The sequence below is a fragment of the Adiantum capillus-veneris genome, chromosome 6 (assembly GCF_014529385.1).
Source record: "Adiantum capillus-veneris isolate H3 chromosome 6, ASM1452938v2, whole genome shotgun sequence".
In the NCBI taxonomy this organism is placed as follows: domain Eukaryota; kingdom Viridiplantae; phylum Streptophyta; class Polypodiopsida; order Polypodiales; family Pteridaceae; genus Adiantum; species Adiantum capillus-veneris.
This window is the reverse complement of record NC_140936.1, coordinates 60,748,544-60,892,722: the sequence shown is the minus strand read 5'-3', so window position 1 is coordinate 60,892,722 and position 144,179 is coordinate 60,748,544. Positions and strand designations below refer to the sequence as shown.

Here is a 144,179-nt window from a genome sequence, read left to right as displayed (position 1 = left end):
AGAAACCAAAGCAATCTAGCACTGCTACATGTCCTGAAACCTCCACAAGTTCCCCTCCGTGAAGAGAGGCTGGGGTAATCAAAGGTAAAGATGGGGAAGTCATAGATGAGGGTCCATAGCCTCAATTTTCCCAAATCTTCCCAAACCATAGAGAAACCAAGAAAAAATAGCAAGTTTCTTCTCGCTCAATCAAGTCCAAAACGCTACTGGATCAACCAAATTTGATACCATGTCAAAGGTGGCAATGGAAGATGCACTGAAGACAAGATCTAACTTGCGTTTCGGTGGACACCTCTACTTTGATCTAAACACGTGCAATGCCACATACATGAAATAAGCACCTGTGGAGAAGAGAGATCACTAAGGTGGAAACAAATCTGGCATCTTAGAGAGAGAGAGAGAGAGAGAGAGAGAGAGATTTTGGAAAGGCTCTCTATGCTGACAATAAGCTGCCCATACCAGTGACCAAGGGTGGTCTAGCATAGAAGTGACATGTCCCAATGGATAGACTCGAGGTACACACAATTGTGACTGCTATTGACACTACCAATTGCTCTTGCACATAAGACTAGTGACACGGCCTCAACATGGGTTGCCCCAGCCTCTTGAGAGCTCATAGCATGAGAAGCAATAGAAAGCATTGCAGCTTAAGCATTGATCCAGTTTTCTAGGGCCACATGCTGGAAAAACAGAGATTTCTCTTGCTACAATACATGAGCAAGAATGTTAGAAATAGCTATCACGAGCAAGTGATAGTTACTTCATAAGCCTAATGTGTTGTGGTTGTTTCTTGACCCTACAATCGAGTGCTTGGTAGGCATGCTACGTCTGACTCAAGAGTGACACGGAAGATGTATTAATGTTTGTCTTGAAAAAATTTGCTTATTGTTATGGTTTATTTACTCAAAATTGCTTGAGACCTCCTTATGGTAGAGCCTTATCTTGCACAATGCTTGGAGGCAGTCAGGAGATTACTAGCTACTCTTATTTGGATATGACTTTGCCATTACTGTTGGTTTTTAATTTTTTATCTTTTTATTATAATGAGCAATTGAACTGCCTTTAAAGAATCATTGAATTTAAATATATAGTAATATGCATGCAAGTATGATGCACTAAAAAAAAGATCCGGTCACATTCGTTAAGACCTGCAATACAAAACTAGTTTTTATTTACCAAAGAGAGTTCAAATTCCTTTTTTTGTTTGTGTAAAACTCACAATTGTGAATGATTGTATTAGAATGACACCAAGAAATATATAAAACACCCTCAAGCTTGTGTCGAGCCTTGAGGGGCAAGTGGTTACATCATACCCTAGAAATATCTAGAAACAAAAGCCCCATTCCTTTACACAACAAGGTTCGATCGGATGGCGAGATTCATCCTAAGCCAATCCTCCCAGTTTTTCCTTTTACCCACCACAAATATTAGCTCCTTACTTTCTTGTACAACCTCAAAAAATCTAGCCATAGAGAGGTCGCTATCAAAGACCCGGTAGTTCCTAGCCTTCCATATCTTATTGAAGAAACAAAATCTGACAATTTGAGTACATATTAGTATTGCAGGACTTCGAAATTGTTTCCCACCAAGGCACAAATCCTTCTTGAAAAACCCTATATTCCACATTCTTTGTATTCATTTGCACACCTTCCGTGCCAAGCCTCTGATTGTCAGGCATTCCATGAAGAGGTGGGCAAGGTCTTCACTAGCCAATCTCCACCCACTCGATACCACGTGCGCAAAGCCCCCCACATCACCTCTCATAGAAATACCTTCATAAAATGAGGCCACTGTGGATGTTCTTCGTGGCCTCGACCCATCGAGCTTTTGATCATTGCTTCTTCCATTGTTTGTTCAAAGGGGTGACTCAATCAGTCTCGTGCATCAACTCTTGGTATGTGCCCTTGGTATGGGGTTTCAAGAAGTGGCTACTCATGGGCCATTTCCAAGCTTTCCACTCAAAAGTGGATTCCCCAATCGGCATCAGAATGTTGTCTGGGCCTTCAACGACTCTGTGTTGATAAGCAGCTTCTCAGTGCCATTGAGTTGAAATTGGACAGCCAACTTTGTCAGGGGATTTTCAACACTTGTTGTTGTCACCATCCGAGAAGTGGGTCAACCGCTAGAGTCCTTTAAAGAGAATTCAAATTCTAACATGTGAATCTTTTTCTCACACGAGAATAGTGTGAGCTACTTTTTCACAAGTGAGCATTTTATAATAGCATATGAGTATGAATTTTAGTTTATAATTGTACCTAACGAGACTATTGGAACTAAATTTGATGAGACGCGGATAGCAACGAGGTTGGAAGGATAAAGGCATACCATTTAAGGGGTTTCATGTTTTGTTATTTATAATCATAAAGGCATACCCTTTAAGGGGTTTCATGTTGTCTTATTTGTACCCAAGGGCAATGTGCACACACACACTCTCCTCTGTCCTCCCTATAGACCTCCAGAGGTTTGGGTTGGCCAAGTGTTCACCCACCCCCACGACCTCTAATAATAGGGAATAATAGGGAAAAGGGTACATGAAGCCCTTAAGAATTGTGGTGAAATTACCAACAAGGTTAGGAGAAATACCCCTAGCCTGTTGGCCATGGAGCAAAGCCAAAACCCTAAGGTAAACATCGCTAAAGACATCCTGACATGAGAAAACAACCTCACACTGGTCAGGCATAGTTGCAAAACACTCCTCACTCCCTAACACTTGTCCCTTGGAAAAATTGGGACCCCCGAATAGATGAATCCAGAGAGATGCATGAACTCTAGCACCCCTCCTCAACTCTTAGAAAGGAAGGCAGACTAGGAAGCTAGAGTGAGCAATCCACCTTAGTAAAGAGAAGGTTTCATGGGCGAGGATATCTACAACAAATTCTGTAGTAGAAAAGTATCTTGCACTATACAATCAAATTGCTTCTCTCGAGAGATGTCTAAGAAGTAAAATCCTATCCCTTAAAAGTAAATCCAACTCTATGAAGAACCTACTTTCCAGTGCACAGATCCTATCGATCAACAACCTTCAATGTATGTCACTAGGTAGCGTAAAACCTCCTAGATGGGTCTTGGGCAAGGACAAAGGCTTTCTCCTCTTCGGTATGTAAAAAGATTTACTCCTGCTCAAGAGACAACGGTCCCTTCTGAAAGATCAGCTTCCCATGTGCTACCTGTACCTTCGACAATTTGTTTCCTTGCATGAACATGTTGTGATAGTACATTATAGATGTTAGAGCACTAATGCAATTGCCTCACTAATTCTATTATTGGGATCTGTGTGCACTTCTCGATGCAATATTGAGTATTGAAAAGTGAAAAATGACTTTCGCAAGGACTCGTGCTATGTAAGTATGATTCTTTCCAGAATGTAATCATGTTGATGTCAAGCCATTTGCATCGACACAATTAGAATGTGTGTGTGCGCGCGCGTGCGCGCGTGCGTACACGCACGTAGATACATCCATCACAAGGACACTTTTGGTAACGATCTTTGACTGATTTGTGAAGTTTTTTGGCATCTAAGGGTTGTGTGCATTACATTTTTATGTAAAATCCTCTTACGTACTTTAATTTGGTCGAGCATGAGAAAAGCATGGAGATTTGTTTGTAAGTAGTTCTAATTATGGTTGAGCATGAGGAAAGCATGGAGATTTATTTCTAAGTAGTTCTAATTTAATTTTTCCACTCTTCTCTAGTATCTCTCTACCTCTCATTATGTGTACCCATGCCACCTCTAGTTGTACTGAAGTTGGTGCAAGCTTGTTACCTCAGAATAGAAGTAAACCATTTAGAATTCCTTCTTTTAGGAGTAATACTGGTAAAGATGTAGTGTTGGTTACGAAGGCTGGTGATCTTCATGTGCACCCTTGTGCACTCTAGTCATGTGGCTAAAGCCTATTGATTTTGTTCCATGCTCAAATTTTAGCATTCTTTCGTGCTTCCAAGTTGCATGTGCTTGATGTTCGATGACAGTAGATGTCCATGGCAGGTTTGACGGTCCCACTCTTGGCTCTAGCTCCAGAGATTTCAGTGATAATGTTTGCTCTCTGTTCTGATGTGGGGTTGAGTCAGTTTCTATCTTAGAGTATATTTCTTAGAATACTTCTCCTTTAGAGGGGGCCTCCAAGTTATTACCTTCAAGGCGACTACTAGTGCTCCATTCAACGGAGTACAATGCACGGTGTTTTTGTTGGGATTCAGGCCAACTAACCGGACATCCCACTTACTACTAACCCATCTGCTAACATAACCATTACTACTAACCCATCTACTAACATAACCATTATACACTTATTCTTTAATACAATAGAATAAGGAGCTGCAAACAGGATAATGTTGTTGTGCGCTCCACCCAAAGCAGGTCTATCTCTCTCTCTCTCTCTCTCTCTCTCTCTCTCTCTCTCTCTCTCTCAGCCCATCCCGTTGAGTGCGATCCACACCATTGCCTCCATTCGTCTTAGCTCCCTGCAGTCAAAAGCTTCATTAGAGCTACGCTTCACGAGTTGTATTTTTCAACACCACTTTTGCTATAGGTGCAGGTTTTTCAGAGACTATTTTGGGATTGTATTTAGCCATTTTATGGCTATTATGTGCTATTGAGACGGTGTTTATGGGCTGATTAGGAGCACTTTTTGGCATCAACATTGTCTCGGGTTTTTCAGTCATCCATCTCCTCACAGGTTCTTGCATACATACAAGACATCCACGTTTCTTACAGGTTGCAATGTTTAGCATCAGCACAGATTTCAGTGGGAGTATTTGATGCAGATATGCATTGTTTTGGCAATTTTGATAATGCTTGAGCTCTTTTGAGAGCGGTTTTACTCCCCACAGGGATTTACTGCTTGCACATTTTGTTTGGCACCTGTTTGAGCGCGTATACTGCACCTTGCAGTATTGTTAACAGTGGATGTACATTGAGTTGCGGAAAATGCCATATGTACCTTTTGTGGAGCCGATTTTGGCTTGTTTCTGGAAGTCCCGACCGTTTTTGAGACTCGGTTCGGAGGCCCTTTCTGAGATTGGACTGGTTTCTTGTCTACATAACCTTTTGTGAGGGTCAATAGCGTGAGGTTTTCTTGAGCTGGGGGATTCTCGAATGTTGAGATCCTTTCGGTGATACAAGTTGCTGGAGTACCCCTTTTTCGTGGCCTCACCATAGGACATGTATAGAGAGGGCTAGGTGCATTTGACGATGTGTTGGGAGTCTTGGGTCAGCTTTTTGACTTTTTATGCACAGTTAGTGACAATTAGTGGTTGATGCGCATGTCTTATGCTCTAAGAGCATTACTTTTTATGCGTTACTGATCTCTTGTGACAGTTTTGGATTGAGATTTTGTCAGTTTTTTTGGGAAAAGTATGCTGAATTTTTTTCAGAATTACAAGTGTTTATCGCCATATTATCTTTAGCTTGCAGCCATGTCATCTAGAGGTGAAAAGGATATTTACAATATCCGGAAATTTGATGGGACGGATTTTTCTATCTGGAAAGAGCAGATTCAAGATGTTCTTATACAAAAAGGCCAGTTGGATCCTATCATGGAGCGCCCAGAGGGCGAGTATACAGATGTTGAGTGGGAGAAACTTGATGCTAAGGCCAAATCTACCCTCCGTTTGCATTTGGTCAAATCTAAGTACTTTACTATAGTTGGAGAAAGAACTGCTAAGATGTATGGGATAAGTTGTGTTCCAGTTATGAGAACAAAAGTGCCACTAATAAGGTTTTCTTGATGAAGAAGTTGTTTGACCTTCGTATGAAGGAAGAGGGCACTATTTTTACTCACATTAATGAGTTCAATATCATTTTCACTCAGTTGACCACTCAAGGTTTGGTCTTCGATGAGGAAATCAAATGTATCTTCTTGCTATGCAGTTTACCCTCATCTTGGGATACGTTCTATAATGCGATTAGCCACTCAGCACCTGGTACCGGTCTAGAGTACAATGATGTCCTTGGGAGTCTGTTTACCGAGGATATTCGCGGGAAATCTCTCGAAGGCAAGAAGGATAGTGATGCGTATGTTGCTAGTGATAGACAGAGGGGTCACACTCAAAGTCGTGCCAACAACAAGGAACATGGGAGCTCGCGCTGTTGGAATTAGGGTTGCAAAGAAACACACACAAATGGAGAAGACAAAGGAAGCTCAAGGCACACAATGGAGAGTGTGTTACTTAGTGTGCAATGGAAAGATAGTTAGCCCTAGAGTGATGGGCGTATATACAATGCTCGGGGGAAAAAACCTCCTAAAGAGGGAAAAAATGCCCCAGCGGTCCTAGTGTGTTCACACACATCACTACAACATGTATATGGTAACAAATCCCCCCTGGAGTGATGTGGTGAACGAGAGCTGGCACATGAGTAAAGGGAAGTGCCATGCCTGGAGGACATGATCAGCCCACAAAGGGGAGTAAGCCCAAAGCTTTGTGGAAAGCTTCAAGCTTCTCACGAGACAATGCCTTTGTGAAAAGATCTGCAAGGTTGTCCTGTGTTGGCACATAAGCCAAGCTGATCTCTCCTGCTGAGTGCCTCTCCCTGACATAATGGTAATGCACCTCAATGTGCTTTGTGCGAGAATGAAAAACTGGGTTCCTCACAACTGCCAATGCGCTCTGACTGTCAATGTAGATAGTGTTGGCAGTGTCCTGTCCAACACCCAAATCAGCCATAAGGCGTCTAAGCCATACACACTCAACACTGTAGCTGTGAAGACTGCCCTGTACTCAGCTTCACAACTCGAAGTGGCCACAGTAGGTTGCTTCTTGCTCAACCATGATATACATGAACTGCCAAGCATGAAACAAAAACCACTTGTGGACACTCTTGTGTCAAAACAGCCAGCCCAATTTGAGTCCAAAAAAGCATGTAAGTCTGGCAGCAATGATCCCCCCTTGGGATAAAACAAACCTAGATGTAAAGTGCCACTAAGGTAGCGGAAAATCCTCTTGACATCCTGCCAATGCTTAGACCCTGGGCTATGCATAAATCTGCTGACTTGTGAGACTGCAAACTGAATATCTAGCCTCGTGTTGCATACATAAATGAGGCAGCCAACAGCAGTTTGGTAAAGAGTGACATCAGCAGAATCGCCAGCATCATGTAGACTCAACTTCAAACCTGTTTCCATGGGAGTGGCAATAGGTTTGCAATCCTCAAGTCCAAACTTACATAGCAATGTCTCTATGTAACTTTTCTGACACAAGGCAATACCACCATCACACTGCTTAAACTGTAGACCCAAGTAATGATGCAGCAACCCCAAATATTTCATCTTGAAAGTAGCATTCAAATCAGCCTTAAATTCAGCAATATGTCTCTCATTTGGTCCAGTGATCAACAAATCATCGAAATAAAGAACCACAATGAGAAGTACATCACCCTCACGCTTTACATACAATGTGCTTTCTGTTGGACTGTTACGAAAGCCTTGTTTGACCAAATGAGTGTCAGCTTTCTCATACCAAGCACGAGGAGATTGCTTCAACCCATACAAAGCCTTGTTACATTTGCACACTTTGTCCTCTTCTCCTTTTATGACAAAACCGTGAGGCTGCGTTACATAAACTTCCTCAAATATGTCACCATTCAAGAAAGCAGTAACAATGTCTGATTGATGTACATCCCAACCAAAATGAGCTTCCAATGCACATAGAAAACGTACAGTAGTCATACGACAAGTGGGAGCAAAAGTCTCTTCATAATCTATGCCTTTTTGCTATGCATAACCTTTTGCAACAAGTTGAGCCAAAATCTTGCCAAACATGTATCACAATCCATGTACCTTTTTGGAATTTTGAGCTGATATTGGGCTAGTAGAAAAGTTATAACATTTGAAGCACTTTCTCCCAAGGGACCCTTATCAGAAAAGTTCAGAAAGAGGGCAAAAGGGGTAAAAATCAGATCAAGGGGGAAACCACTGGAACATACCCTAAAACTAACTATTAGCTGGCCTAAAAAACTCCAAAACATTCAAAAACCATATAGCCAACATCAGAAGGCCAAGGACTAGTTGTGGGTCAAGTTTAAGTGTTGGAATTAGGATTGCAGTGAAACGCACACAGCTTGGAGAAGACGAAGGGAGCTCAAGGCACACAATAGAGAGTGTGTTACTTAGTGTGCAATGGAAAGATAGATAGCCCTAGAGTGATGGGCGTATATACAATGCTCGGGGGAAAAAACCTCCTAAAGAGGGAAAAAATGCCCCGGCGGTCCTAGTGTGTTCACACATAGCACCACCACATGTATATGGTAACAAATCCCCCCTGGAGTGATGCGATGAACGAGAGCTGGCACATGAGTAAAGGGAAGTGCCATGCCCTGAGGACATGATCAGTCGACAAAGGGGAGTGAGCCCAAAGCCCAAAGCTTTGCGAAAAGCTTCAATATTCTCACGAGACAATGCCTTTGTGAAAAGATCTGCAAGGTTGTCCTGTGTTGGCACATAAGCCAAGCTGATCTCTCCTACTGAGAGCCTCTCCCTGACATAGTGGTAATGCACCTCAATGTGCTTTATGCGAGCATGAAAAATTGGGCTCCTCGCAACTGCCAATGCGCTCGAAGTGGCCACAGTAGGTTGCTTCTTGCTCAACCATGATATACATGAACTACCAAGCATGAAACAAAAACCACTTGTGGACACTCGCGTGTCAAAACAACCAGCCCAATCTAAGTCCAAAAAAGCATGTAAGTCTGGTGGTAATGATCCCCCCTTGGGATAAAACAAGCCAAGATGTAAAGTGCCACTAAGGTAGCGAAAAATCCTCTTGACAACTTGCCAATGCTTAGACCCTAGGCTATGCATAAATCTGCTGACTTGTGAGACTGCAAACTGAATATCTAGCCTCGTGTTGCATACATAAATGAGGAAACCAACAGCAGTTTGGTAAAGAGTGACATCAGCAGGATCGCCAGCATCATGTAGACTCAACTTCAAACCTGTTTCCCTGGGAGTGGCAATAGGTTTGCAATCCTCAAGTCCAAACTTACATAGCAATGTCTCTATGTAACTTTTCTGACACAAGGCAATACCACCATCATACTGCTTAAACTGTATACCCAAGTAATGATGCAACATCCCCAAATCTTTCATCTTGAAAGTAGCATTCAAATCAGCCTTAAATCCAGCAATATGTCTTTCATTTGGTCCAGGATCAGCAAATCATCGACATAAAGAACCACAATGAGAAGTACATCACCCTCACGCTTTACATACAATGTGCTTTCTGTTGGACTGTTATCAAAGCCTCGTTTAACCAAATGAGTGTCACCTTTCTCACACCAAGCACGAGGAGATTGCTTCAACCCATACAAATCCTTCTTACATCTGCACACTTTGTCCTCTTGTCCTTTTACGACAAAACCGCGAGGCTGCGTTACATAAACTTCCTCAAATATGTCACCATTCAAGAAAGCAGTAGCAATGTCTGATTGATGTACATCCCAACCAAAATGAGCTGCCAATGCACAATAGTCATACGACAAGTGGGAGCAAAAGTCTCTTCATAATCTATGCCTTTTTGCTGTGCATAACCCTTTGCAACAAGTCGAGCCTTATGGCGATTGATCTCACCATTTGGCTTGCGTTTCAACTTGTAAACCCACTTCATACCAATGGCCTTCTTTCCAGGAGGCAAATCACATAAAGTCCATGTGTCATTTTCTATAAGTGCATCATATTCTGATTGCATGGCAGCCATCCAATTTTCTGAATTCCGTGCTTCATCAAAAGACAGAGGCTCCTCAACATCATGTAAGCTAGACACAGCCAAAGCATAACAATCTGATGCATAAGATGCATGGTGAGATCTTGAACGAGTACGATGAGACAAAGGTGTATCCAGTTTACTGTCACGCAAAGTGTGCACCAGCCATTTTGGCATACCTCTAGCCTGCTCATTTTCAGCCCTTTCCTCATCAAGTACATCATGTACATCTGCATCAGTAATAGGCTGATCTGTAACATTTTCAGAAACCCCCATAGGCTGTACATTTGCCTCATTGGAAATTACATTCGTATTTCCACCACTGAAAAGAGGCAACAAAGTGTCATAAATGTCCTGTGAGCTTACATTATTGTCTCTAGTACATGACAGCAAGGGTTGAACACAATCTTCCACAAAGACTATATCCCGTGAAACCAGAGTACGCTTTGTTTGCGGATGATATAACCTGTAACCTTTTCTTTCAGCATTATACTCAACAAAAATACATTTGACAGAATTATCATCCAATTTTCTGCGATGTGTTTATGGCACCAAAGCATATGCCAAACAGCCAAAAACACGCATGTGCTCAATAGAAGGCTTTCTATCATGCCATGCTTCATATGGAGTAATAGATTGCAAAGCATTCGTATGACACCTGTTAAGTACATAAGTGGCACACGTGATGGCCTCAAGCCAAAAAGAATGTGGCAAAGCTTGACTTTTGACGATACATCGTGCCATTTCCATCAGTGACCTATTTTTCCTCTAAGGAACACCATTTTGTTGAGGTGTATAAGACATTGTACATTGGTGTTTTATCCCATGACTAGCCAAAAATGCATCAAATTCATGAGACGTATACTCCCCCCCTCGATCGGAACGGAGGGTGCCCATAGTACATTTTGAGACATTTTCAGCCATAGCCAGAAATTGTTTGAAGCACATAAAAACTTCGGACTTCGCTTCAAGCGGAAATACCCATGCATGCCTAGACTAATCATCAATGAAAGTCACGAAGTAAAGGTAATTCCCCAAGGACGGAGTTTGCATGGGCCCACAAGCATCACTATGCACAAGCTGCAACCTGCATGTGGCCCAAACTGAACCATCCTTTGGAAACTTAGAATACTGCATCTTACCCAAAATACAGCCTTCACAAACATGTTTGACAGGTGCTTCAAGAGGTGGCAAAGAAGCAACCATATCAGATTTCTGCAAACGCAGCAAACTGGCAAAATTCAGATGACCAAAACCTGCATGCCAAAGTTTTTCATCTGAAATAGCCCTTGAATCTGCAACAGCATTTGCAAAATTTGTCCACAGTTGTCATACAAAGTGAGCTTATACAGCCCACGGCACAAAAGGCCAGATGCAACAATTTCATCACCAAAACTGAGATCATGACCTGTACATCTTTCATCCACAAATTTGACTACAAGTCTAAGTCTAGCAAGTGCGGATACAGACAAGAGATTCTTCTTGATCCCAGGTACATAAAGTGCATCAGCAAGTGTGAAAGAGCTGCCATTAGCAGCAGTAAGCACAATCTTTCCAACTCCCTGAACTGGATAAGAGGCGTTGTTGGCACAAGTGACTGAATTCCCATGAGGGACAGACTCGAGAGAGGTACACAATTCACGATGTGAGGTAATGTTCTTTGTAGCACCACTGTCGAAATACCACACATGTGAATCTGCAGCAACTGACAAGCATGCATCATGGACAGCAGGATTGTAAGTGCACTCTGCGCTAAAAGCCCATTCTGCATCAACATCAGCAACACAGTCTCCTTTCATAGAAGACTCAACAATGGCTGCATTTGTAGTGGAACCAGCCGTTGCATTGGAACCACCCTCTTTCTTCTTAGCCTCTTTGGCCTTCAACTTAGGACACAACTTGATCAAGTGATCATTGGCTTTACAATAATAGCAACGCATCTTCTTTTTGCCCTTATAACCAGAATTTCCAGACGAATTGCTACCAGCAAAAGCATTAGGAACAGAATTTTTGCCACTCGCAGAACCATAAGAAGTGGCTGCATTGCTTTTACCACCTTTTCTTTGAGAAGCAATAAAAGCCTGTTCAAGTGCACGCTGTCTAGTCCTGTTTTCTCTGGAGAGTGACTCTTGCAACAGTAATGTGCATAATGCATCAAACTTGACAACTTCTGGATTTCCTTGGGTCATAAGTCTCCAAGTACTAGTAAAAGTCTGGTAAGAATCTGGTAAGGCATCAAGAACAATCTGCACAAGGGAACTGTCTGAAATAACTTCACCTACAGAAATAAGTTGCTCATTGATATCCTTGACACTAGCAAGGAAAGTGTCCATATCATCTTCCTCATGCATAATCTTCGACTCCAGCTCTTTATGCAGCAAAGCAATTTTAGCCTCATTGCGACTTGCATAAATACCTGCTAGAATATCCCAAGCCTATTTTGCAGAGTTTGTTGAACAGATGTGAGGAACAATGGTGCGCTTCACAGACAATGCAATCAATGCATGAGCCTGCGCATCCTTTACATCCCAACGAGCTTATTCTATCGTAGGCAAAACAACTCTAACAGCAGCAATCCTTGCAGGAAGACCTGCAACATCCTGAACATCACCTACATCCTCAGAACCAGGATGTACATCAATGCCCTGCACAATGTTCCAGACGCCCTTTGACACAAGAACATGTTGCATCATATAAGCCCACATAGGGTAGTTTTCCCCATCCAACCTGTCCTCAGAATCAAACATCTTGAACACATCTGTGTTGTTGTTGTCAGCCATGGTAAATGTTGCACCTGATGTGAAAACTGCCCGAAAATAGGAGAAACGGAGCGGGAACAACACGTGCTATATAGCACAAACTGTAGAAGACTATAAGGCACCTATTATGCAGAAAGCGGCACTGACAAAAATTCTGCACAAAATGACAAAATTGCCTGTCCAGACCTGCTTGTAGTGGGAACAGACGCCGAAATGAGCCCAAATTGATCTAAGCAGACCGAGCTCTACGAGAATTCCTAAAGTATTTGTTGACCTGCGAACGCTCGTCAAAGCTCACTGAAATCGGAGAAAGTGAGCAGGCATGTACTGGAGCAACTGGCGACTAAGCCCGAGAGGACGCAACCTGCTCTGATACCAATTGTTGGAATTAGGGTTGCAAAGAAACACACACAGCTTGGAGAAGACGAAGGAAGCTCAAGTCACACAATTGAGAGTGTATTACTTAGTGTGCAATGGAAAGATAGTTAGCCCTAGAGTGATGGGCGTATATACAATGCTCGGGGGGGAAAACCTCCTAAAGAGGGAAAAAATGCCCCGGCGGTCCTAGTGTGTTCACACACATCACTACCACATGTATATGGTAACACGCGCAGTAAGTCTCAAGGTTCTATACGTAATGTCGAGTGCTATCACTACCATAAAAAGGGGCATGTGAAGAAGGATTACAGAAAATGGCAGCAAAGCAAGAAGGATAAACAATCCGGTGAAACTTCTAAGTCTAATGATTCAAACAAGGGCAAAGCAAAGTTAGAGGAGATCAATGTGCTAGAGTCTTCAAATGCTCCTATTGTAGAGACTCTTCCAGCGGTTGTTATGCCACTTACCTCTAACGTATTGGTCTGCACAGCATATCTACCTGTCGAGGCTCTTGTTACAGAAGATGCGCAGTATGCACAGAATTGGATTGTAGATTCTGGTGCGAGTTTCCATGTGACACCACATAGATAGTGGTCCTCTACTTATTCTCACCCTTGTGGCAAAGTGAGACTTGGTGATGCTTATGAACTAGACATTGAGGGTGTCGGAAACGTCAAATTGCATCTAAGAAATGGCACGCACTTTACTTTATGTAATGTCAGACATGTGACCAAGTTGACTAAAAGCTTGATTTATGTTTGTCAGCTTGATGATTTGGGCTACAACACCACATTTGGCAATGGTTCGTGGATAGTACACAAAGGTAATCTTGTTGTACTCAGAGGTCAAAAGCATGGTACCTTGTATTCCACGCATGTGTCAGATGTTGGTCATGATTACATATCTATAGCCAAACTGCCGTTAACTGAGTTGTGGCATTGCCGGCTAGGTCATATTAGCCAAAAAGGAATGAGAACTCTGACTCGTTTTGGCTACTGACCTGTCTTGTCTTATGTTGACATTCATGTTTGTGAGCACTGTATCTATGGAAAACATACTAGGTCCGTGCACTTATCATTGGGTCAAAAGCGAGCTCAAACCTCTAGATTTAGTGCATAGTGATGTTTGTGGTCCTATGTCAACCAAATCTCTAAGGGGGGCCAACTATTTTGTGGCATTCATAGATGACTCTACTCGAAAGGTGTGGGCATATCCTTTGAAACATAAGGATCAAGTTCTTCCTGTGTTCCAAAAAATTTTAGCACTAGTTGAGAATCAGTCTGGCAAGAAACTCAAGAGGTTGCAGACTAACAACGGTGGAGAGTATGTCTCCAAGGAGTTTGATCATTTCTGTGCTAAAAGGGGGATTAAAAGGCAGTTTACTGCACCATACACACCAGGTCAGAATGGAGTTGTTGAGCATATGAATCATACAATCCAGGAACGAGTCACAACCATGCTTTCTAGGGCAAATCTCACACAAGGCTTTTGGGCAGAAGCCGCCTTGACTGCAGTGCACATTATAAATCATTCGCGTAGTACGCCATTGAATTATGAGATTTTAGAAGAGTTATGGTCTAAACGTAAACCCCACTATGATCATCTACGTGTTTTCGGTTGTGAAGCTTATGCTCACGTGCCTAAACAGCTTCGACAGAAGTTAGAGCCAAAGTCACACAAATGCATTTTTATTGGATATGGTGCAGATGGAGAGATGGGATATCGTCTTTGGCACCCGGAATCTCGTAGAGTCATCCGTAGTTCAGATGTGATCTTCAATGAGTCGAAGATGCATAAACAACCTATCAAGGAAATAGAGATTCGGAGAGTCACTTTTGAGGATGTTGCCTCAGAGACAGTGAAATCAACTCAGCGGCTAGTGATGTACCTTCCACTAGCAATGCTCCAGAGGGAGCGGATAGCAATGGTCAAGGAGTGAGACGGTCTACTAGAGTCTCTCGTCCACCTGCACGTTTCGAGCCAAGTCTTGATTACAGCATGTTGACCGATTGCGGTGAGCCAAGCTACTACAAAGAAGCCATGATGGCGGATGATGTGGTGAAGTGGGAGTAGGCTATGCAATCTGAGTATAACTCGATTCTAGCTAATGACACTTGGGACTTGGTAGAACTGCCAAATGATGCAAAAGCTTTACCTTGCAAATGGGTTTACAAGAAGAAATTTACCTCAGGTGATCCAAATCCAAAGTACAAGGCAAGACTTGTAGCCAAAGGGTTCAAATACCAAAAGGTAGTCAATTTTGATGAAATCTTCTAGCCTGTGGTCAAGATGACAATGCTTAGAGCCGTACTTGGTCTTGTAGTGATTGAGGACATGGAACTCGTCCAAATGGATGTGAAGATAGCATTTCTTCACGGGGATCTCGATGAGGATGTTTACATGCAGCAGCCTGAAGGGTTTGTTCAGGAGAACGCATCTCGTGAGGAGCTAGTATGTAAGCTCAAAAAGGCACTTTATGGCTTAAAGCAGGGTTCAAGGCAGTGGTATCATAAATTTGATGCATGTATAAGGTCTCAAGGATATAAAAGGAGCGAAGAGGATCACTACTTGTACACAAGAAAGCTAGATGATGGCTCGATCATCATTCTAGTTTTGTATGTTGATGACATGCTTATAGCTGGGAAATCCATTGCGGAAATTGCCAACTTGAAGAAAACACTTAGCAATAATTTTGCAATGAAAGATTTGGGGGATGCTACACACTTTCTTGGCATGCAAATCAAAAGAGATCGCAAACATCGTATTCTTGAGTTATCTCAGGAAACATACATTGAGAAAGTTTTGTAGCGTTTCAATATGCAGGGGGGGAAAGCATTGAGTACCCCAATGCAGGCATTGTTGAAACTCAGCAAGGAAGATGCACCCAAATCTGATGCTGAGCGAGCTGAAATGGCTAAGGTACCATATTCTTTGGTAGTGGGTAGTCTCATGTATGCTATGGTGGCCACAAGACCAGACATTGCTTTTGCAGTGGGAGTGGTGAGCCGATATATTGCAAATCCTGGCAGCAAGCATTTGGAAGCAGTGAAGCACATTCTTAGTACCTCAAAGGTACGGTCGGCACATGTTTACGCTTCGAGAACAGTGATGCAGAGTATGCGGATTGTGTTGACAATAGAACATCGACATCTAGCTATGTCTTCATATTTGCTCAAGCAGTAGTATCTTGGAGGTCATGTCTTCAAGATTGTACGTCGTCTTCCACTACGGAAGCAGAGTATGTTGCATTGTCGTATGCAAGTAAAGAGGCTGTATGGTTATCTTGCTTGGTCAAAAATCATGGCATTGATGAGACTCCAGAGATATATTGTGATAGTCAGAGTGCTCTTGCATTGGTAAGAAATCCTGTGTTTCACTCCAAATCGAAACACATTGAAGTCAAGTATCATCTCGTGAGAGGTTTCTTGGCCAAAAAGCTCATTGATTTGGTCAAGGTACACACTGACGACAACCCAGCAGATGCTTTAATGAAAGGCTTAGCTTTGGAGCGGTTTACACATTGCAGTGAGTTGATGGGTATAGGTTGAAGCCACTAGATTGCTTCATGGTTGTACATAGCAAGTCACTTGGGCTGCATTAGCCTTCAAGTGGGAGTTTGTTGGGATTTCAGGCCACTGGTCGGACATCCCACTTACTACTAACCCATCTACTAACATAATTATACACTTATTCTTTAATACAACAGAATAAGGAGCTTGTTGTGCGCTCCACCCAAAGCAGGTCTCTCTCTCTCTCTCTCTCTCTCTCTCTCTCTCTCTCTCTCTCTCTCTCTCTCTCTCTCTCTCTCTCTCTCTCTCTCTCTCTCTCTCTCTCTCTCTCTCTCTGCTCTGGCACTTGCACTCGCATACATTTCCCTTGGCACCTTCAGTTTTCTAGTCCTTGGTTTCCTTTCCCATTTCTTGCCGCTTTGGATCGTATGCTTTAGCCCACAATGTGGTTAATAGCTTGGCAGGTGTTCTTCTTTATCCATTTTGGTGGTTGATTCGTCTTTCAGATTTGTAGTGTGACAGTTTCTCTTCCTTGTGCATCCAACCAGTATTTCCTATGCTTCATCTTCTAGATTGCACCTTGGAGGCTATACAATATAGATCCTTTAACCTTAGATTGTCATGTTGTTTTGTACAGGTGGATAGTAGTCCTTCTTGAAATAGGAACCAGTTATAGTTTACCATGGCATTCTCCAAAGTGAGGAGATATTCTTCTTGATTTGGTTTGGGTTCCACATGTATATTTTCTTTTAGATTCACCTACCTTAGGTGATCTAGTCACACATGTAGAGACTCTTGGAGAGTAATGATGTTATCCATCGTCCGAGTGTTATCTCTTCAAAGGGGGATGTGGAGCCAGCTTGGGAGTCAATTTCTAGGCCTATTTCCTTCAATTTTGGTGGTTTCCATGAGCAGCAGACAAGATTGACAATTTTTCTGGTGCCTTTCTATAGCACCTTGTTCTTCTCTTGCAGAGCTTGGGTGCAAGCTCTCTAGATCTTTCCGTATTAGTTGTTGACTTGTTATTTATGTGTGATCCTTTGATGTGTGTTCCCGATCACTCTAAGAGTGAGTTAATATTCTCTTGGGATGTGTACCATACAAATGAATATTTGTAGCAATTTTTCATTCTATATAGTAGTTTGTGTAGTATAATTGTTTTCTCAGTAGCCCTGGTTGTCCACATTATTTGGACTTTGCGTAGTAGCTTGGAGATTCTAAAATATGGTATATGATCCAAGATTTAAAATTTCTACTTTGTCCTTGAGGGTGGATCACTTGAAATGTCCGAATACCGGTATTTTATTCCTTTATCCTCATTTTTGTTGTATAGTGTGTGCACTTAAAGTTCCTTTTGTGGTTTTGGTTGTAGCGATTGAATGAGATAACAAAAGTGCCATTTATCTGTGGTTGATTCCTCTTTGATCTTCGTTTTGTGCTCTTGAAGAGAGTTTATTACATCTTCAAGTTAAGGGACTGGGTCTTTCTCTTTAAGCACTATTACTCTTTATCCAAAATCTGCATCTTGTACAGCTTTGAGAAGCACAACAATTTGGTCTTCATTATCTACTTGGCATTTTATACATGTTAATTGTGTGAAAATACTCTTGAGCCTATTTACAAGAGATGACACATCTTCTCCATGCTCCATAACTAATCCATAGAGTTTCATATTTAATGCAATTTTAGAATGCTTGGCAATAGTGCCAAAATGCTTCTCTAAGGTTCTCCATGCTTCATGTGCAGTGGTGCAATCATCCAAATAATGCACAAAGTTGTCGTCAAGGGCTGTGAGCAAAATTCCAAAAGCTTGCCCATCTTTAGCTACAAATTGCATTAAGATTTGTTGCGTTTCTATTCTGCCATCATCAGTTAGTGGCTTAATGATGTACCATATCTACTTTTGCATTAAGTAGCCCTTGGTTTTTTCCTGCCACATGTGAAAACCATGGCCATTGAATTTGTAGTCGTGTGGTTAAAGAGTTAACATACATCGCAAGATAAGAGTGCAATCATGGTGAAATATGCAGGGGCTATGGTTACGTCTACAAAGTGTGTGTTAGTCATCTTTTGGGGGAAGGTTATTGCACCCAATGTTATTATTAGGATATGGAAGTATTTGGTGTGAATAGGTTGTAGAATGTTTGGGCCTTGAGTCTTTTCAAGCATAAGGCTCAGGGGAAAGGGGTCTAATGGTGGTGTGAACCTTAGCTAAAAAATGAATTACAATACAGTTATTTCAGAACTCGCTGGGCAAATGTCAATTGGTAAACACAAGAAGTGTTGGAAAAATTCTCACAATAATTCTCACATTGTGAATTACCTCCACATCATGAGATTCTGTGCGAGAGGCACTGCATACCTAACTAGTCGGCGGTCCCCTACCCCCAATCGTACCTAGCTAGGTATGCGGTGCCTCTCGAGCAGAAGCTCATGATTTTATGCATTCTATGAAAAACACTGAAAAAGACTCCATTTTCCTACATGAGAAAATTTATAAATCTTCTTGTGAGACATCACCACTAGGTAATGCAGGCTAGCAAATGCAGTATGTTGTGAGGCTATGGCAGGCAATTATCGACGAACTTAGTGCAACGGGTTTGTAGGACCCGATGGATAGCGGCAAATGGTTGAGTTAGTAGCAATTGTAGACAAGACACCGAGCGGTGATGATGATTTGGGTGGAGAAGAAGGGTATTCTCTACAACAGTAGCAGTAGAATCAGCAAGCGTCAACACAAGAGGGCATCTTCTGTACACACAAGGGAGTCTCCACTCCAGTCTCATACAACACGAGGGTAGCTATTGTAGATGCCGAGGGTAGCATGACGACGACGAGCCAGGTTGAATGGAGAGCGGACAATTGAGTAGTGGTTTCAAGTGGGGGTGAAGAGCAAAGCTCAATTTTAGAGCACCAAAAGAGTAGGCTAATAACACCGTGGTTGGCGAGAGTCCACAGGACATGGGGCAGTAATGTGTGGGGCCTTCTGGTGCCGCTATGTGTAATGTGTGGCAGACGAGCATGGATTTCAATAAAGTCAAAATAAACTTTTATATTCCTCTATTCCCCCACCTTATGTTGAGCCCCCACCAAATAACACACACACACATGAACTGGTATACACAAATTTGTCAAACTAATTAGCAATGGCTAATTATGGATAAATTTGGCAAATAGGAGCTTTAATTAAAGCTTGTGGAGAGGATGCAAGCACACAATTAACCAAGATGAGTCTTTTCAAATTTTGCAATGGATTCAAATTAATAGGCCACAAAATACATAGAATTGATGTAATAATGATACTTGTGATGCACCAACCACAATAAGTCAACCACAATACTTGTGATGGACTGCTTCGTGTCGCGAGCTCATTGGTTGGAGGGGTTTGATCTTGAAGTTTAGGTTCAGACATTGTGCCCTTCTCGGTCTTGTGCCTTGGTAAACCGCGTGCAGGTGACTTCATCTTGTAGCCTACATCTTGACTGTACAGTAAAGAGGATGAGCTTATGAGCATGCATAGAAAGACTAATGCCTACAACTCCAAGTGCTACAGTATGATGCATGCAAAGCTTGACTTCAGTAAAGCAGACAAGCAAAACGGGACATGCAGACATGTAAGCCTCAGAAGTTCAAAATTGTTTATGAGCACGGCTGGCGACCTCTGTTTGTGGAAAGGATGCATGTCTTATGTGCACAAGCAGAAAGACTAATGCATGCATACCTGTAGCTCCAAGTGATACAGTATTCATGATGCATGCAAATCTTCACTTCAAAAGCAGCAGAAGAACGGAACATGCAGACATGGAAACCTCAGTAGTTCAAAATGGTAGTAGGATTAACCTTCTCAGTCCACTAGAGCAGAGGCAAGAGTGAATGAGATGTTTGCAAACCTCATCAATTCAAAACGGCAGTAGAGTTTACCTTCTCAATCCAGCAAAATAGAGGCGAGAGTGAATGAGACGAGTGTTTGTTTTGAAGCTCAAAGAGTTCACCTGGCACGCGGGAAGAATCTGTCAAAAGTTGACGTCGATGTTGTCCAATGACAAGTCAAATCACTCATACCTTGAAATGATGATTGAGATGCCCCTTCCTACAATCAATGGCCTTTCCAACTACTAAGGCCATTAACATTTTAAAATTCCCCTTTTCTTTTTTTATTTTATCATAAATTCCTTTCCAAAGTAGTCTCTTGGTGGTACCCCAAAAAGTGAAATAGTGGTACCACCAATACATGCTTAGACCCTGTAATAAGATGTTTTTAGAAGCATCAAGTTAGATACTCTCGTGAGAATATATAAAAATACCGTGATGGAGTCATAGCCTCTTGGAACGTTGGGAAGGCCTATTGCAAAGTCCATGTTGATAGATTCCCACTTCATTAGAGGAAGGTCCAATGCATGAAGTCTCCTTGGCATCATTACTCGCTCCACCTTAGTCCTTTGGCAAGAAAGACATTTCTTGATGTAGAAAACTATATCTTCCTTTCATTCTTGGCTAAAAATAGGTCCTTATCCTACTATTATGGGTCTTTGTATAACTAGGGCATCGTGCTTCTAGAGTGTTGTATCTTTCATATAGGATTAACTTCTTCAAGGTTGAAATTCTAGGAATATAATTTTAATGTTTATAGTATAGATGCCCATGTTTAAGCGAATGGTCCCCAATCATGGCCTTCTCCATTATTGGTGGTTCCTCTCGACCAAGCATCTCTAGGAGTTAAAAGTCTTATCCTCTAGGGAAACTTCCTTGACCCTATACAGATTGGATTGTTAATTATGGAGATGGCACCGTGGAATGTTTCCTTGATAATGGCATTAACAACCACATTGTTTTTACTTGGTTTGTACTTGATTTCAAAATCATATTCTTGTAAAATCTATATCCACCTTCGTTGCCTCATGTTGAGCGTTGGTTGAGTGAAGATCAACTTTAGGCTCTAATGGTTAGTGATCAGTTGAGACTTGTGTCTCAGAAGGTAATATCTCCATAGCCTGAGAGCATGAATGAACGGCTAAAAGTTCTGAATCATGAATTGGGATCATTTAGCTCATTGCTTCTTAGTTTCAAGATGTGAATGCAACTGGTTGACCTTCTTGCATTAGGATTCCTCCTACAATAAGGCCTCTTTCATTGATCACCATCTCAAACTCTTATGTAGAATTGGGAAGTTTGAGTATGGGAGTTGATGTGAGGTATTGTTTTAATTGAGGAAAACAATCTTCTTGCTCTTCTTGCTACCTGAGCTTGGATGATTTCTTGAGGAAATAGGTCCTTATGAGATATAATAAATCCAAAGTAGCTAACTTTGAGAGTAAAGAAGACACATCTTCTTATCTTGGTGTAAAGTTGAGATTGATGTAGCACTTCGCACACGTGACCTTCATGCTCCTTTCATCCTCAGCATATACCAATATGTTGTTAAAAAATTACCAACACAAAAACATCAAGGTATTTTTGAAATATATTTTGCATAAGTCCATTAAAAGCTACCAAGTCATTCGTAAGACCAAAGGACACCACCATAAATTCATAGTGCCCATGATGTGTGCTAAATTTGATCTTGTAAATGGCTCACTCTTTGATCGGATTTGATGTTAACCTATATGTGAGATGTAAAGTTTTTCGCTTCATGCAATCTATCAACAGAAGCTCATCAATATGGGGAATACATATTTATTCTTTATTGGTTTTTGGTTAAGCCCTCAATAGTCAATGCAAAGATGGTTAAGCCCTCAATAGTCAATGCAAAGATGTATAGATCCATACTTCTTTTTTTTAAACAAGACAAGAACTCCCAACGGTGGATTTCTTGGCCATATGAACCCTTACTCAATAACTTGATAAGTTATTCCTTTAGCTCCAGAGCTTCAAGGAGAGACATTTTGTAGGGCCACTTTGAAATAAATTATCACTACCTAAAAAGGTTTAATTTCATGATCTATATCCCTTAGGGGAGGTAAATTTGTGAGATCTTTTGAGCCAATTCGAAAGCATACTAGCTTTAAAATTTCAACTTTATTGAGTATACCACATAGATGGTAAATTTGTGAGATCTTTTGAGCCAATTTGAAAGCATACTAGCTTCAAAACTTCAACTTTGTTGAGTTTAACCACATAGATTTATTGACACTTATGTAAATCTTTTATAAGTCAGCTAGCCTTGACTAAATGAGCCTTTGGTTTTCCATAAGTCCCTTGTACTAACACTTTGTCATGTAGGTTATTTTTGAAGTAGGAACTATCTTGTGCTAAGATGCCATCATAAATCCCTATTAGCAAGGTGGAAAATTAGGATGAGGTGGGGGTTCCTTTTTGGTTGAATATTAAGAGAAAACCTGTTATCTATATTCTAGTTCTACTACTAATTTCTTGACTGGATAACATAGAAAAGCATGTGTACTACCACAATCTATAAGTAGCTGAAACTTTTTACCTTGTCAGTTTGCAGTGGTTTAGATGACTCCATATTATTTTCAAGCTTAAGGTTGTCAACTGCGGCAAACAACATAGCTCTTCAGATTTATCAATCATTAAAGTTGGCTCTACCATGGCTACGTAAGCTCTTGCTCCCTTTCCTCTTTCCCTACCACATCCTTCATTTGTACCACCTCTTTGGTCGATCCCTTGATTTATTTGACATTGATGGATGGCTTCTACGACAATTTTAGTGTTTTGTTGTTTTGGACATCTATTTCTATAATGTCCCATTTGATTTCATCCATAGCAAATGATGTTGCAAAAAGTCTTCTCTAAGGTTGGCATGGCAATTACACCATGTCGTTAGTCTCCTTATAAAAAGTTTTCTTAGCATTGTCTCTAATATTGTTGAAAATTTTGTAGTTTTCTATAAGAGGTATTTCCATTGCTGCAATAGGTTTGGCCCTAAACAGGGCCTCCTGAGTCAAGGTCAACCTCATAGATGTAAGAAATGTATTTAATGGTCTATTTAATATTAGGGTTTAAACCTACTTTCATCCTATGCCTATGTGATCAAACTCACACACTGTAGTGGGAAACATGCCTACATCTAGCACCTCAATTGCATGCCACATCAGCCACTTGTCTCCGACATGGGGTGGGAGAGCCCTTATCCTCGACATAAAAAGAGTGGCCCCTTGGGCCGCGAGAAAGAACTCTGCCCAAGGGACGAGCCACATCATCATCTCAACAATGTAGCCAATGGCAAGGGACACCATCCTACACCGTTGTAAACGGGCAACATAGCCTCAACTTGCACTCGCTCACTGCCCATGGGCTAAGACATTATGGTCAACCTGCCAAGAGAGCTCTCTCTCTCATCTTATTGCTCCTCTGAGAGCGCTCTCTTCTGGGTCTTATACCCCCAAATCCTATCTAGCACCGTCCCATGTGGGATCATTTGTGCCTGCCACATGGCGCCCTCGTGGTGAATGGCCCCTCAAAAAATTCAAAAATAACCTTTGTTTCCTCAGATTTGACATGCTGCCATAGAGTGCTCAGATGTCTTGTCACCGAGCCAAAACCATCTCAAAGCTTGCATACCAGGCTTCAACTCCACCTACACTCTCCTCTTTCCAACCTCCACATGGCCTCAAACCAAGCACAACAAAACAGAAAAAAATTGTCAAATGACAAGTTTTTGTGAAGAATCAACAAAACTATTCTTACAACGAGCGCGACGCGAAGCACTACAATTTTTGCAAGGCGAATAGGTTCACATGCAACACAAAAGTCGTTGAGCATAAAAAAAACAAAGACTTCAAGCTTTACAAGGTACAAGCTGACATTTTTTTCTCTCTTTACATTAGTGTATGTTTACCATCACCAATGACGATATCCCACCTACACATACTTTTGATTTTGACCACATACATTAAAATCTGGGCACCATGGGTGCTTTCAACATTAATCTGCATGACGATAATCATATAGGAGATCATGGCCTTGTAGATATGGCTACTTTCAAGACTTTGGCAAATTGCGAAAGTGTACTTGAATGCAACCTCTCTGCACTAAATGCAAATGTTACAAATATTACTGGCTACTTGTGAAATTTATGAATTCACAGACGGCTCAAGGAGCCACAGCTGGCATGGTTCAAGGAAACCAAGCTCGCAAGACTCAAGGATGTTGGAATTAGGGTTGCAGAGAAACACACACAGTTTGGAGAAGATGAAGGAAGCTCAAGGCACACAAAAGAGAGTGTGTTACTTAGTGTGCAATAGAAAGATAGATAGCCCTAGAGTGATGGGCATATATACAATGCACGGGGGGGAAAACCTCCTAAAGAGGGAAAAAATGCCCCGGCGGTCCTAGTGTGTTCACACACATCACTACCACATGTATATGGTAACAAATCCCCCCTGGAGCGATGCGGTGAATGAGAGCTGGCACATGAGTAAAGGGAGGTGCCATGCCCTGAGGACATGATCAGTCCACAAAGGAGAGGAAGCCCAAAGCTTTGCGGAAAGCTTCAAGCTTCTCCCGAGACAATGCCTTTGTGAAAAGATCTGCAAGGTTGTCCTCTGTTGGCACATAAGCCAAGCTGATCTCTCCTGCTGAGAGCCTCTCCGTGACATAGTGGTAATGCACCTCAATGTGCTTTGTGCGATCATGAAAAACTGGGTTCCTTGCAACTACCAATGCGCTCTCACTGTCAGTGTAGATAGTGTTGGCAGTGTCCTATCCAACACCCAAATCAGCCATAAGGCGTCTAAGCCATACACACTCAACTGTAACTGTGAAGACTACCATGTACTCGGCCTCACAACTCGAAGTGGCCACAGTAGGTTGCTTCTTGCTCAACCATGATATACATGAACTGCCAAGCATGAAAAAAAAACCACTTGTGGACGCTTGCATGTCAAAAAAACCACCCAATTTGAGTCCGAAAAAGCATGTAAATCTGGTGGCAATGATCCCCCCTTGGGATAAAACAAGCCAAGATGTAAAGTGCCACTAAGGTAGCGAAAGATCCTCTTGACAGCCTACCAATGCTTAGACCCTGGGCTATGCATAAATCCGTTGACCTATGAGACTGAAAACCGAATATCTGGCCTCATGTTGCATACATAAATGAGGCAACAAACAGCAGTTTGGTGAAGAGTGACATCAGCAGGATCGCCAGCATCATGTAGACTCAACTTCAAACCTGTTTCCATGGGAGTGGCAATAGGTTTGCAATCCTCAAGTCCAAACTTACATAGCAATGTCTCTATGTAACTTTTCTGACACAAGGCAATACCACCATCACACTGCTTAAACTGTATGCCCAAATAATGATGCAACAACCCCAAATCTTTCATCTTGAAAGTAGCATTCAAATCAGCCTTAAATTCAGCAATAAGTCTCTCATTTGGTCCAGTGATCAGCAAATTATCTACATAAATAACCACAATGAGAAGTACATCACCCTCACGCTTTACATACAATGTGCTTTCTGTTGGACTGTTACGAAAGCCTTGTTTGACCAAATGAGTGTCAGCTTTCTCATACCAAGCACGAGGAGATTGCTTCAACCCATACAAAGCCTTGTTACATTTGCACACTTTGTCCTCTTGTCCTTTCTTGACAAAACCGCGAGGTTGTGTTACATAAACTTCCTCAAATATGTCACCATTCAAGAAAGTAGTAACAATGTCTAATTGATGTACATCCCACCCAAAATGAGTTGCCAATGCACATAGAAAATGCACATTAGTCATACGACAAGTGGGAGCAAAAGTTTCTTCATAATCTATGCCTTTTTTGTTGTGCATAACCCTTTGCAACAAGTAGAGACTTATGGCGATCGATCTCACCATCCTGCTTGCGTTTCAACTTGTAAACCCACTTCGTACCAATGGCCTTTCTGCCAGGAGACAAATCACATAAAGTCCATGTGTCATTTTCTATAAGTGCATCATATTTTGATTGAATGTCGGCCATCCAATTTTCTGAATTTTGTGCTTCATCAAAAGACAAAGGCTCCTCAACATCATGTAAGCTAGACACAGCCAAAGCATAACAATCTGATGCATAAGATGCATGATGAGAGCCTGAACGAGTATGACTAGACAAAGGTGCATCCAATTTACTATCACGCAAAGTGTGCACCAGCCATTTTGGCATACCTCTAGCCTGCTCATTTTCAGCCCTTTCCTCATCAAGTACATCTGCATCTGTAATAGGCTTATCTGTAACATTTTCAGAAACCCCCATAGGCTGTACATTTGCCTCATTGGAACTTACATTCATATTTCCATTACTGAAAAGAGGCAACAAAGTGTCATAAATGTCATGTGAGCTTACATTACTGTCTCTAGTACATGACAACAAGGGCTGAACAGAATCTTCCACAAACACTACATCCCATGAAACTAGAATACGCTTTGTTTGCGGATGATACAACCTGTACCCTTTGCTTTTAGCACTATAACCAACAAAAATACATTTGATAGCCTTATCATCCAGTTTTCTGCGCGGTGTTTGTGGCACCAAAGCATATGCCAAACAGCCAAAAACATGCATGTGCTCAATAGAAGGCTTTCTATCATGCCATGCTTCATATGCATTAATAGACTGCAAAGCTTTTGTAGGACACCTGTTAAGTACATAAGTGGCACACATGATGGCCTCAAGCCAAAAAGAATGCGGCAAAGCTTGACTTTTGACCATACATCGTGCCATTTCTGTAAGTGACCTGTTTTTGCTCTCAGCAACACCCTTTTGTTGAGGTGTATAAGGCACTGTACATTGGTGTTTTATCCCACGACTAGCCAGAAATGCATTAAATTCATGAGACATATACTCCCCCCCTCAATCGGAACGGAGGGTGCCCATGATACATTTCGAGACATTTTCAGCCATAGCCAGAAATTGTTTGAAGCACATAAAAACTTCGAACTTCGCTTTAAGCGGAAATACCTATGCATGCCTAGAGTAATCATCAATGAAAGTCACGAAGTAAAGGTAATTGCCCAAGGACGGAGTTTGCATGGGCACCTGCTATGCAGAAAACGGCACTGACAGAAATTCTACACAAAATGACAAAATAGCCTGTGCAGACCTGCCTGTAGTGGAAACGGATGCCAAAATGAGCCCGAATCAGAAATCTGAGTAGACACAGCTCTACGAGCTCATCCAAAACATTTGTTGACCTGCGAACGCTCGCCAAACCTCACTGTAATCGAAGAAAGTGAGCAGGTGTGTGCTGGAGCAGCTGGCGACTAAGCCCGCGATGACGTAACCTGCTCAGATACCAATTGTTGGAATTAGGGTTGCAGAGAAACACACACAAGTTGGAGAAGACGAAGGAAGCTCAAGGCACACAATAGAGAGTGTGTTACTTAGTGTGCAATAGAAAGATAGATAGCCCTAGAGTTATGGGCGTATATACAATGCACGGGGGGAAAAACCTCCTAAAGAGGGAAAAAGTGCCTCAGAGGTCCTAGTGTGTTCACACGCATCACTACCACATGTATATGGTAACAAAGGAGTCCAAGAGACAAGTGCTTCAAAAGATGCAGAAGGTAGCAATGCACTGCTTAAGCATATTACCATTCCTGACTTTCACAAGGAAAAGCATTATCGTAACAAGGATGCGGTCAATACGTTCTTACACAAATGGAATGATATTCATAGGTTGAGACACACCCTGGATATAAATATGGATGTGCAAACAAAAGACAAGGCCTATAAGTGGTGGATGGCAGTTCCAACAGATGCTTGTCCTCCGTCTTGGGCTACGTTTCAAGCTTCTTTCTCCAAAGAGTTTTTGGACTCCAATGAAGAGGATAAGAATTGGTTAGCATGGGATGCATGCCACATATATGGCCTCTCTCCCACTCAGTATCTTTTGAAGTATCAAAAAATTATATTACAACTGGAAGGTCTAGATGAACTCCAAAAGATACAAGGTTTTAATAGGGGTCTTGACAAAGACTATCGTCTTATGTCAAGACCCAACATCCAAAAACTTTGGAAGAAGCCAATGAGCATGTCCAAAGATATGATGATGACCAAGAGAGGAAGAGAAATGTTTCCTACTCTAAGAATACTTTTTCTAAGAGCAATGTGGCTAAAAGCCAATGGCGAGGTAGATCTTCCACACATTCTAAGAGGAACAAGAGATAATCCACCTCTCCACACCCACAAGAGGCTAAGAAGCTTAAGCGATCATGGGATACTCTACGTGGATCTCTCAGCGTTGCTGATTTTGAGCGTGCAAAGAAACACAATTTGTCTTTCAGATGTCTTTTAAACCAGCATAACAAGAAGGATTGTCCTCTTTTGCAAGGCAAAGAAAGGGCCATGCACAGGATGCAACGCCTCACATAAGATTCATCTCCTAAATATTGTGTTGTAGAGGTTCTTCATATGGAAGAAAATCATGTGTCTGCTTCAATGTGGCAGCCCACCTTTGGCCCCCATAACTTAATTCGCATGCATGGCACTATTAACAGACAACGTGTTCGTATTTTAGTGGATGATGGTGCAACTCATAGCTTCTTGAACTATAGGCTAGTCAAGAAATTGAAGCTTACACAGACTCCCTAATCCCACAAGTACGTGGTAGAAAAGAGGTCTGGGAATGATAAAGAATTATGGGACACGGTAGTTCAAGGGGTTGAGCTTATTGTTCAAGATCATACGATGACCCTTGACTTTCAAGTTATGAACATGGATCATGCTAATGTAGTTTTAGGACGGGAGTGGCTGCATGGTTTGAGAAACACATTGCACACTAGTTATGAACACAACTCCTTATCCTAGTACGGTCAATGGTAAACATGTGCTTTTTCTTGGTGAGAAAAAATACCATATGCACCTCTTATATGTACATCCGAGCTTTCTATTTTATAAGAAGTAGATTTAATAGATGAAGTCTTTTTGTGTTACTGCTTGTCTCCAAGTCTTGTGAATTCTCAAGAGCAAAGTGCTGTGAATTCTACTTATGGTATGCAAAGTGCAATGAATTTTAATGATAAGCAAAGTGTTAACAAGTCTAAAGATCAAAATGCTCTCAATTTCAATTCTATTGAGCAATGTGGAAATGTTGTAACACAAACATTACAAGAATTACAAGATTCTCCATCCCAGTATAACTCTAGTTTTCTCCCAGTTTACTTTCTCATTTAGCACGGAAAAAGATCACTCACTTACTCACGGAGTATAGTGATGTATTCTCAAGTGATTTATCGTCGGGTTTACCCCCTACAAGTGATGTGCAGCATGGCATACATGTCCTGCCAGACACTAAATAGGTGAGTAAGCCAGCTTATCGTATGAGTGCTAAGGAATCCAAGGAGGTTGAAAGTCAGTTGGCTGACTACCTCGCCCGTGGTTTCATTAGACCTAGCACTTCGCCTTGGGAATCACACCAATTCTATTGGTAAAAAATAAAGATGGTATTATAGGCATGTGCATAGATTATCGCGGATAAACGCCATAACCATCAAGAACAAGTATCATTTGCCTTGAGTGGATGAGTTGTTTGATCAACTCCATGGGGCAAGATACTATACAAAGATAGATCTTCATCCACAATACCACCAAGTGCGTATCCTTTTGCCAAAGATATCTCTAAAATGGCTTTTAGAACACGGTTTGGGCATTTTGAATTTTTGGTTATGCCTTTTGGTTTAATCAATGCTTCAGCTACATTTATGACACTCATGGATAGTGTCTTACGTCCCTATCTTGGAAAATTTGTTGTGGTTTTCTTGATGACATTCTCATTTACAGTAAGACTGAAGATGAACACATAGAACACTTACGATTAGTGTTTGAACAGCTACAAACTCACGCTCTATATGCTAAGAAAAACAAGTGCAATTTCTTTAAAATAGAGATACATTACCTCGGTCACGTGATCTCTTATTTTGGCATAAGATGGACACTGACAAGATCATTGCCATTCTTCGATGGCCACATCCCAACACACTTGAGAAGCTTCAAATCTTCTTAGGCATGGCTGGATTTTATCGATAGTATATCCGTAATTATGCCAAAATTGATGTTCCTATGATGGATCAACTTAAAGTAAAAGGTAAGACCTTTTCTTGGGAAGAAGCCCAAAAACGCAGTTTTGAACAACTCAAGGTAGTTGTAGCCACTGCTCCCATCCTAGCAATCGTTGACCCACTTAAGCCGTTTGTTGTAGAGACTGATGCTGGTGATAAAGCAGTTGGTGTGGTACTTCTCCAGGAGGAAAGACCTATAGCCTTTGAAAGTAAAACGTTAGATAGAGCTCAACATAATTATTCTATCTATGAGAGAGAGCTTTATGCCATAATTCACGATTTACAAAAGTGGCGACACTATTTATATGGTGCCTAGTTTGAAGTAGTTTTTGACCATGAGAGTATAAAATGGTTTATTGTTCAAACAGACTTGAAGGATCGTAAAGTTAGTCGATGGGCAGAGATCCTTCAAGATTATGATTGTAAGCAACAATACCGCAAGGGGTGATATAATGTAGTAGCAAATGCACTAAGTCGGATGCCTCAGATTAATTCACTTGCTTTCACGAAAATAAAAAGTGGGTTTTTGGACCATTACGTGGCAAGTGTGCACAAGATCAATCATATGATAAAGTGTGGAGTGCAGTTTTAAAAAGGAATCCCTCACACTCACATGTCTCTACACGCGCATATAAAAATTTCAACACACAAAGCTCCACCCCTACTCAGGAAGAGCTTAAGTGATGGAAGAATTTTTCCATTGATGATGGCTACTTACTCCACAAGGGTAGAGTCTATGTGCCAAAGGACTTAGACACTAGGTGCCAAATATTATTTGAGTGTCAGGATAGTCCAAGCGCTGGTCATCCAGGTATTCATAAGACGTATGTCTTAGTTGGACGGAAATTTTATTGGCCAGGCTTACATCATGATGCTCAAGAGTACGTACTAAACTGCCAATAGTGCCAAGTTAATAAGGCAGAGTGCCTCAAGGTAGATGGCTTTTTACATTCTTTAGAAATTCCACAAGGTAAGTGGGAGAGTATCTCTATGGATTTTGTAGTAGGACTACCTACTACAAATCGTGTCCATGATGCCATATGGGTAATTGTAGACCGTCTAACAAAGATGGGTAATTGTAGACCGTCTAACAAAGATGGGTCGATTCATTCCCACTAAGATTACGGTTAAGACACTGGAATTAGCACGGCTATTTGTAGAGCATATATATAGACTCTACGGTCTCCAGCTAGTATCATTAGTGATAGAGATCGAAAGTTTAATAATCACTTCTGGAGAGTTGTGTTTCAAAGGATGGAAACTACTCTTAATCTTAGTATAGTTGATCATCTACAAACAGATGGTCAAACCAAAAGAGTTAATCAAGTGCTAGAGGATATGCTATGAGCATACGTTAGCAAGAAGCAAACCAATTGGGAGACTAATTACCTATATTGGAATTTTCTTATAATACTTCAAAGCATGCTGCTCCATTTATGCTTTTATATAGATTTCAACCTAGATCACCCGTTACGATGGGATTGGATAAGGAAATGATACAACAAGCGAAGGATTTTCTCCAAGACCATTTTGACATGCTTTACAGAATGTTAAGCAAGCTCAAGATCGATATAAGAAGTACGCAGATGAGCATCATCATCTTGCTACTTTTGAAGAAGGAGACAAGGTTCTCCTCAAGGTGTTGGAGCATTTAGATATTCTAAAGACGGGAAAAGTTGCTAAACTTTCACCACTCTATCGTTGATTGTTTACCATTCTCAAACGTATAGGTCAAGTGGCCTATAAGTTAGCTCTTCTAGAGCACTCACGAGTTCACCCTATTTTTCATGTTAGCCATTTACGAAAACAGCTAGGACAAAATGATAATGTCTCTGGCACAGGTGTGTTCGTTGACCTTATCAAACCTCCAAGCATCCCTCATGAGCCTAAAAAGATTTTGGATTCTCATGAGCTTCACACCAGACGTCATGTCAAACAACAAGTGTTGGTAAAATGGCTAGATAGATCTGAAGAAGGTTCTACATGGGAGAATGTCTCCACACTTAAGAAACTAAAGTTGGCTGGTTTTTGAAACCAAGGCCGCAAGAATCAACCCCATTAGGGGAGCTGAAGGTTAAAACAACAAAAAAAAACATTTTTTTGCTTTATTACTTCCGCCACCAACTTGCGCGCATGAAGTAGGCCGCGGTGCCTCCTTTTGGCACCACACACTCCCTCTCATCTTTTATTTTCCCTCTCTCTCTTCCACCAAGCCCATAGGGTGCATAAAATATTTTCATTCTCTCTCTCCCTCAGCCCGCCATGCAAGGAACGAGAACATCTCTCTCTCTCTCTCTCTCTCTCTCTCTCTCTCTCTCTCTCTCTCTCTCTCTCTTGCATTATTCACACACACACACCCACACTCTCGCCACCCCCCCAAGCCCCTCTCCTCCCCTCTTGTCTCCCTCCCCCTCTGGTGGGCCGCCACCCTCCCAAGCTCCCTCCATTTCTCATTCTCTCTCTCTCCCTCCCTCTTTCTAACTCTCTCTTGTTCTCTGTCGGCTAGGCAGCCCATGCGGATGCAACTCGTTTTTCCTCTCTCTCTCTCCTTCCCGTTACCTACACCTGGCCCACACACACACACACACCCTTCACCATCAACCTCACCCTCATCCTGTTAGGAAATATAACGTAGCTAAGTAGATAATTGAGTAGATTACTTAATGGAGAGAGATAATTTACACACACAAGAGATTATATAGTAGAGTAGAGAGAGAGAGAGAGTACACACAATATACGTGGTTTACCCAATGTGGGATACGTCCACGGGAAAGCAGCCACTCAATGGCTTTAGTACTTCAAAACAAGAAGTAGGTTACAAAGGGATTATACCCTTTTAGAGCTCCCGCCTTGCTTCACTCTCATCACCTCACACCCACCTTGTTGCATCAACTTCACACTATGAAATGTGTGTAGAAATGGCCTCCTTTTATAGTCCAAATTGGACCCTCCAATCCGCCCATGTGTGGCCGCCCTTGAGAAGACAAGTCCACTTTTGAATTCCGTCATCGGCCATTGACTTCCGACCACCGGCCCCACCGAGCATTGACTACCGGCCACCAGCCAAGCGGCCAACTGACCGATTGTTTTTCGATCACTTTTCGGCCGCCGTCCGGCCATAATATTCCGGCGAATAGGAATATTCTAACATTTCCATAAATAGATAAATTAAGAAAGACCAAGCGTGCGGAACACTCTAGCTTCATGTTCGGGGGGGGGGGGGGGGTTAGGAAAACTTGGGGGGAGTGATTTTATTTTCCGGCAAGTGATTTTATTTTCCAGTGAGTTATTTTTCTTCATGCACGATGGCTTCTCCTCATAATGGGGGCCTTACAAATGTGCGTTTTTAACACAGAAAATTACAAGGGGTAAATCAAGCTCCATACTTAACAATCTCCCACTTGGGGATTGATTTCCAAACCAAACATGTGACTGCTTTCCATCCTGGCTTCTTATCCTTGAATGCCGATTGAAGATGAGCAAAAGCTCTACTTCTCCTTGTTGACCACCTTTGTAAACATGTCTGCTGCAGGATTTTCCCTTGTATGAAGTGATATCTCACCTCAATGTGCTTCGTCCTTAAATGAAACGCTTTGGCTATCACTGTATAAGACACAATTGTCTTGTTTGAATCCAAGCTCTTCTAAGAATCTGTGAAGCCACAAAATTTCTTTGCTTACCTCCATCATTGCTACATACTTCTGCAGCTTTGAAGCCCAACTTACTGATGTGCCTCCAACCCTGACGACATAGCCAGTAGTGCCCCTTCGAGTATCTTTGTCACCTGCCATATCTGCATCAGCATACCCTTCTAGAAAAATATCAATTCCTCGAAAATACAAAGCATTTGTTGTTGTCCCTTTTAGATACCTAAGTATCCACTTCACAGCTTGCCAGTGCTCTTTACCTGGGTTGTTCATGAACCTACTTACAACTCCCATTGCATGTGCAATGTCTGGCCTTGTCCAAATCATAGCATATAAGAGAACCTACCGCCACAGCATATGGAAATTTAGACATATAGGCTATCTCCTCTTGTGTCTTTGGACACATATCCTTGGTTAGTTTAAAGTGACCAGCCAAAGGTGTAGAAACCGTTTTTGCATTTTGCATTGCAAACCTTTCTAGTACCTTCTTGATCTTCTTCAACCTTTCCCTTGTTATCTTCATACCAAGTATCCTCTTTCCAGCACCTAAATCTTTCATTGAAAAAGATTTAGACAACTCCTCTTTTAGGTCTTTGATGTCCTGCACATTAGTACTTGCAATTAGCATGTCATCAACATACAACATTAGAATGATGAACTTCCCATCTCCCAAATTCTTTGTGTAGACGCAATGATCTTAGTTGCATATTCTGAATCCATGATCTAACATCCATCTATTGAACTTCAAGTACCATTTTCTTGATGCTTGCTTTAAACCATACAAGCTTTTATTTAATCTGTAAACCATTTTCTCCTTACCTTTTACTTCATACCCCTTTGGTTGAAGCATGTAAATTTCCTCTTCTAAGTCACCGTGAGGGAATGCCGTATTTACATCCATTTGCTCAAGATTTAGATCATGAGCAGCCACAAGGCTTAAGACAAGCCTAGTTGAGTTCATTTTTACAACAGGAGAAAATATTTCATTGAAGTCAATACCTTTCTTTTGAGAAAACCCTTTTACCACAAGCCTAGACTTGTACCTTTTCTTCCCACCTTCTTCTTCCTTCAGCTTGTACACCCATTTGTTTTGAAGTGCCCGCTTACGTTTAGGAAACTCAACCAACTCCCATGTTTGGTTGTGATGTAGTGAGTCCATCTCCACTTGCGTGCTCTTCGTCCATTCTTCTTTGAATTCGTGTTGCATAGCGTCTTCGTATGATTCCGGCTCTCCAAAATCTGAGATCAAGAGATGGTTGAAGGAAGGAATAAACCTTTCTGGAGGTCTACTTGCTCTTGTAGATCTTTGGGAAATAGGTTGAGGCTCCTCATTTGGTTGACGTTGTTGCACATTGTCACCGTTTGCAGTCCTTGAGTCTTCACCATCCTCAAGCTCCATGTACTCATCACCTGTTTCTTTTGTTTGTTTTCTTTCCAAGTAATGGTTCAACCATGACACGAGTTGAACGAAGAAAGAAATATCAGAGTTGAAAAAGATCTAAAGGAGATATGTACGACTGAAATGCAAATCACTGAAGATGATGGTAAAGATGTAATGAGTGTTCCATCCCATTACAAGAAATATACTCTCCATGACCAAAAAATCATAGTCAAACAACCTATCAGGGAACTACAAAAACAGGTGAGTCCTACGAGCGACCTGAAAACGCAAAAAAATAGATATGGCCGATTCGATCAGTTCCTATGAATAAGGTCGGAGAGGGAAGAAGGAAACACTACCCTCCCAATGAAATATAATGACATTGAAACCATGGCAATACTGGATAGTGGAGCTGGCATAGCCATAGCCATAGCCACTAAAGTAGTATGGGAATCCTAAGGACAGCCAGCCATTAGACAAACGCGAATGAAATTACAGTTGGCTGGCGGACACATTGAGAGACCACTAGGGCTACTAGAAAAAGTGATAGTCAAATGTGTCACATGGAATGAAGCTTGTGTGGTGTCACATGGAATGAAGCCCCGGAATCTACTATCCAGGAATTAGACACATTGTCTAATGAGAGAATTAGAGCATCTTGCTCTACTTTACCTGCCACATTGGCCTCCGATGTTGGCTTTTTGTCTTGAGACTCGGTCTCCTTCTTCTTCTTAGACCAACAATCCTTCTTGGCATGGCCCTTCTTGACATGGCCCTTCTTGCCACATTTCCAACATTCAAGAACTGACTTTGTGTGTGACTTACTCCGTCTTGAGCGATCACGACCCTTTTGGTTTTTGAACCTCTCCTTAGGCCTTCCTCTTGTTTCCACTGATAGTGCAGCACTTGATGATTCTCCTATGCTTCTCCTTCGGTATTTCCTCGCTTAGGAGAGCACCCACAACATCATCAAACTTAGAGTATTTGTGCCATAAATAGAATTACTTACAGCCATCACAAGGCTGTCCCAACTATCCGGTAGAGATGATAGTATAAGGATAGCTCGCACTTCATCATTGAAATTGATTTTCACCGATCGAAGTTGACTAACAATTGGTATCAGAGTGCATGGTGATCGCGGGGAGCATAGTAGTGTTGAGATCTTCGAGACCATAACTTGCTCGCTCTTGGTGGTGGAGAGACAAAGAGATCTTGAAAGCTTCAACAGAATCCAATGGGAGCTTGTGAGCTCAATTAAGAGTGATGTATGCTCTTTTGGAAGCTTAAATGACAATGTGGAAGATAGTGAGTAGGTGAAGGTACTGCCTAAAAATTATATGCGCAGTAGTACTATTTTCAAATTGGTTTTTCTCCTTGTAGATTGCAAATCTAAAAAACATTCTTGAGATTCCCCTCCATTTTGACGTGTTTTAAAACTTTGCATAAGAAAATTTTTGCAAATTCCTCACCGATTTGCTAATATGCAGCTCAAAGTGACTGTATGTAGAAAATTTCAGGTTTTCTGTTTGGCGCGGTGTACGAGTGTAATGCACTTTTGAAAGCATAACAGGTGCTCAAAGTTGGGTGCATAAATTATGAGGTTTCAGATGCAAATTGAGCTTGTGTAGAGCTTGAGCTTTGAGGTTTTTTTTATTTTATTGTAGATTTGGGTAAAGACTTACGAAGGCGTTTACCCACCATCAAAGCTGTCTTTTGAGAGACGTGGTTTTCCGAGCACATAGGTGGAACTTCTTTTCACATGACACTTTGGCAAAAATTTTGCACTTCAGATCATGGTCTTTGGAGATGGATTTGCATGTGGTTATGGCGCATGTTTGATGCCCATTGTACATGCATTTTGGCAAGCACAGTGAGCTCTCTTGAGATCATTGTTTTTTTATTGATTAGTTTTCCAAATTGCAACACCTTTGGTGCTTGTTTATGTGCAGACACTCCATGGATGTATGTTGAGTGTGGATTTTTGTTGTGTGTCACATTGTGGAGTCACTTTGGTATTTCTACTCATTGGCATTGAGTAGTGTTATTTTTTTGAGTCCTCTTTCAGAGAATATAGTGGTCTACTCCCACTTTACCATACTTTTGGTTGACAGATTTTTAGTCAGTTTGTAGTGGTCAAGAGCTTCTCCCACTTTGGAATCTCGGATGTGGTTTATGGTTTGAGAGCTTGCATTGAGATTTTGCTTATTTTGTATGGGAGACTCTATCTGATTTTTCCTAACTTTCTCACCATAGTTTTGGCTTGATTGTCATACACTCTTTTGATGCATTTACGGTCATTGGATTGAGATAGTGATTCTCTCTTGTTGTGATTGACTTCGCTCCCACATTGACAGGCATATGGTTGATTTTGGACAGGGACATGTGTTCTTGTATCCACTCTCACAAGAGTGAGATTGTGTATGCTCATAGTGGCCATAGGTAGACTTATGGTATGCATTACTTTCAATCAACAAATATTCCAATCGAGTCTATTGCATACAGTTTACATGTAGTCACTGATTATAGGTTCCATGTACTTTTGGCAACTAAGGCTTGCATCAATGTGACGATTGCAGAGCACATTGTAGTTACACTACTACGAGAGATTTAATGTGTTGATGTGCTTGAGCATTACAAGTGTCAGTGAGCTCTTTTGAGAGTGCTTTATCCCCGTAGGGAGCTCTTTTTGTTCCAAGTTTGGTGTGCTTCTCTTCGGCAATGGTTTATGCACATTGCGCTTGTACATGCTATAGATCCATATCTTCACTTATGGCAGTTGATATTGTGACAACTCTGAGTCCATGATGATGAATCGTGTGAGAAAGCGGTCTCATTCATGTCGACACTTGAGATGTTGGCATTGTGGTCACAATGACATAATATACGTTGTTGCTTTAGATGCATGAGACAACGGTGCAGATGTATGCGTGATGAAGAGATGGATTTGACACAGACTAGAGAGATGGCTTCATATGCTAGTGACAATGATGTCACATTTACCTCTAGTATTCCTCTTGCTTTTATGTTTGATGGAGATGCCACTTGCTCTCGATGGTTGATAGATGAGTATGCAACATTCCACATCCCATCATGTCGTGAGTGGTTTAACACTTTTGCTAGTGGGATGCATCTAGCTTACATATCATCATATGTAGCGGGTGTAGGAGATGTATGCTTCTCATTACTCGATGGTGCATCTTATATGCTATGACATGTGCGTTATGTTCCCGAGATTGCACAAAGCTTGATCTTGGTGAGATGCTTGAGAGACATTGGTTGCTTAGATATCAATTCCTCCAGATGCATTGTGGTTTGCTAGTCATTACGAGAGGAGCCAAAACTGGCTTGGTCTACCCTATGTATGTATATGAGGTGCAAGATAGCATAGTCTCCATTACATTACAATCATGTCAACGAGAGACTAGACACATCTTTTGCGGATAAGCTCCAAATTGTTGTGCACAACATGTATGTAGATGCAAAGTGAGAGCAACCATGCACTAGCTAGAGACAACAGATTGATCCTCTTAGGACGTGATGCCTTCTTCCATGGAAATGAACGATATGGAGTTCTTTGGCATGCTCATGCTAGAGAAACAATGGACGATGAGGGAGTGACGACTATCCTGGAGTCAGGATTGACACATCCAGTGGTGATGTAATAAGGGTTGACCGCGCATAGATTGGCAAATGTCACTACACATGGCATTGATGGGATTGGCATGGATATGCTTTCGGAGATTACATGTTTGTCATCAGCCGTTGGGACTCTCATATGTATGACCTCTTAATGTCGAGACCCAACATAGCAGTTGTAGTGGGAGCGTTTGTAGCTGGGAATGTCATTTGAGGAATGACTACCACTAGCATGATGCATCATGGAGTAGTGCAAGTCATTACAAGATACCTGTAGGATATGCATGCAAGGATATATGCTTTTGCACGCCGCTAGCGCCTATACGGCGGCATCAACTTTGAGAGAGCCAAAGGGCATAGGTTGAGGCGAGTTTCCTCCTTATACCTAATGTACATACTACGAGGTCCTATAGTAGTACCACTTATTGGCAACGAGACACTAGACACATATCTTTTGCGGATGAGCTCCAGAGTGTTGTGCACAACATGTCTATAGAAGCAAAGGGAGAGCAACCATGCACTAGCTAGACACAACAGATTGATCCTCTAAGGACATAGATGACTTCTACCATGGAAATGCACGATATGGAGTTCTTTGACATGCTCATGCTAGAGGGACGATGGACAATGAAGGATTGACGACTATCCTGGAGTCAGGATTGACACGTCCAGTGGTGATGTAACGAGGGTTGGGATACCTACCGCGGATTACATGTTTGTCATCAGTCTTTGGGACTCTCATATGTATGACCTCTTAGTGTTGAGACCCAACATAGCAGTTGTAGTGGGAGCATTTTTAGGGGTTGTCATTTGAGCAATGACTTCCACTAGCATGATGCATCATGGAGTAGTGCAGGTCATATACAAGATACATGTAGGATATGCATGCAGGGATATGTGATTTGCACATCGCTAAAGCCTATATGATGACATTGACTTTGAGAGATCCAAAGGGCATAGGTTGAGGCAAGTCTCCTCTTTATGCCTAATGTACATACTACAAGGTTCTATAGTTGTACCACTTATCAGAAACAAGAGACTAGACACACATCTTTTGCGGATGAGCTCCAGATTGTTGTGCACAACATGTCTGTAGATGAAAAGTGAGAGGAACCATGCACTAGCTAGACACAAATGATTGATCCTCTTAGGACATAGATGCCTTCTACCATGGAAATGAACAATATGGAGTTCTTTGACATGCTCATGCTAGAGAGACAATGGACGATGAGGGAGTGACGACTATCCTGGAGTCAGGATTGACACGTCCAATGGTGATGTAATGAGGGTTGGGATACCTACCGCGGATAGATTGTCAAAGGTCACTACACATGGCTTTGATGTGATTGGCATGGATATGCTTGAGGAGATTACATGTTTGTCATCAGCCTTTGGGACTCTCATATGTATGACCTCTTAGATTGAGACCCAACATAATAGCTGTAGTGGGAGCATTTGTAGTTGTGGTTTTCATTTGAGTAATGACTGCCACTGGCATGATGCATCATGGAGTAGTGCAGGTCATTACAAGATACCTGTAGGATATGCATGCAGAGATATATGCTTTTGCACACCGCTAGAGCCTATACAGCGGCATCGACTTTCAGAGAGCCAAAGGGCATAGGTTGAGGGGAGTTCCTCCTTATACCTAATGTACATACTGCAAGGTCCTATAGTAGTACCACTTATCGGCAACGAGAGACTAGACACATATCTTTTGCGCATGAGCTCCAGATTGTTGTGCACAACATGTCTGTAGATGCAAAGTGAGAGCAACCATGCACTAGCTAGACACAACAGATTGATCCTCTTAGGACATAGATGCCTTCTACCATGGAAATGGACGATATGCACTTCTTTGACATGCTCATGCTAGAGGGACAATGGGAAATGAAGGAGTGACGACTATCCTGGAGTCAGGATTGACAAATCCATTGTGACTAATTCTAGTGGTGATGTAATGAGGGTTGGGATACCTACCCCGGATAGATTGGCAACAGTCACTACACATGGCGTTGATACGATTGGTATGGATATGATTGTGGAGATTACATGTTTGTCATCAGCCTTTGGGACTCTCATATCTATGACCTCTTAGTGTCGAGACCCAACAAAGCAGTTGTAGTGGGAGCATTTGTAGCTGGGATGGTCATTTAAGCAATGATTGCCACTAGAATGATGCATCATGGAGTAGTGTAGGTCATTACAAGATACCTGTAGGATATGCATGCAGGGATATATGCTTTTGCACACTACTAGAGCCCATATGACATCATTGACTTCAAGAGATCCAAAGGGCTTAGGTTGAGGCGAGTTTCCTCCTTATACCTAGTATACATACTACAAGGTCCTAATGTATTGAAGGTGCTGCAAGAAGCGTGTGCGAGTGCAAGTGCGAGAGCAGAGAGAGAGAGACTTGCTTTGGGTGGAGCGCACAACAATGTTATCCTGCTGCAGCTCCTTATTCTGTTGTATAAAAGAATAAGTGTATACATGGTTAAGTTAGTAGATGGGTTAGTAGTAAGTGGGATGTCCGACGAGTTGGCCTGAATCCCAACAAACTCCCACTTGAAGGCAAACACAGCCCAAGTGACTTGGTATGTACAACCATGAAGCAATCTAGTGGTTTCAACCTATACCCGTCAACTCACTGCAATGTGTAAACCGCTCCAAAGCTAAGCCTTTCATCAAAGCATCTACTGGGTTGTCATCAGTGTGTACCTTGACCAAATCAATGAGCTCTTTGGCCAAGAAATCTCTCATGAGATGATACCTGACTTCAATCTGTTTCGATTTGGAGTGAAACACGGGATTCCTTGCCAATGCAAGAGCACTCTGACTATCACAATATATCACTGGAGTCTCATCAATGCCAAGATTTTTGACCAATCGAGATAACCATACAGCCTCTTTACTTGCATCCGACAATGCAATGTACTCTGCTTCCGTAGTGGAAGACGAGGTACAATCTTGAAGACGAGGTACAATCTTGAAGACATGACCTCCAAGATACTGCTGCTCCAGCAAATATGAAGACATAGCCAGATATTGATCTTCTATTGTCGACACAACCCGCATAGTCTGCATCTGCATAACCCATGATGGATGCATCACTGTTCCCGAAGCGTAAACACCTACCGACCGTACCTTTGAGGTACCGAAGAATGTGCTTCACTGCTTCCCAATGCTTGCTGCCAGGATTTTCCATATATCGGCTCACTACTCCCACTGCAAAAGCAATGTCTGGTCTTGTGGCCACCATAGCATACATGAGACTGCCCACTGCCGAAGAATATGGTACCTTATGTCAGGACACTGGCAAGGCCGGACTAGACAAGGCAGGGCCGGGCTAGGCGGTGTGGAACGGGGAGTCCAACTAGGGCAAAGGGCCAAGGGCATGCCTATATAAAGGGTGGTTGGGTGGTGAACTCTCAGGCTCTAGTCACCCCTGTCTTACATTGGTATTAGAGCATGGTCTATTTTGGGCAAGAGGGCGTGGAGCCACTGAGGGCTTTTTGCATGTTCATCTCCTTGGGGACGTGAAGAGCCGCCTGCTAAGGGAGGAGTCGAAAACACTTGACGCGTGCAGAGCCGCCTGTGCCGAGGAGGTAGGAGACCTCGACCTCTACCATATCGCGTGTGGCCCGGCTTGGCGGATGCGCGCTGCTACAAGGAACAGATCCGTCACTGTAGCGATGCCCGGGACGCATCGCATAAGCATCTCTCTCTCTCCCTCGCCCTCGCGCCGCTACAGGTCGCCATAGCGACTGTGTGCAGAGTCTTTTTCACACTAAAACTGCCCTAAGGCCTTTGGCCTTGGGCAATTTCCTCAATTAACTCAAGCAAGGGTCCATGCCCACCCGGGCACACACCCCATGCACAAGATTTTCGACGTTTGTCGGCCCAGATTCAACATAAGCATCGACAAGGGGCCACGAACTTCTTCGGTAAGCCGTCACTTCGTGGCAAACTATCAGAATTTCAAAAATTGCAGAAGTTGGTAGCGGTTAAATTTCGACGGATTTGAAATTTTCGAACAAGTATCTTTTGCAACTTCTTCCTTCTGGAAGATTAAGTCGTCTACGACATTTCAAAGCGAACAATTACAAGTTTTTGTCGGCATCTTTAAGCCTAATTGATTCAACTATCACAAGCTCGTGGAATTCCATATACGGCGGACTACTCTCGATTTTGACGGAGTTAGCACGGCTACTATACTTTGCGAGTGCTCTCAATATCAGGTATTTTTTCTGAGTGCTTCTTTCACCGCACTGTGTAGCCATGGATTCGGATATCAATATGACATTCGATTTTGAGCAAAGTACTCCTGATCCTACCAATGATGGCCCGCGGTCGGATCCTCTCAAGGAGAGTACCCGCGACGCTACGGCAGGAGAGGATACTTATGAATTGCTCGATATTCAAGAATTTCGTGCACTTCAGACACGCATGACAGTCATGGATGCAAATTTTAAAGCTTTAAATGAAAATGTTAGTTTAATTAATGCATCAGCAGTCTAAGAGTCCTGTTGACACCCACATGCATGAGCACGTTGCCACACAAGGGCAGGGCATTCCTCATCTAGGGCAAGGCCCAACTGATGATACGTTGCATACTCTCACTGCCAAAGAGGTGGATGAATTGTTAGAGAACACTAAACCACAAATTTTTAAGGGAGAAGATCGAGACCGCAATATGGACGTAGTGAATATCTTTCTTAGTAAGTGGGATGGAATTCACGCCTTACGACGTACTCCAGATGCAGTCAGAGCTCTGCAGACAAGCTTAACTCTAGAAGTCAAGGCCTACAAATGGTGGACGTCTCTCAAAGAGAAGAACATCATACCACAGAGTTGGGAAGCTTTTGAAGCAATGTTTAGCAAGGAATTTTTGCCTACAAACGAGGCCGATCGGAATTGGACGGCTTGGGACACATGTTCCATGCACCAATACCCATCACTTCTTGAATATATCTCTCACTATCGGGACGTTATCCTCAAGTTGGAAGGCTTGGATACCTTTCAACAAGTACGAGGGTTCATACGAGGTCTGACACCCGAGCTTAAGAAGTATGTCAAGACCCAAGACCCTAAAACACTTGAGGAAGCCATAGTGAAAGCACATATTCATGATGACCCTGATGAGAAGAAAACACATAATAGTCACGTGCCTGCTAGTATACATGGTAATACACGCACTTAGTATGGGCACAATAAAAGAAAATTTCTAGTTGCTAGTTCAAATGCATCTAAAAAACCCAAGGGGTCCAGGGGTCCTCTCTTTCCTGAGGATTTTGATAAAGCCAAGAAAGAAAAATTATGTTTTCAATGTTTAGGAAGAGGTCATGGCAAAAAGGATTGTCCCAAGGGGAAATCTGCTGCTCAGGGAAAGGAGAAAGCAGTGCACACGGTGCAACTGCGGCCCCTTGAGTCTTCCTCAAGATTCTCCACAGTGGAAACAACACACACTGAGGTGGTGCATGAATGCTGTCTCACAGCTTCCATGTGGCAACAAACCTTTGGACCACATGAGTTAGTACGTATGCACGGATATCTGCAAGGACGCAAGGTGCACATCTTGGTAGATGATGGTGCTACTCACAATTTCATCAATTATGGATTGGTGAAAAAGCTCAAACTGCCTCAAACTCCAAGTACCCACCGCTACAAGGTAGCAATGATGAATGGACATGATACTGAAATATGGGATACTCAATGTCGAGCTGCTCCATTGGAAGTACAAGGGTATGAACATGGAAAGGGCTGATGTGGTTCTTGGTAGGGAGTGGTTGCATAGCCTAGGACCATCACTGAAGCATAGCTATGAGCACAACAGCTTGATGTTTGAATCCCATCGCGCACATGTGTTGTTGTTAGGAGAAAAAGATATACCTTCATCACCACTGATTTGTACCGCTGAGCTTATGCAACTCATTTTTTATAATGAAATAGATCAAGCTTTCTTGTGTTACTCACTGTCTCGTTTTCTTTCTAACATTGAGTCTGTTGAACATTCCTCAACGCCGCATGCTTCTCTCTCCTCTCTTCCACCAATTGCTAATTCTAAACAAGCAAACGTTGCTAGTCAATTGCAAAATTTATTAAAGGAATTTCAAGATGTATTTCCTAATGATTTGCCATCAAGATTATCACCGACATGATCAGTACAACATAGCATTGACGTGGCTGTAGGCTGTAAACCTGTTAGTAAACCACCTTACCGTATGAGTTATTCAGAGGCTGCTGAGGTAGAACGTCAGCTTGCTGACTACCTTAGCAGAGGGTTTATACAACCCAATTCTTCACCATGGGCTTCGCCTATCCTTTTAGTGAAGAAAAAGGACGGCAGTATGCGCATGTGCGTAGACTACCGGGGCTTAAATGCGGTTACAGTTAAGAACAAATACCCATTGCCAAGAGTAGATGAGTTATTTGATAAGCTAACTCATGCTCGCGTTTTTACGAAAATCGACTTGCGGTCAAGATATCACCAAGTTTGTATTCGGCTTGCCGATATACCTAAGACTACATTCCGAACACGGTTTGGACACTACAAGTTTTTGGTGATGCCCTTTGGGTTAACCAATGCGCCCACAACATTCATGACACTTATGGATAGTGTCTTGAAGCCATATTTGGGCAAATTTGTCATTGTTTTCCTCAATGACATCTTAGTCTATAGTGCTTCTGAAGGAGAACACTTACAACATCTCATGTAGGTGTTTGAGTTGTTACGTACAAACAAGTTATATGCCAAGGAATCTAAATGTGATTTTCTAAAGGATGAAATTCATTATTTAGGGCATGTTATTTCAGCTCACGGCCTATACATGGATTAATCCAAAGTGGATACCATCAGGAAATGGCCTCCTCCTAAAAATCTGGAAGAATTACATATATTTTTAGGATTTGCAGGTTTTTACCGAAGGTTCGTTAAAAACTATGCTCAAATTGCTATTCCTATGACAGATCAACTTAAAGGCAAAGGAAAAGCATTTCAGTGGGGATCCACTCAACAACAGAGTTTTGATACGCTCAAGGATGCATTAGCCACAGCTCCTATACTGGCTATTGTAGATCCTTTGAAACCATTCGTTTTGAAAACGGATGCCAGTGATCGTGCTATTGGAGCAGTCCTGTTACAAGACGAACGGCCGATTGCATTTGAAAGTAAGAAGCTTGATGCAGCTCAGCAGAACTATTCTGCTTACGAACGCGAACTCTATGCAATAGTGTCTGCCTTAAAAACATGGTGGCATTATCTGTATGGTGCTCAGTTCAAGATTGTGTTTGACCATGAAAGCATCAAATGATTTACAAAACAAACAGATTTAAAGGGTCGAAAAGCCAGGTGGCCGAGATCCTTCAGGAATATGACGCCAAGCTAAGGTATCGCAAAGGCCGATACAATGTAGTGGCAAACGCTCTAAGTCGAATGCCAGAGATCAATTCGCTCTTGCTCACGGAATTTCGTAGTGAATTTTTAGATTCTCTCAAGGGCAAATATGAGCATGATGAAGCATATTCCAAAGTGTGGAGCCATGTTCAAATATAGGGATCCTTCTCACTCCAATGACGGTCGTGTACAGTTAACCTCCACACCTAGTTCTCCTTTATCAAGTGATGAACTACAGCGATGGAAGCATTTTACCATCGACAATGGGTACCTACTTCACAAAGGGAGAGTTTGTGTACCGACGGACACAGACATTTGGCACCAAATTCTTTATGAATATCATGATAGTCTAAGTGCAGGGCACCCGGGGATTAGAAAAACTTATGCTCTCATAAGACGACAGTTTTACTGGCCAGGTCTACATGGCTTTGTTCAAGCTTATGTCTTGCACTGCCAAAAATGTCAAGTTAACAAGGCACAACGCCTGAAAGCAGGAGGACTCTTACATCCTTTGGAGATTCCCAATGGAAAATTGGAAAGTATCTCAATGGATTTTATTGTAGGTTTACCAACCACTATACGAGGTCATCACTCAATATGGGTGGTCGTAGACAGGTTGACTAAACTATGTAAGTTTATTCCAACCAAATCAACGGTTAAGATACCAGAACTAGCCAAGTTATTTGTGGACAATCTATACAAATTGTATGGTTTGCCAAGTAACATTGTTAGTGACTGTGATCCCAAGTTTAACATCCACTTTTGGAGAGCTGTATTTAAACGATTGGGTATACAACTAAACCTCGGTACATCTCATCATCCAAAAACGGATGGTCAAACGGAACGGGTTAACCAGGTGCTAGAGGATATGCTAAGAGTATACATAAGCAAAAAACAGTCAGACTGGGAAGAATACTTACCTATTCTCGAGTTTGCCTACAACAATGCTAAGCATGTCACAACAGGTTTCAGTCCTTTCATGCTCATGTACGGTTTTCAACCTAGGTCACCAGTTACAGTGGGGTTGGCAACCGAAAAACTCCAACAGGTTAATGACTTTTCTCCAAGACCACATGGATATGCTAAAACTTGCTCGTCAGAATGTCCGGCAAGCACAGGATCGGTATAAGAAATACGCTGATGAGAAACATCGGCAAGTTACCTTCGAAGAAGGGGAGGAAGTATTTTTACGTGTGCAAGAACATTCAGAAACTCTGAAAACTGGGCCGACGCCTAAATTATCTCCCCATTATTGTGGGCCTTTTAAAATACTCAAGCGAGTAGGTGATCGTGCCTACAAACTATTACTACCTTCACCTTCTCGCATTCATCCGGTGTTTCATGTAAGCCGTCTACGTAAGCGGTTACATGGGGACGACAATGTCATTGACCAATAGGTTTTGGTTGATTACATTGAACCTCCTACCTTACCGCATGAACCTGAACGTGTTCTTGATTATCATGAGTTGCGTACACGTCATCACGTACGTCAACAAGCCTTAATCAAGTGGAAAGACCGACCTGAAGAAGGTGCCACTTGGAAAAACATTAGTGTTCTTAAGAAGAAGTTTCCCACTTTTGTTTTTGAGGACGAAAACTCTTCTTAAGGGGGGAGTAATGTCAGGACACCGGCAAGGCCGGACTAGACAAGGCAGGGCCGGGCTAGGCGGTGTGGAACGGGGAGTCCAACTAGGGCAAAGGGCCAGGGGCATGCCTATATAAAGGGTGGTTGGGTAGTGGACTCTCAGGCTCTAGTCACCCCTGTCTTACATCTTAGCCATTTCAGCTCGCTTAGCATCAGATTTGGGTGCATCTTCCTTGCTGAGTTTCAAGAATGTCTGCATTGCGGTACTCAATGCTTTCCCCCCTGCATATTGAAACGCTGCAAAACTTTCTCAATGTTTGTTTTTTGAGATAACTCAAGAATACGATGTTTGCAATCTCTTCTGATTTGCATGCCAAGAAAGTGTGTAGCATCCCCCAAATCTTTCATTGCAAAATTATTGCTAAGTGTTTTCTTCAAGTTGGCAATTTCCGCAATGGATTTCCCAATTTTATAAGCATGTCATCAACATACAAAACTAGAATGATATCGAGCCATCATCTAGCTTTCTTGTGTACAAGCAGTGATCCTCTTCGCTCCTTTTATATCCTTGAGACCTCATACATGCATCAAATTTATGATACCACTGCCTTGACCCTGCTTTAAGCCATAAAGTGCCTTTTTGAGCTTACATACTAGCTCCTCATGAGATGCGTTCTCTTGAACAAACCCTTCAGGCTACTACATGTAAACATCCTTATCGAGATCCTCGTGAAGAAATGATGTCTTCACATCCATTTGGACAAGTTCCATGTCATCAATCGCTACAAGACCAAGTACGGTTCTAAGCGTTGTCATCTTGATCATAGGCAAGAAGATTTCATCAAAATCAACTTCCTTTTGCTGTTTGAACCCTTTGGCTACAAGTCTAGCCTTGTACTTTGGATTTGGATCACCTGAGGTAAATTTCTTCTTGTAAACCCATTTGCAAGGTAAAGCTTTCGCATCATTTGGCAGTTCTACCAAGTCCCAAGTGTCATTAGCCAGAATCGAGTTATACTCAGATTCCATAGCCTGCTCCCACTTCACCACATCATCCGTCATCATGGCTTCTTGGTAGCAGCTTGGCTCACCGCAATCAGTCAACATGATGTAATCAAGACCTGGCTCGAAACGCGCAGCTGGACGAGAGACTCTAGTAGACCGTCTCACTCCTTGACCATTGCTATCCGCTCCCTCTGGAGCATTGCTAGTGGAAGGTACATCACTAGCCCGCTGAGTTGATTTCACTGTCTCTGAGGCAACATCCTCAAAAGTGACTCTCTGAATTTCTATTTCCTTGATAGGTTGTTTATGCAATCTTCGACTCATTGAAGATCACATCTGAACTACGGATGACTCGACGAGATTCTGGGTGCCAGAGACGATATCCCATCTCTCCATCTACACCATATCCAATGAAAATACATTTGTGTGACTTTGGCTCTAACTTCTGTCGAAGTTGTTTAGGCACATGAGCATAAGCTTCACAACAAAAAACACGTAGTGGGGCTTACGTTTAGACCATAACGCTTTTGGAATCTCATAATTCAATGGCATACTAGGCAAACGATTTATAATGTGCACTGCAGTCAAGATGGCTTCTGCCCAAAAGCCTTGTGTGAGATTTGCCCTAGAAAGCATGGCTGTGACTCTTTCTTGATTCATGCGCTCAGCAACTCCATTCTGAGCTGGTGTGTATGGTGCAGTAAACTGCTTGTTAATCCCCCTTTTAGCACATAAATTGTCAAACTCCTTGGAGACATACTGTCCACCGTTGTCAGTCCGCAACCTCTTGAGTTTCTTGCCAAACTGATTCTCAACGAGTGCTAAAAATTTCTGGAACACAGGAAGAACTTGATCCTTATGTTTCAAAGGATATGCCCACACCTTTTGAGTAGAGTCATCTATGAATGTCACAAAATAGCTAGCCCCCCCTAGAGATTTGGTTGACATAGGACCACAAACATCACTATGCACTAAATCTAGAGGTTCAACTCGCGTTTGACCCAATGGTAAGTGCATGGACCTAGTCTGTTTGCCATAGATACAGTGCTCACAAACAGGAAATTCAACATAAGACAAGATAGGTAAGTAGCCAAAACGAGTCAGATTTCTCATTCCTTTTTGGCTAATATGACCTAGCCGGCAATGCCACAACTCAGTAGACGGCAGCTCGGCTATAGATATGTAATCATGACCAACATCTGACACATGCATGGAATACAAGGTACCATTCTTCTGACCTCTGAGTACAACAAGATTACCGTTGCATACTATCCACGAACCATTGCCAAATGTGGTGTTGTAGCCCAAATCATCAAGCTGACCAACAGAAATTAAGCTTTTAGTCAACTTGGGCACATGTCTGACATTACATAAAAGTAAAGTAAAGTGCCATTCCTTAGATGCAATTTTACGTTTTCGACACCCTCAATGTCTAGTTCATAAGCATCACCAAGTCTCACTTTGCCATAAGAGTGAGAATAAGTAGAGAACCACTCTCTATGTGGTGTCACATGGGAACTCGCACCAGAATCTACTATCCAATTCTGTGCATACTGCGCATCTTCTAACAAGAGCCTCGACAGGTAGGTCTGTTGTGAAGACCAATACGTCAGAGGTAAGTGGCATAACAACCGCTGGAAGAGTCTCTACAATAGGAGCATTTGAGGACTCTAGCACATTGATCTCCTCTAACTTTGCTTTGCCCTTTTTTGAATCATCAGACTTAGAAGTTTCACCGGATTTTTTATCCTTCTTGCTTTTCTGCCATTTTGTGCAATCCTTCTTCACATGCCCTTTTTTATGGCAGTGATAGCACTCGACATTACGCATAGAACCCCAAGACTTACTGCATGAGCCCCCACGTTTCTTGCTTTTGGCACGACTTTGAGTGCGACCCCTCTGTCTATCACTGGCAACATACGCATCACCATCCTTCTTGCCTTTGAGATATTTCCTGCGAATCTCCTCGGTAAACAGACTCCCAAGGACGTCATTGTACACTAGACTGGTACCTGGTGATGAGTTGCTAATTGCAGTACAGAACGTATCCCAAGACGAGGGTAAACTGCATAGCAAGAAGATACATTTGATTTCGTCATTGAAGACCAAACCCTGAGTGGTCAACTGAGTGAAAATGATATTGAACTCATTAATGTGAGTAAAAATAGCGTCCTCTTCCTTCATACGAAGGTCAAACAGCTTCTTCATCAAGAAAACCTTATTAGTGGCGCTTTTGTTCTCATAACTGGAACACAACTTATCCCATACATCTCTAGCAGTTCTTTCTCCAACTATAGTAAAGTACACAGATTCAGTCAAATGCAAACGAAGGGTAGATTTGGCCTTAGCATCAAGTTTCTCCAAGTGTCGCAGGAAGCGTGTGCGAGTGCAAGTGCGAGAGCAGAGAGAGAGAGAGACCTGCTTTGGGTGGAGCGCACAGCAACGTTACCCTGTTGTTGCATCTCCTTATTCTGTTGTATTAAAGAATAAGTGTATATATGGTTAAGTTAGTAGATGGGTTAGTAGTAAGTGGGATGTCCGGCCAATTGGCCTGAATCCCAACAAACTCCCACTCAACATTTGTATACTCGCCCTCTGGGCGCTCCATGATAGGATCCAGCTGGCCTTTTTGTATAAGAACATCTTGAATCTGCTCTTTCCAAATAGCAAAATTAGTCCCATCAAATTTCTGGATATTGTAGACATCCTTTTCACCACTAGATGACATGGCTGCAAGCTAAAGATAATATGGCGATAAACACTTGTAATCCTGGAAAAAATTCGGTAGAGTTTTCCCAAAAAAATTGACTGAATCTCAATCCAAAATTGTCACAAGAGATCAGTAACACATAAAAAGTAATGCTCTTAGAGCATAAGACAGGCGCATCAACCACTAACTGTGCATAAAAAGTCAAAAGTTGACCCAGACTGCCAACATGGTGTCAAATGCACCTAGCCCTCTCTATACATGTCCTATGGCGAGGCCACGAAAAAGGGGTACTCTAGCAACCTGTATCACTGAAAGGATCTCAACATTCGAGAATCCCCCAGCTCAAGAAAACCTCACACTATCGATCCTCACAAAAGGTTATGCAGACAAGAAACCAGCCCAGTCTCAGAAAGGGCCTCCGAACTGAGTCTCAGAAACGGTCGGGACTGCCAGAAACAAGCCAAATCGGCTCCACAAAAGGTACATATGGCAGTTTCCGCAACTCAACGTACATCCACTCTCAACAATACTGCAAGGTGCAGTATATGCGCTCAAACAGGCGCCAAACGAAATGTGCAAGTAGTAAACAAATCCCTGCGGGGAGTAAAACCGCTCTCAAAAGAGAGCACTATCAAAAGCGCCAAAACAATGCATATGTGCATCAAATACTCCCATTGAAATATGTGATGATGCAAAACACTGCAACCTGTAAGAAACCTAGATGTCCTGTATGTATGCAAGAACCTGTGAGGAGATGGATGCTTGAAAAACCTGAGACAATGTCGATGCCGAAAAGTGCTCCTAATCATCCCATAAACACCATCTCAATAGCACATAATAGCCATAGAGCGGCTATATACCATCCCAAAATAGTCTCTGAACAACCTGCACATGTGTCCTGTACCTGTACATGTATCTGTAGCAAAAGTGGAGTTGAAAAAATACAACTCCCGAAGCGTAGCTCTAATGAAGCTTTCGACTGCACGAACAGCTTTGAAAGGGTGGTAAAACCACACGACACCTACTAGAACGCTCTCGGAACACTGAATTTGCCGATGCCGAAATCGAAAACCTGTTTGCACTTTTGAAAGTACGCACGCACGGACACAAAAACAGCAAGCACGAACCCTGCTCTGAGACCAGTTGAAGGTGCCGCGGGAAGCGTGTGCGAGTGCAAGTGCGAGAGCAAAGAGAGAGAGACCTGCTTTGGGTGGAGCGCACAACAACATTATCCTGTTGCATCTCCTTATTCTGTTGTATTAAAGAATAAGTGTATACATGGTTAAGTTAGTAGATGGGTTAGTAGTAAGTGGGATGTCTGGCCAGCTGGCCCGAATCCCAACATGTACTTATCGGCACATTTGACTTTAAGTGAGAGATTGTTGGGGTAAAGGCGGTGTGCCTCTTACCTTGACCGAACACGCTAGAGGTGTCCGACCGCTCACACTTATACACACCTTATTCTTTACTAGATAGAAGAATAAGGGCCTCTCTCTCACATATGATGGTGAGCTGCACCAACCACATGCTTTGTTCTCTCTCTCTCTCTCTCTCCTTCTCTCTCTCTCTCATGCCAAGTGTGTGTGCGTGCATGCATGCGCTACACACACACACACACTTATCCCTCTCTATTACACTTCTTGCAAGCTATCCCTGTAGCTTAATGAAATTCCCATATTGTTGAGAACGTTGCTCACAGTCAATTGCTTCAAATGCTCACTGTCAATTGTCAGGGCTACCTTGTGTTTGTTGCCGTGAGCTTCTAGGTTCTAGAAACAATGCTGCTTGGTTTTGCCCATTTGCCCAATTTTAACGCTGTAGAAAATGGCTTCCCTCTACCCGATTGAAGTGTTGCAAGATTTGTTACATTGTGTGTGTGTGTGTGTGTGTGTGTGTGGGTGCGTGTGTGTATGTGTGTGCGCGCGCACACGCAAAAACACCATGAAGCTTTTGATTGTCCTTCTTGATTTGGTTTGCCTCAATCATTTCTTGCTTGATTTTTTTTACAAATCCCGAAGAGCCAAAGCTTAAGGCTTAAACCTTATAGCCCCTTTATGGAGAGTTGCACGCATGAGGTGGGGAGGGGATTGGGGGTATAGGATTGGGGTTAGGGAGTCATCTTTATTACCAATTGTAAGAAAGTGTGTCTGTGCAAGAAGGGGGAGAGCAAGAAGAAGGGGGGAACACCACTCACCTTTGAGAGCGTGTTTGCATTTTTTATTGTACAAGTAGAGAAGGCTAGTAAATGAGCTGGTGAGTTTAGGGTTTCGTCAAGTCAAGTCAAGCCGCCAACAGACCTTTACCCTGAACACCACACACGCTAGTGACTAAACTAAGGAAGGTACACACCATATGACTGAGTGGCAAAACAACTCTTTGTGGCATAGCTAATTAGGTCATATAAGCCAACATCAAATGAAACTTCTTGTTTGGGCAAAGTGTTGTTGTTTTGATTTTGGATTGCATGATCATTGTCCTTATGGTAATATGCTAGATCAACACATAAGAGTTTGTCACAAGAAGTAGCTTGAGAAATTAAACCTAGTGCATTCAAATGTATATAAGCCTATGCCTACTAGATCAATAGGTGATGCTATGTACTTCATTAGTAAATTACACGGCTCATAAAGTATAAAAATTTATATAGCCCATTAGTATGATGCGTCTTATGTCTTTTAGAGTTGTTGGTTATCATCATTTAGAATCTGTTGAATAGAAATCTCAAGGACTAGTAATGACAAAGATTAAATGTTCAAGGTTTCCAACTTCTTGTGACACAAGTGGCATGGAAAGAGAGGTCGTCTCTCCTCATAATCCTACCTTGAATGGACTTGCAAAGAGAATAAATCATACAATTAAAGCAAAAGCTCATAGTATGGTCTCGACTACAAACTTGTAGATGGTATTTGGGATAGAGCTCTAAAAGTTGGAGTTCATGTGATTATTGGATAATCAAATAAAGCACTTTATGGTGGCATAAGTAGAAGAGTTTGGTCATGAGTCCTTTGTGCATGTGCCTCATATTTTTGCTGGCTACAAAGAAAGTGGTGAGATGGGACATCATTTGTGAGATCTTGCATCTCATCTTATAATTAGTACCAATGATTTCACTGTTCATGCACAGGATCTCTCCTAAAGAGGTTGAGATGAGGAAGATTATGTTAGGCACCATTTTTTTTGGGTTCAAAGACAATAGGCCATCCATGCATCACACAATGAAGGCAGAGTGCAAAGTGATGCTCCTAAAGTGCACAAAGTAATGGAAGATCATCAAGTTTTGTTGAAATTCCAACGAGTCTAGTTGCTAGGAGGGCAACTAGAGTTTCTAAGACACTTGAACGATTTGTGCCAAGCCTACACTACATTACGTGAATAGATTGTAGAGAGCCCTCCTTTTAAGGTGAGGCTATGTTCAGATATGACAAGCAAATGTGGGAGTTGTGTGTTATAAGGTCAAAAATGGATTCTTTACAAAAGAATTAAACTTGAAGCATAGTACCTTTTCCAAAAGGGAAGAATGCTTTGCTATGTAAATGGGTCTATAAGCTGAAGATCACACTTCGTGATGGGAAGCCTAAGTATAAGGCTAGATTACCAAAAGATTCAAAGAGAAGCAAGGTATAGGTTTTGTCGAGGTTTTGTCTAGTTCTCAAATCGACTACTTTGTGGGAAATTTTTTGCCTTGCTTGCCAAAGAGGACATGGATCTTGTCCAAATGGATCTCAAGGATGCATTCTTACAGCACGATAGGTATTTCTATGTAAATAAGTGGTGTTTTTGTCTTGGCATTTGCATCAAAATTGGAATAGGTTCTTTGCTACTCTATCACCCTAAAAAGCTAGCAATTGAGAAACATAGCAAAGACATTCATGGTCTTGCCTTATTCATTTTAGGGCTTTGCAATGCTCCAACAACCCAACATGTTTTCTTGAGGGTACACACTTTTCACAAATCAAGCACAAACCACCTCATGAAAAAAGAAGCCCTTGCTTTGCGATAGATGAAAAAAACTAAGAGAGCTTCTTGGTCATGGCCCCTTCTTGAGAAACTTTTGATGAACTTGATTGGGTTTCAACTTTCACAAATGCAAAAACCCATGCTTTACATGAGTGCATAAGAGAGAAATACGCGGATTAGAGGGCACGTACCTTACATAGAGAGATTGGAGATCCACAATCGAGAGATGTAGGACAAGCAAGGAAAAAAAGCAAGAATTCTCTCACATCAAAAGGATACAAACCTTCATAAGCAACTCATGGCTTATAACCGCCCATTTTTCCAACTAATAAGCAAGCCCATCCTACCCTCCTCAAACTTATCACAAACCAAGCCATCATTTCACACGATAGTCATAATAAAACTCTCATCATTGGTTTTATAAAGGCTCTTTCCAATGAGTGAACCGTGAATCCTATCTTATTCAACTAATCTTTTTTTTTTTGGCTTAAAAATAGGGTAGTCGTCACCAAGGCACTTCCATTGATATATATAAATAGAGATACCAATTAGTAGTGATTAAATTTCTTCTATGGTGCCTCTAGGCCAACATGCACCCAAAGAGTGTAGGCGCTCAGTTGGTTGGGCCTTTATGATGTAACCCAAGGTCAAGGGTTTGAGGCGCATGGGCTCAACTCGATGAGTGCTATCAACTTGTGCATTGGGGAAGTTGTTCCCAGGGTATTACCCCATGTGCATGTTAGGTGTACAACAATGTCTGTGTGTAAATACCAAGATATGTTAAAGTTCTCCCCATTGCCTTCCCCTGCACTGTGTCTGGTTGTAGAAACAAAGATATGTATAAAGTTCTCCCTACTGCCTTGCTTCACACTGATGAGTTATCAAAAAATAAGCTCACTATTCACGTAGATCTACTATGAACAAGGTGGCCTAAACAAGATATCATAATCCTATTTGCAGAACAATTGTGGGTGTGTGTGTGTGTGTGTGTGTGTGTATGTGTGTGTGTGTGTGTGTGTGTGTGTGTGTGTGTGTGTGTGTGTGTGTATTTGTTCCTATATGGCCGCCCACAAATTGTGTTTCTGGTGGCCTTTCATACTTGACAACCTCTTTCTTTTGCTACAACTTGGAATCAGTAGTGCAAATGGAGAACCTGATGGAAAGAACTTCTATTATTTTTCATGGGCATTGCAGATATTACTTTTAAGCAGACTTATTATGATGGTCCATGCACAAATCTATGGCCAAAAGTAGAGAAGCTCATCATTTTCCTCACAGATAAAAGAGTTAAGTATTGAGCTTGGACGAAATCTATGGCCAAAAGTAGAGAAGCTCATCATTTTCCACACAGGTAAAAGAGTTAAGTATTGAGCTTGGACAAAAAATTGATATATGAACTTTGTTCATACTCTGCTAGGTCCTCTTACACCATCCAAAAATGTTTCACATTCTGTTTTTGTTCATTTCATAATCCATCCTAGTAATTATTATCCCTATGGGGATACATTTTGCAACAAGAAATGAATGTTTTTCATGCTTTTAAAAGCACAAGCTTCCTAAAAAAAAGAAACAAATCTTCTTGGTGAAACTTCAAAATATTTCAATATCATTTGACGGTGAGCTGGACTAAAGTAACAAGGTGAATGTTGACATTTACGCGTTTTTACCAAAACTTAAAAAGAAAACTTGAGGTCCTTAAATGAAATGACAATTTACAATTAAATAAGTACCCAAAACGTTGAAAAAGGAAGTCATTAGGTCTTTAAACGAAGGGACCATCTACAAACTAAACAAAGACAATTACAAGAAGAAGTCAAATGAACGTTACACGAAGGACCGAGTTACGATGTAAAAACATTCTAAATCAAAGAAAGTCTAATGGTCTTAAAAATGATCCATCTTTTTGTTTTCAACCAAAGAGGACACATGTCCATCATCAACAAGTTCTACATCAATGGTTCACAAATTGCACCTTTTCTTTTCCCAAAGAGTTGGTCTGACGCTAAAAGGCGTCGGCCCCTCAACCTACTGGTTGGGGATTCAAATCCCTCATTGGGGCCCCTCTAGAGGGACACCTTGTGCTCACTTGGTGTTCACGTTACTAGGAATCTTGCCCTTGAACACTTGATTGCATCCTCCTTCTAGGGTGGGTCACTGGGGAGGAGGTTCCTAGTTGGTTGCTACGAGTTCTCTCTGCCGTTCCTAGCACGCTGTGCATCAATTAGGTGGCCATGGTGATGCCTACGCGTGGCCCGACCATGTTTCATGGCTAATATTTGGAAGGGATAAGTGTGTTATTATTTTCTCTACCATAACCTGTTGGCCTTGTGCAGGCCCAAAAAAAAGAAAGAGAACATGTCCTTAGATTTTCATATAATTTTAGATTTTAGATGATAGAAAAGGATTCCTTTAATTGAAATTTTGAAACAAGAGGCTTCACTGGGCACAGAGAGAAACAGTGTGCGTCGACATGGCGACCATCATGCAGAAGATCAAAGACATCGAAGATGAGGTTAGATCTAAGTGAAGTAGATATTGCGGTTTCCGTTTTGCTTGGCATATTTACGTAGTGACTGTATTCGAGCTCACTGCTCACAAATTTCCCAGGCAGGTTATTATCCTGCTCTTGAAGAATGAAATCAGCTAGCGGAAACAGAAAAAGCTAACTGCTTTTACGTCTATGTAGTCCACGAGGTTGGCAGCTGTAAAATGCCGTACTTTTTGTCTGCTCACCTTGAACATAGGAATTTGGAGAAATGAGAAGGAAGTCTGGAACCTCCTCCTACTTTGTTTCTATAGCTGACATAAGTAATGCACATACGACATCGGTAAAAAGAATTATATTTAGAACCTCATGCCCTAGCAGCTTTTGTGGTTGGAATGCAGATGTTCTGTCATGCCAGTGATTCTGATTGTATCTACGCTCTTCCCAGCTTAAGCATCCTACAAGTTGTGGAGAGTAGGCACAAGCTTTGTCCCGATACCTGTCTGGCTCTCACTCAACCAATGCTTGCAACAAGCCTTCCAAAACATTCGTAATGTAATCAAGAAGGTAGTGCGTGCCAATGGAAAATACAACTGGAACATACTTTTAGCACTTAAATACCTGAAAAGAGAACTTCACACTTTGGACAAGACATGGAGTGGCAGAGTCTCACTCCCAAATGCATTGGTCCCTAACTAGGCGCCCCTTTTGGTATTTCTCTTTTACTGCTCTTCACGGTTACAACTGTAGTCTGTCGGGGAGAGCCACTCGCCAAAACGTAGAATGAGAATAACTCTTCCAAGGCACTCTTTAAAAGACCCTTGGTGTGCTTTTATAGAGTTAAATCCCACACCTTTTAATAACCCAAAAAGTTAAAAGTTAACTGCTTTCTAAACTAAGAGTCAATGGCTGCACGGCAGCCCGTGTGCTCCGCGCAAAATGTGGCACAGTTTTTGCTATAAATCAGGGGCATGTACGGCCAGATCTTGATCCGCCTTTTCAGTGCTAGTTCAGGTCGACCCTCTCTTCTACTCTCTGTAGGTTATGGTACGGTCATGCCACATCGTCCAATTGTGATCTGCTTCGAGTTTTGGAACGCTCTTGCATAAATGGATTGTACAAGCATTTTGACAGATGTGTCTGGATGTGTCAGGTGCAGCAAAATTGAAATGGTGAAGATCTAGTTTTTACACCTCCACAAATCTTTACTTCTTTCCTTGCGTTAGTGATTGCTGTAGCATGAATGATTGTTCCTTCTACTTTTCCACAGAGAGAGAGAGAGAGAGAGAGAGAGAGAGAGATGCCCGTTGTGGTCTCAACTAGCCCTCTCAACACCTGATGTGAGAGGAATGAAGGGCTAAAAACGCAAATCTCGACGATGCCGATGAGGGACAACAATGGGAGCACTCGATGCGGTGAGGGAATGACGGAGGAGAAGCTGAATAGGCAACTGAAGTACTGGACCACAATGGGGAGCTCGCGAACGTAGATCCAAGCCATTTTTCGATGATGGAAAGGGTTGAAAATTGAAAATGCTGAGGTTGATCTTTTGGAGGAGCAAGCACTAAGGTTGAAAACCACAAATGTTGACTGATCTGGACCAAAAAGTAATGTCACATGACACATCCAACCCTATGTGTCCGTGGACAAGCTACAACACGACAAGGGTTTAGTCAGTCCAGTTAGTCTAGATTAGAAGTGTTCTGGCACTTTTGTGAGTCTGTTCGCAGATCAGTGTAGATGCATATCCTCTGGTTGCACACAACATGATCATAAGCATTCCCATCAGAATCCTTCAGGGGAATTTTCCAGTGCATTTATCCTATTTTTCCTATTTTTGACATTTTTCACTTATTATTTTTAAGTGACTTTTGTTGGAAAGTAGGTAGGGCAAATTGAATAAGTCTGAATAAAAGCAAACCTAGTCTAGCACTAATTGGCAGAAGAGGCAGCAGGAGCACCATTGCTCAACAGGCAACTTCTCAGCAAGAACCCTTGGTGGCGTTTTCTCCTCCAAGCAAAGACTCCCACAGCCCTAGCGTTTTTCCTCCAAGCATCATCGCCAGGATAACCTCAGCCTTGGCGTTTTCCTTAGCAAGCATCATCGCCATGATCCCCCATTGCTAGCGTTTCCATCAGCAAGAAGTACCCTCACCATAGCCTATCAGCCCTAGCTTTCCAGAACCCCAAATCGCCCCCATCCCATGGTGTTTCTCAGCAGATAAGCACCAGCAAATCTCAGCCTTTGACAAGCCTAAGAACCAACAGAAATTTAGCAATAAAGACCAGCAAAACTAGCGTTTTCCATAGCGTTTTCAGCAGTAGCAGAATTCAGCCATCAGCGTTTTTGGACAGCAGTACAAGAACAACAGATTTCAGCCCTTGAGTCGGTCTTGTCATCCCCGTCGTCGACATGGACCTAGCCTAGATTTCCATCAGTCACATGCATCCACTTTGTACCAGTTTGTGCAATCAATAGTAGACCACTCTCGCCGACGAGAGTGGGGCCTTCGGAGGAGGGTTTTACGCTCTGGTGTCGTATTCTCTTCTCTCTCTATCTCTCAGTCTCATACCCTTTCACGCACAGTGTCCATTCACTTTGTTTATGATTATTCCACTCCCTCATTAAGAACGGAAGGCTCTCCCTTCCATAAGAACGAAAAGGAACCTCGAGCATAGTTCGGAGCACTCATCTTGAGCAAAGTTCAAACATTCATTCCGCTGCACCTTACAAGTAATGTCCAGCGGAAGTGATTGATGGTGAATGCTCAGGATGAGTGCCCATTGCATACACAAGGTTCCTTTGTTGAATGAGAGAGTTCCTTTTACTTCATGAGAGATGTGCAAAGACTAGAGAGAGGACAATGTGAGAGAGAGAGAGAGAGAGAGAGAGAGAGAGAGAGAGAGAGAGAGAGAGAGAAGACTAACACCAGATCGGGTCCCAAATCCCCCTCCAATGCCCCCCCCCCCCCCCCCCCCCCCCCCCCTCTCTATCACTAGAGAGGTATATGCTTAAAATTGCACAAATGTTGATACAATGGTCCTACATGGTGAGATATTGATGGGATGTTGCAGTAGGTGCTTGGAATCGCTTGGATCTGCAAGGCTAGGGATGTTGATTGGGATCTGCAACTGCAGTGAGGATATGGGCTGAACTGCTATCGCCGATGTCGGCGATGGGGGCTGAAAACTGAAAAATGCTGGTGGATCTTAGGTTGATAATGCTAGGGCTGATTTAGTACCGCGGGTGGATGGTGCAAAAATGCCATGGGTGTTGAGGTATTGTGGGTACTGGTGCTGGTATTGAGGGAACTGACTTATGATTGAGAAATGATCCCTCTGATGACTTATACAGGAAATTAAAGTTGGCTCGAGCAGTGCCAAATTGAACCCCACGACCTTCTAAAATGCTGCTATAATGTCACTTATTAATAAGTTGATGAATTACTAATAAGAGGTACTTCGTTTGCAGTTATTACCTAGGATGGACACTAATGCAATCGTATGGGAACACTCTATGCTCATGTGCAATCAGAGGGTATGCAACTAAACTAAAGTGCCTGCACATGCATGTCCTGCATACAGGCTCAGAAGAAGGGTGCCAAAGCACTCCCTAGGCTGTCCTAAACCCTAGAAGTAGGAGTTAGTGCTTGTCAACATGCACATAGGGTTAGATGTGAAGGTGATGTCACAAACTGATGACGTGGCATGTCCAACTTATGGACCTTTGCCGAGGGGCCTAGGTGCACATCAAAAAATAACGCGTCAATCGGATTCTCGAGTGGGCAGATGTTCGATAGTTTCACCAAGAAACTTAGCCGAAGACAACTTTATTAATAGATAATTTTAATGATTTATTTTTATAACTTTGTCTTCAACTTTTGCCCTACCTAAGTTCTAAAAAGTTCATAAGCAGTATTTTCACCTATAAAGGGAGCAGCACAACTAGCGTTTTCCAGCAGATGAGCCAGCGCTAGCAACAAGCCCAACGCTTTTGCACAGATCAGCCCTTGGCGTTTTGGATCTCCATCGTGAGCCCATCCGCTCTGGATCAGCCCTGCAGCCTAATGTTTTCAGTTTTGAGCACCTTTTCTCGCCGGAAGTGCCTTGAATGTTAACCCTAACCTCCTTGCTGCAGCCTGGACCTTCGTCAGCCCATTGAGCCTCTTCTTGGCCATTCCCTTGTCGCGCGAGTGCTCCCATTGCTGTCCATTATCGACTCTGTCATCATCTGCGTTTTCAGCCTTGCTTTGCCCGATAGATCTACTGCATTTTACGTGCCGGATCTACGTTTTTGCAGCCAGCTTTCAGCCCTTGTTTTCTCTCACATCGGAAGCACAAATCAGCCTTAGACCTTCCCCTTGGTGGCCATCAGCAACCCCTCATTGAGAAGGATCCAAAGGTGCATCAAATCAGCCCCGGAGATGCCTCTGTAACTCTTCATCTTGAAGAGTTACCTACCGAGGAGACATTTCCCAATAGAGTTAGTAGAGTCTGTACTTGAGGTTGGCATGCGTGTACATTCCATTTACGCAATCAAAAGCAAATACCACATCGGAAACGGTGTGGGGGGCCCTTGAAAGGGTTGGTTGGAAACCCATCGGGTATCATTCTCCTTTTCTCCCTCCGCATATCTCTACCTCTCTCTATCATTTAGGGCTTAAGAAAAGGTAGGTTTGCTTTATCCAAAACTTGCTCAAATCAAATTTGGTCGTCTCAAATTTTTGCGAGGAGGATTTGAGGCCAATTCAAATTTCAAAATTTTTAGTTGAAAAGTTTAATGTTATGTAGAATTCTCCTTCTCAAATATGGTTTTCACCTTTTCATAAGGGGGTGAAAAGAATCCAAAGCCGGCTTTGTAAAATCATTTTTCGAGCCCTGCTCTCATTCCCTCACTTTAGGAACCATTTCTCATACTAAGTAGCAATCATTAACGCAAGGAAAGAAGTAAAAATTTGTGAAGTGTGAAGTCTAGATCTTGTCACCATTTCAATTCTGCTGCACGTGACATTAGTATCAGAGCTTTGTGATTTTGCACTAATCCGCTAGCCTTTAAAAAAAATTCTCTGGAGTGTTTGTGTGTTGTAGCGTTTCGCCCAAGGTAGCTTCTCTCACTTAGGGAGCTGGAGGCCTACCATTGCGTGTAGGATGTGCTCCTTGAGCGTAGGAAATTCAAACACTGTATACCTGAGGTTACAATTGTGGTACGCCTGCGAGAGAGTAGTTGACTTGGTGCGCGTGCTCAAGCACCTCAAAATAAAGAAATCCTAGCATGGATATTTGCTGTCATAAATTCTTCGACATGACATATCGCATCATTGAGGACATGCATTGGAAGCATGAAGATGCTGATTGCGAGTATTAGGATTTGTTAGCGGCCTATGATCGATAAAGGAAGGCGCCATCCATATCAGTGCCTCTTTTCGGTATTTCTTTATGTATTAAAATCAATGTCAGAGTATAAAGAGCGGTTAGGGTTTCACTCAGACTCTGCGTCCAGATGCTCTGAGAAGTGAGGCCCTCACTGCATATTTAAATGTTACAAGGGATGCCCAAAAGCAGAGCCCCAAAAGCTTGAAAGCAAAAGCAGATTCTCTCTCTCTCTCTCTCTCAATGAGAGTAAAATAAAGCATATTCTCTCTTTATCTCTCTTCCAATTTCCTTGCAAAGCCAAAAAACAAGGATTTGCGTTGCTAATTTTTTTTTCCATTTCCATCTCAGCGATTTCCGAAAATTAGGGTTTTTGACAGAAATTAGGGTTTGCAGGAATTTTAGGGTTTTTGGCAAAAATTAGGGTTTCTGCTGTCGGTAGCCACGTCATCACTTTGTGACATCAGCCTATTAGCTTTGGAGTCTTAGCATTGTTTGCACAACCATCTCTCCCATCTGCTCAGAGAATTCCATCATTCCAGAAGAGGCATTGCATTGTCATTGATCTGTACACATTTTTGGTAGCACATTGGGTCCACACCATCTGCATCTTAGCCGATAGCCATCAATCTGGAGCCAAACGGTTCCAATCCGAGGCAACCACTGCGGGAGTTCGTAGGCATTGTGAGCCTACATTGGCAGCCACATCTGTTGTAGAGACGAGGATTCATCTAGATCATATGGCAATCTAATCGAGGCCCCAAGAGGAGTCTCTATTCTTTAGGAGTTACTTTGCGGTTTCATGAGATATCATACAGAGGACTTGCTATGACATATCCATCTTTATCTCCCATTCGGCGTTGCTCTTGCCAATCGTAGGGGCAACATAGGCTAGTCGGTAATCTTTGTGTACATCGGCGTTTGCATATCAAGCCATTCGCTCTACGAGCATTTGTCTAGTTTGCAGGTTGGTTCGCATTATCCAAGTTGGGGTAGCAAAGGCTGGCCGGTAACCAACAAGGGTTGATCCAAGAGGCAATCCATTGGTTGCGAGTAGATATATCATTGTCTTTTGGACATTTCTACATCACGCGAGGGAGCCTCTCTCTCAAAAGTAGCCATGGAGGACATCATCAAGATGTCATTCCTTCGAGATCATCTTATGACCTGTATGAAGTTTGATACCCGTACCTCACCTTTAGCAGGAGAGGATGTGCACATGGATTTGTGCACCACGTGGATATCTATTCCTTCAAGATCATCTTATGGCGTGGATGGAGTTCGATACCCGCACTCACCTTTAGTAGAAGGGGATGTCATGTGCACATGGCTCTTTTGGACATTTCCACATCACCCGAGGGAGCCTCTCTCAAAAGTAGCCATGGAGGATATCATCTAGATGGCCATTCCTTCAAGATCATCTTATGGCCTCCATGGAGCTCAATACTTGTACCTCACCTTTAGCAGGATGGGATGTCACGTGTTAGGTGCAGCGGAAGAGAATAAGGATTTTGCTCGGATCTAGTACTCCGCACACAAACACAAGGGTTTCTTTACTTCACTTGAAAGAGCTGAATCGAACTGAAAGAAAGAGAGAGACAAGAGAGAGAAAAGAGATGACACAGGGATGTCGGGTCCCAACCCTCAAGGGTCCCCTTGCTCTGTTTCAAGAGCAAGTACCTTCTTTATTCTTGCGCAAATGCTACTACAATGATGGTGATGCTAATGGGTACTATGCTACTAATGCTAATGGGTACTGAAGGTACTGATGGTCTATGTCGATGACGATGATGTCAACGATGGACTATGTTGACGACGGGTACTGCTCGTCTATGTCGAAGACGATGATGTCGAAGACAAGTACTGCTGGTCTATGCCGAAGACAATGATGCCGACGACGAGTACCGTTGGTCTATGTCAAAGACGATGTCGACGACAAGGTACTGATGGAGTTTATGTTGACGACGAGGTACTGATGGAGTCTTATGTCGATGATGATGTTGACGACGACGATGATGGTGACTGTGACGATGGTGTCGTCATCAAGTCTTAGATTTGAGATGACGATGACGATGTCAACGACGACGGCGTCATGTAATAGACTTGGACACTCCAAGTCAAGAATCAATCACGACAGCCCGAGAAATTGACAACCTCTTGTAGCCTCTACGCTCTAGTCGAGTCAGCTTCGTCCCATGGTTTAACAAATTAATCGTGGTTCTCGCTAATACTGCAATAAGATAGGATGGTGAGGTTAGACATGCGTCCCACATTTGGCACCGCTGTCGGGGATCAAAGAGACCTAAATTAGGGAAAAACACGAGCGTCTTGTGTAGTTGTCCATTAACTTCCTCTAGGTTCACCTAGAGCAAAACTTTCTTTTTAGAAACCGCATAGTTTAAGATTGTCGTCTTTTGCTATGTAGAGGTAGCTTGGAAGTAATCGTACTTGCTGAGTGCCTTTAGGACGGTAGGAGTGTAGATTTAGATTAGGATTTGGAGAATGATTGATAGACGAGACAAGTCTTAAGATCAAGACTCTGAAAAACATAAAAAACACAAGAAAACGAGTGTTTGTGGGCACTTTCTACAACCCCATTGCATGAGAATCTAGGAGTAGGGTAAATAGGATCCGAGGTGGATTTCAGAACATTGCTCTCTCTGAAAGAATAAAGTGTGAGTTGTTATTGGAAGTTGCAGAATTTCAGGTCTACGGCTAGAAATAGCTTGAAAAGACTCGAATCCACTCAATCCGACTGAAGAGTAAGCCTAAGAGTTTTCTGAACCCGTGGGTAAGCTCAAAGACACTTCAAACAGTAAGCTGTAATTTTCTGTTTTGGATCGTTTTGAGCGGAGCAAACACGTGTCTTAGGAACTCACGCACGCAATGGGATAGTTCCCCTATGGTTTGGACGAGTATTCACGTGAGAACTCTCCATTTTTGCAATTTTTCGCGATGGAACTGTGCGTACTTGTGGGGGATTAGCAATTAGCTACTCTGGTTCTTGTTCAGAAGGCTCTTGCCTTGGCAAACACGCATAAAACCCACAAAGCTATACATGGTCATCTGAGTAGCCTAGCTAGTGGGGCATTACCATATGTGTAGAGGGGAGAGAGAGATGCACGAGAGCAAATTATTGGGCTACACGAGACAAGGGAAGGATACAAGCTTTCATTAAAGCTTTAAACTATACATGATCATCTGAGTAGCCCAACTAGTGGGGCATTATTATATGTGCAGAGGGAAGAGAGAGATGCACAAGAGCAAATCATCGCGCTACATGAGACGAGGGAAGAAGGCAAGCTTTCCATTAAAGCTTCAAACCTGAAAATCCACTCACAAAGCTGAAAATGCAGCCTCTTAGAATCGCATTGGGTGTCTTCTCTTGGGATGAGGCTTTTGGATAAGTGTGTTGGCGTGCAGCTTGCTCTCCTACTGCCATCTATCCATTTTGCCCAATTTTCTAGTACCCACCAACTTATGAAGTCCTACCGAGGGGCATAAAAGACTTTAATGGAGCCTAGCCACTTCTTTACTAGTCAGATTCCAGTGCAGATCGGCCCGACCATTTCGTGGCTGCTTGGCCTTGACTCCTGCAGGTAAAACTCTCAGCCAACGGCCGTTTCACGCTGGCCATGCAATATTCGGGCATTTGTGATTTCAAAACGAGGGTCCCAAAAATTATCTATGAATCAAGGGAAGAAAACCAACAATTAAAGTTAGTGTTTGTCTTGTGACAAATAACTCCAGTCTACAAACCTCTACAACACTTTTTCTCTTCGAAACAACTTGAATGACTGGAAGAGAGAGAGAGAAAGAATCCACGCGAGACGCATGGAGTGGCGGAGTTGCACTCCCAAACGGCAGTGGCCCCAAAGATTGACGCCCCTTTTGGTATTTCTTTACAAGTGCTCCATAAAGGTAAACTCCCTTAGGGTCCAACTCTCCAAAGACTCTGCGTCCAGATGCCCCAAAAGAGTGCCCCTCAGGAGATTTATAAGCAGTTGAAGGGATGCCCTAGCCTCAAAAGCTCTAGTCAAACAACACTAAGTACCAAAAGCATTTGCTTGATTTATGGTTTAGGCCCCTCGGCCAAGGTTCTGTAAGCTGGTTTGTAAAAATCCTGACCCACTTGTCTCTTAGGCCTTGCGGACAGTCTTCAGTAAGTTGGTAGATCTTCTTCTTCTTCTGTTATTGCTAGGGTTTACGCACCTCAGCGCCGGGCAGGGATTTGCAAAACTCAATCGAGTTAGCTCAAAAATCCAAGGGTCATTCTGAGGGTTGTTGTGAGAAGCAATAAGAGATTGGCATGGACCACCTTTCTAGGGAGAGAGTCTATGATTGGCCAAACAACGCAGTGATCAGATGCGTGTATGACCTCAATGCAGAAACCCTAATCCTAAAACCCGTCACAAAAAGCCAAACCTCTAACATTATAGGCTAGTTTTATGATACGTCAATAAAATATCCTCTCTCTCTCTCTCTCTCTCTCTCTCTCTCTCTCTCTCTCTCTCTCTCTCTCGCAGCATAATTGATTTATTGTGATTGCTCTCTAGCTCTCTTATGCGATGGCCAAAAAGCACATGCCTGTGCTTGTAGTTGCAAGATCACAGGGAGGGGGAGGAGGGGGGTTGGGGCTGATTTTCTTGTGTGGGCGGCTTTTGTGGGTGCTCCCTTTGTTTTTGAGATGGGTGCGCGCACCGCACACCTATCAAAAGCAATGGTTATAAGAGAGTCATTAGGTAGGCACTTCCGAGATACACGGAGTTTGATCCTTGTTGCACGAAGGCTGAGGACCTATCTTTACAAGAGGACTTGAGGATCCTGCCATCCAGCTGTACTCAGACTCAATCAATAGACAAACACCCAACTTGGGCCCCTGACAGCGGCAGTCTACCAACGATTCTTTTGTGCAGGAGCATCCCAGTCCACCATCTTCTCCATCTCCCTTTGCTCTCATGTTCAGTTCAGTTTGTTGCTAAAGTTGATTCAAGTGTTGCAGATTCTGGTATTTTCTGACCGCTTGTCCAAAGTGGTTACAATGTAAAGATTATGTGACAAACATGTGCCGTGTCTGTTGTGTTTCTCATGTGGTTGTTTTATCAGGCATGAAACATATGAAATCGCAAAATGCACCTTCACAACACAAAATGTACCTTGACTGCTCGCATTGCACAGCTGCACATATATGGTTTTGAGCCAATAATGAAGGAAACATTCGCAAGTTTGGATTTAGTTTATTGGAATTTGATTTCCTGGTCAATCAAATGAAAACTTGTCTATGCTGCTCTTTTTTCTCGATGCAGATGGCAAGGACTCAGAAAAATAAAGCCACAGCTCATCATCTGGGTCTTCTAAAGGTGAAAGCAAATTGACCTATTTATAGCGACATTTGGTCTTCACAAATTTTCGCTTCTCAGAGGCATGAGGCGTTTTTGGTGGCTGCTTCCAGGCAAAACTCGCTAAATTACGCAGAGAAATTTTGGCACCCCCATCAAAGGGTGGCGGTGGAGGTGCAGGAGAGGGATTTGATGTGACCAAGAGCGGAGATTCAAGGGTCGGTCTAGTTGGTTTTCCATCAGTGGGAAAATCAACCTTATTAAACAAACTTACAGGAACTTTTTCTGAGGTATCATATAGCAAGGAAGAAGTTATTTGCTGCTTGTATTTTAGAGATACAGCTTACATTCAACTTCCTGCTAGGTTTAGATCATCCTGAGATGGTTGTGAGTAGCTGTATCTGGACAAAAAAATTGAAGTTTGACAAAAATTGAGGGACACACAATTTTTGGTGTCAGAAATGCAAATGGTCTTCTATCTTTTGCTTGCTTCTGCCTGCTGCCCCCCGACCACAGGACCACATTTTGTTACTTTGTACTTTTGTCCTTTCCCGATAGATGGGGCTTACACACTTGTATGTTTGATTTTTCTCTTAGGCCGACTTCGGTCTCTAATAGACATAAAAATGTCTTTCTTTCTTGCTTTTCTTTCTGGTTCTTTCGTGATATGCTTGTTTGCTTCAATTTTCTTTTAATCTCTGTCCTCTTTCTTATGCATCAGTGTTGGGATATTTAAAACTAGTTGTCCTATGCAGGTTGCTTCTTATGAGTTCACAACTTTGACATGCATTCCTGGAGTAATCAATTACCGAGGTGCAAAGCTACAGGTTCATGCCTCCCTTCCCTTCTCTTGCCCCCTCTCTCTCACACACACATACATAAAGCGTGAGTACACACACAATTTTTTTGGCCAAGCAAGGAATTGGGATTGTAACAAACTTGGACACCCCAAGTCTAGATTTTGTCGTGACATAGCAGAGATTCATTTAAAAACAATTCACAATTCAAGAGAGAGTCGACACGGCCCAGCGTAGTTCCGTGCCAAGAGAGATTGGCCCCAAAGACTGGTGCCCCTTTGGGTATTTCTTTTAGATTAATCTGTGAGCAAAGTACAACTTCCCACGGATGCTCGCTCTTAGACTTTGTGTCCAGATGCTCCGAGAAGTGAGCCCCCTTGGGTCACTTATAAAGATTACAAGGGGCGCTAAAAGTAGAGCCCCAAAAGCATGAAACTCAAAAGCAATTGAGTCCCAAAATCTGCCAGTAAACTACCGAGCGCAAAAAGCGAAATTTTCCGTACAGTTCTGCCATGTCAGCGTGAAAACCGGGATTTCTTGTATAGTCTGCCACGTCAGCAGCTGTCAGCACAAAACACGAAAATCCGTACTGTCTGCCACGTCAGCATGCCAGCACAAATTTCGGAATTTCCGTACATCACTGTAACAAACTAAGTCTAGATTCTGTCGCGACACAGCAAAGATTCACTTCAAAACAATTCTCAATTCAAGAGAGAGTTGACACGGCCCGGCGTAGTTCCTGTGGGGGAGCAGGAGAGAGAGCCCACTTGCTACTCTATGCAATGAGAGTGAAGGAGAAGAGGAGAGTGGCGCAGAAGAAGCACACGCAGAGAAAAAATACGTGAGAGAGAGAACACGTAGAAGTTTGGGAAAAGTCACGATAGATACATTTTGGGCTTGACCTTTGAGTATATGAGTAAGTGACTAGGGGGCCATTCACTTGGGCCCCCTCACTTATAAGTCTTTTAACTTATAAGTTAATAAGTACAAGGCACTTAGGCCTTTATTCCCTAACAACCTCCTACCTAAAGGCAATGTACCTTGGGAGAACAAAGAATCAGCTAACTATGATACATCAGCTGATCATGCACTTACTCATCCAACACCCATCATCTGACGGCAATATGCAAACCGCTCTGCTGGAAGACTCTTGGTCAAAAGATCTGCAGGATTGTCATCTGTGTGCACCTTGACAAGTGTAATGCTCTTGTCATCAAGCACACTCCTGATAAAATGATACTTCACCTCTATGTGCTTTGTCTTGGCATGAAAAACAGGATTCCTTGCAAGCATAATAGCACTCTGACTATCACAATGTAGCACAGGAACCGGTGACTTAATGCCAAGCTCTTCTACCAAACGCATGAGCCACAAAGCTTCTTTGCATGCCTCAGTGGCAGCCACATACTCAGCCTCAGTGGTAGACAAAGCAACACATTTTTGTAGTCTAGAAATCCAAGAAACTGCACCTCCTGTGAATGTAAACACATATCCAGAGGTAGACTTCCTGCAATCTGGATGTCCAGCAAAATCTGCATCTGTAAAGCCATGCACAGATGTTTCACTCTTCCCAAAACAAATGCACAAGTCTTTAGTGCCTTTCAAGTATCTCAAGATACACTTCACTGCTTCCCAATGCTTTTTGCCAGGATTGCTCATGTACCTGCTTACCACTCCCACCGCAAATGCAATGTCCGGACGTGTAGCAACCATAGCATACATCAAACTGCCAACGGCTGATGCATAAGGAATCTTGGCCATTTCAGCCCGCATATCATCTATGTTTGGGCAGTCATGTGCAGTCAGTTTTACATATGGAGGCAGCGGAGTACCAAGTGCCTTTCCCCCATCCATATGAAAACGATGTAGCACCTTATTAACATAATCTCGTTGAGATAGATACAGACGCCTGTTGGGTCTATCTCGAGAGATACGCATGCCCAAAATATGATTAGCATCACCAAGATCCTTCATGTCAAAGCGATTCTTTAGGCTTTGCTGTAATGCATCCAACTCCGTGACATTTTTACCCGCAATAAGCATGTCATCAACATACAAAATCAGCAATAGAAGAGATCCATCACTTGCCGTTTTGATATACAAACAGTGATTAGAATTACTTCTTTTGTATGCTTGAGACCTCATGAATGTATCAAACTTGTGATACCATGCACGGGGAGACTGTTTCAAACCATACAAGCTCTTCAAGAGTCGACATACTTTCTTCTCTTGCCCCTTTGACACAAAACCTTTTGGCTGCATCATATAGATCATCTCAAGCAAATCGCCATGCAAAAACGCTGTTTTGACATCCATTTGCTTTAACTCCATATCTTCAGAAGCAACCAGGCCTAAAACAAGACGTAATGTGGCAAGCTTTACAGCAGGAGAAAAAATCTCATCAAAATCAACACCATGCTTTTGCTTGTACCCTTTAGCAACCAAACGTGCCTTGTACTTAGAAGAAGCATCAGATGTGACCTTGGTCTTGTAAACCCATTTACATGGCAGAGCCTTATGCCCTTTAGGCAAATCAACCAAGTCCCATGTATGGTTTTTCTCCAAAGACTGCATTTCCGAAACCATTGCTTTGAACCATTTCTTACTGTCTTCCCGTTGCATAGCCTCTTTATAGCAAGACGGCTCACCACAATCAGTGAGCATGACATAGTCCAAAGACGGTTCATATCTATCGGAGGGCCTTGTCACCCGAGTAGACCTACGCACCCAATGATCCATAACAGGTGGATTTTCAGCCTGTAAACCATCAAAAACAGCAGGCTGTTCAGCCGGTTGCATCGCAACAACGGGCGGTCTAGGAGCATCAACCTGTTCCCCTACCTGTGGTGCATCAATGGCAACTTGTTGGGACTGATTTTCAGCAGCTAATGGCTGATTTTCAGCACCATTTTCAGCATGTAAAGGCTGCTGAACATTGGGCCTTCTTGGCTGTCCATATGTAACATCTTCACGAAAAACAACCCGGCGCACTTCCTCGACCTTTGTGGGCTGTTTGTGCATGCAATTCTCATTGAAGATGACATCATTGCTGCGTATGATTTTCCGTAATGCGGGATCCCATAATCTATACCCCATTTCACCATCCTCACCATATCCTAGGAAAATGCATTTATGAGACTTTGGTTCTAGTTTGGTGCGCAGTTCACTCCGGATGTGAACATAGGCTTCACAACCAAACACTCTTAAATGTGCATATGAGGGTGGCTTGCCAGACCACACCTCCTCAGGCACCTTTCCACCCAAAGCCTTGCTAGGTGAGCGATTAATCAAGTGAATAGCTGTTTGCACAGCTTCTGCCCAAAAACCATGAGGTAATGCAGCATGTGACAGCATACTCCGAACTTTCTCTTGGATAGTCCGGTTCAACCTCTCTGCAACTCCATTCTGAGAGGGATTAAAAGGAGCCGTGAGCTCTCTTTTAATACCTTTAGTAGCACAAAAGTCAATAAATGCTTTTGATACATACTCCCCCCCATTGTCTGAGCGCAAAGACCTAAGCTTCTTGTCAGTTTGATTCTCAACAAACGCAAGAAACTTCTTGAAAGTATCCAAAACATCGCTTTTAGCACGTATTGGATACACTCACACCTTACGTGTAGCATCATCGATAAACGAGACAAAATATTTCTTTCCCCCTAAGGACAACTGTGGCATTTCACATACATCGGAATGCACTAAGTCTAACCTGTCAGACTTCAAAGAAAGAGACCTTTTGTGCGGTGTTTGACTGTGCTTACCATAAATACAGTGCTCACAATGAGAAAAATCAGCATACCTCAAACACGGCAAATAGCCACAACGAGACAGAGTTTCCATTCCTCTTTTACTCATGTGTCCCAACCGGCCATGCCACAAAGAAACACTTGGCTGCTCGGTTACGGCGACAACATGGTCACGCACACTAGATACATGCAAAGGATACAAAGTGTCCGATTTACAACCCTTGGCTACAATCCGGGCCCCTTTACAAATTTTCCACTTGCTATCACCAAAAGTGGTGTGATAGCCTGCATCATCTAGCTGCCCTGTACTAATCAAACTCTTCTTGAGTTGTGGCACATGGCGCACTTTGTGCAAAACAAAAGTCATACCATCAGCAAAGGAAAACTGGACACTGCCAATACCTGCAATGTCACATGCATAGTTGTCTCCCAAATAAACAGTGCCCTGCACCTCGCCTGAGTACTGTGTAAACCAATCCCTATGAGGTGTTACATGAAAGGAGGCTCCTGAATCAAAAATCCAAGTATGCATGTCCACATCAGAACCCATAGCAAGGGTATGTGCATCCACAGAAGAGGCATTGAGTACATCAGTGCTGCTGTCACTGTCACAACTACTAGCAACATTGATTTCCTCAATCAACACAGTGCTCTTCTTGGCATTTCCCTTGTCCTTTGCATCAGTTTCAGCACCCTTGTTCTTCTCTTTCTTCCACTCATAGCATTCCCGTTTATAATGCCCTTTCTTTCCACAATGATGACACACAACATCTTTCCTACGAGATTTGCTGCGTGCCCTGTCCTTACTGCCAGATTTCTCCCTCTGTTGAGACCTGCCTCTCAAGTGCAATGCATTAGAAGACCCACCTGTGGTGTTCTTCCTGTTCATCTCTTCCATCAAGAGAGAACTCTCTACATCTGCATACTTAAGTGACGCACTTGAGTTACTAAGAGCTGTCCGGAATACATCCCAACTCTCGGGCAATGTGCATAGCAGAAAAGTAGCTTTGAACTCCTCATCAATCGTGAATTTCAGCTCTGTCAGTTGGCTGAAAATAGAATTGAATTCATTGAGGTGCACTGACATGTGCGTGCCCTTCTTCATGCGGAGATCCATAAGCTTCTTAAGCCAATACACTTTACTGGCAGCACTTTGCTGTGCATACAACTCGTCTAAACGCTTCCACATGCCCCATGCTGTCTGCTCATTCTCTACATTGAAGAGTAAATTGTCAGACACCGAAAGCATGATCGTGGAGCGAGCCAACTCGTCCACTTCTTCCCATTCTTCAACCTCCATATCATCCGGTTTCACACCCTGTAACTTAATAGGTTTCGCCTGTTTCTTCTGCAACATCACATTATAACATTGCTTCTTCCATATAGCAAAGTTATGGGCCCCTTCAAGCTTGCGAATGTGCAACAGATTGCCACTTTCACTGCTAGAAGCCATTCTGAGTGATTGCAAACACTGAAACCCTGTTTTGCCGACCTAAACACGCCCAAATGTGCGCAATCGGGCAAAAAACAGCTTGCTGTTACAGAAAAACAGCGAGCAAATTCCACGCGAAATCACCCCAAAACGGCGTACATTCACTGCCAAACCCTTACCAAAGGTTTCCACAAGGTGTATACATCATTTGCTTCCTGAAATTCTCTGTTTTAGGGCAAAAATCAGACCTGTAAACACCTGTTTTGCTGAATTTTCAGAACCTCGTTGGTGGAAACACCTGTAAGATTGACCTGTGAGACTTGCCCTAATGAAATTGCATCAAATTGACCCCGAAATTGGTCAATTTCAGCAGAAATAGGCTGCTGTTCGCCAGTTTTTGAAACCCTAATTTTGGGGAAACTGTCACTGGAGGTCGATTCTACACGGTGAGAGGATCCCTTCGCGACAGAGTTGATCGAAAACGGTTGAATATCCTTCCCGCAGCGAGCAAGAACAGAATTCTGATCTGTGTTGCGAAAATGGCTCTCTTGGAAACCCTAAAGCTCTGATACCATGTGTGGGGGAGCAGGAGAGAGAGCCCACTTGCTACTCTATGCAATGAGAGTGAAGGAGAAGAGGAGAGTGGCGCAGAAGAAGCACACGCAGAGAAAAAATACGTGAGAGAGAGAGAACGCGTAGAAGTTTGGGAAAAGTCACGATAGATACATTTTGGGCTTGACCTTGGAGTATATGAGTAAGTGACTAGGGGGCCATTCACTTGGGCCCCCTCACTTATAAGTCTTTTAACTTATAAGTTAATAAGTACAAGGCACTTAGGCCTTTATTCCCTAACAGTTCCGTGCCAAGAGAGATTGGCCCCAAAGACTGGCGCCCCTTTTGGTATTTCTTTTATATTAATCTGTGAGCAAAGTACAACTTCCCGCGGGTGCTTGCTCTCGGACTCTGCGTCCAGATGCTCTGAGAAGTGAGTCCCCCTTGGGTCACTTATAAAGATTACAAGGGGTGCTAAAAGCAGAGCCCCAAAAGCATGAAACTTAAAAGCAGTTGATGTTGGGTTAAAGGCCTAAATAACCCCCTTTATGTACATTTTATACTTTGTCCACGTTCACATTGAACTTGGACACATTTTTTAAAGTCACTTATAATAAAAGTGGGAAAGCCACAAAACCCAATAAGTGGGTTTTCCCAAAAATCTCTCTCTCTCTCTCTCTCTCTCTCTCTCTCTCTCTCTCTCTCTCTCTCTGTGCTTTCGATCTACAACGCCATCTCCTTCTTGCACTCACGCATGGCTCTACGCGGCCCAAATCTGCACTCTTTCACCTCGCGCATCGCTTGTTAGCCTCTCCTTCGCGCTTTCAATTGTTATCAGAGCACTAGGGTCCGAAACAGGACCTGTGCAGGCTGCTGGACACCAAGCTATATTGCTTTCCTGCAACGATTTTCACTTTCATCGCGAAGCTCCTTGCTTTCGGGGCAAAAGAAGGTCACCGAAACTGTCAAAACAACCCAAAACGAGCTGGTTTTAGGTCAAAACAGGTGATTTACAGGTTATTACAGGTTTTTACAGCAATACACAAGTGTACCAAATTTATGGGATCACATGTTTTGTGCGAAGATTTGAGTGAAAAGCTGAGTATAGGTGATTTAAATCGCATATTTAGCTGAAAATTCAGATTTGGAGTGTTTCATGTAAAGAAACTGTGGTCTTTTGTATGCAAAGTCTTGTGGTTGCTCCTATTTGTTGAAATTTTCATCCTATTGCATCTATCTTGTATACACACTCATGGTTGAGTTAAGATGGCTGCTACCTCTTCCGCATCTGACACTAAAAGTATGATGGAAATCAGACGGTTTGATGTAAATTAGACGGTTTGATGGTCAAGGTTTCGACCTTTGGCAAGAACGCATGCAAGGTATCCTTTTCTTAAAGGATTGTGAAGATGCATTGGAGAGAATAAGCCGTAAGGTTTGTGTGACTTAGAGTGGGCCAAGTTGAATAAGAAGGCCATGGCCTCTATAGATCAAAATGGCTATCAATGATGATAGTTGTCGGACATCAAGCGTTTGGACATTGCTTATGCTATATGGCAAAAGCTAAAGTCCAAATATGAGAACACCACGCCTGTGAATCAGGTGCATTTGATGCGAAAGTTGATGAATATACAGCTTGATGGCTCGAAGTCAGCTTCTGAGCATTTGAGTGCTTTTACAGGTGTGTTGAGTCAGTTGCAAGACAGTGGGCTCTAGCCATTTGATGATAAGTTGAAAGCTATTTTCTTGCTTATGACATTGCCAGATACTTGGGAGACATTGGTTGTCTCTGTCAGAAACGGGAGCGCATAGCAATATAATATTCGGATAAATAGGATTTAGCACTTATTACTGAAGCCAGAGGATATAGAGAGAAATAGATAGAGAGAGAGAGAGATAGAGTGAGAAGATCGACACAATATTGGGGACCGGAAGATGGGCTGGTCCCTCCTTGTAATAGTATCTTTATTATTAAGGAGAAGTCTATACAAGCACTTGAACCGAACGTATTACCACGTTCGTTCTAGAATAAGACTCGATGGTTCCCGGAAGCCTCGGCTTCCTATTCCTAGGGCAAAACCCTATTCCAAGGAACTTCTGTTCCTTATTCCAAATTCTCGAGAATCAAGTTTCTCACCTGTGGATCTCACCTTCCAGACTCGGGGCATGGCATCCCTGCGACTCTTTGCCGACTGTGTTCCAGAGTCCTTTTTTCTGCAGAACAACTCTGCTTTCCCGAACGCGAAGTTCGTACTTGGAAATCTCAACTTCCGGATCACAACTTGAGAGACTACCTCTCTCTGATCTGTGGATCTACTTCCCAAACTCGGGTACGAAATCCTTGGGCTGATCAGGCTCTAGTTCCTCAGAGCGCTCTCTCGTGCAGAGGCTCATGCCTTCCTCTGCTCCTACTCCCTCACTAAGAGGAAGTACACCTGCAAACAAATACTCAGAGTTCATAACATGAAATCGTTACCTTCAAAGTCTCGACGCTCGAAACGCAACTGGGTTCTCGAAAAGCAATTCCCTGGAAGAGATCTCTACATAGAAAATTCTCTCTTCCAATCCTACACACAAAAGAGGTGTGTTCTCGGGTTCCTTCTCATAAATCAGCCTTGTCTACGACGTTTATGGGTTGAAAAACAAAGAAAAACAGCAACTTGTCGCGATGGAAACATGCTCTGTAGTCACTTCTTCGCGAGGGGACTCGCGAACTTGGTCTTGGCGACATTTGGTTCACTTGGGGCAGCCATGGGCATCACCGACAACGTCGTCTTTGCGGGTGAACTTTGCAGCAACATCTTCTTCTTTCAAAAACTGATCTCCTCCTCTGAGTGAGGGCATGTGATGCTTTTATAGCTCGTGGCCACAACACGAATAGCTGAGCATAGGTTGCTCGCGTAGAGATCGCGGTCGTTTTGTTTTGTTTTTGTTTTTTTTTTGTGCTGTTTTCTGCCAGAAAAGAGAGAGAGAAAACGCTCGTTGATCTGTTGCCTTATTTATCATGTGGCTGCCCGGCCGACGTATTTTAAAAATAGTCTGAATCTGCCCAAAAACTCAATAAAACCTTATAAGTTAAAAACAATACTTTCACAGCACTTCCCAGGCGTCCCTGGATGCAATCACATGCACAGTTGCAATGCAGACATAGACTTCCTCGCGGGAAAGCATCTGCTTTCTCGAAAAGCAATCCCGCTTTCTCAAAAAGCATCTGTTTTTCCTCAAAGTTTCCTCTGAACCCATCTTCATTCAAGTGCTTGCTTTCCTTGTGCACAATTCTAACACAGTTTGGAATTTCCTCTCGACTATGGATATTCCCTTTCCTATGCACCCGTCACCCACCTTGTGACGCATCAGGAATACCCATCACTTAGTCCTCTCCTACCGAACTTGCGGTACAAATTCCTTCACGATGCTCTATGTCACCCATCCTATGACACATCAGAGATGCATGTTCCCGGATGGTCAAATACTTCTTCCGGATGCTCCTTGTTACCCATTCGATGTGACGCATCAGAAGTACCTGTTCGTGGTGGCCTAACAGATATTCCGTTCACAGTGCTCCTGTCATTACTTTGAATGACGCACTAGGAATACTCTGTACTCAGATGTCTCCAGTGAGAAAAACCCTTTCACTTAAAATTCCAATAATTCATTTAGAATTATTTTTCCTGGTGTTCCAAGCGAGAAAACCCTGTCACTTATAAATCCAATAATTCATTTAGAATTATTTTCCTGTCAGATAAAGGCAATTTAGCAACAGTCTCCTTGAGTAACAGTCCCAGTCTCACGTATGACAGGTTGTAACAATGGTTAAGAGCTTTTATTGAATGATGTCAGGTTTGTAACATGCATTAAGAAAAGTTTGCTATCAGTTGGTCAATTAGATGCACATGGTTTTACTACCATCGTTGCGGGGGGTTCATGGAAGTTGCTTAAGGGCTCTATGCTTGTTGCAAAAGGGTCTAAAAGAGATACTTTGTACTATCTTCGATGCAACGCTTTGCCTGGCAAGTTTCTTGCTGTTGCTGAAGTTGTTTCACATACGGAATTGTGGCATAAGAGACTTGGCCATATGAGCCAAAAGGATATTGATGTGCTTTCCTCTTTGAAGAGGGTTGATGTAAAAGACAAAAACTTGGATTTTTGTAACGATTGTATTTATGGAAAGCAAAAGAAATTTTCTTATTACTCTGGTGTCTCTCAAAAAGCACCTCTTGATCTTATTCACTCCGATGTATGCACTATGCATATTAAGTCTTTTGGTGGTGCATTGTATTTTGTTACATTTATTGATGACTGTACTAGGAAAGGATGGGTGCATTTATTGAAAAGTAAGAGTGAGACTTTTAATGCTTTTAAGAAGTTTCATGCTTTTGTCACAACTCAAAAGAGTGCTAAGCTTTAATGTCTTATGTCCGATAATGGAGGAGAATATGATTGCGCTGAATTTCAACATTTTTGTGATGATAATGGGATCAAAAGGGAGTTGACAACCCTTATAATCCGTCTTCTAATGGTGTGGCTGAGAGGTACAACCGTATTTTATGTGAGAGAGTGCGTTGCATGTTGTCCACTGCTAATCTTTCCCAAGAGTTTTGGGGAGAGGCATTAAAAATTGCACTTCATATTTGCAATCGTTCTCCTAATAGCACGCTGAAAAATGACATTCCAGAGGAGGTTTGGTGGCAAACTTGCCTCTTATGATCATTTGAGAGTATTTGGCTGCGAAGCTTTTGTTCATGTACGCAATGACTTGAGAACAAAGCTTGATATGAAGTCCATTAAGGGAGTCTTCTTAGGTTATGGGGAAGAAGGTGAAATGGGCTATAGAGTGTGGTTACCATAATTTAGAAAGGTAATTCGCAGCCGAGATGTAGTGTTCAATGAGACAAATTTACTTAAGAATGCTACAAAATCTGATTCTGACAAGAAAACAGTTAGATTTCAGTCTCTCGTGCCACCATTGATGTTGAAAAAGAGCCTCATGATGCATTACCGCAAGCTGAAATTGATAATAGCCGGTTAACCTTGAGCCAAAAGAGGTAGGACATGATATTGATGCTCCTAATGAGGATGGACAGCCACCTGAATTGGCTGAAAATGATTTTCAGTAGCATGATAGAGCTCAAAATGAGTTGCCTCATGATGTAGAACCGTTGCCTAAGAATGTAGATCATTGGGTACGTAGGTTAGCTTGTTTGAGAAGGCAACTGCAGAGATTTAATTCCTCTTTGCATCATGTAATGTCTTCGGATGAGGGTGAACCTCTTATTTATAGTCATGTGAGTCAAGCAGTAAGTGGGAGCTTGCAATGCAAGAGGAAATGAAATCTTTGTATGCAAATGATACTTGGGATCTTGTGCCATTACCTAAAGGGAGAAAGGTTCTTCCTAACAAATGGGTGTACAAGATTAAGATTGTGGATGAAAAACCCAAGTACAAGGCAAGATTGGTTGCAAAAGGATATGGACAGAAAGAAGGAATTGATTTTCAAGAAATCTTTTCCCCTTAAAGCTTACAACGTTACGTGTCCTTTTTGCTCTCGTTCGGATGCTTGATTTGGAATTGAATCAAATGGACGTAAAGACAACGTTTTTGCATGGTGACATTGAGGACGACATATACATGAAACAACCTGAGGGTTTTGTAGTTCCTACACACGAGGAACTAGTATGCAAATTGAAAAGGGCTCTGTATGGTTTGAGACAATCATCACGGCAGTGGTATAAGAAGTTTGATATTTTATGTTGTCTCAAGGCTTTAAACGCAGCCATGCAGATCATTGTTTGTATACGAAAAGGGATGAAGATGGTAGTCCCATCATACTTGTTCTCTATGTTGATGACATGCTGCTTGCTGGGAGACATAAGACTAGTCTCGATGCTTTGAAGCGTAAGCTAAATTCAACATTAGCTATGAAGGATTTGGGTGATGCAGAGCATATTTTGGGCATGCGTATTAAAAGAGATAGAAAGCTGAAATTGCTATTTTTATCTCAAGAAAAGTACATTGCAATACTTGACAGATTTAATATGGCTGATGCTAAGCCTCTTGGAGTACCTTTACCTCCATATACCAAGCTTAGAAAAGCAGATTGCCCAAAGGATGAGGTGGCATTGAAAGCAATAAAGGGAATCCTTATGCATCAGCTTGTTGTTCTCTTATGTATGCTATGGTTGCCACTCGTCCTGACATTGCTTATGCAGTGGGAGTTGTTAGTCGATACATGTCGAATCCTGGCAAAACGCATTGGGAAGCTGTCAAATGCATTCTGCGATATTTTCAAGGTACACAATCAAAGTGTATTTGTTGTAGCAAAAGTGACTCAAAGTTGCAGGGATATTGTGATGCAGACATGGCAGGTGACATGGATACCAGGAAATCTACCAATGGATATGTATTTGCTATTGCTGGTGGTGCAGTCTCTTGGTGGTTTAGGTTGCAGAAAATTGTGGCATTGAGTACTATTGAGGTTGAATACATTCAGCCACAGAGGCTTCAAAGGAAGCCATTTGGTTGGGCAGACTTGCAAAAGAACTTAGCATGCCTGCTCATACTCCAATGTTGGGTGCTGTTTATTTAGCCAAAAATGCCATGTTTCATGCGCGTGCCAAACACATAGATGTGCGGTACCACTTCATACGTCAGGTATTGGAGGATGGTCTAATCACCTTGACTAAAATCAATACACAGGATAACCCTGCAGATGTTCTCACCAAGAGTCTTGCTAAGGCTCAACATGAGCATTGCATACAGCTGGTGGGAGTTGGTTAGCTTAAAGGGCGTCATTTATGCCTTTAAGTGGGAGGTTATTGGGTTAAAGGCCTAAATAACCCACTTTATGTACATTTTTATATTTTGTCTAGAACCTGGACACATTTTTTAAAGTCACTTATAATAAAAGTGGGAAAGCCACAAAACCCAAATAGTGGGTTTTCCCAAGTCGTTCGAGCTCTCTCTCTCTCTCTCTCTCTCTCTCTCTCTCTCTCTCTCTCTCTTTGCTTTCGATCTACATCGCCATCTCCTTCTTGCACTCACGCTTGGCTCTACCCGGCCCAAACTCGCACTCTTTGACCTTCACGCATCTGTTGGTAGCCTCTACTTCGCGCTTTCAATTGAGTCCCAAAATCTGCCAGTAAAAATAACCAACACAGAAAGTGGAAATTTCCGTACAGTTTTGCCATGTCAGCGTGAAAAGCGGGATTTCCGTACAACCTGCCACGTTAGCAGTTGTCAGCGTAAAACGCGAAAATTCGTACTGTCTGCCACGTCAGCATGCGAGTGCAAATTCCGGAATTTTGGTACTGTCTACTGCCACGTGATCTGTCAGCCCGCGGGTGGTCATGCCACGTCATCAGTTGGTGACAGGGATCCTTCATCAGAAATGTGAGATTGGATTTTTTTCACCTTTGTAGGTGAACTTTTAAAAACCGCATGTTTAAAAGACTATTAATGAGAGCATAGTCTCACTTACAAATTACAACGCTTTTCAAAATAGCTGCCCCTTGTGTGAGAGTTATATGTATACATACATGTATGCGCGTGAGCGCGCGCGCGCGCACACACACACACACACACACACACACTCTTTTTTTTGTAAATCTTTCTTGATTAATTCACAAATGGGAAACCTTAAAATTGTAAAAACCCATCAGAAAGAATAGATACAAAGGGCAGAACAAAGAAGTGTTCCGTATATAATGCAACCTCTAAAAGTAAACATAGAAGAGTTGTAGGATATTCAGGGATATGTCCCCAACATCAAGGGCAAAATATAAGGATTGCCCAATTGAAATCTTGAATGAAGGAAATGGATCCACATCATGCTGATGGAACATTCGAAGATTGCATTGATGCCACAGAGACCATAGGGCCCAAAATTTGGCCCATGTGAAGAAGACCACGAATCGTTGAAGGAAAGATGGGAGAATACCAAAAGCCCAAAACGGCTTGTGGAAAACTGCCGAGGGAAAGTGGAGGCACATACATGCTGATATGCGATCAAGGAAGGCCATGGTGGAATGACAATCCCAAGGCAGGTGTTTGATAGTCTTATCACATGTTGAACATTTGACACAACGAGAAGAGCTGATGTGACGCGCACTAAGGAGAGTTCCAACAGGGAGAACTCCTCGCAAGCAGTGCCATAGAAATAGACGTTCCTTCAGAGAAGTACATTACCCTTGGGGTTTTGTTGTTAATAGCCTCACTTTATCTTGTGTCTATTTGGACGTCCTTGTTGAGTCTTTATATTAACCTTGGGAACATCTAACATTACCTACCCCATTTCCTCACAAAAGTTTGAACCCATACTTAATGGCTTTGTGTACAAGAGTTATCACCCTTGACATGGAAACTCAACTTTCACTTTCTTAGTTTGAAGTTTGAAAGGCTTATTCAAAGGCTTTGTAACAAACCCACACTTTACCTAACCTCATGAAGATATTTCTACTCTCCCCAACCATGGTTAATTGTTGCAAACCCAAAGACCCATCTCTATATAAGCCAAACAAGAGATTGTAGCCCTGATGAGACCCGCTTAGAGTCAAAACCATGGTAATTGTTGCAAACCCAAAGACCCACCTCTATATAAGCCAAACAAGAGATTGTATTTCTTTGCCCTGATGAGACTCGTTGTCACGTGCACATCTAACCCTATGTGCATGTGGACAAGCTACTTCAGGTCTACGGTTCAGGTCAACTTAAGATGTGTTCTGGCACCTTTGTGAGCCTGTGCGCAGGCCGTACATGTCCAGGCACTTAGAGTAGTTGCATATCGTCTAGTTGGACACAGCACAATCATCAGCATGACAATCGGTAGCCATCATGAGCATTTTACAGTGCACAAAATCCATTTTCCCTATTTTAGCCATTTTTCACTTATTATTAGTAAGTGACTTTGTTGGGAAAGTGGGTAGGGCATTTTTGATAAGTAAGAAACCTAGCGCTAGCACTTTTTGGCAAAAGAGGAAGCAGATACCACACTTGCGGTGCACCTTCTCAGCATGACCGGCAGGATAACCTAGCGTTTTTCAGCCATCAAGACCAGCCAGCGTTTTTCTCTTGGAGATCAGCCTTGGCGTTTTTTGCAGGAGAAGGCCTAGCATTTTTGCAGCAGATACAAGATCAGCCCAACATTTTTGCAACTTCCAGATCAGTCTAGCGTTTTGCAGATCTCACCTTCCCACCAGCAGATCCTAGCGTTTTCAGTTTCAGCCCGCTGTTCGCAGATTTCAGTATCTGCGTTTTCAGCGCATCGTCGTCACGTCATCGCCATCGCCGTCCTCGCCGACATAGAGTCAAAATTCAGTAGATAGTAGATATGCAGATTTTAGCCGCTAGCGTTTTCACCGTCTCGTCGCCGTCATCATTGTCATCGACATCGTTGGCAAGTCCATTGCATCTAGACCATTGTACCAGATTTGTGCAATCAATAGCATAGACCTCTCTCGCCATAGAGAGTGGGGCCCTTGGAGGAGGGTTTGACAACATTCTTGTGTCGTATTCTTTTCTCTATCTCTCCGTCTCAGTACCTTCACTCATAGTGTCATTCACTTTGATTGTGATCATTTGCACTCTCTCACTAAAGGAACGGAAGGCTCTCTCGTCCGTAAGTAAAAGGAATCCTTGAGCACAGTTCGGAGCACTCATCTTGAGCAAAGTTCAACATTCACTTCTGCTGCACCTTACATTGGAATCAAGGCTTTGGCAGTGTTTCTGTATCACTCAAGGAAAGAACCACATAATTTTTTTTTGCTTGTTGCGGTTGCACGTAACCCAAGTCCACTTGGGCGTGTCGATTCCTAATTGTGTTTTTGAAGAGTGACAGGAAACCCGAAAAAGAAGGGCTTGTCCGGCCTCCCCTTGTTTCTCTTTTTACTCATTGAGAGCGGACCGTGCGCTTAGCAGTTGGCCAATCGACATGAGGTGGGAAAAAGCAACCTTGGTGTGAGCACAAGGCCGCCAAGGGGTGCGCCTGCAGGGAAGAGTAGAGCTCGGGTAAGAGAAGGTCCTTCTCTAACACAGATTGCAAGGTAAAGAAAGACCTCAAGAACCTCAAGAACTCAAGGACTCAAGAACTCAAGAACTCAAGAACCCAAGAATCCAAGAACCTCAAGAACCCAAGTTCCTCGTGGACTTAAGTACCCAAGAACTCAGTGTATGGTCATCACCCGAAGCGGAATGGATACTTTGCGTGAAGGTGATGAGCATGAAGGTGGTGAAGAAGAATTTTTTCCCGCCAGGAGGTTTTTTCAATCCTCCCCCTTCCCCATCTATGCCACGGTTTGCACCAAATCCTATGGAGGCTTTGGTCAAGACGATGACGGACATGATGTTACAACAAGAAGCGCAACGCGCCGCCTTGGATCGCGAGCGTGAGCAAGCGCATTGGGCGGTCAAGGAAAGAAAGACAATCTTGGATCGCGAGCGCGAAGAAAGAAAGGCTGAATTGGATCGCGAGCACAAAGAAAGAAAGGCTGAATTGGATCGCGAGTGCAAAGAAAGACGGTTAGCCTTGGAGCGTGAGCGCGAGCAAGCGTGCTTGGCGGCCAAAGACAAACAAGCGGCCTTGGAGTTAGAGCGTGAGACGCAGAGAGAGACCAACGCATGCAAGAGTTGGTCCTATAGGTACTCACCTCGAAGCCCGAGCCGGTCAAAGATGTTGGTAGTTCATCAAGTAGAGATTCGGACTCCAACAACCCCGTCATTGAGAAGTTGACGTTCGGTAAGTATGACGGTAAGATGGATGCTACTATTATTCATTCTTGGTTGCATCAATTTAATGCTTATTTTGCGACAACTAAGAAGATAGGAAATAGCAAGGTTTTGACTGCAGCCATGTACCTTGCCGGTAATGCCATTAATTGGTATCACGCATAGCAAGAGGCATAGTTGACCGCGCACCTAGAGGAAGTCGAAGAAGGCACGCCTCTTTCCCTCAATTGGGCCGACTTTCAAGACAAGCTCAAGGCGCGGTTTATGCCACCACAGTACCTAGCACGGTTGAAAGACGATTGGCGCAGTCTCAAGCAAAATGGTATGCCAGTTATGTCTTTCTCTAATTGTGTTTTGTAGCTCGGCACGCAATGATGCAAATTGGATGATAGGTGCAAGGAGGCATTCCTTTATGGATTGGACGAGTATATCAAGTATGATGTCGAGGTACTCGATCCAATCGACCTCAACAAGGCGGTAGTGATTGCTCTCGCACAGGAGATGAAGCACAATAAGGGAAAGCCCAAGGAGAACAAGTCGTCTCAAAGTACCTCTCAGACTCCTCAGAACCCTCAGAACGGTAAGAATGTAAGAACGGTAACTCTTCTAGCCAATCTTCCAATAGTCTCTCCGAAAAGGACACTCAAAATGAATCTAAGGGTAAAGCTAACACACTTGCTAAACCTAAGCTCACCGCAGATGAAAAAGCTACACAAGGAATCATAGGAGGATACATCACGGCAGAAGAACAAGGCATTTATTCTAAGGAAGGTCGTTGTTATCACTGTCACGTCAAGGGTCATATAAAGGAAACATGTCCTAAGATTGAATCTAACGAACTAAAGAACCCACAGAATCCACATCTTTTGTTAATGCCATAAATAAGAACACTTGTGTGTCTCAAGTTTCTCATGATCCTATCATTGATGAGTCTCTCATGAAGTGTTATGGTCATGTGAATGGTCAACACATGGTGGTCTTGTTTGATTCTGGTAGTATGCATGATGTGATTGGTGACTCTCTTGTCGAAAGAGCCCGCTTGGAGGTTCGCAAGACATCTCCTTTCGAGGTGTCGGACTTCGATTCCAGTATGGACTCTCTCATTACAAGAGAGTGCCTCGATGTGTTATTCATTGTTCAACAAGCGTCCTTCCACAGAAAATTTGTAGTGTCTCCTCTTTCAGGATGTAATATGCTTCTTGGCATTCAATGGTTTCGTGAGCATAACTCTCTCATTGATTGGGCAGACAATACTTTCATTTTCAATGCCAAAAGTGACTCTCCCATTGTCATTGGTGGAGAGGAAGTTATTCATTCTTCATCTCTCATTTCTAATGTGCAGGCGAAGCTTGAAAAGGAAAAGGAGAAGAAGACTCTGTCAGTCTTTTCTTCTCCAAAGCACGACACACATGATTTGCATGATCAAATGTGATTATTCTCAAGGATGATGTTTTGTATGATAAAGCTGTGATTGTTCACAAGGATGATGGCTTAGTTGATGCTTTTTCCAGTGAAGCTAACCTCATTGCAAATACGATCAATCACGAAGAACCGATCTTGGCTCTCGAGTCGAGATCCAAGGAAACCACTCAGAAAGTATTGTGTGTTCGTATGATTAGTAAGCATGCATTGTTCGAATGTTTCATTCGTAACGGTTTCTTGTATTTTCGTCATCATCTTTACATGTTCCCTTTTCATAGGCATGTCGTATTGTACGATGTACATGATTCACTCATGGATGAGCACGGATGTATGCGGATTTCTATCGAAAAGAACAAAAGTTTGCATGAGATAGCCTCAGAAAGAGCACAATAAAATTTTTCCATCAAGCATCGGCATTTTCATTGTGATTTGCCACAGCTGATAAATTTCGATCAGAAAGTCAAGATTTGATCTCACTTTTTGCGTGTGTTTGGTGAACAGTTTGGCACTCCGTCACTTGGTTCATCTCAATTGCATGCACAATCATTTAGGAAGTATAGTATTTTTCCAATCACTCTACATGGAATGGGTATGTTCATGATTTTGTGTTGAAAGCGGTTTTAGGAATTTGCCTCCTCGGAGATTCTTGAAGAAGGTGGACCAATGTCCATAGCCGAAGTTGGAGCATTGAAGCAGCCACAGATCCCTGTGTTGCTTTCGGTGAGGCCCAGAGAAGCAAGCGTTGCAGACCTTTATGAAGTTCAAGTATCGCACGACCCACGCATCAGAGTGGGCCGGCAAAGAGTCCTTCCGAGGATTCCAGACGTTGTTGGCGATCTCCCTAGATGCCATACAGTCCGGTACCAATACCTCACTTTAAAAAGGAGGGGATGTCACGTGCACATCTAACCCTATGTGCATGTGGACAAGCTACTTCAGGCCTAGGGTTCAGGTCAGCTTAGGAAGTGTTTTGGCACCTTTGTGAGCCTGTGCGCAGGCCGTGCATGTCCAGGCACTTAGAGTAGTTGCATATCCTCTGGTTGCACATATTGTGATCATCAACATGACATTCAGTAGCCATCATGAGCATTTTATAGTGCACAGAACCCATTTTCCCTATTTTAGCCATTTTTCACTTATTATTAATAATTGATTTGTTGGGAAACTGGGTAGGGCATTTTTGATAAGTTGGTATATGAGAAACCTAGCGCTAGCACTTTCTGGCAAAAGAGGCAGCAGATACCACACTTGCAGTGCACCTTCTCAGCAAGACCGGCAAGATAACCTAGCGTTTTTCAGTCATCAAGACCAGCTAGCGTTTTTCTCTTGCAGATCAGCCTTAGCGTTTTCTGCAATAGAAGGCCTAGCGTTTTTGCAGCGGATACAAGAGCAACCCAACGTTTTTGCAACTTGCAGACCAGTTTAGCGTTTTGCAGATTCTCGGCGATAGATCAGCCCATAGCATCAACGTTTTACATTTTCAGCATTTAGACTCCGCTACACCAGCCCTAAACCTCGCAGATCTCACCTTCCCGCAGCAGATCCTCGCCGCGTGGTCAAATCAGCCAGCGTTTTCAGTTTCAGCCCGCTGTTCGCAGACTTCAGCATCTGGATTTTCAGCGCATCGTTGTCACCATCGCCGTCCTCGCCGACATAGAGTCAGAATTCAGCAGATTTGCAGATTTCAGCCCCTAGCGTTTTCAAATTTCAGCCCGTCTCGTCGCCGTCATCATTGTCGTCGACATCGTCGGCAAGTCCATTGCATCGAGACCATTGTACCAGATATGTGCAATCAATAGCATAGACCTCTCTTGCCATAGAGAGTGGGGCCCTTGGAGGAGGGTTTGACAACATTCTGGTGTCATATTCTTTTCTCTCTATCTCTCAGTCTCAGTACCTTCACTCACAGTGTCATTCAATTTGTTTGTGATCATTTGCACTCTCTCACTAAAGGAACGGAAGGCTCTTCCTTCCGTAAGTAAAAGGAACCCTTGAGCACATTTCGGAGCACTCATCTTGAGCAAAGTTCAACATTCACTTCCGCTGCACCTTACACCCGCTTAGGGTCGAAACGTGTTGGCCATAATCTTTTGAATCTCTCTCCCTTTCCCTTCCCTTTTTTGTTTGTCTGGAAAGTTTCGCACGTTGAAGTTTTACTTTTACTAAACTTCGCTTTGACTTGAAAGCAGACATTGCATTATGGGTTTTGATCAAACTCTCGTGCAAGATTCTCCTCGTCATGCCTATTTTCGTCACAAAAAGGTGTTGGGCTGATTGCAGACGTTGATGATGTTCATGGAAATATGCTTTCATTTCCACAAGCAATTTTCAATTTATGGTCTTGGTATGCATTACAGACGCACCAAGGTCCCTATTCCACCCCTACTTGAGAATGATAGACTTCGTGATTGGCAGCTTCATGGTAACACGCTATGGAATATGCACAAATGCACTAAATGGTGGCAGGATAAGGTGATGACTATTTGGCACAATAAACTCCCTTTGAAAGAGTGCTTATTTTTGTGGCGATGTCTGCTTGGAGTTGTCCCTATCGGAAAATTTCTTTTTGCTCGGAGAATCGCATCTTCTCGATGTGTACGTTGCTCTATGCCAATAGAGACTATTCCACATTTGATTTGGTGTCGCTCTTACAAGAGAGATTTTGTCGATTACCTCTCTACACGTCTTCAGGTTCATTTTCCGGGACATGTATTTAGCAGACGCTTCTGGTGATTTGGATAGTTTCCTCCTTGATTCAACAGTATGCTTATTTCTTTGCTTGGGGATGCTTTGGTCGATTTGGAGATCTTGTAATCTCCTTATGTTTCATTGCGATCAGGTTGATTGTGTTCCCTTTTTGGCCTGCCCTAGGTTGTGAGGCCTTAGTGTTGCCTCCCTTTTTTGCTAATGAAAAAGTATAGACTATTTTTGATAAAGACACAACTTCTGATTTGATGAAAGCGATAGAAGATAGTACTCATTACAAAGACAAAAATATATATTCATATCGGTTGTAACAAACTTAGACACCCCAAGTCAAGATTCTACCGCGACACAACAGAGATTCCGTCAATACACTTCACAATTAAAAGAGAGACGATCCGTCCCGGCGGAGTTCCGTGCCCAGAAGTATTGGCCCCAAAGACTAGCGCCCCTTTCGGTAGTTCTTTTTATATTAATCTTGGAGCAAAGTACAACTCCCGCGGGTGCTCGCTCTCAGACTCTGCGTCCAGATGCTTTGCAGAGTGAGCCCCCTTGGGTTCATTATAAAGGTTACAAGGGATGCTAAAAGCAGAGCCCCAAAAGCTTTCAAAATCAAAAGCAACTTGATCTAAAAACTGCCAGCAAAATCAGCCAGCGCAATTTACGGATTTCCGTACAGTTTTGCCACGTCATCACGTCAGTGCAAAAAGCGGAATTCCATATTGCTGCCACGTCAGCCTGTCAGTGTGAACTACGGATTTCCGTATTGCTGTTGCGTCAGCTTGTCCGTACAATTGTCGCCATGTCATCAAGTTGCCACGTCATCAGTTTGTGACATATCCCCCTCTTGAAAGAATTGTAATCGCCCTCAATCACGCCTACAAAATAGACAGAGGCCATAAACTGTCTTAGTAGACACTGAGTGTTAGTACCGACGCACTAGGCACGACATATCTAGCACTTGTAGAAGACGACAATCACATCACCGGACATCACATGACATCACGTGGCAAATCACAGACAAATTCATTCCAAATCTCAGACCATGACCAATCGGCAACATATTTAGTAAGTGCATCTAGATTAATTCCGGACCTCATGTATGCCCGATTAACTAATCCTTATTGCAATCATATGTATAGAGATTTATGAGACCAAAATGCTGCAGTCATTTCGTCTTTCAATTCCTGCACTCAAACAAGTCAAGTACAAATCAATCATATTCATTTTCGGGAATTCCTGTTATAAAGTCATTCAGGAGAATACTGCTCAGCCATCAGTATCCCTGAAACCCGATGGGGACGACAGTCACTCTATCAAAAATCGGGGTAATTTGTTGACAAAGGAGCGGAATGACTCCCCTCTTGTGCATGCCCACTGCACTAGATTCACCCATGCTGAAATCGGGGTTCTATCGGAGTAGACTATGCTAAACCGAATGCTTCAAGGTAAAGGTCCACAATCTCAGGAGTATCTGCTAGGTCCTCCTCCTCCATCCACTTCGCATCCAATGCAGAATAGTTCTTGAATTTAACCAAGAACCGCCTAATCACTTTACCTTTAATCTTATCTTTATGTGCCAATATCTGTTCTGGAACGAGTATCTCCTCGCTTTTCTCCACTTCGGGTTGCTCATCTGGCTCCCCATCATCGGGCACATCGCCTTTAAAAGGCTTCAATAGACTCACATGAAATGCATTGTGAATCTTTCAAGTATCGGGTAGCTTGAGTCGAAAGGAGACATCATTTATCTTTTCTTTAATTTGGAAAGGGCCATAATACCTCATGCTGTGTCACAAACTGTTGACGCGTCATGTCACTGAAGAGCAGAGCCAACCTTCAGATCACGGCCGGGGAGCCAAGAACAAGCAACAACAGATGTAGAAGTCCTACCAACTTATGGGACACCGTTCGATGGGGCCCAAGTGACATAAAGGGATTAAAATAAAGTAGGACCCACACACACACACACACAAAAAGGCTTGCGCAGTTGATGACGTGGCAACAGTACGGACGCTTCAGAAATTGCACTGACATGCTGACATGGTAGCCTGTACGGATTTCCACAATTTGCACTGCTGACGTGGCAGTTGTACAGATTTCCATAAATTACTCTGGCAGCTTTTGGGCATCGCTTTTGGACTAGATGCTTTTGAGTTTGAAGGCTTTTCATGTAAACTGCTTTTGGGCCTAGGGCCTTTAAATATGAGGCCATTGTAACAGACTTGGACACTCCAAGTCAAGAATCTACTACTACAGCACCAAATAACCACTTCAAAACAGTTCACAATTCACAATTTATTCGACACTGGCCCGACGGAGTTCCCTGCCTAGAGATATTGGCCCCAAAGATTGGCGCCCCTTTCGGTATTTCTTTTTGTATTAATCTGAGTTTAAAGTACAAGAGTGCGGGCAGGGGCTCACACTCAGACTCTGCGTCCAGATGCTTTGAGTTGTGAGAGGCCAGCCCATTTATTTAAAGGTTACATGGGATGCCAAAAACAGAGCCCAAAAGCTGAAAATCAAAAACCTTAAAAGCTTTGGAAAAATAAAGCAAAGGTTCTTCGTTTCTCTTGCTTGTAAAAATAAAGCAAAAGGATGTTTCTCTCTCTCTCTCTCTCTCTCTCTCTCTCTCTCTCTCTCTCTCTCTCTCTCTCTCTCAAGCTCTCTTGCGTAGATAAAAGCAAGGCCAAAAAGCTGCGTTGCTTTTCGTGCTGTCGGAAAATCCGCCGCGATTTGTGCTGGTGTCCGTACAACTTGCCATGTCATCTTGCCACGTCAACAGTTCGGGGTTCTCTGTAGTAAAACTATTTAGCGGCCGCCACGTCATCATCTCTGCCAGATAATGTGTGTATGTATTGGGCAGCCACATGTCCAGTTTGTGACATACTCCCCTCTTGAAAGCATTGTAATCGCCCTCGATTACGCCTGCAAAACAGACAGAGGCCATAAAGTGCCTTAGCAGACATCGACTGTTAGTACCTACGTACTAGGAATACACATCTAGCACATATACCAATCGACAGTCACATCACACGACATCACAGGACATCACCAGACATCACAGGACATCACATGACATTCAACATTCATTCGGATCTTAGACCATGATTTATCGGCAATGTACCTAGCAATCGCATCTAGATCTAGTCGGGACCGTAAAGATGGCCGATTGACTAACACTATTGCAACCATGTCTATTCGAGATCAATCAAACCAAAATGCTGCAGTCATTTCGTCTATCAGTTCCTGCACTTAAAAACAAGTCAAGAACAAATCAGTGTCATATTCCAGAATTTCATTTCATAAAGTCATACAACAGAATACTATTAGCTCTCAGTATCCCTGAAGCTCAAAGAGACATTTGTGACTCTAATAATATCAAGCCATCTGTTGACAAAGGAGCGGAGTAACTCCCCTCTTGTGCATCCCATAGCACCATATCTCCACCAAAAGCTTCAAGGTAAAGGTTCACAATCTGAGGCGTATCTGGTAGGTCCTCCTCCTCCATCCACTTCGCATCCAATGCAGGATAGTTCTTGAATTTAACCAAGAACCGCCTTCGTACTTTACCCTTATTCTTTGTGTCCTTATGTGCCAAAATCTGTTCAGGAACAAGGATCTCCTCGTTTTCCTCCACTTCGGGTTGCTCATCGGGCTCCCTATCTTCAGGCACATCACCTTTGAAAGGTTTCAAGAGACTCACATGAAATGCATTGTGAATCCTCCAAGTGTCAGGCAGTTTCAGTCGGAAGGAGACATCATTTATCTTTTCAGAGATCTGGAAAGGTCCGTAGTATCGCATACTAAGCTTTGGAAAAAGCCTCTCCTTTCCCTTTTTCTTTCTCAGGCGTGCCTTCTCAAAACGTAAGAGCACCCTATCATCCTTCTTCAATTTCCAATCGCGACGATGGCGATCTGCTTGCTTTTTCTGTCTTTCTTGAGATTTCTGCAAAGCCTCGCGGACCTTGGCAAAAGCCGTGTTTAAGTCGCGCGTATATTTATCCGCTTCAAAAATCTTATCTTTCGTGCTTAGGAAGGGTGGAACCTTCGCAGCACCTTCACCAATCTCAAATGGCGCCTTCCCCGTCGAAGAGTGTATCGTGTTATTGTAGGAAGATTCCACCAAAGGTAGATACTTTTCCCATTGAGTCTTCGGATCCGAGATATAAGACTTCAATAAATCTAAAACCACTGAATTGGCAATCTCAGATTGCCCGTCAGTCTGCGGGTGGAAAGATGACGAGAACTGCAACCACGTGCCAATGTTCTCCTAAATTGCCTTTCAAAACAAACTCGTAAATCGGGGGTCCCTGTCAAAGACAATCGTCTCAAGCATGCCATGTAATCTGAAAATATGGGCCACAAACAGTCTCGCTAAGTGATCCGGCTTGACTGTTTTCTTCACTGGAATGAAATGAGCCTGCTTGCTAAATCTGTCAAGAAGAGTCCAGATACCATCGTGACCACTCTGTGTTCTCGTGAGATCAAAAATGAAATCCATTGCAATACTTTCCCAGGGGCGGGTGGGTATGGCTAAAGGCTGTAACAATCCCTGTGCTATGCCTGTCAAACTTGACCTTCTGGCATACCAAGCAACTGCGCACAAACTCGTCCACATCCTTCTTGAGTCTCGGCCAATAGAAATATCTCTCTACCCCTTTCATGGTGGTAGCAATGCCGCGGTGACCCGTAAAAGGCAGACAGTGGCATTCAGTCATAACCTTTTCCCTCAACGGCTGTGTAACGTACAACATGGTTTTCCTCATCAAGTAGCCATCCCGAATGGAATATCCCGCTATTGTCTCCCCATCCCGTATCCGTGTGAAAACGTCTGCAAAATCCGGATATGTGGCATACTGGTCGACCATATCCTCGAAGCTCCTATGATGTATCGGGAAATAGCGAGAACCAACGGCTTCCGAGACAAAGCATCTACCCCCAAATTCTTCTGTCCCTGAACATGGACAATCTAGAAGTGAAACTGTGACAAGATGTTCGCCCACCGCATTTGCTTTTCCGATAGCTGCTTCTGTGACAAGAAGTAGCGTAAACTCTGATGGTCTGTAAAGATAGTAAAATCCGCTCCGAGTAGGTAATGCCGCCACTGAGTAAGAGCATGGATAACCGCCAAAAGCTCTTTGTCATAAATATGTGCTGTCAATTCCGGCCTTGAGAACAGTCAGCTCTCGTAAGCAATGACATGGCCTTCTTGCATTAAGACCGCACCCAGACTACGACCACAAGCATCACAATATACTTCAAATGACTTCTGCAAGTCCGGCAAAGTCAAAACTGTTCCCGTAGTCAATTTCTCTTTCAAAGTCTGAAAGGCAGTCACCTCTGTGGGTCCCCACGAGTAAGGACTCCTTTCTGTGTCAAGATATGCAAAGGGGAAGCAACCTCTACAAACTTTCGAATGAACTGCTTGTAGTACGAACATAGTCCCAAGAAGCTTCTAACTTCATGGACATTCTTCAAATCGGGCCAATCACGGATAGTCTCTATCTTGGTCGAATCCATTTGCACTCCTGCTGCTGACACAATGTGTCTCAAAAAGTGTATCTCAGGTAGGAAAAATTCACTTTTCTTTGCAATAATTACTAACTTGTAATCTCGTAATGCCTGAAAGACCTGAAGCAGATGATCTCTATGTTCTACCTCATTCTTGGAGAAAACAATGATATCGTCAAAGAAAGTGCCAACAAATAGCCTGTACTCTCGAAAAATCCTGTCCATCATTCGGTTAAATGTCGTAGGAGCATTGGTTAAGCCAAAAGGCATCACCAAAAACTCAAATAACCCAAAAGTTGTCCGAAAGGCTGTCTTGTAGGCATCTCCCGGCGCGATTCAGATCTGATGATATCCACTCCTAAGATCAATCCTGCTAAAACACGAGGATCCCTGTAATCTGTCCAGTATATCATCGATCCTAGGAATCGGAAATCTGTTCTTGATGGTGATTTTGTTGAGAGCTCTATAATTGATGCACATTCTCCAAGATTTATCTTCTTCAAAACCAACAACACTGGAGAGCAATACGGTGAAGTACTAGGCTGGACAAGACCCTTTTCCAAGAGGTCTTTCCCTTGGTTCATAATCTCTTCGTTCTGTGCTCGGCTCACATGGTAAGGTGGCCGGTTCGGTGGAGTGCTTCTAGGTATCAGATCAATGGTATGATCTTCAGGACGAGCAGGTGGTAACTCGCCTGGCAGGCCCTCTGAGAAGCAATCGGCATGAGAGTGGAGAAAATCTTGGCGTTCTTTATCATGTTCAGACATATTTCTCCTATCCTCATCACTCAACTCTTTCATAAAGATCGAGTAAACAAATAGGCTTGGTTTCATTAAGTTTGAAATGGCCGAAGCCGATACAATAGGGACAGACTCGCCCTTAAGTTTAATGTCAAGTACAATGGTTCTGCCCTTCTCTGTAGTCAATGTCGCTTTTCTTGCCCGATAGTCGACCACGGTGTTGTTCTTGTGGTACCAAGGAATTCCCAAGAGAACATCACAACCTTCCAAAGGCATTATGTAAAAGTCCTCATGCCCTAAATACCCCTAGCAATGCAACTGTAGTTTGCCAATGACAGGTGTAATGGCTACGTCCCTGCCGGGTGCCGCTAGAACTGCCTCCACAAGTGGTCCCATCCGATCGGGAGTGATCTTGAGCCGCGCCGCCAATTCCGGTGTAATGAAGTTGGCCTTGGCTCCTCCATCAAAGAAGATCAGGGCTTCTTGGTCTTTCACTTTGCCCCAAGCTGGGCAAAGTTCTGTACTCTCGTCCAACGTGCTGGGATCGGTACCCACGCAATCTGGAACCAGTCCTGTTTTCATCTCGCCTTTTCTTCCACGTTCCTCAGCTGCTCTCGAACTCTCAGGCCTTTCGTCATCCTTGTCATTCTGTTCTTTCTGTGCCTTTTTAGGGCACTTTGCGGAGATATGTCCAGTTTCCCCGCATCCAAAGCACTTCCCTTCCCTGATGAAGCGAGTCCGCTCTTGAGGAGTAAGCTTGGGTCGTGCATCCTTCTTTTCTGGGTTGCTCTTCCTCTTTCTACTTTCATTTGTTGAAGTTTGTTCGGCTCTTTGTGTCATAATCTCATCGGTGGCGTAGGTTAGACAGCCAGAGTGAATGGAAAAACCCCGTTTCGCATGACTCATCAACTCCTGAATAGAAGCTGACTTTTGTTCCAAGCAGTGATCTCGGATCTGTGAAGGTAGATCCAAGATAAACCGCTCAATTTGTTTCTTGAACGAGATCTTCTTGAATGAAGAGGCGGGTAGAAAAGAGCTCCAGAATCTCTCGCAATAAGCGTCCACTGTATCTTTCTTGGTCATCCGAAGATGGTTCCAAGCATCTCGTATATCGCGTTCATACTCTCGAGTCAGCCAAGAAGAAATGAAAAGATTCTTAAATTTCAGCCATTTAACTGGCGCAGTCTTGTTTAAAAGAAGCGTGACCAAGTTCGAGCATTCCCCTTAAAGTAAGGGGCAGCTCTCGAATCTTAGAGTGCTCTGAGTAGCGTCCTCCCGCGAAAGCAATGTCAAATTGTTGTACAAAAGACAAAGCCTTCGAAGCATCTCTATAAGCAGAAAAAGTGTCAAATTTAATTGACTGTCCACCTTCCTTAAACTCTCGGACTTTCTTGCTTTTATCTTCCAGAAAGTCATACTGGTTGGATTTATAAAAATTCTCCTTCTTTACATAAAAGTTGTTGTCATCAGAGTCTGAACTGTTTGTAGACGAGTTCTTTGTAGAACTATCACTCACGAGGCGAGATTTAGACTTCTTTGCCTTTTTCTTGGCCTTTTTGAAGCGTTGCTTTTTGCTTCGCTTTTTGCTTTTTCGGTCTTCTTCGCTCGAGTCAGATGAGCTAGAAGAATTGTCAGAAGAAGAAGAAGAAGAAGAAGAACTGGGTACTCCTTCAAATCGAACACGCTTCTTTTGTTTCTTTGCTTTTTCAAATGTCGACTGATTGACAACCCAAATAGCCCGGGAAGTCAGCACCCACTGCGCGTGCACCTCCGAGAAAGAAGTCTCGCTCATATATTTTGCAAATTTTGGGTCCTTCGCAAAATTGAGCATCATCTTTGTTGCATCGCCGATCAATTGACGACGCTTCATCTCTCGAAGTTCCGCCTGAGTGGGCCGAGGCGGGCCATACTCCTTGCTTGAATCTTCGTTGTGATCCCTTCCTGCATCTCCGGATGTAGAGGGAGTCGACTGATCTTTGCCTAAAGCCATAGGTGCCGCGGAATTTTTTTTTGGGATCGGATTTCCCGTAGAAGAGAAATTGGCCGTGCTCTGATACCACTGTAACAGACTTGGACACTCCAAGTCAAGAACCTACCGCTACAGCACCAAATAACCACTTCAAAACAGTTCACAATTTATTCGACACTGGCCGGGCGGAGTTCCGTGCCTAGAGATATTGGCCCCAAAGACTCGCGCCCCTTTCGGTATTTCTTTTTGTATTAATCTGAGTTCAAAGTACAAGAGTGCAGATAGGCGCTCACACTCTAGACTCTGCGTCCAGATGCTCTGAGTTGTGAGAGGCCAGCCCGTTTATTTAGAGGTTACATGAGATGCCAAAAGCAGAGCCCAAAAGCTGAAAATCAAAAACCTTAAAATCTTTGGAAAAATAAAGCAAAGGTTCTTCCTCTCTCTTGCTTGTAAAAATAAAGCAAAAGGATCTCTCTCTCTCTCTCTCTCTCTCTCTCTCTCTCTCTCTCTCTCTCTCTCTCGTAGATAAAAGCAAGGCCAAAAAGCTGCTCTGCTTTTCTTGCTGCCGGAAAATCCACCGCGATTTGTGATGCCGTCCGTACAACCTGCCACGTCATCTTGTCACGTCATCCTACCACGTCAGCAGTTCAGGGTTCTCTGCAATAAACTATTCAACAGCCAGCCATGTCATCATCTCTGCCAGATGGTGTGTGTATGTATTGGGCAGCCACGTGTCTAGTTTGTGACAGCCATGGGCTCATTCTCGGGTATGCTTCCTGGAGAAGGTGCAGAGGATGGAGTACCGGCTTGTACTCAATTGTTGCAATATAAAGAAATACCGAAAGGGGCGCCAAGATTTGGGGCCAATACTCTATGGGGTGGAATTCCGCCACTGCGTGTCACGTCTCCTCTCTCTCTCTCTCTCTCTCTCTCTCTCTCTCTCTCTCAGTTCAGTTGTTATTGAAGTGCTAAAAGTCTGTTCAGTCTGTTCTTTTCTATTGGCAAGTGGTGCCCCTCGTGTGACAGTGGTATCAGAGCATCAGGCGTGTGCTTTCTGAAAGCATACCGGTCCTACAAAAGAGCAGACAAAGCAAACTAGAGACTTTTGGAATTTGATTTAAAGTATCTTCGGGTCCCGACCACTCCTTGGGGCAGCCAAGTAGGAGACAATACATCAAATAAAAGCAAAGTATAATATACTCGCCACTCCTTGTGGCAGCCAAAGAAAAGTTTGAGTCGGGTATAATGCATATTATGAAAGAGGCTGAAGTAAAAATAAGTGACTTTTTTATGAACCTACATTTAAAAAAAAGGAGTAAATTACACGTAGCACTCCAAACAACATTATACTCGGCCTCTGTGGATGATAAGGCAAATGTAGGCTGCTTCTTTGTGCTCCATGAAAATCGCTCCTGAGCCAAATGAAAAGGTGTAACCAGTACTCAACCGTCGTCGATTGGGATCGCCGCCCCTATCTGAATCACTCCATCCTCAAACAATAATCTTGGAGTCTGTACCTATAGCTGTGTACCAAATACCTAACAACTTTGACTGCTTCAAATACACCAAGGTCCGAACACCTTGCTTCAGGGCGGGTCTCTGCATAAATGAACCGAGAAGTCCCACCGAGAAATTGATGTCAAACCGGGTGTTCAACACTCAAATAAGAGAATGCACCAACTTCCAATACTTTGTAGCATGTGCTACATCTAAGGGGATCATACTGTGGCAACTTTTGGTTGAGATCCATGGAGAAGAGATAGGTTTGCGCTTAGTCATACCAAATGCTTTCAAAAACTCTTTGGCATAGCACTATTGAGAGAGAAAGACGCCCCCCCTTTGTCTACCATATCTCTAGTTCAAGAATGTAGTGAAGCAAGCCAACATCTATCATCTCAAACTTCTTTGCCAAGGTCTCCATAGTACTGCATATGTGCAGCTCATGGCTACCCGTAATCACAATAGCATCCAGATTCCACATAGAGGAAAACATATGTGCTTCTCATGGCTACTTGTAATCACAATATCGTCCACATAGAGGATAAAAGAGTCACCAATCTTTCCTCACTGAAAACATACAAATTAGCGTTAGCAAAAGAACGACGAAAGGAATGCCGTAGGAAGAACGAGTCTATCTTCCATTACGCTCGAGAGGCTTGCTTTAGGCCATAGAGAGCCTTCCACAACCTGTAAACCATGTGATTGAATTCTAGATGTCTACGAATCTTGGAAGTTTCTCCACATACACCTCCTTCTCTAAGTGGCCGTTGAGAAAAGCCAACACGATATCCATCTCAAGCACATGCCAACCAAAAAGGCTGCTAGAGCGAATACTATCGGAATATTTACCATTCTGACAATTGATGCAAAGGTCACCTCGTCTCTGCCAAAAACCCTTGGCATTGAGGTCTCGAAAGGTTGTTAATAGTGTTAAGAATATGAGTGAGGTCTTGAGGGGTGATCGTATTGAGAACTCTCCGTATGTGTCGCAAATGAAAGAGAAGACGAAGGCTTCGTGGACTTGCACGGATTTGGTCATAACGAGTCGCACCTGCTTATCCAAAGACCCATCTGATTTGTAATTGGTCTTTTAGACCCACTTGATAACCAATGACCTTTCACTTTGGTGGACACAAAACCAATTCCCATGCGTTTTTGCATGGCCATCTTCCACTTCGGTTGTGAAAGGGCCTCCTCAGTTGTAAGAGGTTCTCTGTCCTTAATCAATGAGGACATCAAAGCATAGTTTACTTGTAATAAAGTCCCGTCTGTCTCAACATCATGAAGTCGTTGAGACCGTTGCATGATATTCGCCTTGCGGCAATCTGGTGAACAATGTGAAGTAGTTGCATCTCGCAAAGTCTCCAATAGCCACTTCAGCAACTTGTCGGGTTTGCCCCCAGAAGAGAGAGCTATCGGTACATCCTCCTCAACATCAGCACCATGGTGAGAACTGCTATCAAGTGCATCATCAAGAATCCGTACATGTGAGGTCCTACTGTGATCTTCTCGCGATAGGAGGAGGAGAGAGAGAGCGTGATTGTTGTAGGCTATTAACGCAAGGAGAGAGAAAGGGAAGGAGCGTTGGGAGAGAGAGAGTGTGTGCAGGTATGGGGTACAAGGGCAGCGCAAGAGATGAGAGGAGGAGAGAGAGCTCGTTGAGATTTTTAGAAGTCCACGATTATTGAGTCTTTGGGGTAGCCTTAGTATTATACACATGAGATGACTTTTGACTTTTTAATTGAAGTCCCCGTTCACACGGTCGGACATTGGAATAGGCCAAAGTGCCTTTATTCCCTACAATACATTCCCCTTTGGATTCCAAGGGACAAGAACTGGAGAAGAGGGTTCATTAGCCTCAAAAGAGGAATCATCATCAAGATCTCCAAGGATACGCAAATCACGGTGGTTGTGGAAGACTTAGGAGCGAAGCGCGCTCTGAAGTAATTTGCTCGTTGAAGACCACAATGCGGCTTAGTACAACATCCTTCTTCACTAGATCATAAAGTCAATATTCCTCGAAAAGACTATTGTAGCCAGCAACAATCATTATGTTGGACTTGGGATCAAACTTCCCCCTCTGCTTCTATGGTACATAGACGTAGGCATTGTGGTCACATGCGTTGGTGGACCTCAGTTTTACGTGCATTTCAATGCGGCACTAATTCACCCAAATTTTTTTTTATTACGTGCGTATGTTAGTGTGTTCAAAAAATAAACCATGTGATTTTACGTTTTACTTTATATTCAGGTGCATGATTCACACAAATAAGAACCTTTTTTACAATTCAAACTTCGATTACAAAAGGTATGATTGGAAGTTGGAGAAATTCTTAGAAAGAAAGAGACAATTGTATTATGATAGATTAGTCGTCCCAGGATGAGTGCTCGTCAAGGTTCCTTTTACTAGATGAGATAGTTCCTTTTACTTCATGAGAGATGTGCAAAGACTAGAGAGAGAGGAGAGATTGATACTGTGAGTGAAGGTTCTGTGAGAGAGAGAGAGAGAGAGAGAGAGAGAGAGAGAGAGAGAGAGAAGACCATGTAGCAAACCTACAGGTAGATTTACCCAATTAATTCAAGGTTATAGATACGAAAATCCGTGCTTCCATTCGGAAAATATGTAAAAAATGTCGATTGATTCTACGCCGTAGACAAATCATGGTAATTTGTTGCAACTCAAAACATAAACAGAAACAAGGATAATAAATATTTATATCTGAAAAAGAATATTAATTAAACAGAGCTTCCGAATAAAAATAATTAATTAATTATGTCAAGTCAAATAAATCGAGAAAAATTCGTTCATGTGGGGGAAAACGTGGAGTTCAAAAGGGAGTCATTCATATACAGACGAGTTTCAATAACACTATCATTACCGTCACAGACGTCCAGGGACAGGTAATTATTTGGTCTTCCGCCGGTGCCTGTGGATTTAAGGGAACACGCAAAAGCACGCCATTTGCTGCGCAAGCTGCGGCTGAGAATGCAATTAAAGCATCAGTGGATCGGGGTATGAAACAAGCAGAAGTTATGATGAGCGGGCCCGGACCGAGGAGAGACACCGCTTTGGGAGCTATTCGCAGAAGCGGCATAATCCTCAGTTTCATACGTGACGTGACTCCTATGCCGTATAATGGTTGTAGACCCCCTAGAAAGAGACGCGTCTAACTAGAGATTAGTCACATCAAAAGGAGAGAAAAAAACATTACGTATGCGCAAAAACGAGATGTCGACCTCTAAGCAGGCAATTCAGTGGAAATGCCTTGAATCCAAAATAGAAAGTAAGCGGCTTCATTATGGTCGTTTCCTTCTCCCTTTAAAAGGGGTCAAGCCAATATTGTAGGAATTGCCATGTGTAGAGCTTTGTCACAAGAGATTGAAGGGACAAGCATAACACGTGCAAGATTTTGCGGAGTCGTGCACGAGTATTCCACAATAACGGGTCTTCAAGAGACAATACATGATGCTTTAGTTAATCCGAAAGAGATTGTGCTTAGGGGCGATTCAAAAGAAGATATTCAAGGGGCGTTTTCATCTGTAACAGGTCCTAAAGAAGTAATTGCGGGCGATCCATCATTACCCCCTGGCGTCGAAGCAATTGACAATTCGCAATATATAGCTACCATTACCCAACCAATATCTCTAACTATTGAATTAGAGATTGAAAAAGATTGCGGATATCGTATAGAAAATCTAGCGAAATGCGGAAAGAGACAATTTCCCATCGATGCGACTATAAGGCCATAGGCGAGGATGGCATGGAACTGAATACCATCCATTGCCGTTTGATTAACTTTATTGTGTCACATAAGTAGCGACCTGCATGAATGGTGTACACAGTAAGTTACGCCAGCCTTCTAAGTAATTATTAGGTTTTAGGCCACATTACATGCGGGAACACTTTAAAGATCTAAGTGCACTTGTCTTCAAGGACTTAGATATGACACAATGGACGATCCGCAGGATTGGGGAATGGAAAAGCATGCACTTGCTCCAGAACATCCAGACTGGATAGCAGAGGTCCAATCCCCAGAGACTTTACATGAAGCGCCCAGGCTTACCGCTATGGCTTATTCTATTGGAACTGAGAAAAAGGCCTGGGTAAAGAGAAAGCCGAAGCTAAACCAAAAAGTTTAGCAAGACTTACAGCTAACGACTACCCCGCTGTCTCCAACATGGACTCGGTGAAATTGAATTCTCCGTGAAGATGCGGAGTAATAACAGCTAGACGGCAAGACCCCGTGCACCTTTACTATACTTTTGCAGTGACATCCTTGATTTAATGTGTAGGATAGACGGGAGGTGATGGCAATGTCGCCACCAATCTTGAAATACCACTCTCTCGTCGTTGGATGCCTAACCGCCGCTGCTGTCAGAAGCGGGATATTGCAAGGTGGGTAGTTTATCTGGGGCGGATGCCTCCCAAAGAGTAACGGAGGTGTGCGAAGGTAGGCTCAAGCTAATATTATAAAAGCTTATGAGCGTAATGCAACATCCGATGGGGTCCCAAACCCCTCTCCAAGGGCCCGCCTCTCTATCGCTAAAGAGGTATTTACTTTAGATTGCACAAATGCTGAAACAATGGTCCTAGATGTTGATGGGATCTTGCGGAAGGTGCTTGGATCTGCAAGGCTAAGGGTTGAAAATGCAAAACACTAGGGATACTGAATGGGATTTGCATCTGCGACGAGGCCATGGGCGCTTTTGCCCCCCTCTACCAATCACAAGCCTCTCCGTGGCTGAAGCTAGTGGTGGCAACGACATCCACTTGACTAAAAGGCTGGAGTCCTTGCCAGTGTAGTCACACCAGCAAGCTCCTTATTGTCCTTTCTAGAGTCATTATCACTGCTTTCCTCATCATGCTTGCGTTTGCTTTTGTCCTTTGTAGAGCTTTTGTCTTTGCCTTTGCATCTGCAATCGTTAGACAAATGACCACGTTCCCACAGTTGTAACAACGGCTAGTGGACTTCTTTCTGGAATCCGAAGCAAGAAGTGCTTCCACCTTTGTGAGAAACTCGACTTTTGCCTTGAGTGATTAACACGGCTTTCTCCTCAATGAGAAAAGAGCTAAGATCATCAAATTCCAACTTTTCCTTTGTGATTTGTAAGCGCAGTGTCCTAGACACTCTGAGGCAATTTCGTGAGTACCAAAGTGCTAACTGAGTACTTGTCAATGCACTTTTCATAGTCGATAGTTGATCATGCATAACCTTTGCTTTCATAAGAAAAGACTGCATGGAACTTCCGGTTAGAAACTTGATGGCAAATAACTGTCCAAGAAGGGTGACCACTTGCATTGTAGAATCCCGATCAAACATTCCGACGAGCTTGGACCACATAGCATTGGCAATGGCTGACATTGCCTTCGCATTCCTTGCATCCCAATCAACACATGATTTTAGGTGCTCGTCATCTGTGTACTTGTTGGTATCCCTCGTAGGACACAGCTCCGAGCCATCGACTATATCCCATAAGCCTTTCCGCGTGAATTAGAGTCTCATTATCAAATTCCAATGAGCATAATTATCCATTCAATTTGTTGATGGTGCTCTTGCAAGGGGGCCATGTTGCAGGTGCAAGATCTGGAAATAAATCGTCTCCCTTTTAGCACTTCAAAGAGGCTCAAAGAATCTCCCAAGCCGCTCCTCAAAAGGTTCTCCAAGGTGAATTCAAATAACCCTGTCAAAAGAGCTCCTAATTTCCCTAGGTAGCAGCCGATCCGTTGTTCACGATGCCACTTCTATCTTTGGAGTGCACTTAACCAAGCTAGGCCCACAAGAGCCGGTGTTTCAAAACGCTATGGGAGGGGCAAGCAAGGTGGGTGCCTACTCGGGCGTCTTGGAACGCTCGCTCACCTATGAGAAAAAAGGTACCGTTGAAGGGCATCTCAAAACACAGCCAATAGGAGGGGCAAGGTCGAAGTCGTTGCCAAGAGACACAAAAGCGGACGTCTCAGAACGCTCGCCTCTAGAGTGGCAACGCCAAGCGCCACAGTTGGCATTCTAAGACGTCGTCGTTGGAGGCTTGTGGCCAGAGCCACAAAGAAAAAGTCTGCCTGTGTCGTTGCTTAGCATTTTAAAACGCTGAAACAGCGAGTGCTGCCTGCAAACGCCGCAAGCAAGGAGCAAAGCGCTGATTGAGCGCCTCCTCTTCACAACGTGCTTGATCTCGCGCAAGGCTCTAATACCATGTCAAAAGTTGACGATGCGGAAGCATTGAACCAAGGAGAGAGAGAGAGAGAGAGAGAGAGAGAGAGAGAGAGAGAGAGAGAGAGAGAGAGGAGGTGAAGCCAACCCTAACGCATGTTCTTTGCATCGCGCTCGCTTGCTCTCTCCCAGCGTGCTCGTGAGATTTGTCCTGCTGCACTGCTGATTGTCCCGTCGTACTCGCACTGTGTATCTGTTGCTCGCACTATCTACTCCAACGCCTCTACTGCAGGTTTCCCCTCCTCCCTCTTGTGCGCCTCTACTCTATCTGGAAACCCGTGACCCCCTGTCGGTATGTTTTTTCCTGCTTGCGGTTTTCTTTTCGAGGGTTTCTTGCGATTGCTTCTTTTTGCCTGTTGTTGTTTTCTCTGTTTGCGACTTTTTACTTTGTCTGTGTTCCATGTTTATGCTTGTTATATTACCTGGTTGCTTGCGTGGGAGTGGGTGAGTGCTATGTTGCATGTCTGTGTGTTACTTGCATGTTATTTGTTGTTTCTTTTTCTGCTTGGTGGGTTCCCGTACAGGATTGGATGATGCGGTTGGTGGTGTGTTAGGAGTGGATTTTACCTTGTCCTCGACATCGTCTCTTCACGTGTTTCTGCAGGTCGCGGACAGGCATAGCCATAGCCGTGTTGGCTATTGCCAGGGTTGGTTTGAGGTTTTCTCTCGCCTGGAACTTGGTACAAAGTATGTGGCAATGGTGATGCTTGCTTCGTTGGGATGTGCCATTTGGCCTTGGAGACCTGGAGTTGTCTATTAGAGATTCTTTGGTGGAGCTTTATGCTGCAACTCTCTGCTACTTTCTTTCCTTACTCCCCTGTTCCTACTCCATGGAAGTATCACCCACCTTTTGTACCTCTGTATCACTGGTAGTTTTTCCCCTATGGTTTGTTGTTATGGTATTATTCAGGGGTTTTTTCACTATTAGACCTAGCTATCTTGTGCCTTCACGCAAATGTAATACCTTCGAGCTTGTAATCTGATTACGTAATACAATAGGGTACCAAGCCCCCCCTCGGTCTTTGGATGAACCCATCTGCTAGGATAGTTAGGAAGTGATCTTTGTAGTACTGCCTCTTCATGGGGAGAGGCTCTCTGGGTGTGATCCATGTCTCCCTAATGTAGAGCTGGCAAAGGTCTTGTCTGAGAACACGATTCCTCTCAGTGTGTGAGAGGCGTATATGAGGAGAGTCAGGATCGTACTGAAAAGGAGGCAGGTTTGTGATGTCCAAACCATGTGATGTAAACCACTGTGTGACCTGTGAGTACCATGCTCTCGTGTCACCCTCCTAATGCAGCTATATCGATGCCTCAAAAGCTCTACGGGTGAGACTGTCTGGTGGGAGCTCTCGCATGCGCTGAATGAAACAGATCGTTTGAAAAAGGGCCTCTACTAGCATCGGTGGTGTGGCTATCTCTGCTTTGATGATGTCATGTGGTACTGAGGGTTTGCTGTGGAGCAAACGAGAGATTATAATAATCTGTGGGCGCTCTATCTGTGTCCATAGAGGTGCTGAGAGTCCTGGTGCCCATACTGCTGCAGCATACATCATGGCAGGTGTGACTAGAGTGTCAAAGAGCCACCCTTTGGTGCGGGGCTCCTGAAAGTGGGCGTGATGGCATCTGCGCTGTAGGGTGGCCAACGCTGCATATCCCCGTGTAATCCGGCCTCGGGCTGCCTGGGCCATGGAAAATCTGCCAGTGGTGCCAGTAAAAGTCACCCCCAATTAAACATGAGTCAACCACCTCGACCTGTCCGCCTGTTGCTGTAAGTACTGCTCTACTACGAACTGTTTTGGAGGTAAGGAAGATCATGACCTTGGGCTTGCCAAGGTTCACTGTGAGACCTCTGTGTGTGCAAAAATCATCTAAGGCTCGTAGGTGGCTTTGTAATCCCTCCCGTGTCTCAGAAACAAGGATGATATCATCAGCATAGAGCATAATGTGGAGTGGTATACCTGCTAAGTCTGAGCCCACGCCGCCTGCTCGTAGGATGTAATCTGAAATCTCGTCGATGTAGAGACCAAATAGAGTCGGGGAGAGAGGACATCCTTGCTTCACACCGATGGTGCTAGCAATGGGATCCGATAGTCCACCAGGGCACCGCACTCTACTTGTGACTTGTGGATACAAAGAATGAATGGCCCATATCATGTTAGAGGGTATCTGTAGCTCTTGAAGGCGCTAAAAGAGTTTATCTCCGGGGATGGTGTCAAATGCCTTGCGGAAATCCACAAAGCAGCAGTAGAGTCTCCTCTTCCGCGCCTTCGCTCCGTCTATCAAACAGCGAAGCACGAAAATGTGATCAATAGTTGAGAAAGTGCGTTTGAAACCTGCCTGTCCTGGTGCTCGTATCCTTGATGCCTCTGCATGTGTGCTAAGCTCTACCTCAAGAACTACCCTGTATAGTTTGGCCAGTGTGTGGCCAATCATGATAGTCCTGTAGTTCCTTGGATCCAGGGTGTCGCCAGATTTGTGGATAGGCACAATGGTGTGCAAAGTCCACTCCTCTGGTAGTCCCTCAACCAATGCACGGTTGAAGAGACGTGCTATCAGGGGGGAAAGAGTGTCTGCCGCATAGATGAGGTGCTCACTCTGTAGGCCGGTATGATCTGTTGAGCGGCCGTGCTATAGGCGCCGAATGGCCCTCTCCACCATAATAGATGTTAAGAAAGTCGAGGTGGTAGGTCGAGGGTTGGATGGCTCTTGGATCAGTGGCTGCCCAGGTATTTGGTATAGGCGCTTAGTCATGCCAGGTCTAAGGATCCTCTAGTGGGGTAGTAGGACGTGGCTCTTTGTGAATCCTCCATGCTATGGCGCAGTCTGTACTCATGAGAAGGTGGTAGAGCTGAAGCTCCTACTCCTCCTCGAAGGCCCGCCTTTTACGGCGTGTAATGGCCTTCATCTGTCTCTTGACCTCGCTCTCAGGGATCTCCAAGGCTCGTTGAGCCCGCAGCTGTCTGTAGAGGTCTTTGCACTCCCTGTCATACCATCTGTTCTGGGGCATCGTCCCAGAGGGTGGGGGTCGGCCACTGTGAGTGGTGTGTGGGAAGCAAATGAGGGTTGAAGTGTGAAGAACTGCGGAGAGCTAGCTATTTAGTGTAGAGAGAGGTGTATCTGGATCAAGAGCATAGATCCCCTCATATACATGTGATGAATAGACTTTGGCAAGCTCATGTGGGAAATGTATGGTAGTGTGTGGCGTGGGTGTGGGTGGTGTGTGTGAAATGGGTGAGCCAGTGAAAGAGAGAGCAAGGTATGCATGGTCAGCCTCGATAGGTAGTGGTGGGATGGTGAAGGATGTGAGCAGGTGAGCTGCCTCTCTGAGGCCGATGATGTAATCCACTGTACTACCTCCACCAGATATCGATGGTGGTATGCAAGTCAAGCTTCCAGATGATGGCTATTGCGCCATCCCGTTATAGATAACGAGAGGGTGCTGTGATCCCAAACGGAGTATGTGTCTCCCATATGGTGTGGGCGTGGTGGTATCTCTAGAGGTCCTCTCTGCCTCTGTGTTCTCCAGGGTGGAGAGTAGCTCTGGATCATCGAAGTCGTAGATGTCACACTGTCTACTTTGTGTCCTAGCGTTGAAGTCCCCCATAAGGAAGACTTCAATGCCATGAGAGAGAGAGAGAGAGAGAGAGAGAGAGAGAGATATGAAGTGAAATGAAATGTTATATTAACGTCTTCAAAAGGCCATAGTGACCTATGAGACCAGAAAGTTACAAGGTGGTGGATCTGATACAAAGTCAGAGTAACAAAATAACAACAGTACAAAACAAAGATATATACTATGGGATCCTAGATTGGTCGATGTGAACTAAGCAAAAATGGGCGGCTTGCTGGGATAGCTGAATCACAGGAGATCTAGCATCGGTCGTTGGCGGATCTCATCAATCTCCTCCATGGTTAGTAGTCTGACCGGGCGTCGTGCATGCCTGGCCAGAGTGCTCCGAATCTTTTGACGTAGCCTCCGTCGATGCTGTGTAGTCCTCCGCAGTCGTGGGCGCCTGGTTTTTGTCACAAAGTGATGACGTGGCGGACAACAGAAACCCTAATTTCTGCCAGAAACCCTAAAATTACTGCAAACCCTAACTTCTGCCAGAAACCCTAATTTCCGGAAATCGCGGAGGCGGAATATTATTATTATTATTTGTTTTTTTTGGGAAATTTTGAGCGACGCAAATCTCAGCTTTTCGCTTTGATTTGGGAGAAAGAAAGAGAAAAAGAGAACGTGCTTTTTACTGACTCTCATTGAGAGAGAGAGAGAATCTGCTTTTGCTTTCAAGCTTTTGGGGCTCTGCTTTTGGGCATCCCTTGTAACCTTTAAATTAGTGGTGAGGGCCTCACTTCTCAGAGCATCTGGACGCAGAGTCTGAGAGTGAAACCCTAGCCACTCTCTTGTACTTTGATTTGATTAATATAAAAAGAAATACCGAAAGGGGCGCCAGTCTTTGGGGCCAATATCTCTAGGCACGGAACTCCGCCGGGCTAGTGTACATCTATTGTGATCTGTGACTTGTTTTGAAGTGGTTATTTGGTGCTGTCGCGGTTGATTCTTGACTTGGAGTGTCCAAGTTTGTTACAGTGGTATTAGAGCACGGCCGATTTCTCTTCTACGGGAAATCCGATCCCCGAAATTTTTTTCCGCGGCACCTATGGCTTCAGGCAATGATCAGTCGACTCCCTCTGCATCTAGAGATGCGGGCTGGGATCACAACGAAGATTCAGACAGAGAGTATGGCCCGCCTCGACCTACTCAGGCGGAGCAAAGAGAGATGGAGCGTCGTCAATTGATTGGCGATGCAACAAAGATGATGCTCAATTTTGCCAAGGACCCAAAGATGGCAAAATATATGAACCAGACCTCTTTGGAAGAGGTATAGATGGAGTGGCAGAGAACCACAACACCACTCCCGAAACCCGCTCTCAAGAAACCTTCTGCCTCCAAGAAATATACGGAGAAGGAACTATAGAACGTGGTTGATGCACGGATTGCTCAGCTTTTCGACGTGCAAAAGAAAGACAAAAAGCACGGCAAAAAGCAGATGAAAGGCACTGACTTCCCGGGATATTTGGGTCGTCGGTCGACATTTAACAAGGCAAAGAAACAGAAGAAGCGTGTTCGATTTGAAGGAGTACCCAGTAGTTCTTCTTCTTCTTCTTCTTCTGACAGTTCTTCTAGCTTCTCGGATTCGAGCGAAGAAGACAGAAAAGGTAAAAAGCGAAGCAAGAAGCAACGCTTTGGAAAGGGCAAGAGAAAGGCAAAGAAGGCTACATCTCGCCCAGAGACTGACAGTTCTACTGAGGACTTGTCTACAGACAACTCAGATTCTGATGACGGAAGGTTCTATGCGAACAAGAAGAATTTTTACAAAGCCAACCAGTATGACTTTCTCGAAGATAAAAGCTAGAACGTCCGAGAGTTTAAGGAAGGTGGCCACTCGATCAAGTTTGATACTTTTCAGGATAGTCAGATGTTTCGAAGGCTTGTCTTTTATACAACAGTTTGACATCGCTTTCGCGGGAGGACGCTATCAGAGCACTCCAAGATTCGGAGAGCTACCTCTTACCTTAAGGGAAATGCTCGTACTTGGTGGTCCACGCTTCTTTTAAACAAGAGTGCGCCAGTTAAATGGCTGAAATTTGAAAAGCTTTTTATTTCTTCTTGGTTGACGCAAGAATATGAACGAGATATACGAGCTGCTTGGAACCATCTTCCGATGACCAAGAAAGATACAATCAATGCTTATTGTGATTGTGGAGCTCTTTTCTACCCGCCTCTTCATTCAAGAAGATCTCGTTCAGAGAACAGATTGAGCGGTTTACCTTGGGTCTACCTACAGAGATCCGAGATCACTTCTTGGAACAAAAGTCAGCTTCTATTTAGGATTTGATGAGTCATGCGACGCGGGGCTTTGCCATTCACTCTGGCAGTCTGACCTACCCCATAGATGAGGCTATGACACAACGAGCTGAACAGACTTCTGGGAATGAGAGTAGAAAGAAAAAGAGCAACCAAGAGAAAAATGATGCACGACCCAAGCTTACTCCTGAGGAGAGAGCTCGCTTCATCAGAGAGGGGAAGTGCTTTGGATGCGGGGAACATGGACATATCTCCGCGAAGTGTCCTAAAAAGGCACAGAAAGAACAGAATGATAAAGACGACGACAGGCCTGAGAGTTCGAGAGCAGCTGAGGAATGTGGCAGAAAAGGCAGATAGAAAAGCAGAATTGGTACCACATGGCGTGGGACTTGTACTGAATCAAATGAATGAAAGTACAAACTTTGCTGCTTTTTGGGGCAAAGTGAAGGATCAGGAAGCTCTTTTGAAGGAGCCAAGGCCAACTTCTTTCACTTGGAATTGGCGGCTCAATTTAGAAATTACGCCCAACAGACTGACGCCACTGGCGGAGGTAGTTCGACTGGCACCCAGATGGGATGTTGCCATTACACCGAGCATTGGCAAACTCTGTTTGCAATGACAGGGGTGTTCAGGGCACGCGAGTGACGTTCTACTTGGGATCCCTTGGTACCACAAGCACTACGCCGTGGTTGACTATCGGGCCGAGAAAGCGACTTTGATAAATGAAGGGCTTAGAGATTGTACTTGATGAACATCAGTTTTCTTACTCATTCTTTTGGGAGAACTGAACGATGGATAAAGGTTGAATATGTTTTGACCTGAAGAAAAGACGCCAAGATTTTTTTTCTCCACGCTCGTGCCGATTGCTTTTGAGAGGGCCTGAAGATCATACCATTGATCTGATATCTGGAAGCACGCCACCGAATCGGCCACCTTACCATGTGAGCCGAGTACAGAATGAAAAGATTATGAACCCAGTGAAAGACCTCTTGGAAAAGGGTGTTGTCTAGCATAGTACTTCACCGTATTGCTCTCCAGTGTTGTTGGTTTTGAAGAAAGACGGATCTTGGAGAATGTGCATCGATTATAGCACCCTCAATGAAATCACCATCAAGAACAGATTTCCAATTCCTAGGATCGATGATATACTCGACAAGTTACAAGGATCCTCATGCTTTAGCAGGATTGACTTGAAGAGTGGATATCATCAGATCAGGATAGCGCCAGGAGATGTCTACAAGACAGCTTTTCAGACGACTTTTGGGTTATTTGAGTTTCTGGTGATGCCTTTTGGCTTAACCAATGCTCCTGCGACATTTAACCGGATGATGGACATGATTTTTTTTTCGAGAGTACAGGCTATTTGTTGGCACTTTCTTTGACGATATCATTGTTTTCTCCAAGAATGAGGCAAAACACAGAGATCATCTGCTTCAAGTCTTTCAGGCATTACGAGATCACACGTTAGTGATTAATGCAAAGAAAAGTGAATTTTTCCTACCAGAGATACACTTTTTGGGACACATTGTGTCAGCAGCAGCAGGAGTGCAAATGGACCCGGCCAAGATAGAGACTATCCGTGATTGGCCCGATTTGAGGAATGTCCATGAAGTTAGAAGCTTCTTGGGACTGCGTTCGTACTACAGGCGGTTCATACGAAAGTTTGCAGAGGTTGCTTCCCCTTTGCATACCTTGACACAGAAAGGAGTACCTTTTTCGTGGGGACCCACAGAGGTGACTGCCTTTCGGACATTGAAAGAGAAGTTGACTACAGGACTAGATTTGACTTTGCTGGACTTGCAGAAGTCATTTGAAGTATATTGTGATGCTTGTGATCGTAGTCTGGGTGCGGTCTTGATGCAAGAAGGCCATGTCATAGCTTAAGAGAGCCGTTTGTTCTCTAGGCCGGAGATGACAACACAGATCTATGAGAAAGAGCTTTTGGCGGTTATCCATGCTCTTACTCAGTGGCGGCATTACCTACTCGGAGTGGATTTTACTGTCTTTACAGACCATCAGAGTTTGCGCTACTTCTTCTCACAGAAGCAGCTTTCGGAAAAGTAGATGCGGTGGGCGAACATCTTGTCACAGTTCCACTTCCAGATTGTCCATGTGCAGGGACAGAAGAATGTGGTGGTAGATGCTTTGTCTTTGAAACCGTTGGTTCTGGCTATTTCCGCGATACATCATAGGAGCTTCGAGGATATGGTCGATCAGTATGTCACAGATACAGATTTTGCAGATATTTTCACACAGATACGAGATGGGGAGACAGTAGCTGGATAATCCCTTTGGGAAGGCTACTTGATGAAAAAGACTATGTTGTGCGTTACACAGCCGTTGAGGGATAAGGTTATGACTGAATGCCACTGTCCACCTTTTACGGGTCACCACGGCATTGCTACCACCATGAAAGGGGTAGAGAGATATTTCTTTTGGCGGAGACTCAAGAAGGATGTGGAAGAGTTTGTGCGCAGTTTCTTGATATGCCAGAAGGTCAAGTTTGACAGGCATAAGGCACAGGGATTGTTACAACCTTTACCCATACCCACCCGCCCCTGGGAAAATATTGAAATGGATTTCATTTTTTTTAATCTCCTGAGAACACAGAATGATCACGATGATTTTCCGATTACATGGCACGTCTGAGACGATTCTCTCCGACAAAGACCCTAGATTTATAAGTTGGTTTTGGAAGGCAATTTGAGAGAACATTGGCACGCAGTTGCAGTTCTGGTCATCGTTCCACTTGCAGACTGACGGGCAATTTGAGATTGCCAATTCAGTGATTTTAGATTTATTGAAGTCTTGTATCTCGGATCAGAAGACTCAATGGAAAAAGAACTTACCTTTGGTGGAATTTGCCTACAATAACACGATACACTCTTCGACGGGGAAGACGCCATGTGAGATTGTTGAAAGTGCTGCGAAGGTTCCATTCTTCTTGAGCACGAAAGATTAGATATTTGAAGCGGATGAATATTCGCGAGATTTGGATACGTCTTTTGCCAAGGTTCGCGAGACTTTGCAGAAGTCTCAAGAACGACAGAAAAAGGCAGGGAATCGCAATCGTCGCGACTTGAAACTGAAGGAGGATGATTGGGTGCTCTTACTTTTGAGAAGGCACGCCTACGAAAGAAAAAGGGAAAGGAGAGGCTTTTTTCCAAAGCTTAGTATGCGATACTACGGACCTTTCCGGATCACTGACAAGATAAATGATGTCTCCTTCCGATTGAAACTGCCAGATACTTGGAGGATTCATAATGCATTGCATGTGAGTCTCTTGAACCCTGTTAAGGGTGATGTGCCTGATGAGCAACCCGAAGTGGAAGAAAACGAGGAGATCCTTGTTCTTGAACAGATTTTGGCACATAAGGATACGAAGAATAAGGGTAAAGTCCGAAGGCGGGTTCTTGGTTAAGTTCAAGAACTTTCCTGCATTTGATGCAAAGTGGATGGAGGAGGAGGACCTAGCAGATACTCCTCGGATTGTGAAACTTTACCTCGATGTTTTGGTTTAGCATAGTCTACTCCAAACAGAACCCACAATTCAGCTTGGCCGGAGATCTGGTGCAGTGGGATGCACAAGAGGGGAGTCACTCCGCTCCCTTGTCAACAGATGCCTTGATTTTGATACTAAAGTCACTGATGTCTCTTTGAGCTTCAGGGATACTGAGAGCTGACAGTATTCTACTGGATGACTTTATGAAATGGAATTCCTGATTACGATACTGATTTGTTCTTGACTTCTTGTGAGTGCAGGAACTGATAGACGAAATGACTGCAGCATTTTGGTCTGATTGATCTCGAATAGACATGGTTGCAATAGGGGTTAGTCAATCGGACATCGATGAGGTCCCGATTGGACCTAGATGTGATTGCTAGCTACATTGCCGATAAATCATGGTCTAAGATCCGAATGAATGTTGAATGTCATGTGATATCCTGTGATGTCGTGTGATGTGACTATCGATTTCGTACATGTGCTAGATGTGTGTTCCTAGTACGTAGTTACTAACAGTCAGTGTCTGCTAAGACGGTTTATGGCTTTTGTCGGTTTTGCAGGCGTAATCGCGGTCGATTGCAATGCTTTCAAGAGGGGGGTATGTCACAAAGTGATGACGTGGCGGACAACAGAAACCCTAATTTCTGCCAGAAACCCTAAAATTCCTGCAAACCCTAATTTCCGGAAATCGCAGAATTAGAATATAAAAATTATTTTTTATTTTTTTTCGGGGGAAATTTTGAGCGATGCAAATCTCAGCTTTTCGCTTTGATTTGGGAGAAAGAAAGAGAAAAAGAGAACTTGCTTTTTATTGACTCTCATTGAGAGAGAGAGAGAGAGAATCTGCTTTTGCTTTCAAGCTTTTGGGGCTCTGCTTTTGGGCATCCCTTGTAACCTTTAAATTAGTGGTGAGGGCCTCACTTCTCAGAGCATCTGGACGTAGAGTCTGAGAGTGAAACCCTAGCTACTCTCTTGTACTTTGATTTGATTAATATAAAAAGAAATACCGAAAGGGGCGCCAGTCTTTGGGGCCAATATCTCTAGGCACGGAACTCCGCCGGGCCAGTGTACATCTATTGTGATCTGTGACTTGTTTTGAAGTGGTTATTTGGTGCTGTCGCGGTTGATTCTTGACTTGGAGTGTCCAAGTCTGTTACAGTTTTCCCCAGTTCAGTCGCTCGGTCGATCAGTGTGCCCCTGGTGTGAGATGAGGGGGAGCTCTGCTGTGGGAGTGGCTCTTGCGGCTGTCCCGTGTCTACTCTGAAGAAGTCTGTGATCCGTCTTTGAGATTGGCTAGTCTCGCCCCTCAATAGGCTATCTCTGTGTCTGCACAACTCGAGCAAGAACAAACCTAGGCATCTCTGATCCTTGTATCCCATGACTCTTGAGAGTGGTCCAAAACCCTCTCTGAACAAGCAATGGAAGCGGCCTCGTATCTCGTACTAGACGGGGCAGCGGCATGTATAATGCATCTCTGTCTCAGGCTCCATGTTACACAAGGGGCATGTCCTGGCCTCTGCTGGTACTCCGTTGTATCTCCCAGTCTCAATCCGCAGCTGGTGAGAAGATGTGCGAAACTGGCCAATAGCACATCGTATCCCATGAGACAAGTGGGTGTCCATGTATCTGGGTCTCGTCACAAAACCATCCTCCGTAAGCTAGAGAAGGTGGTCTCTGTAGAAATCCATCTTCGTGTCCAATTCCTGTGCTGGCTGTATCCATGTCCTCCTGGTGTCTAGCTGGGTCAGGTCTTGGCGGATGAGCTTGGTGATCTCTGACTGTGTAAGAGTGAGAGATGGTGCATCCAATGAGTATTGGAATGGTGGCAGCCTGTCTATGCTGAACCCATGCGCCTGAAACCATGATGCCATCTCCCCATACCAGCATGTTGTATCTCCTTGCATGGCTAATTGTCGAGAGGACTCAACTGCTATGCGAGCATATTTGTCTCTAGGAAGTTCCCATGTGCGGTTTATGAAGGAGACTGATCTGGTGAGCGCCTCCACCACTAGTGGGGGGGCCACTAGCTGTGCTCAGATAATGGCCCGTGGTACTAATGCCTTGGCTCTAATGAGCTGCGAGATCATAGAGACGAGAGGTTTCTCCATGTTCCCCCATCCATCTGTGCGACCCGGCCTCCCGTGGTGATCCAATGAAGGTCCCCATATCTCAGCTCCATAGAGCAATGCTGAAGCCACCAAAGTGTCAAAGAGCCAGAGCTTCGTCCGGGGCTCCTGAAACTGAACCTGCGAACACATCTTCTCTAATCTACCCAATGCTGCGTGGGCTCTAGTCAGTCTGGTCTCTGTTGCTCTTCTGAGTGTGAATGCAGGTCCGCTAAAAACCACTCCAAGGTAAGTGTAAGCATCTGTGTACTCCACAGTCTCCTGGCCGTATGTGAATGTAGGTGCTGACCTCCTGATCCACTGTGGAGTGGTATTAAACACCATAACCTTGGTTTTACCAAGGTTGACAGACAAACCACTTTCGTGAGCAAACCTATGCAAAGCATCCAATTGACATTGCATTCCCTCTGGAGATTCGGAGATCAACACTATATCATCAGCATATAACAAAAGTGGAATCCATGTCCCTGCCAACTGTGCACCTCTATCACCATCGCTCTCAATGTAGTCAGAAACCTCATCCACATACATACCGAAAAGAGTAGGAGAGAGCGGGCAGCCCTGCTTGTCACGTGACACATCCAACCCATGTGTCCGTGGACAAGCTACATCATGATCAGGGTTCAGTCAGTCCAGTTAAGTCTAGATTAGCAATGATCTAGCACTTTTGTGAGTCTATTCGTAGACCGTGCATGCCCAGTCACTTAGCATAGATGCATATCCTTTGGTTGCACACAGCATGATCATCAATATTCCCTTCAGGATCCATCAGATTCAGTTAGGGGAATTTTCCAGTGCATTTAGCCTATTTTCCCTATTTTTGGTATTTTCACTTATTACTTTTAAGTGACTTTCCAACAAAAGTAGGTAGGGCAATTTTGCTAAGTTAATATATAAGCAAACCCAAGTTAGCACTAAATGGCAGAAGAGGCAGCAAGAGCACATGCTCAACAGGCACCTTCTCAGCAAGAACCTCGTCAAGCTCGCTTGGTGAGGCCCCTCACATCAGCCCTAGCGTTTTTTGGATCGCCACCCCCTAGCCATCCTTGGCGTTTTCCCCAACAGCCCATCGCCATCAAGCACCCCTTGCCTGGCATTTTTCCCTAGGACCGGCAACCCGACACCGGTCACAAGCCCTAGCGTTTTTCAGCCAAAAACGCCGCAGCATCATTGGCGTTTTTCAGCCCAGCACATAGCAACAAAAACACAGATTTTCAGCAGTAGAAAAAAATGCAGATTTTCAGCAGATGAAATGCAGCAGATCAGCCCTAATTTGGTTGCAGAAGATCCCCCAAATTCAGCCATAAAACGCAGCCAAAACAGTCATTTTCAGCCACCGAATTAGTCCCAAAATTCAGCAGATAGAAGACCACAGATTTCAGCCCTAAAGTCGTCGTCGTCATCACCGTCGTCGTCGTCGTCGTCGTCGTCGGCATAATCCCAAGTTGCATCAATCCATTGCATCCGCATTGTACCACTTTGTGCAATCAATAAGTAGACCACTCTCGCCGATGAGAGTGGGGCCTTCGGAGGAGGGTTTTACAACGTCTCTGGTGTCGTATCTCTCTTCTCTCTCTATCTCTCAGTCTCGTTCACTTGCACGCACAGTGTCCATTCACTTTGTTTGTGATCATAGCACTTTCCATTAAGAACGGAAGGCTCCATAAGAACTAAAAGGAACCTTGAGCACAGTTCGGAGCACTCATCTTGAGCAAAGCGCAAACAATCATTCCGCTGCACCTAACAGTGCTTCACCCCAATAGTGGAGTGAACCGGTGTAGAAAGTCCCTTAGGGGTGCGTACATGCCCTACTACTGATCTGTACAATGCCATAATCCCCCAAATGAGCTTTGTGGGTACTCCCATTTCCTGTAATCTGCGCATCAATCTAGCTCTGGGTACTGTGTCAAAAGCTTTGCGGAAGTCCACAGAGCTACAATAGATCCGTCTCCCATGAGATCTGCCCTCCTCGATGATGGCCCTGAGTTTCAAGATATGGTCAAAAGTAGAGAAGCCTCTCCTGAACCTTGTCTGCCCAGCTGCACGCATTCCTTCCCTCTCTGCCCATCTACTCAATTGTTGCTCAAGAATGGATGCATACAACCGTGCCAGTGTGTGTCCAATCATGATAGTGCGATAATTCCCAGTCTCTATGGGGTCTCCTGACTTGAAGATAGGTACGATCATAAATAGGCTCCAAGTGTCCAGTAGGCCCTCACACATGGCACGATTAAACATAACTGCTAGAAGCTCTGCTAGTAGGTCTTTGGCATGTATGAAATGCTCAACGACTAAGCCATCATGATCATATGCTCTCCCAGTCCTCATCCTGTCAATAGCTTTCTTCACCATCTCAGCGGTGAAAAAAGCACATGTGTGTGGGCATGGATCGGGGGGGTTGGGAAGGGGCTGCTGTCCAGGTACTGTGTACAAAGATGATGTGTACTGACCCCAGGTCTCTGTGGATAAAATAGCGGGGGGGAGGACTGCTCATGAAAGAGCCGCCACGCCTCACGCGAGTCCCGACTCAAGAATAGCTGGTATAGATCCTGCTCGAGTCGAGCCAAAAAAGCCCTCTTCTTCCGCCGCACCAGGCGTCAGAAGTCAATCTGTGACTGTCTGTGAGTGACGTCTCCCAAAAGCACCTCCCTCTGAAGTCTGGCTCTAGTCTGGCGGCACTCCTCATCGTACCAGCTGTTTTGAGGCATGCTCCCTAATCGGCGTCTCTGCTCAGGCTGGGTGTGTGGGTATGCCTCTGCTGCTGCATCATGTAATGTCGTATCAGTATAGTAGTTAGCTCCTCCAGAGGTCGCCCCGGGTCCTCAGTGCATAGGCGTCTGTAGATCCCGTCTATGTATACAGAATCCGTCTCCCGTGTGAAGGTGTAGCGAGTAGGGGCTGCTACCCGTGGCCTGTGTGCTACACTGAACTAGAAGGAGATGGTCATCGACACCAAAGCATGATCCACTGCCACCCCGACCGGTCTTGGCCCAACTGTGAGATCCTGGATACTAGAGATGAGATTCGGCTGTGCCATGACATAGTCCATTGTGCTGCCTCCATGTCTGTGTGGGAAGCATGTAAAACCTCCCGCAACAGGAAATCTGTGTAGGCCATTCAAGATGGCCAATCCATGTGCGGTGCCCATGTCTATGAGGTGTCGCCCATACTCAGTATATTCCACATCGTGTGATAGTCTGGACAGGCCCATCTCTACAACATCTAGCTCTCTTAGCATCTCCTCTGAAGTATCATAAAACACTGTCTGGTGATGGGCAGTCCTAGCATTGAAGTCCCCTAGGATGATAATGTCACCATCTCTAGAGAACTCCCATATTTCATCATCCAAAATAGAGAAAGGGGACTGTCCTCTGGGTGATGCATAAACTGATGTACTCGGGGGAAGTAGCAAATAGCAAGGTAGAGATATCTGCCTGTCTCTGCTTTCAATCTCACCCACATGTACCTAGCCTGCTCATCCCTGCGGGCTATATGTATCAATGGCTGCAGATCCTCTCTAAATAACACTGCCACTCCCCCCGAGCCCCGTCCTCTGTGCTCTGAGCGTGTCTCTTGTCTGTAAGCTGTCTCCCACCTGTATCCATTGATGTGAGGCATGGATTGCCCAGGGGCCTGGTGTGTCTCAGAGTAAAAGATGATGTCTCTTCCAGTAAAGCTATCCTCAGAGAGAGAGAGAGAGAGAGAGAGAGAGAGAGAGAGAGAGAGACTTCTAAACCAACCAACCTTGGCAAGCAATTAGTGATTTACAATGGGGGATTGGGTGCTCCTTATATACTAGCTTTGAGGGCCGTAAGTAACCCCCACAGCAAATTGCCCTACCCAAGATTTGACAAACAAGTAAACTAAATACCTAAAGCCAAAATAAATATTGGGTTCACATTGGGCTATTCCCTTGAGACGCTATAAACTTCAACATTTGGTGGCCAACACTTCTAATGGACACTGATGAGTTTCTAAAACGGTGTGATGCATGCCAAAGAACATGAGTTTCGACAGTGTATCTACCCTCACCTTGCAACTCATGATTTTTTAGCAGTGCTTCTGTTTACTACCTTTGGTACGGAGGACACACTCGTGTCAATTGGTCTGTCTCATAGGGTAGAAGACATTAATAAATCTCTCTCTCTCTCTCTACTCATATCCCACACAGTTCCATGTCAGTACCTTTTCTTTTTATTTTTGGTACTCGAGACATGTATCAGATTCACCGCATTGTAACTTTTTGGTCTCATAGGTCATTTTGGCCTTTTGAAGACGTTAATATAACGATTCATTTCATCTCTCTCTCTCTCTCTCTCTCTCTCTCTCTCTCTCTCTCTCTCTCTCTCTCTCTCTCTCTCTCTCTCTCTCTCTGTTTCTGCTATCATCATGCCTGCATACATTGGCAGCAAACAGGTAGTAACTACAGGTGACCATGAGCAGGTGCCCTTTATTGTTCTTAGCAACTAGTATTTCACACAAGTCCTGTGCTTTTATTCAGCAGTTCAAGACTTTTTCATCATTCTCACCAGTTGACAAGTGCCTCTCTAGTGACATCTAGGCTTATTGCATTCTCTGAATTTTGGTGATGTGTTATCATGGTGCAGCTCCTTGATCTTCCAGGTATCATTGAAGGGGCTAAGGATGGTAAAGGACGAGGTCGTCAGGTAAGGTTTAGGACAGTCTGTTGCACATGTTGGCTCGTTCTGTTTTGTTGCTCTTTATGTTTCATCTTGCAAACTTGGCAGGTTATCAGTACTGCAAGAACCTGCAATTGCATTTTAATTGTCTTAGATGCCATCAAGCCCATAACTCACAAGCGCTTGATAGAGAAGGAGCTGGAAGGGTTTGGGATAAGGTATTATGTTGCTTGTATTGATACAGACTGATTTCATAATTTGTAGGGTTTTTTAACATCATTTCTTTAACGGCTTTGTTAGGTTGAATGCTGTCCCTCCCAATCTCACTTTTAGGCGAAAGGATAAGGGTGGCATTAATTTTTCCCATACAGTCACTCCTACCCACTTGGATCTCGACACTGTGAAGGCCATTTGTGGAGAGTATCGAATTCATAATGCCGATATCTCTCTTCGATATGATGCAACTGCAGATGACCTTATTGATGTTATTGAAGGCAACCGAATATATATGCCTGGCATTTATGTGGTAAACAAGATAGACCAGATAACACTTGAAGAGCTGGAGGTACTGGACAAGCTTCCACATTATTGCCCAGTAAGGTAAGTTACCCGTGAAATACCTATAGATCCTTGGTGAAGATAAAGAGGTCATTCTTGGTGGGCCGAAGTTGCATGCAGTTTATGGAAGGTGCTTGCATGCTCTAATCTTCCATGCATTCAGTCTGTTCTGTCCATCATCTTTATTCCATGCCTTCTTGTGATGTTTGTTTGACTTTTTATATCCACCCCTTTATGAGTCTCTCCATCTCAGTCACCGTCCATCATTTTCAAGCTTTTCCTATGATTTGTGTGAGTTTTTGGAACATGCTCCTCGTTGCTTTTGTTCTTCATGCTGTACTAATGCACAGAATGCGTCAGACATGAATGTATTAGTGAGCAGCTTAGCTAGGGAGGTCCTTTCTGTTCAATCCACCAGGGTGTAATATAGAAGGGCCACAAGTAATATAAAATTTGATACTCGTGCATCTTATGAAGAACTGAGAGTTAAATATTAGGGAACATTTGCCATAATACCCCTAAAAATTGTGGAAATTCCCAATATACCCCTCAAATTTCAAAAATTTCCAATATACCCCTCATATTTGGCAAAAAATCCTCAAAATGCCCTTCACTTTTTCCAGCATTCCCAAGATGTCCCTTCATTAACCATGCAAACATCTCCAAAGACAAAAAAATTTTAACTCTTCAAGGGAAGCTTGGTTCACTCTCGATAAAAGATGATAGAGCTAGGATATTGTGGGCTTTTAAGATGAATTGTTCATTATTCTTGGACATAGATGCCTCTATTTGTGAGCTCGTTAGTGAATACTTTTGTCCAAGACACTCAAAGATAGATAGCTATTGTCAAAACGATTAGACTCTGCAAAAATTTGGGTAATCCATCCAAAAATGATACAAGGGTCTATTGGAAATTTTGAAATTTGAGGGGTGTTTTGAGAATTTTCAGAAATTTCAGGGGTAATTTGGTAATTTTCCATTAAGGTTGTAATGTTGTGCTGCTACTGAGTTTGAGTGTACCGTGACAGTGCTCATCTGGAATGGAACCTTGATGGCTTACTGGAGAAGGTGTGGGAGTACCTTGACCTTGTCCGCATTTACACCAAGCCAAAAGGAATGAGTCCAGATTATGAAGACCCAGTCATTCTTTCTGCAAAGAAGCGAACAGTAGAAGATTTCTGCACCAGGATTCATAAAGATATGCTGAAACAGTTCAAATAGTAAATATCTATACTCATAAGCTTTTATGAATGAACTTCCTTTTTGACTTGCTGTATATTCTGTCTGCGGTGTTTCGATATGAAAGTCGACAGAAACTCATTACGCAGATCTTTGTATTGATGTAAAATGCTGATATTTAACCTAATGCCGCATCCCAGGGTCACTTTGCATATATCCAGGTGCTCAAAAACATTATCCTAGGTTAAAGTGACACACAGAAAGCAAGTTGCTTTTTGGAAAGCGCTGAAAAGCACAAAACCCAGAAAAAAGAAGGTTTTTCCAAGATTTATTTATGGCTTCCCCTGACCTAGTAGAGGTAGAAAACAAAAACCACCCTGAGCATGAAAAAACGACTCTTTTACGATACAAATTATGAAACTTAAAAATATGGTGCACATGAAAAGCTATTCATTCAAAAGACTCGTAAGATTAGGGATCTTACATCCTGCCACACTTGAAAAATTCAAAGTGTCCTCACCTCGTCATAAACATAAGGTAATTATGTCACAAAACATCATCACGCTCTCAAGTAGCATCCTCCTCGGAATAAGTTGACCATTTCACAAAATGTTCAGTTACGGTCCTGTTTTGCAAAGGTTTGGTTATGCTTTGACGAATGGTTTCAAGGTATACTTCAAATACAAACAATGCTGCTCTTTTAGGCCTTTCCTTCTCTTGTTCCTCGGCAACTGTGCTAAAAGATGGTTGTGCCGCCACCGTAGTAGAATGTTTGTTACTATCCATCTAAATTGTCAATCGAATGAACAGGGAAATTTACCCTAGGGTAGAGTGCGGAAACTATCTACACCAACCGCTACATTGGCGGTTTCAAGAGAATCGCCTTATGTGCAGTGCAAGCTCAAACAAACCTGGGCTATGTGTGTGTGATGTGGGTGTGTGGGAGCATATATTGGTACCCAGTTCTACACTCACTATTTGGGCAGTGATCACATCGTCAATACTATGCATGATGGAGCTGATCGGTTATTTTGTCTTGTGGATGATTACAACGAGTCTATACCTTGCACTTTCCTTTTAAAGGTGAATCTGGGCTTATCCTGGATACATCTAGATATGTATAGCTCTCGTAGATCATATGACGTGTTGTCATCTTGACATTCCTTGCAAAGTTGTTCATAACATTTATTGATTCTTGACAGTGCGCTTGTGTGGGGATCGAGCGCCAAACACAAGCCTCAGCGTGTCGGAAAGGTAATACCAAGTAGGTAGTCTCAAGGATTTAAATGCATTTAGCATAACGTGCTCATGAATGTTGTCTTATTTGTGCAGGAGCATGAGCTGGATGATGAAGATGTTGTACAGATTATAAAGAAAGTCTGATTTTGGTCATCATAAGATGAAGTAATCAGCATGACTTGCATTGGTATCTGAACTTGAGCATCGTGAATCTTATGTCCAGAAATAACATGCGCAGATCAATAGTTAGCAATATCATGTGGCTTGATTAAGGAAGGTCGTCTTTGAGGTCGGGCGGGCCACTTTGATTGAAGCTGCTTGTTGCTCTCCATGCGTCAAAATGGCGGTCATCAAATGTTTTGCTCGTGCTTATGATGCTGCTAATGTGGTCTTTTTTTGACTTTGATGATTATTGACGTCCCTTGCTTGGGGGAGCCAAACCAGCAGTGTACATATGAGAGGTTAGTACTCCTGAAATATAGTGAAAACTGCTGTTCTAGTTCTATTACATTCAACACACATAGTTGTTCAAGGACAGCTTACAGCTTGTTAATAGGAGGCCTACAAACCCTGCCTTCATTTTACTAGAGGTGTATGGATATGTTATGGTTTACTGTTTCTGTAATCTGGAAGGCATGGTAACCAGCCAAAATGGAAAAATCATGTAGAAAAAATTTCTCTAATAAAGACTAGTTTTTTTTAATTTCAGTTCAATACTTAAACCGCAAATTTATTGATCTCCTCTCAATATTAATCATTTCAAGAAATTCAGTGAAAAATATCATAACAATATTAGCACTTGATAAAGGTTAAACATTGATGAATTGAATTACTAAATACATCATTACATACTACCATACTATTTTAGCTCATACTTAATAAAAGCCCAAAAAGCATCTAGATACTCTGAATATTCTCTTCCCCCTCTCTCTTTCTCTCTCTGGAAATGCACATGTGCTGCTCCCATCCCCTTCCCCTCGCCCTCATGAGTCACGACTCTTGCTCCCTTGCCTCTGCCTCTGCCTCTGCCTCCACCTCCCCTCTCCCCCCCACCCATGTTCCCAATTCGGCAGCCACGTCCGCCCTTGTATGCATGTCGAATCCCAATGGTCCCCTTTGCAAACCTGAAAAAGGCCTGCTGGTCGACCCCTCCTTCCTTGCATCACCATTGCTTGCTCCGACCGTCCCTACTCTGCCCTCTCTGAATCCCTATCCGCACGTCTTCTTGAGAGAGAGAGAGAGAGAGAGAGAGAGAGAGAGAGCAATGCTCATCAAACTCCTCACTCATGGCTCGACATCTGCCGCCCACTGCCCTTCAGAGGCTTCGAAAGAGAGCGATATCTCTTGATGGGTGGTTTCGGCCCTGTTCCAAACTCTGCCCTCCCACTTGCCTCCCCTCAAACTTCTTGGCTTCGCTCCAAATGGTATCATCTCGAGATTTCCGTTTTTTGAAGGATTTTCGTAAATCGTTCATACATACGTATTTGGAATGTATCTCGTAATGGCAAAGGCTTATTCCTTGGCTTTGCTTCTACTCGAGGTAGTACACCTACAAACAAACATTCAGAGATCATAACATGAAAAACATCACCTTTGAGATCTCGATGCATGAAATGCAACTCGATTCTCGCAAAAAGCAATTTCTTGGAGGAGATTTCTATACAGAGAAACGTCTCTTTCAATCCTACACACAAAAGAGGTGTGTTCTCGAGTTCCTTCTCGTAAATCAGCCTCGTCTACGAAAACAAAGAAAAACAACAGCTTGTCGTGATGGAAACTCTCTTCATAGGCACTTCTTCGCGATGGAACTCGCGCACTGGGTCTTGGCATCATTAGGTACACTTGAGGCAACCAAGGGCATCACCGACGACGACATCTTCATGGGCTGAAATTCGCAACAATGTCTCCTCCTTGCTAGTGCTTGGTTTTCTTGTATGGCTGCAATTTTCCCACCCCTTGAGACGAGGGTGCCAAGCTGTTTTTATAGCTTTTGGCAGCTCGTCAATAATAGGAGGATCCTACCTGGTAGAAATAGAGCACAGAGGGATACAAATTGTTGGAATTAGGGTTGCAGAAAAACACACACAACTTGGAAAAGACGAAGGAAGCTCAAGGCACACAGAATGTATTACTTAGTGTTCAATGGAAAGATAAAGTAGCCCTAGAGTGATGGGCGTATATAATATGCATGGGGGAAAATCCTCCTAGTGAGGGAGAAAATGCCTCGGCAGTCCTAAGTGTGTTCACACACATGATTACCACATGTATATGGTAACACATATTTTGTGGTTGGAGCATCAAGCTCTAGTAACTCTTGAACCTCTCTATCTGTTAAGAGATTTTTCATTAGTTATTCGTTGCTTGCTAGTCCCTTTCCCTTGAATTTTGGTTTGGACTTTTGTAGTTGAGTTTTAAGATCCTCCATCTCTTTTTGCATCTATTCTTTTCAAGTTATCTATCAGAGGGTCAAGTCTCATCTTATCCTTTGTTAGTTCTATCTCAAGCTCTTTGTTTCTCTTTTCTAATGTCAAATAAGCTTCATCTCTTCTCAATAGATTGGCGATTGAAGGATTTTCTTTGATTTGTTTGAGTAATGTGTCTTGTACTTAAATATGCAAACTTTACTTCATCAGATTTTTCTTATCGCACAATTGAGGTGTTCTTTTTTCATGTGCTTGCTCTTCAACCTATTGTTTTTGTAGCTTTTGTTCCCTAGTTGAAAGCACTTTGCTCAACACGTCATGGTAAATGATATTTGTTTAACCTTAAATGACTAATCCAATTGGCCATAATGTCTCCATTTAGAGTGGAAGATTTATTGATATCCTTTATAAAAAATGGTCCATTTTCCTTTTTCTTAAATCTTGGGGTATGCTATTTTAGGGAGCAAACTTGATTGAAGACCTTGGTAATGAAGTTTGAGTCCAAGAAATTGTTTTGTTTCCATTTTTGTGTGTAGACGTGGGAAATGGCTACTAATATTTTCTCATCCAACTATCTTAATTCCTGCACTCTTTTTGAAAATTCATATCCTACCCATTTTAGCTTATTTTTCACTCTCTAGGAAGGTAGCAAAAATTTGTTGGCAGTATGGCATCTATTTCGTAAACTAAATTTAATAGTGTAATGCTCAAAGTCATCTTTAAGGAAACCCTATATAACTACTATGTAAAATTTAAATTTCAAATCCCGATTTTTACTTCCTAAATTAACTACTTATTTTAGGCTCGAGCTTCAAATATCTTGTTTATATTTATCCTTTCCATTGGCTTGAAGGTGATAGGGTGTAGACTTGTTATGAGTGATCATAAAATCATCTAGCAAGTGGTCAATCACTTCATCAAAGAAATCTTTGTCCCTATCCTTACAATCTAAATTGGCAAGCCATAACTTATAAAGACATATTCACACAAGTATGAAGTTATTATTCTTACATCATTTTTCTTAAGTACTGGCCCTTGTCTCATCCCACTTTGTCAAATAGTCTATGGCTATAATGGTAAATTGATCTTGGTTCTTATGTGCTAGAAATTAAATGGGCTCCACAAAACATATACCACATTTGGTAAAATCTTGGCCCCCCTCAAGTTGGTGTTGATGGCATATGATCCTATTTCTATGGAATCTTTTCCCTTTAGCAAAACATCAAATCGTTTCACATACACTTTGGCATTAATAAAAAAGAGTATGCCACAAAATCCCAACCATCATAATGGATTGAGAAGTGATGTCAACGAAAGAATTTCCTCCAACTAATCTTGCATGTGCTTATTCTAAGATAGGAATTTATTCATTTTTAGCACATAAGTGAAGTTCTTGGTCTTTCCTATATAGTTGTCCTCCAATAAGAGAATAATGTTGTATCTCTATTTCAATTCATTTTGTCTTCCTTTACTCCATGTCTGAAGACAGGTTTCACTCAAGAAATATTCTACCAAGTACTGCCTTGTTTGTAGATTCTACAAAAGATACCCATTCTAGTATAAATTTCCCTCATTGTAATTACCATATTGTAAAGGTATATGGAGTTCTTAGTTGTATGATGTTGTAAAATCCCAATCACTTTGATTTACTTGTAATGTATCCATGGGAACTAATGTCTTGAGGACACCTTTTAGAATCCCTAAGCATATAAGTCAATTTTCATTAGAAACAAGAATGACTATTGGATAAAATGTTGTACATGTAAACCTATAGCTATCAAACTCTTTTGTAATCAACATTACTTTCATTTTGGTAAATTCAAATTGAATTTGAATAGGTGCATTGTGTTCATGTTGTTCCATCTATTGAATTATGTTGAAGGTTCATGTCTACATTGTGTGAGTCTAAAGATGTTGTATCATGTCTATTGCTTTAATTCTAGTAATCCAAATTGGAATCCAACAATTGCATTATATTACTCTCATCTTATTCTATGTGTTCTTGTTTATACTATGTGATCCCAAATATGGTATTTAGGTGATATTCTCAAGTTTCAATGCTAATTTCTTGATAGGAGGTTGTTCCTTATTATTGAATTGTTTTTATTCATGTTTTGGTGAGCTATGAAACAATGGATCATGATTTGTGTACCCTCTAGAATTTTCATGGTCCAAAACTATTCTAATAGCTAATTTCTTGATAGGAGGTTGTTCCTTAGCGTTGTTGGATTGTTTTATTCATCTTTTGGTGAGCTATGAAATAATGGATCATGATTTGTGTACCCTCTAGAATTTTCATGGTCTAGAACTATTCTAATAGTTCTTGCCTATAGTCTCCTAGATTTTTAAAGTGTTTCAATCTCATTTAGCTAAGAAATGATCGAGTGATTAGTTGGAGCAATGATTGATTAAATACCTAATGATTAATTGATGTGTGTTGATTTGTAATTTCTCTTGAGTGCATCTTCTGACAATGGTTACTCCATTGTGATTGAAGACCCAATGTGTCTCCATATCCCATCCCGGTTTCTTCCTTAAGTATTGATAAGAGATTGTGTTAGTTTGTACCAAATAGCTATGCTATTTGGTACAATGTGATTGAAGACCCAATGTGTCTCCATACCCCATCCCGGTTTCTTCCTTAAGTATTGATAAGAGACTGTGTTAGTTTGTACCAAATAGCTATGCTATAGACATACATTGTAACAATCCGCTAACATTAGCACCATTGTTGAGGACTTGATCCTATGATGGTCGAATGACCTCGTGTTGTACTTGCATTTATCCAAAGAACTTAAAATACCCATTTCATTTCACTAGCAAAATAGTGGCAAAACAATGTTAGGTCACTTGATAGACTCTACGAGTTGAGGATTGTCGAGACTCTAGATTTGTCATTTGGTAGCAAAGAGTGTTTGTGATTGAAGGTAAAACAAATCATTTCAATCACCAGATTTCTTATTGATTTTGGAGTGTTTTCCATTCCACCACCATAAGCCGTAATTTCAAGTTTTGCTCATTTTGAAAAGTCAAAGAAAAATTGAGCCAAAACTATAAAGACCATAGACTATGAAACTTTGAAGAAGTGTTACAAAACATGAAAATTTGAAACCAAATCACAAAAGATCAAGGGCATGGCTTTCAAATCCCATGCATAACATATTTGGTAAGTTTTGGCCATGTACCTCATAACAAAAACTAGAAAATTTACTCATACCTTGAATCCGTAATACTGACTAACACCTTTGCCACCATTTTGGTGCAAAAAAAGGCTAGAAACCTCAACAAAACCAAGAACTTGGAAAAAAACATTGAAGACATATTGATCAGACCAAAATACAAGGAAATGATGGAATTTAGAAATCTCAATTAGACAAAACTTTAGGAAAACATTGAAATTAACCTCCTCTACAGGTGATAATCACTACACATAGCTAGTATATAGAAGCATAGCTAGGAGGTGAGGTTAGCAAGAAGACCTAGAAAGCTAAGTAAAATTGTCAAGATCAGCAAAGAGAACAAAAACGTACTAAATAAACCAAAGAACTTGGGGTTGACCCATCAAATTGAAAAGGGTTCTAGATATAGCTTGTAGACATAGTGTGTGACTAGCTCCTCAAAGATCAAGTCGAGATGGTGTAGCACATCAATCTCAATACATGGTTGATATCATCATGAAAGGAAGACCTATATCACTAATGTCTAAACATACTAGGTAGTCACCTACCAAAATCTCAATCCTATCTCTTGCCAATGCTAGATTGTGAGCATTCATTTTTAGCCAATTGAGGTAAGGTTCATACCACAGCTTGCCCTAGTGTCAAGGAACCTATCGCTGTTTTCCAATCTAAATCTGGATAAATATAATTCTCTTAAACAAGATAAAAGAATGTTCCAAAATTTGGAATTGATAAGCCAAAAAAATTTAGTAAATTCACTAAGTAGTGCTAGATTTTAGGTTGAAGAATCAAGGATTTCCATTGAGGCTTACATAGATAAGAGAGAGATACACAAAATATCAAAAATTCAGGTGACAAGAAGTGCATTGTTTTCTATTATAAATTTTCATATCAAGAAAACCTTATCAGTCCATTAGGAAGGGAATGGGGTCTAAGGGGGCCTATTTATTTGCCATGGGATTAATAAGGAGATTATGGAAGGGGAAAATGGGTGGATGCCATGTGGATTGAAATGGTGAGTATGGAAGGGCCTAAAAGTAAGTGGTCAAACTTGTACTCTTTTATTAAATATAAAGAGAAAATCTCTTATAGATTCAAAATTAAACTTTTCTCTAGATAGTTGGGTGAAAACCAATTCTTTCTCTCTCTAGTGGCTGCCAGTTTCTCCCCCCTCTCTCTTTAAAGGGGGTCCCTCCAAAAACATTATGATCATTCCCTCCCTCCCTCCCTCTCTCTCTCTCTCTCTCTCTCTCTCTCTCTCTCTCTCTCTCTACTGTACCATCTCTCACTTCTCTTCACTTCACGTTGCAAGTTGCTTCTCTTTCCTTCCTTTCACTTTTCCCTCAATATGGAGACGCTAGAAGGATTCATGGAGATCATGTGGAAAAGATGATGATTTGGATATGGTGTAGAGAAAGACGCAGAGAAAGGTGTAGAGAAGGGACAAAATAAGCAAAGGGAAATTTGAAATTTGGACCAAAAGAAAAAACAATGCATTGGGAGGGAGAATTTTGGTGAGAGGGACACATTTCCAAGAGATTTGAAAACGACACTACATGTGGGGCCCTTAACGTCTTGTACACCTAGTAAAAATATAAAGGTTTCCTCCCAGTTTTGAGTTTTTATATCCTTGTTCATTTTTCAAAAAATGAAAAGTATTTTCTCTATCTACCATTTCTTATAGGGTGAATTCAAGACGTCAAACTTCCCCTAATGCAAAACTTCCATTTCTCTATAAAGAGACTGCCTACATATACATGCCCAAACCATGCAATGGCATCTGCTTTCACCTCCGCTCTAAAGACAAAGCTACGAATGCCAATAAACCATGCATCTTATGTGTTGAACACTCTAAAAAGCACAAAGAAACCAATGGCATTACCTACTTGGGAGCTCAGAAGTATTGACAAGGATTGCATATCATGCAATAGGGATGACCAACAACCTTCCACTTGCTCCTGATTGAAATGCCTTGCTGATAGGTGGAGTCAAGAATGAAGATCAAGAGGAGGAAGAGTAGGAAGTTTTCCCTCTTATCACAAGAAGATCAAAGAGGAAGCTTGTATAACCATCAAAAGATGAAGATGAAGAAAGCGATGAGGGTCCTAGGAAAGAGCCAAAGTTTCAAGATCAGCCACATGATGAACTGATTTATGACATATATAAAAGAATAGTTTTTTTTTTCCTACTACATGCAAACCTTTGAATAAGCATTCTACACCGGCTTCTTCACTTTCAAAACCAAGATCTTTGGCCCATTCATAGAAAATTTACAAGCAAGGTTTGTTGCTTATTTTGCAATGAAGCTCAATACGCCTATCGAATTTCAATCTCTCAAAGAAAAGGTGACAAGAAGCTCATAATAAAGTATTATGAAGCCCTCAAAGCTCTCAAAGAGAAACACACAACCCACAAGCCGAAGCTTCTTAGCCGTTTGATGTTGTGTCGTGGATGACCTAGACTACAAGAAGGGGAATATTAGTAGTAGTAGTAGGCTAACTTATGCTAACAAAGCAACATAGTTTTGAGCCCAACTTTTTAATTGCTATCATTTCTGATATAAAAATCCTATCATGTCCAAAATATATAATTTCAATTAGTATTTTGAAAAGATAAAGTCAGTAGTTGGGGGCAAGAGCTTCTAGTTTGTAACTGCTCCTATGTTATCTCTAGTCTCTAAGGTATAAAAGCCAATTTCTGCAAGTTTTCTAGATAATGAATGTATGTAGCATTTTTTGAGCACTGTGTATTCTCCTCTTTCTTCTCAAGCTCGTAAATTTCTCGTGAATAGTATACTTGGAGCATCACTTGTTCCATTGTGTTTGTAGGTGAAAGCTCTATGTGACATTTTAAGTTCTCACAATGAGTCTATGATTTTGTTGTAGCTAGTTGTCTTCTTAATGTGCTCATAGATCAAGTATTACACATCTAAATCCCATTTTATGCATAGGAGGAATATTAGGATAGCATTGCTAAGATATAGAGTTCAAAAATACTTAGGTCAAAGATGCCACGTAGATAATAAGCACGATTTTGACAAGTGGTCAAAAAAGACTTGAGACCATAGGTGTGTGTCTTTAGTCATTTCCTATCCATTGTATAAGTTTGGTCACATTTGGACTTTGTATGCTTGGTGAATCGTTGAGATATGCTTACGGATGTTTCAGTTAGTTTTTGTTGTCGGACATGCAGCTGAGTGTAGCTGTAAGTAGATAAGAGTTGAGTGTGTTTTCTAAGAGCTTAAAAACTTCTTATAGACTCCATGTACTAGTCAAGTTGACATCATCCCATGTTATGACATTTATGTACGTGGTTCTCACTATCCCTACAATAAGATAGAGAAGCTTGGTAACCGGCAAACTTACAATTGAACACAACGGTCCTCGATACTAATGCACATGAGAGAGAGAGAGAGAGAGAGAGAGAGAGACGGCGCTGATTACGAAAAAGAGAAGAGAGAGAGCGCGTGTACTGTGAAGGCCACTGGAGAGTGTGAGTGTGAGTGTAGTGTGTGTGCGTGTGGGCAGTGGGAGACAGAGAGAGAGCGAGGGACGCGCACCGTACGACACGTGGGAGAGAGAGAGAGAGAGAGAGAGAGAGTTAGCGCCTCGTGGGGTAGCAGGGAACGAGGAGAGAGAGAGAGAGAGAGAGAGAGAGAGTGGATGGGAGTGGACGTTCACGCCAGTGCTCGAAAAAACTTTTAATGTATTCCCACCTACAAATTTTGAAATCTACCCCTTTTTTTACGTTTGAAGGTGAGAAAACCTACAAAATTTTGAAAAAATTGATGTAATTCGGTGTAAAAAACTTCAAAATTTGTCAATTTACCTATGATGTTTCACATATGTAGGTTTGCAAAGTTTTTTTGAAAAAAAGTTTTGTTTGAGCACTGTGCAGCGTGTGCAAGCAATGGTGTGTGTGTGTGTGTGTGTGTGTGTGTGTGTGTGTGTGTGTGTGTGTGTGTGTGAGCTACGAGACACGAGGGAAAAGGGGGCGCATGCATGACAACTGAGTCGGACAGAGAGAAGGCGATAAAGGAAGAGAGAGAGAGTTAGAGAGAGAGAAAAAGGGAGAGATAGAAAGTTAGAGAGAGAGTGAGGGTGAGGGGGTGGGGTGAGTTCGTGCGGAGAGGGAAGAAGAAGAAGGGAAATTTTAAAGTCGGCAAAACTATCACAACGACCGTAAGGATCCATCTGACAAAGAATTCTTATGCGCCACAAGGCACGGACCTCGCAACTCGAATCGGCTTTTATATTATTTTTTTATTTTTAAATGGGTAGTTCAGCACCGTCGGCCTTTTGCTTTGCCAAGAGTAAAAGCTGTCCCAGGATCGCCGTCTGTTGATTTGACAGTAAGTTGGGTCAATCCTGAGGTGCTGTGGAGCGTTCCTATAGTAGGTTTCGTCTGTTGGTCTTTGCTCAAACCACTTCTTTTACCAGAGGGGTTAATTGTCAATGATGGTTTGAATCTAAATTGCAGTGACAGGAACATCCCTGTAATCCCCTCAGCTGTTTGGTTCAAGTTCTGGTAGCATTCTTTGCTACCATAATCTAGCCTCCTATCGCATCAGTGGCAGGGCGATCATTTCATGCCCGAGGTTTTTTACCACCTCATCTGGAGTAAACATAAGGAGGGCAACCGATTCCAGCACTTTCAATTCATACTGCAGATATTCCTTGTGGGAAGGATCTTTGACTTTTGAGATCCAACGTTGAATCTCGCCCTTGGCCAAATCCGAAATGGATGTCGTGGCTGGATCTGCAGATTCCTACGTTGCTTTTCCAGTGCTTGTAGTTGGCACCTTTGTTTGGTGAGCCTCAAATGTGGACTGCTCAAATCCTCCTTCTTGCTCAAAGTCTATTGGGGTTGTTTGTTGATGCTTTGCCTGATTGCAGGGCCCTATGTCTTACTGTCATGATTTGTCTATCATACTTTTCCTGAGCCACGGCTCCTTTTAGATCTTTAACCTCTTGGTTCAGGGAGGTTGATCTTGCAGTCACGGCTGAGGATGTGGGAGTCTCTTGGATGGCCAAAAGTTGGGTCAAGGTTCTGCTGACCACCGCGTATGACTCTTGCAGCTTCTCATTCTATTCCCTTTCTTTGGTTAGTTCCTCCTTGAGGCGTTGTTGCTCGACTTGTAGGGAAGAGTTTGCCTCGTTAAACCGTTGCATCTCCTTGTAATAGTAGGATGCATTTTCATGTTCCCTTTGCAACTCAGATTGGACTTGTAGCTGTGCTTTCTCTAATTCCTCTATTCTTTGTTTTAGCCGCAAGGCCTCTTCAACTGCCTTCGACGCGTCTCTTTTAGTATCTTCCAGTTCCAGCCCACGTAGGTTGTAAAGAGCCCTTTGGCATTGAAACTGGAGCTGGATCTGCTCTAAGTGAGCATCAATGTCAAATGACTTGACCATTTCCGCTCCTTCCTCCATTACAGCTTGTGCTCTTGGTTTCTGTTGGCTTTGTTGACCTTGATCTGATGTTTCAGTCTCATCAGTCGTTTTTTCTTTCAGGTTCAGATCTTCTATAGCTGTTGAAGTTATGGTAGGCTTTGGTTGTGTTGCCTCCGTTTCTTGATCTGTCTTTTGTTCCAACTGTCTCTTCTTCGCTCCTTGCTCTGGCAGATCTTCAACTTTGTTTTTCTCTTTTATTGCAATCTTTGAAGGTATCCCAGTGTCCTTGGGAGAATCAAACTCCTGACCGTGCTGGTCAAGCGTGTCTTGCTCTTCCTTCCCTTATGAGTTGTCTTCCTCATTTTTGGTTCAAGTGGATTCATCAGATGATTCTAGATCATTGACACGTGGTTTCTTTGCCTCCTCTTTTTCCCTTAGCTCCATCTTTTGTTTGAGCTCGTTATGGATCCGTTGTCGCATAGCGCTGGCAATCTCTCATTTTTCCTCGGCTTCTTGTCTTTTCTGCTGCTTGATCCATTCCAGAGCCGTTGTCTGCCTGCGTAGCAACAGAATGTTTTCTTCTTATTTTTCTTCTTTCTCATCATCAACTTCTGTTCCTTGGCTTCTTTTTTCTTCATGATTTTGTTGGCGGATCCTTTCCCTCAACGCATGCGCTTCTTCCATTGTTCTCTTGGCTTGAGTTATTGGGATGGCTTCAGCCACGCGGGCAGTTTTCTTCCTCAATCTTGTATATCCTAGGGAGAACTGGCTGTCCTGATCCTCTTCTGAAGATTGGTATTCCGAAGGAGTGTCTCTTTGTTGGGACCCTGCTTCATGGCTACTCCAAGCATTCGACTCTGTCTTTTCGCTGTCAGAATCCCTTATGGTTGCGCTTTGCCTTGTTTGCTTAGCTTCTGGTTTCGGCCTAGTGGAAGGTCCGGCCCACAGATCTTACAGCTCTTTTAGACTTGTGAACCAGATCTATCTATCTGCGCTTTTGCGGGTGGTAGATCATCAATCATCCCTAATGCTTGGTAGGCGATTTGCGTCAGCATTGGTCCCGCATTCATGTAGGCCTTTCTTTTTGGCTCCCCTTTAGGTTTGCTTCGACAATGTTGTCGAGGAGGTAATTTCCGAAGTTGCAACTGACCACTCTTCTCTCTACCAAGCCCATTGCCATTACTACTGCCATGTGCAACAGTGGTTTTGTATCTCTGGGTGGCTTCTGCACTTTGAAGTGTTGCGATATAAGGCGCAATGGCAATTCAATTTTTGAGAATGTCAAATCTTGATATGTCAACTTGTGGCCTCTTTGCTTCAGGAAAGCTTTGTCGTTGTCTATTGCCTTTATCTTTTGCAATAGATTGTGCGCCCCTTGCTACACATGGAGAGTTCCATTGATTATTTCTGTTGTGATCTTAACCTTGGTTGTTGCCCCATCTTTGTCAGTCATAGTGGCTTCCCCATTGTACTGAATCGAACTTATGAGCTCATGAGCTCGTTTGAAGTCTGTTCCCCAGGGAGGTAATCGTAGGAAGCTGTCTAACTGTAGGTATTTGTCCCCTGCTTGCACTTCTGGCTTTTGGTGCAGTGTCCACATTTCCTGTGGGAAGATAGTGGCCTTCACTATTTGTCCGCCTGCCGCTTGAAACCTTTCGATGAAGATGTTAGCCAGTATTGCTTCGAGTACCTGTTCTGTGATATGAGCCTTCTCATTTGAGGAAATATCTGTTATCTCATAAGGTGCAGCATTCCACTCCCTTTGTGCTTTCCTTCAAGGCATCCTGCGATCAATTTTAGCATTGAAAATAGGTTTTAGCCATTGATCAGAACTGTCGAAAAGTTATAAACTTTGACCATAAAATGAAAAATGAGCTTAACTTTGTCAAAACTACTCCAAATTTCACCAATGCATCTAGGATTACTATAGGCACAAGGATATAGTGTAACAGATGAATTCTGGCAAAAAAGAACATGGATCGCGATCCATGTTGGACAACATTTTGAAATTCTAATGATACCATCTGGTAGGGTTCATCTAGATGGTGCCTTGGTCCAAAAATCTTGGGATTTGGAACAATGGTTTGACGCTTGGGCTAATCTTTGAAAATCTTTTGTAGACCTAGAGAATTTTGGCATTTTGAAGTGGATTTTGGAATTCAAATGGCTTGAAACTTCATGGCTTGGCTTTCTTGAACATACTGGATCAGATGGCATGGGTTTTTCTTTGATTGGGCAAAAAGGTACATTGACCGCGATCCATGTTTAGATGAATTTTGATACAGTTTCTTTGCACATATGTTCCTATAGGTCTTCCTAGTACGTTGGTGAATTTTTTTCAGGTTTGGACATGTTTTTCCTTAGTTTGTCCCATTTTCTAGTTTATGGCCATGTTTTCTCCGTCTTGACCATATCTGTTTCTTGGAACCATTTTTGGGCACATGCTTTGCCTGATATCTGTCATTCCCTCGATTCCCAATGATTTGGGCCTGTAGTTCATAGCTTTGCCTGGTTCCCTATCAAATTCTATCAAAATTTGAATCCATTTGAGGAGACAAATTGATTCCGGCAAATTTCACAATTTTGTAAGTAATCTTTTGCTTGGTTTTGATCCTACAAACATCCTTAAGTTACATTTCCTTGTTGATAGGCTTCGAGGAGAGTGTGAAGTCTCCCGACTGGCTTAAGCACCAATTTGAAAACTTCTTAGGAACTCTGCTTTAGCCCTACTCCATGAGTTTTGCTGGCATCCTACCATTTGTCCTCTCCCTGAGTTTTTACTAGAATCCTACCCTTTTCCCTCTAAAAATGGCCAAAAGACCATTTGCAGACTGAAGATAGCAAACCAGGAGGATTTGATGATCTTAAGAGCAATGCATTCCCTAGCTAGTGAGCCACTCCTGCCCTAATTTTGGCAAAAAGGAACATGGATCGCGATCCATGTTGGGATGCATTTTGAAATTCCACCTATAGGAGTTTTTTCTTGACCACCTGTGGATGCTCATGTACAAATTTCTTTGATTTTGGGGTTTGAGGAACATGGATCGCGATCCATGTTCCACCACCTTTTGTTGTTGTTTTTGTCCTACCTGATTCTGCTAGCTATTTGGGGTCTACCGATGAAAGGTTTTGGTTTTTGATGAGTTTTGAAATTCCACATTGGCCCTGTTAGTTTGCAGATTTTGTGACTTTGTACTGCTCTGATCTGTTGTTTTGGAAAGGTTGATGCAGTATTGGGCATACACACATGTTCTTGCAAGGTTAATGATCATACATGTTGAATTGGGTGTAGTAAGAGCTACCAAGGTGGTCGCAGCGGGCAGAAACAAATCAAAAAACCCTATGCTTCCGTGGCTCTCTCTCTCTCTCTCTCTCTCTCTCTGAGAATGCAAGTAAGCTCATGTTGCCCCATTTGACTATATGTTCCTAGTCTACCCGAAATGCCCCATTCATACTTACCTCCATTGATCATATCTTGTTGTTCATATCACCTGCAATTCGAACCGTACTTCATTCTGATGTTCGGTTGACAAATGGCGTTTGATCTGCAGTTTTAATCCTTTAGAAGTTGGCTCAAAATCCATCTTGTGCCGAATCTTTTCATATTTGCCATGTCCGAAGTCCTTGCTTTGAAGTTTTGGCGTTTGCTTTCAAAAGTCAATTCCGTCTTTCCTGGATCGACTTATCAATTTTTGTTGATTCTCTCATTTTTTGCTTTTTTGTAAAAGAAAATTATTTACAATTATAATTAGTTGGCCAAAAATTAACCAAAATTAGTGTAACCTCTCATACATACATATTCTTACCCTGGTATTAGATGGTGTCGGTATGGCTCATGATTATGCCGGCTAAGAGTAGGGTCTAAAAAGCTTGTTTTTAAGAAAAAGAAGTGAAAAGAAATAATATGATAATAATATATATGAATGATAATCCTGCTGCATTTTTTCCCCTTCCTTGAGTGAGTCGTCCCAGACGAACATGTGTTAGAGTGCATGGGAACAAAGTATGTGTCTATGCATAGCCGTATAGTGTGGCTCTATGATGCCGATGGAGGATATGCATGGGGAAACAAAACACTATGCAAGAGAGGGGTGTTGAACAATATGTTCAGTGGCTACTGGTGGTGAGGTCACATTGAAGCTGCATAGTCTGAACAGTAGTAATTGTAGAAGACGCGCCATGTGTTTGATGGTGACCTGCAGAAGGTGTGATGCTGCTAGTTGTTTTGATTGAGGGCTTTGTTTTGGTTGCCATTGAAATTGCTTGCTTGTGGATTCCCTAGAAAAGACATCGTGTGAGCGAGTTTGTTTTGGTTTCCATACCCACTTGACAATTTTTGGTTGTCGAGGTTGGTGTTGGATTGGCTTAGGTTGTCCGACAAAAGCCGTAAGCGGTTTGGCGAGGCCGGATTTCTGTGGAGGCAATGTAGACTGACTTGTAGTGCTTTGTCGTTTGGGTATCCATAATTTCTTCGAATTGGTTTGCATGATGGATTTTTTAACCCATAGTTTCTTGACATCGGTTGGATAATATCATTGAACTGGTGCATGTGGTGATGGTAGAGGTTCCCATACATGGTCTGTTTGTACAAAGGGCGTGGCAAAAGATTGGTCCTCTTGTCTAAGCTGTAAGGTATTGTCCTGCCAGTTGGCGTGGCCTGATAAGTGCGCATCCACGGCACTCCCATAATAACTGCTTCGTTGGGATCCTGGTCTTCGACCACATGAAATTGATGCGGATAAACTATTCCATCAATAGTGATTTGTAAATTTATGTGTCCCAAACTGTCCATTGTGCCTTTGTTTGCTACTTTGAACCCCATCGTGTTTGGCATTAGAGGTTCCCTTGTGAGTTTTTTGAAAGTGGAGTAGTTAACAACATTAGCTCTCGCCCCAGTGTCCACTGATGCTTGCTCGGTGGTGCCATCAGCAAGTTGTAAATTAATGTGTAGATCCATTCCATCTAACCATGTAGCTATCATTTGTATGGATGCTATCAGAGTAGTATAGATACAATCATTCTTTTGTGTTTTTCTCTGAAAGTTTGATGTGCTTGACTTCTGCGTTGAGTTGCTACATGTATTGTTTTGAGTTCTTCTGGTGTCAGCGGAAGAAGATATTTCTTTAATCTATAGCCACACGTCCAATTAGGCATCTCCTCACCTGCTAATATTGCAAGCTTGATGGCGCCGCTTTGTGATATATCATGTATTACAAAAGGCCCCATCCCTCGCTTTTTGAGTTTTTTGGAGTGTTGTTTGAGTGTATACATTAAAACGTAATCCCCTTTTTGGAACTCCTTGCTAATCACATGTGGATCATGGAAAGCCTTCATTTGTTTTTTCCGAGCATATATCCCAGCTATCGCTCTAATTCGGGTTTCATCTAATTGTTCCAGGGTGTCTAGTCTCGCCGATAGCTCATGGCCCGTCCATCCTAATTGTGTTGCCACTCATAGGGTTTTGATTAAAAATTCCATGGGTAGGATCGCATTAATCCCGAACACCAAGTTAAAGGGAGTCGTCGTGATGGAAGTTTTAAAAGCTACTCTGTAAGCCCATAATGTTGTGTGTAGCTTTTGACCCCAATCATTTCTTGAGTCACTGACTATTTTGGTGAGTACAATGCATAAGATTTTGTTGGTACTCTCTGCTTGCCCATTAGCTTGCGGGTGATAGGGTGTTGATTTGCGATGGACCACCATGAATTTGTCAAGGAGGATTTCAATGACGTCGTTTGAAAAGTGTGTTCCCCTATCGCTCACTATTTCTATGGGTAGACCATATCTTGTAAAGATGTGTTCGAAAAGGAACTGAGCTGTAGTTCGTGAATCGTTTTTTTGGCTTGCCTTTGCTTCAGCCCATTTCGTCATGTAGTATTTTGCTACTATGATGTATTGTGCGTGCGACCTGTATCCTGGAGGTATGATGGGACCAATAAAGTCAATGCCCCATTTGGCAAAAGCACATACCCCCATCATTGGCCTGAGTGGCATTTCATCTCTCTGTAGGGGTGGTTTTGTGTGTTGCCATTCATCACATTGTTTGACATAGGTCTCTGCATCCATAAACAGGGTTGGCCACCATATGCCTGAGTGTAGCACAAGCTTTGTCGTTTAATCAGTAGAGAAATGTCCCCTTGGCTATCCTGAGTGTGCTTGTTCTAAGATAATGTAATATTCACTTTCTGTAGCACCACACAGTCGTAGTTGTTTTTCCTTTCCCCGCCTATACAGTTGGTTGGCCTCTTCTTCTATAGTTTTCATACTTGCTTTGCCCCATCCCTCTGGGAAGGTCTTGTTTTTAAAGTACTCAGCTGTGGGAGTACTCCATTTGGGTGCTTGTACTACTCGAAACACGATGGCATGTTCCACTGGACGTTGTTTTGTACAGCTATCACATGATTTTACATATGTATGGACATTGTGTTCCATGTTTGGCCAGTAGACTCCCAATCTCTTTAGCCATTGGCCTGTTTGCGTTTCTCCATTGTGAAACCCCGTATTTTGTATATGAGCCTGTTTGAGGTAGTAGGTGGATTCTTCGGGTTGCACACATAGTCTCAATATTCCATCCTTACCGTGTTTGTACAATCGTCCTGCTAAAAGCTGGAGATTTCGTGTTTGTTGTATAATTGATGGTTGTCTTTCTACCTGTAATGACCCAATTGTGAGTAGAGGAATGACCTCTTTGCTCCACCTTGGAGCCATTTCGATGTTAAACAGATATGAATCGGGCAGATCATCATTGATACCCTCAGGTGCTTCCCCATGAAACAGTCGTGAAAGATGATCAACTCGTGTGTGTATGTGTGTAGTCCCCATTTTTACGACTATCGTAAAGTCAAACTCAAGCAATAGTATAAACCAACAAACAATTCTTCCAGTGTTGCACAGTTTGTTTATTAGATATAGCAGTGCTTGGTGATCCACGAAGAAAACATATTTGTTTGCAAGAAGGTAGTGTATAAATTTTTTGACAGCATATCTCATTCCCATACCTTCTCTTTCCGTAGTGGTATAGTTTTTCTCTGCGTTGTTTAGCTGTCGGCTAGAGTAGAAAATGGAAAAATCCATTTTCTTCTCTCCTGGCTGGGCTAAGATGCATCATAGGGCGTACAAAGGCTTAGCTATTACAACATACATATATATGAAACACCTGTAGTACCCACAATGCCCCATACATACCTGCACTTCCTTCATCTTCGTGGTCTCGATAGTGCGGCAATTATTTGTACCTTCTCTTGATTAGTGGAAATTCCATTTTTGGACACAATGTGGTCAAAATTTTACCTTGTCTTACCATGAAGACGCATTTTTTAGGGTTTAAGCAAATCCGATACGTTCTGCAATTTTCAAAAACTTTCCCTAGATGTGTTATGTGGTCACTTCTTTGATGAGAATGAACACAAAGATCATCCATGTATATCTCTAGAAATTGTCTGAGATATTCCTTGAATGCATGACTCATTAGTCTTTGGAATGCAGCAGGGGCATTGGTCAGGCTAAAAGGCATTACCTTGTAGGCAAATAAACCCCACTCTGTTGCAAAAGCCGTCTTATGTTGATCTTCTGCTTTAATTGTCAAATGATTGTAGCCTAAGAACCCATCCAAAAAACTATAGGCCTCTTTCCCTGCTACCCTCTCAATAACATGATCCGTTTGGCAGTGGATAGTTATCCCTGATGATGGTTGCATTTACCTGTTTGAGGTCTACACAGACACGCAGTTTGCCATTCTTTTTGGGTACTACCACAATAGGGGACACCCAATTGGTGTGTTCAATCTCATAGATAAACTCTACATCCTTCAGTTTGTTTATCTCTTCCTTAATTTTCTTGGCAAAAGTCTCATTGTATGTGTAAGGACGTTGTCTGTGTGATCTGGCATCACTCTGAAGGAGTATCGTGTGCTGACACTTCTCAGGATCTATCCCCT

The 144,179-nt window shown here is 42.9% G+C and overlaps 1 protein-coding gene across 1 annotated transcript; it reads left to right on the top strand.

The window, feature by feature from the left end:
* Positions 1-58,015: 58,015 nt before the first annotated feature.
* On the top strand, positions 58,016-125,580 carry LOC147455587 (GTP-binding protein-like protein). The gene is made up of 10 exons (XM_086514334.1): positions 58,016-58,153; positions 68,803-68,856; positions 68,949-69,125; positions 69,591-69,662; positions 122,243-122,302; positions 122,384-122,493; positions 122,576-122,875; positions 123,862-124,053; positions 125,215-125,266; positions 125,345-125,580. Exons 1-10 carry the CDS (start codon positions 58,112-58,114, stop codon positions 125,393-125,395), a joined length of 1,110 nt encoding a protein of 369 aa, XP_086370460.1. The 5' UTR covers positions 58,016-58,111; the 3' UTR covers positions 125,396-125,580.
* The last annotated feature ends 18,599 nt before the right edge of the window (positions 125,581-144,179 follow it).

Excerpts from the sequence above, each read along its gene's own strand:
- LOC147455587 (XM_086514334.1), top strand. The coding sequence starts at position 58,112 with ATGGCGACCATCATGCAGAAGATCAAAGACATCGAAGATGAG. Across the intron at positions 58,154-68,802 it reads TCAAAGACATCGAAGATGAG|ATGGCAAGGACTCAGAAAAA; the intron begins GTTAGATCTAAG and ends TTCTCGATGCAG. Across the intron at positions 69,126-69,590 it reads TTACAGGAACTTTTTCTGAG|GTTGCTTCTTATGAGTTCAC; the intron begins GTATCATATAGC and ends TGTCCTATGCAG.